The following is a 144,179-nucleotide window of genomic DNA, read 5'->3' on the forward strand; positions in this document are numbered from 1 at the left end:
TTATGTCATTGCTAAACAATGTACAATTTAGTCAGCGTTTTATTATCACTGCCGCGCACGCAATGCTTTTAACCAGGACATTCATGTTCTTCTTTCACTCGCTGCAGATGTTGCATATTTTGGCGTGTTTGAAGCAATCAGAGGCTATTTATACGCCAATTCATCACTGTTTATACAGACAGAGAGGGAGATAGAATGGAAGGAGAGATGGAGAGAAATATTTCGGGAGAGGAAGGGAGGGAGGAAGGGGGGAGGAGGAGAGAACACGCCACTGAATGTCCCAAGCCATTAGAACAAGGGATATTTCTGGTTGACTGAGCAATTCATTCTCGACATGTCACATTGAATTTCTTCCATTATAAAACACTGCTGCCTTCTCCACTCCAAAGGCAGATTGCCTGCACCTATTTCATCCAGTGAAATATTGCTTCTCCCCTCAAACAATCTTTTTCATCCCAAAGTTGTGAAAAAAAATTGAAACAGTGATTAGTCTATGTTCACAGTGCACAAGATTTGAGTTTTTGTTGTTGTTGTTGCTACGGCTAGAGAGATTTCTTTTTTTTTTGCCTGCTACACAAGTATACTTTGTGATTCAATATGCTTTCTGATCAAATGTGTTTCCACAACACTGGGATGTGATGTGTTCATATCATCATCAGTCCTAATGTAAATCCCCTCCTCACATCAACTCCCTGCGTTTGCTGTTTCATTTTAGGCCTTATTGATGTGGTTTTAGACATCGCATAGACAACAACAATCAATTTGTTACTGTCAGCCAATATGGGGCTTTGGTGCTGAAGTCAGAGTTTTTCCCACTAAATCTATGTGGTGACACATGATGTAAAGAGGAGGATGGAGTCTTTTGGCTGAGCCAGTCGTATGATCTCTCATCCTCAGCGGCGTCTTGTGCTTAGCTCTGGCACTTCACAAAGCTCTGATACGGGAAGCCTGACTCTGCTCCGTGCCTCCGACAGTTCTGACAGACCAGCAACAGAGATTGATGTTGCCCAGATAGAAAATAGAGGAAGAATGGCAATTATGTCAGGCTAGGAGAAACATGTGTCTGTGAGATGCAATACAAAAGGCCCTTGCCGCATTGTTATCGTTCTCAATAACCCAAGGTGTGTTTGGGAGTAAATGGATTGTCTGTGGAGAGCATTTCATCCTTTGTACTCATCTTCTCTTCTCCTCCCTTCTGCAGGCAATTCCTCTCCATCCGTTGCCTTTTATTTCACATGTAGAGAATTACAATTCTCTTGCATCTGAGATGGCAAACTCTGACACCGGCGATAACGTCCACAAAAAAATCCATTATTAATACACCTATATTTCTCGTTTCATGTCCAGCCCTCGTGGCGATGCGCACTCTCTGAACAGAACTGGGGGAACTGAATATGATGAGACGTGAGTTATGCAAGCACATTTAAAGCTCTTTCATAATCAGTCACCAGCCACATATGTATGAGCTCTATCCACCCCCATATAGGAAATTATCTTAAAGCTATCATTACTGCAAATCCACATTCCACCACTCGCATTTGGACCGGCTCCAAGTTGTAGTCCATAACCACTCTCTTTGAGTCCTGTTACTCATTCCTGCAAAAGGCACAGCAGCGCTATAAGTCGAATATAATGCCGCACTGTTATACTGTATACTGATTTCATTTACCGGCCCCGTGGAGCTATTCATGCTTCAGAAAACACAACCATTTATGAAGAACTTAACGACACAGTCCAGTGCTTGTCCAGTCGAATAGAGTTGGAGGGGATGAGAGAGTTTGTCAGGGCCCTGGTGAGTCTACACTAATGGAAATGACAGTTTTGGAGAGAGACAGTGGAAAGGGTCATGGCTCAGATCCAGCCACCCCTCTGTTTCTCCCCTGTCCAAACGGGCTGCCCTCCTGACTCTCATCTCACACGACTCAATGCAGCGCTCTCCCTGAAAAATGCCCACATTCGTCCCGGCGTAATTACACAGTGGAAATCAATTACAGTGGGAAAATATCAGTGGTGGAAATCATTAAATTGGTTGTCACCAGGCACCATCAGCAATTAGTTTTGACTAGTTAACCAACTGACTGACTGCTCACGTTTTGCCTTTTTTCAAATGGGAGCGTGAAGTTACAGGGCATTTGCCTGAGCTTACATTAGCAAATGGCTTGCTTTGAAAGGTGGCATGACATGTCATTCATTTGATGGCGGTGTATTCCTCTCCCCTCCGTATGACAGTTCGGGAAGCAAGATGCTGTGAGAAATTACAGCGTGGTGGATTTGGATTGAAATTAACTGCTTGCCACAAATCAAAGATGTGTCAGTCAAGCACGGACAGCCCCCAGTTAATTTATGAGCACAGAGATGAGCCTCTCCCTCTCCCAGACTCATCTATATCAGTAAATGGCACATTTATATTCAGTAGAATATGAGGTTACATTTTGTTTTACACCTGTGTTGACATTTAATTCAAAAGACAATGGCCAAGAGGGCAAGGCTATTCTCAAGCCCATTTTAATGTGTTTCAACATTCAGCCATCATAAAAAAAAAAAAAAAAAACAGCTCTGATTTTATTGTGATAATGGAAAAGTAGACTGGAAAAGTGGATTTGGAATTGGTTTGCACATAATATCTTGTGCTATAAAAATGAGATTTGCAGCCATAGGGGAAAACAAATCAAGATCCTTTCTTCAGTTATTGGACCATGGAAGAGAAAATGCAGTAATTTTAATGTAGCTGGAAAATGATGCCGTGTGCACTGATGTGAATGTCAGGCTACTGACATACAAGTGTAAAAAAAACAACACTTTTTAAAGGATTTATAAGATGAAAATACATGTACCTATCTTTTTTCCTTAAGCCAACTAGTCAGTGGAGACAGTGAACATTAACCTATATTTAATGAAAACGCTCATGATAAGGTTTACCTTGAATACTGATTCTATTGTACTTTCAAATGTCAACTTACTGGTGAATTATAGACAGAAGTATGCTGCACGTTTGAGCCTGAAGGACTATTATTTGTATGCAACGGGCAATATGTAGATTTAGATTTGTGTCTCAGGGCAAACAACCCTCAAGCGGCGCAGTATTTCATTTCATGCTGAGCATTCAGTCACAGTGGAGGCATAAATATTCATGAAGATTCCTCCAAAGCCATGATATAAACATAAGAATATGGCCAGTGACAGGCATTAGAGAATGGTCACACTGGATCAAATAGAATAACCTGTCTTTGATGCTGTGAAGGTATCTGCATTATTACTGTGATTAGAGGACAGATGTGAGACAGAATAGGACTTGTTAAAACAGTTCTGCCGCAGCGGCTTTCCCTTCAAAAAAAAAAAAGAAAAAAAATCTGCTTCGCCACAAGCAAAGTAGAATTCAACTGTTTGAGGGATGATTAAAGTTTGTGGTAACCAAACTGATTGTGATCTGGAGGTAGTGTAATTGGTGGAGCTGGGAGAGGTTTATGCATTTTGCATTACAGAAGATTAACATAACACCTTTTTGTGTAATGCCACGATCATGGCATCAAATTAAAAGTAATGGGGGAGTATCTTAGATACAAGAGCTAAAATAAGAGTTGACAATTTTATAAAAGTTTCTTGGGTTTGAATCCAGGCTGATCTTTGCTGCCTGGAATGTGTACTGCATGTGCTTTCTTTAGGTAACGAGGCTCACGCCTATAGATTAGTGACCCTAAATTGCCCACAGATGAGAATGAGAGTGTGCCTGTTGTTGCCTGACTCTCTCCGCCTGATCTACTAAATGTTTGCATGTATTAAGATATTTGCAAACATGGTATTGTGTGCTCAAACATGTGGTAACTGATGGCAGTGAAGGGCCTCTCCATGAATATGGAAAATTGGTCATGTGTTTCAGATCATGGGAAACACGAGGAGTTTATTCTGATGGTTTCATTTGCAATGTACAATGTGGTTCACAAAATCTGAAAATGTTCGCTGTGTTTATGATTGTATTTGATTTTAACATATTGGAAAAGACAGCAATGTAACAGCAACTGCTTCTGTGATATTGTTTTCTGAGAGGGATTCCCTCTGCTGGCTCGCCACAACTTTTATATGCAGACTTTCACTTTGAAGTTTATGACAGATCATGTCCTTAATTGCATCTTCTCTTCTCCCCAACTTCAGATTTATTGACTGTGACTCTCCAATATTTTTAATAACTTTGAACTCCATGGTATCACCCATTTTCATGATCTTTCTTTTGAAACTATACTGTTTGCTGCAGATTGTTCTTGTGTTAGCAAGAGCTCAAACATCCAAATGTTGTTTTGTTGCTTGTGTTTTTTGAGTCTGACTCCATCTCTTGTTTCTGACTCCTTGGCACTCCCTCCTCATGTCTGATTGCTGCCCTGATGTCTTTCACCTGTGTCTGAGTGTGTAATTGTCTTCACCTGGTGGCTTTGGTATATATTGGTTGCCTTCTGCCGTGTTCCGGTTGCCAGCCTGTTTGTGTTGCCTGTGTTTCTTGTGGTTAAAGGCCCCTGCATACTCCTGTAGGAAGAAAAGTATGGCAGTGACGTCAGCCTCCTCCCAAAAATAAATGCTTGTTCGGCAGCAGAGTTCATATTCCGAGAAACTGTTGAACTCGCAGGCCACACCCCCTCACAGCAGCCACACATCTATAAGCAGTGTTTTCACTTTTTAACTGCAGTTTATGTCTTGTTTCATATGTATTCTGAAACACATTTGGCTGAGTTGTTTCGGTATTAAAAGAGAAAGTTTGTGTCCGGACTGCAATGTTGGTCCGGTTTTAAGAAGCTGACAACCCTGAGTGATGCGTTCAGGGACATCATGTAACCCAGAAATCTGCTACATGTTAACATACTTCCAGTCCATTTTGAGCCAAACTTCACAGCAAAAAAACTCATTGTGATGCTCCCTGTTTGGGTGTGATGTTACTCATGGCATTAATCTGAGATCACCCGCAAACCAACTATTAAATATATTTGTGTGACGATACAACTTAGTATACTTTTTGCAGGGTCTTTTTAAATTAGGCCTTCAGTATTTGCCCATGGGTCGATGACCCCAGGTTTACCCTATCTTCATCACAACCCATTTAAATGCATGTTTAAAAAACATTGAACTGAGCATGCTTATGATATTTATAGAAAACATGGAAAGATCACAGATACTCTTTTCTAAAGGGTCAATTACATTTATATTAATAATGTGCTATGTTGTTGCTGTTTTCACTACTTTGCTTTCTTCTCCATATAAAACTCTTAGTTTGAAATCCTCACAGATGTCCCAGTGAAGACCTGCCATGTCCTTGATGTGGTCCACCTGTGTCCTGTTACCCTGTCACTCTGAACTCTCTTGTTGTTCCTTGTCTTCTCCACTTTGCTTTGCCCTGGGTTCAGCTCATTCATTCAGCATGTCTGTGTCATTTGCCTGACCTACTTACGAGTTCAGTTTGTGACACTGTTTTGTCATTTTCTGCTTTTCTTCTGTAGTTATTTTGTGAATGTTAATTTTGGGAACTTCGTTTTCCTCTTTGGCATCATCCTGGATTAAAGACAGCTTTCTGTTGAGTGTCTGCTGCCTTTAGTTTGTGTACTTACCCGCAGTCACCCTGGCACAATAAGCTAAAAGGACACTGCAGTGGGTTTGTTTTGTAGCTGAAGTCTCTGCTATTGAAAGGGTGTTTCATTTGTACATGTTTTCCTTAGACATCCAAACAAAGAAATTCCACAACTGCAGAAACTATGTGCTCTGTAGGTGAACTCATAAAAAAAAACCTTGTGCATGCACATATAATTCTTGAAGTAGAACATCTTGCACTTTCACTGTCTTTAGCAAAGTACACATTAAGCAAAGTATGTCTGCTCAAATGCTCGGAGCATACACTGTACTTGAGTATGTGGTGGAGCCTGTTTACAATGTTTAGCCATGGTACAGCAAGTAGTAACACTGCAAAGCGTCAACAATCACTCCACCAGTAACCATGAGCATATTCAATCTGGTGGCAACAATGGAAACAAAAGAGTATGTGTATATATATATATATATATATATATATATATATATATATATATATATATATATATATATATATATATATATATATATATATATGCTGTAGCCACTCCTCCCAAACTGGAGGAGTGGCTACAGCAGATCCCTGGAACAACCTCGGACATCTCAGTCCAGAAAAGTGCAGAACTTGGAACAGCAAAGATACTGCGCAGGACCCTCAAGCTCCCAGGCCTCTGGTAGAGGACCCGAGCTTGGAATAGAAAAACAGGTGACCGCCCGCGGAGGGCGAGAGGGGAAATTTTTTCTTTTTTTTTATCATTCACTTATCTACAATCTACTAGCAAAAATTAAAAATGCTCCCAAAATGTAAGTAAATTAACAATCACTCAAACAAAACTTCTGTGTAACATTATGCAAACAATCCTGCATAATAATAGATATTCCAGCACAAAAAACCCATACTTTTTAATACCCTGAGTCACAATTACAATCATCATTATCAGTGTTTGGCTCATTGGTATCACTGCTCTTTATACTTTAAGGCAACTCAGTGTGGTATCGCCATCTGAGGAAGAAAAATACGCCATGATTTATGAGGTGAATGTATTAATAATTGTTGGAATGTATTTTAATTAAGTAATTTGCCAAACATGAGGCATTTCATTTCATTATTCTCAGTTAATGACCCAATCACATGCATGTTTAAACATAAGACTGTTTTCTGTACATAACAAATGTTCATGATGTGAATTTTATTAACGAAAGGTGTCGTCACTCAGCGCGAGCACATAGAAGCAGAGATTATACAAATATTGCAGGATTGAGAATACATTGCTCATCAGTATTTTTGGAAATGAGCATTTGTTATCAAAACAGAATGCCTGAAGCTTAGATACTAAAATCTATCGTTAATTGTGACACTTCAAAAGACAGAAATCATCAAAAGGCTATGAAATCAAGCAGTCGTGTCTCAATCAGACAACATCCTAAGAAAGCAGACATGAGGCACACAGTTAATACTGACAGAGATCATAAGCAGAATCAGAGTAATATATACACACACAATGAGGGGAAATACAATCAAGGGCTAATGTATATGAGAAGGACCAGAGCCAAACATGCACTCAGGAGTGAGAAAAAAATTAAGCCACGTTTATACGTACCCAGGTTTTTACAAAAACTTATGTTTCCCCCTCTTCACTTACAAAGAAATCTTCACGGAAACGGACCCACATACCCATCTGGATCAGAGCTGGTATGAGCATGTCAAACCTGTAGGGGGCAGTGTAACAAGAAGCAGGAAGGCATGATAGCCAATCAGAATCCTGGAAACAAAAACACAAATTGTGACTTAAATCTCCACCTCCTTCCCTTTAGATTCATACAGAGACACCGAGTTTTTCTAACTTTCCACAGCAGCTGGAGTTTTCAGAAACGACACAACGACAATAAAGTCATTCTATTCTATTCATTGTATTCTATAAATCATAATTTCTGGTGACTTATGTGTAAATGCCCAAACACAGAGAAATATCACAGTTTTTTTCTAATACCCAGGTATGTGTACACTTTTCCTGAGAGAGGTGTGTAACGGTAGCAGATCAGACAGCGGATTCTCCCACATTTGCCGTTAGAGTTGTGTTACAGAGGGTGTTGTTGCAGGTTAGATCTTAACATAAGTTGCACCAAACAGTACTGAGACCAGCCTACAGACAGATTCTCAGCCTCATGCAGTGTGATTGTGGTGTGAAAACAACCAAACCAGGGTACACACCAATGGCCATGTGTACTCAGCTAAAAATGCTTCCATAATCTGATGTGATTTGGGGCTTGTTCCAGGAACATATCCAAGTTATGTTTGATCACATAATCAAACATGACAAAAATGGATGAAAAGAAAAAAAAATTGCAGCCAAATGTTTATTCGAATGGAGATTAAACGCTTCATTAATATTTGGTCTGATCCTTTCATAAACATGCAGCTCTCAACAGCCCATAGAAACTGTTATAGTCACTTTGTTCCAGGCTTCAGTCGCTCCGTGAAACATAATGGACACAAAATACTGTGTCGGCGATGTCAAGGTGTGTAATGTACATAGTAAAATGGGAAACAATGTAGTACTTGTAGGAAGACCAGTCGGTAGCCACACAAAACATGACGCTCCTCAAAATCTTCATGCTACGTTGCCATGGAAACCTGAGGTAAGCAGGTGTGAACGCAAGCAGTCAAATATTTGGACACACCTTCTTATTTAAAGTTATTTCTTTATTTACTTGACTATTCACATTGTAGATTCTCACTGAAGGCATCAGCTTATGGAATTATGTAGTGGGAAAAAAAACTGTGAAATAACTCGAAACAAGTTTTAGATTTAGATTCCTCTTTCCCTTTTGCATTTTTCTTTTTTGAAGTGCTGCTACTTTTGGGACTATTTCAAGACTGTTGGAAAACCATTTCAGGTGAAGACCTGATGAAGCTCATCCAGAGGAGGCCAGCAAGGTGCAAACCAGTAATCAAAGCAAAGGGTTGCTATTTTGAAGAAAATATAGGACATGTTTTGAGTTCTTGACAGTTTTTTAACGATATAATTTCATGTGTTTTCACTCATGGTTTTGGTGCGTTCAGATAGAATCTATAATGTAAATAGTAAAGAAACCAAAGAAAAAACATTGAATGAGAAGGCATGTCCAAACTTTTGACTGGGTGTGTATATTTGTGTACACCCAAGTGTGAAAGCACCCAGAGACAAAAGTACAGAGAGCATCCAAGATGAAACAACAGTGTCCAACATAAAACACAAAGAAGCGACATGACATAAAATATAGACCGTAAACTGACATGACAGACTAAACAAACAACAAGATGTGAAAATAACTTGCCAAGACATGAAACACAAGGAGAAAACAAAACAATGCAGCGATAGTGAAACACAGAGGTTCTGATAATGTGTAATAAGTATTATTGATTACATACTAATCGAGATAACTTGTATATCTATGTGTACAATGGCATACTGAATAACACTGCATTAACATACATGTAATTCTTGTTACTCCCTCCCCACCTTTGTGGTGTTTTGACATTCACACTGCGCTGAGAATAGGTTGTAATCTTTGTGACAGGTGACGGTTTCCCTTTTCAACAGACGATAAGGTGACTATTACTCTGCGAACGCTGTAATTTACACGTGAAGCAAAACAAAGAACCACTTACCTTGTGTGTGAAGACGCAAACAAGAAAGAAAAGAAAAAAAGTTTTCCTCGACATATTACGGAATAACAGATTGCATTTTGCAAATCGGAGCTCGGGATGATTAATCATCACGCATCGGACGTTCATTACGAAAAACTCATTACACTGGACTATTTAGAAGACGTGCAGCGTTGTGGCATACATTTATAATATTTTTCATGAGAGAACCTTTCTGGAGTAACAGATGTTCTGTCAAACACACACAGTAATTAACATTTTTGTGGTGTGTCCTATGCATTGAAGTAAATATTTTAAAAGACACAAGCTAAGCCTGGAGGCTTATGCCCATATGGTTTCATTTAAGTGTGAAAGTCTTCACCACTTTTAACAAATAAAAACCTACTGAAAACTATAGGAGACATAGCATTGAGTCACAGTCAACACCGGCATAATAATGAGGAGCATTTATATAAAAGTAAATGTTCACTGAGAGCCACTGTAAACAACTAAAGTCTTATGCAAGTCAAATGACAGAAGGACACGGCTGTTTACCCATCATTTCTTCTGAGTTTTTCATCTTTTTTGACCTTGTAACTTTCATTACTGCTTTTCGAGTGGTGATTCTTAATGAAATCTGTTGAAAGTGAGAGTAGACTGGTTAAGGTGCATGTTTAACCCCGGAAAAATGTGAAATAAAGCAATTCCAAAAAGACAACAGCTAAATGATAATATGTGCAGTGATGGTTTGATTTTAGTAAATGGGGAAACCATGGTGTGGTTTAGCTTGTGTTGTAATTAAGTCTTAAACCCATTAATTGAGTCAGGGTGTCTTGTATCTATGTTGCTCTTTTTTCCCCCCTTCTCTCATACAGTGTTGAAGAGGATAAACCAAGCGCAAATGTAATATAAACCTTGAAAAAAAGGAAGGAAATCTGAAATTATTAAAAGAAAACTGAAGCATATAATGTAATTACCTCCTGGGTTTAAGGGAACGTCAATCAAGGGCATATCTTGGAATCGCTTAATGGGATATTGAAATATCCTCTTCCAGCATGTGGCATGGAAGGCAAGTGCTAATTAGTATGAATGACGAGTTCTAAGATGACTAATGCTGCTGAGGACAGGTTTTAATTGAGAATAATATAATGAAGTGTCTTGCAGATTTGTCAGTATGTAGTCCTTGTTCCTTATTGGTCCACACAGGTCTAATAGCCTTAATAACATAGACAGCATTGAGTCTAGCAATTTTTTTTTCTGTAGGTGTCATTCATTATTAGTTCGTCCAGTAAAATATTGCGTATGGTTTCATTTTTGTGCCTCCGATTAACATGCTCCTGCTCTTTTCATGTGTGTATGCTTCAGTGTGACACAGTATGACTATAAAGGGAGAAGCATCGCTGTAAGCGCCTACCGAGTACATACAATTCAATGTGTTTACAAATTGTGATACAGATTTTCATGCAAAGATCAGAGAAATGCAATACTGCAGGGAGAACGTTATTGCTAGGGTTTACCTTCAATGTCTAATCCCCCTCATCATTACTGATAAGTGTAATATATAGGCAATGGGCCCCTGGGGCTCTACATAAAAGGCAGACCCAGCAGTTACAGGGGGAGAGGGAGTAAAAGGGTGGGTGGGAAATTATAAGATAGTAACTGCAAAATCAATTTAGATCTTTTTTTTTGACAGCATTGTCTTTTATTTAGCACACAGAGACTGGCAAAATGGGCTGGAAATACAAAACACGTGGATAGCCATCCTTTAGCGCTGATGGGGTGAATAATGTCTCATCTTTGCACGTGCTTGTCATCTGGTTAATGTAATGAGTTTAGGTTTGCTTTTTATTCTCCTGCTGGACTCATGGATCTTCATGGCCTCATAGCTGCAATATTCACAGTTTGAGTCCAGACTTCATTACATTATAGCTTCATTACATGTTCTCCCGGAACAGAACAGAAAACAGACATACTCTATATTTCAGATCAATTAAGGATTCGTGTATTTGGAGGGACATATTTCATATTGGGTTTGTTTTTGGATGGATCAACTTCATCAGATCCATAATGCTGGATTCATTAACAGTGTATCTGTTGGAACATTAGAAAAGTCCATGTCCCCAAATTCTTCTTAAATAATCCACCATAATTAAGGATTTTGGTGTCATCATTTATTGCATAATGAATCATCCAATCATGATTATTCTACAGTGAAAACGTGTGTCTTCAAAGTGAAGTAAAGAACTTAACAAGTTAACACAAATTACTCCTGGTGAGATTTATTTTCTTTGTACATTGTAATGATATGCAATGACAGACGTCACTTACAAACAATGGCAACATGGGTATGATGGGCAGCTGGATATCCTATCAGATTACAGTCCCTCAACTCATTGTAAGAATTTCAAAAGACTCAATAAACACAAGCACCATTTTTCCACCAGGACACCACAGGTTAAAAGTAGTAATTACAAGATTTGAGAACACATAGATCAAGCACATTAACTTGCTGAGCTTTTGTTTTCCCAGAGGACACGAGCTGCAGTCTCCTGGTTAAAGGTTCAATATTTGATCCATGAAATTAACCCAACTTATTTATAATTCTGACTTTTCCTCTCTTTACAGCAGACAAAAGGCGGCTTTTTGCCTTACTGGTGGGAAAATTGATTAAATAGATTCATGAAACAGCCCCCAGATGTCAGAAGTCAATAGATTTCAAACTTGCAGAAATATCAACTTCCAACATTATCTCATCAGTTTGGAGTAGGAGATTACCAGGGTCTTCTTTCTGTGAGTCAGAACATGGAAAGTAATAAACATTTACAGCCATTATAGGTTTTGTGTTTGTACCCAGTTTAAAGATGGCCATCATCTCTGAGTCTGGTTCAGATAGAAGCTTCTTCCTGGTACAAATGACTATTTAAATTGTTCATGGAGGAGATGGGTGAGATTGCTTTTTCTTCTCCATGTATTTTATATTACTGTACATTTAGCGTATATCCTTTTCTGATTGGGTTCATATAACCTTAACCTGCCGAATAAACCCTTGCTCTGTTCTTGTACATGGACAATGAAACCCTTACCACCTATTAAAAGATGACTCTTGTATAAGTCAATGTCAATTGCTTAAAAGGAAAAAAGAAAACACCATCTCACAGCTGTATGGAGTATTAAAGTCAAACCTTATCTTGGAGTGAAACGCTCCTTGTAAAAAGACGACCTCCTCTTCATGATCATGTTGTAGCTATTATCATTACTTAAGGATTCTATCCAAGAGGGCAGCAGAAGGATAAAGCTGATGTGTAATGACTTAGGGCCTGAAACCCATTCTCTACAAAGAAACATGTTCTCTGACCTACTAAACAGATTATCGCCGCTATGACACCATTGATTAGGTTTTATTGCTTTTTTCCCCTTTTGGCCTCACAGCCTTTTAAGATTTTTAATAAAATGTGGGATAGTAGCTGAAGAGCATAATTATGATCATATTTTATATGGGACATGTATTCAGAGCAGTAATGAAAGTTGTAAGTGAGTTTTATATTGATTTGCTGTGAGGTTCGGACTGCGTTATGCTCTCATGTGCTGCAGGCCACCGTCTATCTCTGAGAGGGTGTCAGACTTAAAATTGTCAGAGACGAGTGTGTGCGCGTGTGTGTGTCTTTTTAAGTCTTGGTGGAGTGGCTGCTCGGTAACACTCTGCAGGAGCCGTCCTGCAATCATTTCATCCCTCACGACATGTATGATGTTTGTCTGACAGGACAATGTTTTCTGCTCTGAATTCAATAACAATGTTTTTTTTCTCTGCCGTCGCCGCATGATTCTTTTATTGTATGACAAGCTGCCCATTCCTTCCTAATAAAGAGGTCTATTTATACCCATCAGAGCGAATCGATCGGAGTGAGAAGTATTGTTAGAGAAGACGTTAATTAATCCTACGAGCTGCAACGGGAAAGGATTCTACAAGCATGTGAAGGTCAGCGACTCTTCATGTTAATACCCTGCAGATTTCAGAAATAGAATAGAATAGATATTAGAGTGTCATGGCTGGCCAATAGAAATGTCATTCGGCTAAGAGAGCGAGGAGCTTGTTTCAACAAAAAGTAATTAAAAAATGTTTTTGCTAGAGTGTAATTATGTCAATTCTTTATATGTTTATTGTTTTCCCGAACTCTTTATTTTATGTTGAGCATTTTTACATTATATACAACATAACTAAATCTCGAACAAACAAAACAATACAAAAAGAGCATAACATACTATTTATATTAAATTAAACTCAAGTAGGGAGTCCAGAATTGTGCAGTGTCAGGGAGGCAGGATCCTCTTCCTTTGAAGAAAAATTTAATCAACTTTTGTCATTTTTTTAAAAAGTCAGTTCTATTTCTTATAGAGAAAGTCATTTATCCATTGTGTATTGTCCTTATACCACATCCATCCATTGTGTGAGGCCAGGAGGTTTTTGGTGATCACTTTTTTGCAGCCAAGAAGCAAAGTTGTACAGGTACTAGTCACTCTACACCACAACATTGCCTTTTGTTACAATCAGAGGAATCTTGACATTGGTAATTTGCCATTCAAACACCAAACACACAATACATATCCAAAGAAAAGAATTACCTTGCAGTAGGAAGAAGTAGCTTTATCAAACAGTGTTTGCTTGTTCGACTCGCAGATCACCGATTAATTTTTCATTTCTGCATTTTTCAAACTAAAAAATAATCATCGCTCGTTTCCATGGGGTTCAAAGTCACCTGGCATTTTAATTCAGTTTTCTTTAGCACTAGTTTTGAAACTACTAAGCCACCACGCAGATCGACGAGCCGTAAATACTTTCAACTTGGATTTTAACTCCTTTCACTGCTGCAGTAACAGTTCCACTGCTGTGATCCTGAAGTGTTTAACCCAAGGATGCATGACCTACCAATACCGACACTCTTCCATGGGTGGGGTCAAAAATGACCCAAATTAGAATAAATGACTTTTTTGCAACAATCTGGAGAAATTTCTTTAATTTTAGTTAATGATATTTTAGTGAACAAAAGATCGATTTCATTGTTGACGTGCTCATTTATCACTTTTTCTAACATGTTATTGATCATTCTGCTGTAATTAGTGGACTTGCTCAGCATATTCGGCAGAAACTTGGTCCACCCTGTGAATGGCACAAGTTGTTCATCCACTGTGACACAAGCACTGGGGATGAGTTTCTGCCTGCAGGTGAACAGGAACAGTCTCATGTTGAGCTAAATGCTGCCATTGGTTCTGGTTCCAGTCGGTAGGCTTTGGTCCGCTTGTCATCAAAGCTCAGCACGTGGCAAATCTCTTCAAATATTTTACTTGACACAGTGGCCTTGTTCACTGGATTATTTAGAAGACTCCTAAAGAGCACACAGATTGAAATATCCCAGTTATTCTCACTTCCTGCAAGAATGAGGGAAGTTGAGCTTCATGAGGCCATGAGCTCATGTTTGCTTACATTTTTACACTTTTGTCTGCTGCTCGTCTTTGTCCCCCGATGTTTGCGCATGTCAGCACCTCGTCAAATATAATATCAGTGATAAACAGCTTCCATGCATCTATTGGGGAGACGGTGCTAAAACCGACTTGTCAGGCCTGGTATTTTAACTTGACTGGGAAGGAACTCTGACCGATAAGGCCACGTTTACACCTGGGTAGCTGACAAAATGGGGATATTTTGGGCTGCGCATTTACACATAAACGCAGCTCCGGCCACAGTGGAGACCTGGATAACATCCATGTCTCTGTTCACATCTAAAGGGGGGTCGGCGGATATTTACGTCACAATTAGTGATGTCCTGCTTTTTCCCAGGATTCTGATAGGCTACCATGAAGAAGCTTCATGGTTATTGCTACACTGCCCCCTACGGGTTTGGCATGCTCATAGTTGCTGAACCAGGTCTATATGTGGGTCAGTGTAAATTAAGATTTTTTTTTTTTTTTTTTTTTAACGAAGAGAGGGAAATATCCATTTTTCTTTTTAAAACTGGGTACATGTAAACATGTCCTAAGATCCCTTGTGCCTCATTCTGTTGGACACGATCACTCCCTCTCACACACACACTGAAAGAGAGAGAAAATAACCAATAATTGTATCATATATTTTTGACTCATACTATATGCTCTCATCAGTCATGGATGTGGAAAATAATTTCAGAAATGTGGATAATGCATGTTGCTGTGTCAAAATGACCTCCTGGGTGGTGAGACTGTTGGCATCAGTTTAAGTGGGACAGTAAATGTTCACTGAGAGCCACAGTTGCCAAGAATTGAAAGTTCTTAAGGCAAATCCTTTGATATTCTATAGGAAATGCTTGGGGTCATTTTTGACCCCACGTATGGAAGAGAGGTAGCGATACAAAAACTAATTTCTTAAAATGTATGAGGAATTTTGAAGAAAAAAAATGCAAATGGAGTCATGTCACAGACATGTTTCACGAGGAATACTTGGAATAAGAAAATTAAGAAACTTTTCAGTTCAAAGATTTTGAAGAATACAACCCCTGGGGTCATTTTCAACCCCACCTCTGCATCTAAGGGTTACCAGCGAGGAACTACACTTCAGCTGACAATGGACTCCTTTTTTTCCACACTTTAAAGATTTTAGTTCTCCTCAGTGCTGAGCTTATTTTGCATGTTTGTTTTATTCATCATAGTTGTGCTTTTTTTTAAATTTATTACCACTCCCGTGAGACTGGGACGACACCAGAGGAAGAGAAACCCAGGTATGGACGAGGAGAACATGCAAACTTAAGAGCAAGGCAAGACAGCTCCTCACTTTACCCCCATGATCACGTGGCCAGACTTCATAGCAGAGAAGCCTGGTTGTGATTTACATGTGTTTACCTGTCATGTAATTCAGGATAGCCTATTCCAGTTTATTGGGGGTGGTGGTGGAGGGGTGATAAAGTACCGTACCACCAGTTAAATCATCTCCCCATCTGTTGTATTATTTTTAAGGCGAATAGGGATATGAAATCTATTTCGTTCAAAGTGCTTTAAGCCATTTAAATGGCAGACCGGGATGACAAAAAAAAAGCTTTAAAGAACATTGTAATGATGTTTTTAAAATACAAGTGAAGCTTATCTACTAATTGTAATGCATCAATCAAGAGTAAAAGCGATGCTATTAACTCTGAGATCACACACTTGCAGGTATAAACGGAGGATCAATGAAAAATTCTGGTTGATGCTGGACTTCATAAGTAATTGCACATTAAGAGACTTTGTTGTTAATGACTGGTGGGATTCTTGGGCATTCATAAACATTATTGGAGGTGAGCTAGTCAGAGGCTTTAGCTTCAAAAGAAGAAGTCAGTTATGCAGGTCCTTATGACTTCCAGAGACACGAGAAAATCATTAAAAGTTGTAGCACTAAGTTGGTTTCAATCATATTTATCAGGGAGATTTCACTTTGTTCATAATGACTCTTCAGCTCTGATTAAAGTTAAGCATGGAGTTCCGCAGGGCTTTGTTTCAGGAGCCATTCTGTGGTTGCTCAAGTGGAATTATTGGGATTTTCCTCTGTTAAATTGCCTTGAGATAAATGTCTGGTATTTACTGATCTATAAATAAAATTTTAATTCATTCATCTCTCATAGCTGTTACTCTTATGGTTATTAATTTTTTCATGATAATGCATCTTGGTTATGTTTGCTTTGCACAAGTGTGTCTAAAAAGTTTGAGAATCTTATTTTTAAAGACCGTTTTCTTGGAAGAAAAATAGTTATGCTGAGATAAGAAACGTACTCATCCAGCGACTCGTTTCTTTAAAAACATCACATCCTCAATATATGCTATCATGATGTATGAGGAGTTAGAAACACAAAGCACCACCAGCTCGCTGTTTTTGTTATGACATGTTTTCTGCACAATAGAGTCTTTCAGATTATATTTGGCACGATAGAGAAGAAAAAAACTCAAGGCAAACCTCTTTTTTTGGCACATAATTTTCTTTTCTCTTCAACCCTTGTAATAAGAAAAAGAATCGTACCAAAAAAAGCTTCAAAGTTTTGCACACCTTAATTTTGAATAAATGCCTCACTTCCTCACTGCTCATCCACTTTCCAATCTGTCTTTCACAAAACTTTGAAGGTTTCAGAAAAATTGTGAATTATCTTAAAAGTGTGCCTTCATTTTATTGAAACTCGTTTTCTTATTTTGTTAGATTAAAAAAAAAAATTCACTTGAATCATCCGATGGCTATGAAAGATGGAATCACATACAGTAATCCACTGCTTTTGTACTGGTATATTTCAATATGTGTTGTTTTGTTGTTGTTTTGCAGCCTGCCACTCTGTGATCACTGCATCCTGTTAACTTCCTTGCTTCATGTCTCCCTGTAAATTAAACACCTCTTCTTTAGCTTCTGGTGTGCATATTTGATTTACAGGTGAAGGGAATGGTAATGCATCTGAGCATGACTGGAGTCCGAGCCTGATTTTGACATGATTTAAAATTAAACAAATGATAAACGTGGCTCTTTGTTACAGTCACTTAAAAAGTCCTCTGCTTCAGCTTCAGTGACAAACATCTGACATCTTTTTCTTAAGGTGTCACCCCCACTGAAATTACACATTTAAAAATAAGGGGGGGTTGCATTAAATGGCAATTATTAGGTTAATTAATTATTTTGCATGTATTACTCTTTTGTATCTGCATATAATTACCACATACCGCTTTAATTGATTCTGAGCAGGAGCCAGCAGTGGATGATTTGTTTTCACGTAACTAAATAGTTCCAGTGTTGAGAGGAAATGACATCTTGTAGAAAAACATAATTCATCTGGCGGAGACACTGATACCCAGCCATCAGAAAGGAAATTAATTCCTTTTAATTCCTAAACTCACTGGCTGCACAGCCAAACAACATTAAAGACAAGAATAAATAACAACAACAGGCTGAATGGGGAGTAGAGTGGGGCTTGATTATCTGATACTGTGTGTGTGTGTGTGTGTGTGTGTGTGTGTGTGTGTGTGTGTGTGTGTGTGTGTGTGTGTGTGTGTGTGTGTGTGTGTGTGTGTGTGTGTGTGTGTGTGTGTGTGGGAGACGGGATGCTTTTTTGTCCCCCCCCCATGTGTCTGTATGTGCTGGAGTGAATGAGATTTGATTGGTGGGCGTATCAGTGTGTGTAGTATGTGAAGGCATTACTTTGTTATGCATGCAAGAGCCACTATCAAACGAGAACATGACGAAAAAACGTTTTGCATATGCATCAATGTGTCCATAATTACAAAGTAGATTTCCTGGCGACTATCATGGATTGTTGACCATCTCCAAGCAAGCGCTGGAGAGCGTTCAAATGAGGATTATCTCCTCCAGCACAGCACAGCAGAGTTTAGCGCTGTATGTCATTGATTAGGCTTGCATATATTGCATGCCAACACACATCCCACTTGCATGGTGTTTTCCTCTGTCTTATAACAAGTGCTTAAAATGGCCCTATCCAGGAAAAAATTAATAAATGCAACGTATCTGAATATGTAAAGAGATGCTGCATGATTTATTCTATGCAAAGATTCTAAGCGTACACTGTATTATTATTGACAACAATATGTTTAGTATGTGAGTAAAATTATTTGGCATTTAAATACGGACGACATAAAACATAATTACAACACAAGAAGTGACCTATATTATATTATATTATCTTATATTAAATTATATTATATTATATTATAACTGTAAACTGCATTTCAGCCCTTCATTTTAATGTAACTGAGGTGAAAAACATTCTCTCAGTCCAAGACAAAAGTAAGTAAAGAAAGTCTGACAAATCTTGACAAACATGACAGAACAGCAGAACTGGACTTGTATTCTCATGGCCGGTAGCATTGATTTTCATGTTTATTCTGGCCTCTTCTTTCGACTCTGAAGAGCTGACTGTGACAGGTGAGTGAAAAGACTTTTCTTATGTGCTCAGTGCAAGCAGGGGTGAAACAAGAAGCAAACCTTTGTGGTTTTTTTTTCTTTTTTTATTCCTGTCTCTGCGTGTGGAAATTATGGCTGCTGACAGTTTCTAAATTGATATGACAGTTTGTTTTAGAAAATTCTTCAACATATCTTCACGTCGGCACAACAAACAGAGTCGATTTCCAAAACCATGTATTTAAAGCGCCCGGGGCAGGAGCTTAAGAACTCCTCAGTCGGTTCATAGATTATGTTTTTTTTGTCTTTGTCAAAGGAATACACCTGTTTTTTTGTGTGTTGCTGTTGTAGTTCAGTGAGATTACCACATTACTCTTTCACTGCACTCTGCTATTCTAATATAAACCTGACATCAGGGCGGGTTTGTGGTGATTTCAGTGTTTCAGACAACTGCTCCGGGTTTTGTAGATGGTAAATGCAATTTAATCACATGTAAAATGGGTTTATTTGAAAGGTCATGGAAACTGTAGTGTTTTTCTGTTGTGCATAAATGAAGTGAATAAATTGTGTGACAATGTTTATGTTTATTTATTCACATAAAGATTGGGGGAACGTTTACTGAAACCTTGATTTGATTTGAAGTTGATTTCGAACATGTAAAAACCTTCTGATCATAAGCAACAAAACCTTAAGAGAAAAACAGAAATGTCACACACTGAATTGGGATTGGGGATTAAACTCAGGTCTCCGCTCAACTCTTTGAGCACCAAAATGTCTCGGTATAACCTTTGTCTTTAGAACCACCTTGAAAGCAAATACATTGGGTCCTTTTTTAGAAACTGTTCAGAATATATATACACCTTGGATGGACATTGAACCTCATAGGACACATTTTTTAGTCCATTTACTTTAATTGAGTGTACAAGCTACAAGTAAACCTGATCACATACTTATACTTTACTTATGTGCCTCTTTAGATCCACACGTATCCTCCCATCACACTGCGAGGTGCTTCAAACGAGAGGTAACATCTTTCATCCAGTTGAATGCGACAGGCATTATCTTCTCTTGCTTTCGACTCAGAGCTTGGGAGGTTCTGCTGAGACGATACACAGACCGCAGGAACACAAGAGGATATAGAACTGTATGATGTGGATTTGGATAGACCCGTTCATTGTGGTATTTCCATTGTCAGCATCATATGGTTGCATGTTTGAACAGGGTCAGCAGTATGTTTTGTGTGGAAAACAAAAGTGTATGTCAGTGATTTCCTGCCTTTTGTCCCTGGATCTCCCCAAAGAGTCTCTAAGGCGACAATCACACTGCAGGCAAAAAATGGGGCCCAATTCAGTACTGCTCACAAGTGGCCCACATCCAATCTGTTTTGTAACAATGTGAACGTTGCCATTCCAATTTTTGCACCAGACCCAGGCCTTGATCATATGTGGTACCAAATGGGCTTTGTATCTAATGTCTTTCAACATGGCCGCTGTCTGTTGATGTGACTTCCATGTCACTGACAGGAAACTGACGTCACAAATCTGCGCCGCAGGAAGCAGCACCGTCAACATTTGTGATTAAAAAATGGACAAGGTGACAGGTTTTAATCTTTGAGGTCGGACAACGTTCACCAATGGAGGTCATATTTAAAATGCCATGTGAATGATTGTGCAAAGAAATCATATCTAGGTAATAAATCAGAACTGAGCATCAAAACAATGTGAATGTAGCCCTAATAAGGCTGCGGGCCAGCTCCACGGACTGGGAATTAGTACTCTATTTCAGCGAAGTCATTAGCTGCTGGACAAACACACCCTCACCTGAACGTAGGAACAGGAAGAAATCTCCAGTTTCACAAGTCTGATTTATATTATAGAAAATGTCTCATGTTGGATTTGTTAAACATGTAATAATGAAATTCTCTCTGGCGCCCCCCTGAAGAAAGTCCTGAACTGCAGTTTGGGAAGCACTGGTGCAAGTTACAAGTGAGGGTCAAAATAATCCTATTTTCTGATTCTTGTTTGCAATCTGATTACTCTTCCCACTCAAACAAATCTGAACTCATGAATAAACAGGAGGCAATGGGATGTTGATTTGATCTATTTGCTCCAATCTGAGATAACGACAGGAAGAAATAGCCAATGTCTCATTTAAATAAAATAACTTCACCTTCACCACAGGTTGTAAATCAAATCTTTCTGTTTGACTGGAATCAATGAAACTAGAATCTGAAGTCATTTTAGATTTTGAGTCTTCATGATGTGAGATCTAAAATAAAGATTTATATCACAAAATGGTCTAAAACAGAAATCACAGCCAGGATAACAAAAACAGACACGACACACCTGTTATCTTTGTGGCTTCGCTGCTGCGCTGCCACCTCTACCCCATCCATTAGCTGCAGTATTTTTCTCCACATTCATAATTGCTGCATTGCCTGTTGTTATGGCATTTCACCATGTTGTTTTATTTTTTTCAATGTGTTGTCATAAACACGACTGTTGCCATGGCACACTTTTGAAATGTCTTGTTTGTGGCTGTTAATCTGTTAATTACTTACTTTCTAATTAACGTATGATTGTAAGCAAATCTGAGGAGGTGAAGGAGAGCACATCTGAACCGTTACAACATGGTGCAACAGAAGAAACGTGCAAGAGCAAATGCAGTGTGTATTAAAGCAAGGCACAGTAAAATGGCTGGCAGGGTGAAGTTTAACATTAATCTTTGATTAAAATAACAACAGCAAGCAATCAGCAAATTGCTCAAGCTGGCCAAATCATAAAAACAAAGATACCTGAGAGGAATGAATTGAGCATAAAGGGAAAGTAAAGCAGTGATAGAAAAGCTCTAAAAAGGTCACGTTTAATAAAGATGGAGGAGATGCATTGAGTTGGACATTACATTTTTTTCTTCAGTTTCCTTTTTTTCTACATCAGGGATCTGATCGTAACAATGAATAAAAGCCCACTTTGAACTAATGATTATACATTTTCATTAAGCCACAGTAGTCAACAACAATATCCCAAAACAGGATGTTTTCTCAGAGTAATGCAGCCATTATTAACACAATAATGTCTCCACTAGAGAGAAAGTCACCACAGCTCCTTTAAAAGTTTAAAACCAGTGATATCGCTCACTGATTCGGGGTGGAAGCCCACTTGTCAGTCCCATAATACACGTGTTTTTTTTGTGGTTCAGGTGGTCGAGTCCGGTGCTTCTACTACACCATGATCAGCAGTTCAAACCCCAGCTCGGCTTATCCATGTGTCCAAGTGTCATTGGGCAAGACACTGAACCCCAAATTGCTCCCAGTGGAGACAGAGCGCCTTGCATGGCAGCAGCCGGCATCATTGATGTGTGTGTGTGTGTGTGCGCGTGTGTGTGTGCGCGTGTGTGTGTGCGCGAATGGTGAAATGTACAGTGTACTGGAAAGTGCTTTGAGAGAGTTGAAGCGGGTAAAACATGCCATAGATGTGAACACCATTTCCCTGACAAGGAGGAGTGTAACAAGGAGGTTCTGACACACTTCCCAGCGACTGGCAGCTGTCGGTCAGCATGTCAACGCCTTGAAGGCACAAAACATAAACCGGGATCATTACAATATTTGACCTTCCTGTGATTCCAACTGCGTTGTGAATAAATCCAAAGTCCACAGCATTGAGGTGATGGTGAGTTACTTGAGCGAGCCGTTATTTATTATAGAAACGTCCAGGGTTTTTGTTGACAGCAGCTCGTAGGATCAAAACTGTCTCTTAAATGACAGCTGGCCAGCTCCATCAAAAACTACATGAATTGAGTTTATTTTAATTTTATGTATAGTTCTATCATTGTTAGTTGCAACCAAAGCCTCACAAATTATTTTTAAAAAAAACCCATTTAATTTATAATATAAGCTCTGGAGAACAGTCTAAAGCATAAATCAAATCCATTCATAGAGACATAATATCAATGCCCAGATACATACAGGTACATCCTTGTGTTCATATATTGAAAGCTATGCAACAAATATTTCAGATTCCTCCAGTTATCCGGTATTGAATCAATACATTATTATCCTTTCATGAGAAAGTAATGCACATCTAATGTTTGTAAGGAAGCAAATCAGTCCCAAAACAAGTCATAATGATTTCACTGGTGTTGTGACAGGCATACTTGAATTGATACAGAAAATCAGGAGAGAGGTTGGGACACCTGCTTTGTTTGACGGTAACCTTTACAAAGCAGCTGTTTACTGGAGCTGAACACCTCTGACACACTTTCAGGGATCTCTCCACACTCTGACAGTGGGAGCTATTATTTACTAGGTTGGGAATAGTGGCCACTGGACCAAACCACTGAGAGGCACAAGGGGGAGAGACAAGGATTTCATTATTTCATTGTTTTAAAAAAAAAGCATCGCTTTGCATCGACAATTAGAATTCATTTAAATTCTTCAAAGGAAGGGCTCATTTAGCTTTTTCTGAGAAAATAATCCTGAAGCCATAATCAGTATTAATGACAAATTAACTACAAAGCAACACATTATGGGGAAACTACTGGATTAATGTAATAAAAAACAACAAATTGGCAGACAGTTACAAAGGCTGATGTGACAGTGAAGGAGCAACATGGGATTAGTGTTTCTATGTGATACATGTTAGCTGTTTTGTTGTTGTAATTAATCCGTAACATGGTCAAACATGTGGAACACCTGAACCCGTCATTGGTTTCACAAGTCATGAATAGAGGAAAGTCATGTTAACCATAGATTAACTTCATTTCAATTGCAATTCCTGCTCGGTGACTATTTGATCCTCTAAGGACGTTTGTGGCCATCACACTGAGTAACTTCCTCCAATGAAGTGATGTAACTTACACCCGCCACAGTGCTTACTGTTTGCTAAAAGCGATAATACAACACAGCTATGTGCACATTATTAGGACACGTTTAATTGAGGCTGACAATTCTTCTGAAGTTATGTAATGCCTCAAGTAGTACACTAGTACACTACTCTCTGAAAAATTGACTCATAATGGTAACAACTATTTTGATTGAACTGAGTATAATAGTGCATTCATGTGGAAAATGTGTCTGAATACTGTCCAACCAGGAGCTGGCAAAGTAGACAAAGATGGCCACAGTTGTGGATAACAGATTTCTAATAATAAATCACAAACATTTTGGTTTTGAACAGCAAGACTTCCTTAGGCTAACATAATTAGTTTGCTTGTTGGTAAAAAAAAAAAAAGATGTTTTTTTCACGTAAAACAACCGCCCCCCCCCCCCCCCCCCCAAAAAAAAAAAAAAAAATTGCGTGTGTGTGTGTGTGTGTGGGGGGGGGGGTCCATGCACTTTGTTCAACATGTTTTACTCCTTTGCACTGAAGGGAAACAGAAACATTGGATTGTCAAAAAGATTATATTTCATGTTTGTATGTGGAACCTCGATTACAATTAGTCTGACACTGCTGCTTCCAATGATATTGGGTTTACAAGCATACTTTAAACTTTATGTTGGCTTGTGACTTATTTCTTTGTTTCCCTTTGATCAATAACCTCGCAGATTCAATTTTCCAAATTCCCAGGTGCAGAGAAATTAAAAAAAAAGTTGTGTTCAGCTACAACCTGGTTAAGATGGGTAGTTTAATGAGAGGTTACCGTAGTTTGTAAATATATAATAACAGTGCAAAAACAAGCGCTGGAATTAAAGAATTCAAACAATAAAATAAAGCACATCCATGTACAGAGCGACGCTTTCTATGTAATTAATGAGCGTATGGCTGCATGTCACACGGACTTAAACGCAGTGTTTTCATGGGAGTGGCTTGGTGTGTTTGGGGAGTGGCTGGCTTGTTCACACATTTCGCCTTGTTCATCCTCACAGGACGGTCTGGGGCTGAGCTGGAGCGCAAAGAGGAGCGGAGATACTCAGCGCCACATCTCATCCACTAATTGCACCATCTGTGGAGCGCAGCGCACTTTCTGCTCCTTCTGCAAAACGCCGCGTTTCAAGCAGACGGACTCAGGCGTGCAACTTACTTTACTTTCCCTAAACCCTGCAAACTGCTTCCTTACCAAATTAGTTCACTAAGTTGGAGAAATAAACTTCTGCGGAGGATACGGACGTACTGCGTCCCAGGTTATTACGCACGGACTTTTATTTTGTTTTTATTATACATTTTTTTTTTAACTTTTTTTTTTTTTTTTTTAATCCGAGTTTTCCTCTTTCTTTTTGCCCCTGCGTTTGAAAGGAAGGAGGAGGAGGGAAAAGGAGGTGGACCCAGGCTCAGTCACCGGTCTCGTGGCTTCTTTGTATACAGCAGCAGCTGTGTGTAAATGCGTCTGCTGCGCTTTGAGGGACAGCTTCTTGGGCTCGGTCCAAGCTTAGTGTGGGCTTCCTCGGACATGAAGCGGCCGAACCAGGTGTGAGAAGAGGGATATTCAAAACTTTACCTGCTCTACCCCCCCCTACCCCCTCCCTCCCTCCACCTCCTCTCCTTTCTTGAAGCGTAAGTGTGTTCGTTCCTCCAAACAAAGCTCGGGTCAGCTCCACCACCTCTCCTCTCTTGCGCGCCTGGATTGTAAACGGCAGAAACAAGCAGAGCTCCATTGCCGAGCCGCGCGCCTCCACTCCGCACCATGGATGTAAGATTTTATCCGACAGCCGGTGGGAATTCTATTCCAGGGGAGCCACCAAACCTGGATTTTGCCCACTGTTTGGGCTACTACAACTTCAACAAGGTGAGCAAAAGCCCCGCCGCGCGTTGCTGTGTTGTTGCGACCGCGTCGCCCTGTAATGAGTAGAAACTCAAAATTAAATCCAAACCGCCTCCTCTCACTTCCCCCCTGCTTGTGATCCATCGCTGTCCTTGTGGACTGAATTAACACTTTCCTCCGTTTTGCCGCAAACTTTGTATGGAAACAGCAGTCACTGGAGCAAGTGTTTGAGGTTACTTTTTCTTTTTTTTTTCTTTCCCTCGCTGCACTGCTAAACTCTCACCAGAGTGATGTGATCCACAGTCATGGGCGCTGTTGCCTTTACGGTTTCATGTTCCTCAACATCCGTGGTGGATCATGGCATCAGCACCCCAACATTACACTTTAGATTGCGATGAAAAAGAGATACCGTGTATCGAGTGTCTCGTGAACTGCTGCTCTTCATCTCCCTCCACATGACGCGGTCAAATAACGTGCGTGGGAAATAAAGTGGCTGCCCTTTGGTATTTAACTTTACGCATAAGCTATTCTGAATGTTGCCTCGGATATCACTTGCTCAAAGCGACACATCTGTTTATTAAATTTACACCTGGGCAGACTCAAGCAGCAGAACTCACTTCACAGCTCCATCTGTTCAGTGTGGACGCAGTCCTCGTCAGCGCTGCAATGTGTTGTGCTCTTATCTCACACATGGCATCAGTTCTACCCTCACACCATGGCATATTCTCGACATTGTTTACAAGTGGTGTTAGTCACTTCCCCGTGTGTGTGTGTGTGCGTGTGTGTGCGTGTGTGTGTGTGTGTGTGTGTGTGTGTGTGTGTGTGTGTGTGTGTGTGTGTGTGTGTGTGAGCTGCTCTCTCATCTGAGCTGTGAACAGGAGCCATGACACGTTTATTAACTCTCAGACGCCAGGAACAGCTTATGGAAAAGGACAGTTGTGATAATGTGTCTGTGATGTAACACTTGAACTATTACGCCCGAGATCCATCAGCACCTGGACCCCCCCCCCCCCCCCCCCCAGCAAGAGGGAACATCATTATGACTGGGGGGGTAGAGGAATCATGTCACTGGTGCTTGTGTTTTTGTGTTTTTGATAAAGTTTTAATTTCTGGTGCCCTACCATCTCCCCTCCTCCAACACACACATACATTCATGAACTGCCCCCCCCCCCCCCCCCCCCCCCCTATATTATTCAGCCCTATAGCCCTGCTCTGTTTGCAATCTGATGCTGCCTCAAAAACAGTTACCAGGTTTGTCTCACTGTTTCATCAGCTTTTTGTCATGTGGCCAAGTTGTCATATGTGCCCAATTTCATCATGTCTTCATCAGCCTCCAGAAACTTTAACTACATTGCTTTGAATTGGTGTAAGAGTCGAAGCGCGATTTTATATTCCTGCTCATAAATTCCCCAGGTCAAGTGAAATTTTCCATCTGTAACAGTAATTGGCTACAATGCAAAAGGAGGCAGAGAGAGAGTGGGAGGGAGGGAGGGAGGGAGAGGGGAGGGTGGTGAGAAGGTGCTTATCCAGTATCTCTACCAGTTATATTGGAGAGAGCGAGAAAGAGAGGGAGGGAAGAGTACAAAGCATGAATTTCATGCTAATTACATTGCCCTTCCACGGTGAACAAATAGGCTCTTTTGCATGCATCTTTAAAAAAAAAGGCTCCAATTTATTTGAATCATGTCACTGAAAGGTAGCACAATGTGGAGCGGTTAGTCATCCACAGATGTGGCACGCTTACAAGTCACACAGGACTGAAGCATTACTTCTTTAATCTATGTGTAAGCTGTCACAGCACTTTTTTTTTTTTGCAAACAGCAAAAATAAAAAAAATAAAAAGGAAAAACAAACGGACTAGATTCAGTTTTGATTTTAACACAGGCAATACCCTCTCAAATCGCTGGCACAGGAAATGTTCAATTTTAATGACAACAGAGACAGAAGGGCCCAGAGGCACTTTGAAACATCAGAGATTCTTTTAAATTTACAGAAAAATCCAAACGAGTGGCACAAACTTAATTAGGTGCTGCAGTCATGACTAATGAAGCTGCCGGTTTTTTTGGCATGGAGATGAAGCAGAAGCAGAGGTGCTGAAGAGAAACATTGCACAACTTTACACACACATACACACACAGCTGAATGATGCACATAAAAATCTATTTAGCAGCGCAAATCCCTCGCTGTAATCTGGCAGGATTAAACACAGTTTCTCGATCAAAACTCTGAGAATAAAGGTTTATCGCTGCAGATTGGAAACATTAGCCGCAAACGGTTTGGGTGGGAGATGGAGCTGTCACAGCAGGGTCCGTTTCACCTAAACTACCTTGACTCGTGGCTGAACACGGATCAGCTATGCTTAAAGGCAAACCCACCGAGGCTCCTACTTTTACTGATTGGTTGTTACTTTAGGTTGCGTTGTTTTCAATTTATCTGCTAATGAATCTCTCTCTCTCTTTTTTTTTCTTTTCTTGTTCCCTTTCTCTCTGGTTTCTGCTGAGAACACCTGGTTTCAGTCAGGCAAATTTATGAAAGCTGCCTTTTAAAGTTTGGAAAACCTTAAAATGAATAGATGGGATTACGTGCATCCATGGAGTGCTCATTTGTCTATTTCTTATTTTTAGAGATGCCACTGATGCGAGACAGTTAAAGTAATGTGGCTTTTCTGGGCAGGTTCCCCAGTTATCCACGAGCATCAACCAAAGACTGGGAGCAGTTTGGATTTGACTGCTTTTGGTATTTGTAAAAGTCAAATGTGATCAACTTTAATGGTTTCATGAAAAAGAACCAGTGTTATACCCATATTTATGACCATCTGGTCCTGTTTTTTTCCCTCTCAAGGTTTAATAATGTTTCAGATACAGTATCCATTTAGTGTGGGCTTTCATTACCTCCAGGCGCCAAGAAATCACCAACAGATGTTAATACAAACTCTTCACCTGCACTGCTGCTAACACATGAGGTTTATTTGCAAAACTAATTCCAGCACCAGTGAGACATCATAATTCCTTGCACTTGGGAATATGCAGTTACATTTGAGAGTTTTCCTCGCAGCATCATAAAGATACTGACAAATAGCTTTGGATCATGCTTGTTGAAGTGAATATAATGCAACCTGTGTAAACATGTTGTGTAGTGTTACAAGGAGAAGTATTATACTTGGGAACTCATTTGTTCAGGGATATCTGGATTGTTCCCAACGTTTTGACTCTGACAGTGTTATAGTCACGTCACATCAAGTTTTCATCAATCGTATACCATGGTGTGGTGACCAACTTATTACTGACTGATCTCATCATTAAAAGATCAAAAGTCAGCACTGGTGTGATTTAATCAACTAGTAATAGACAGATAAGAATTGAAGCGTCAAGGTGACAAGAACTCCAGTGCACCATGGGATACACAGACGGGCAGATCAAGGCTACCTCTTGGTTGCTCTTCAGCCTTAGACGAGTGTTCAGCGTATGAGATATTTTCCCCAACCCCCATCAAGCCATTGCTGATGTGCTTAGAGATTGCTATTCAGGCCGTTGCACTTCACCTCTTTTATTCCCCGTGTGGATTGTTTACCTTCGTGAAATGTGACCACACCACAATCCCAACAAAGTCCTGTCCCATTCCCAGAGTCTGTATTCATATGCAGATTTCTGTTGGTACAGATTCAATACTACACATTAACTGTCTTTTCAAAAAAAAGAAGAAAAAAAATAGTCTTCATCGCTAATTATCTTCAGCAACAGATGCTGTACTGTTTTGCTTTTCTAACCAAACCGATAAAACACAGTGGGTGATTTATTTAGCATTCCATCCACTTTGTATTTTATCATCCACGCATCAATAATATAAAAAGCGAACTGTGCTGTGAAACTGCTGATGAGAAAATAGTTGAAAAGCCGACATGATGATGTAGCTGCAATTATAAGAGCATTTTTATGGGTGTGTAAAAAGCGCTGTAGGTGAAACAGAAGCCCGCTTATGGTTCATGTGGGCCCTACTGACATATGCATAAACTGCAGAAGGAAACCAAAAACAACCAGAATGAAGTACCCAGGGAGGGGGTGGGCATAGGGGGTCTCGGTGAATTACTGTACTCACACAGCAGGGAAATTCACGGGCAATAACCTCTTATTGTGTCCAAACCATAGAGTGGCAGCACTCCTTTGTCTTTCCTGTCTCTTCTGCTTCACTGGGAGCGAAAGGGTTAACTCGCAGCTCATCCGGGGGGCCTTGTGCATCTCTCCAGTGTACACAGCTGGTGCCATTTCATCACACACATTCTAAACATATCCAAACACAACTTTATATTTGTGTGTGTGTGTGGAGGAGGGGTGTGTGTGTGTGTGTGTGTGTGTGTGTGTGTGTGTGTGTGTGTGTGTGTGTGTGTGTGTGTGTGTGTGTGTGTGTGTGTGTGTGTGTGTGTGTGTGTGTGTGTGTGTGTGTGTGTGTGTGTGTGTGTGTGTGTGTGTGTGTGTGTGTGTGTGTGTGTGTGTGTGTGTGTGTGTGTGTGTGTGTGTGTGTGTGTGTGAGACCTTAGAGGCTGTCTGCTTTGTCAAACTCAACAGTTGAATGATGTGACTCCAAGGTGCATGCTAAATGTTTAAATGTCGAAGAAGTGAATAGCTGGTGTGTTTTGCCGAGTCTTTTAATTGTGGCTTGTCAGGAGATGTAGTTCAGCAGATTTATTAAACACCTAATTTTCCCACCGAGACCAGCGAGTGTTATTTTTAGTCCGCCCCTGCTGGAAGACACACTGTACTTGGAGTCACTGCTTCTAAGAATGACTGCTCTGTATGACGGACTGCGCTATGTGTACGTTCTATACGCTTTATTCCTTAAAGCACAGGTCATCACTTCCTACATGTTGTTTCCTCTGTTGCTGATCGATGATCTTTTTGCTGCAAGAATACTGCAGCAATAGGGAAAAAAAAAAAAAAAAGAAAATATATATCCAAGACTTTAGGTCTCTTATCAAACCATGAGCCTGATAGTTTCTGATTTCTGTGGCACCGCATTATCACAGCTGTCACTCTCTCCACTTTGTTGATCACATTGAGATGTTGACATACGGCACGCAAACGTCAGCTAAGTCCCCCCGAATTTGTTTCAGTTCATTTCAGCTTGCTACACCAGAATAATCTTGACGAGCCGAGCCAACAGCCTGAACCTGGGGGAAACATAAGACCAGGTTGTCTGCGTTTGTTTATGAGGTGGATGTGACAAAGGCTCTGAAATCTTAGACAGACATAGACCATTACCCAGATCAGCACTCGTAAAGACCTTCTGTAATCCTGCCATCGCTGCTCATAAATCCACTTCATTACGTCTCCTTATGCATTACTCTGCGTGCCTCATTTAGACAGACCCCACACTCCAGAGTTGTTTCTCAGCTGGCAGCTGCAGGAGCTGCAAGACCATATGGACAACTCCAACAATTAATATCTTCATGATCAATAAGTTGATTTCAGAAATTAGATTGACTTTAAAAGACTACATTTCTCTGAAAACAGCCTTAATGCTGTCAATATTTTTGAGCTGACTGATGACCTACTGTATAGCTTTTGGGTTTTTGATTGCTATACATTTGAATCTCAGGCTTTGAGAAACTCCATTTGCAATGAATCACCGTCTTGAAGAACAAACGACTTACCGAGAAAATAAAATAAACAGCTTTGACTTTCCAACCTGGCCAGTAGACTCATACTATCTTTTGTGCACTGGTTTGACCAGTAACGAATAAGTACTCCACTGTAAAAACCAGTATGAGAATCCATGCTGCATGTTGGATGCCATTATCTTGTACCATGTGATACACTATATTATATTTTCCCCTTCGGGATTAACCCTGGCGGTGTTTGTCTGCGCTCAACTAAAACAGCAGTTTCTTTCTAAAGCTATTTGTAGCTACACGGCTGCTAAAAAAAAAAAAAAAAAAAATTTCTTTCAGTGGTACAAAGAGGACAGACGCACAAGGGAGTCACATTTGTTATCATGAACACAGCATCACTGCACCATCCATCAAACCCAGAAAGTACCTAAGGAAAAATAGTTTATGTTGACATTCAAAGTCATGAAATAGGAGTTGTTGTTTTTTTGGGTTTTGTTTTTTTTTGCCTGTTCTGTTGCCTAAAGTCTTGTTTTGTTATATGCTGATTCTGTGGATGAACATCATTTCACATTTTGATCCGTTTTATATATAGTTTCTCATCATTGCAGTCAAAGCAGAGAGCGAGGGAGAGAGTTCAGACGTGCGACATTGTGCAAATGTAATCTGTCTCTTGCTTTATTATTTCCCAGCAAAATATCTAATTATTTGACGCTTCATTATAGTGCAAATGAGCCATGACACAGTAATAATTACAATGCTGAACTTTCGAAAACAAATATTGAATTAAACAGCTGTCCACATGCCCTTCAGCTGTGAAACACAAACACATTTTAAAGTGAAGTGGTATTTTTTTATTTTTTATTTTTTTGCGAGGAGAGCTGTGAAGGCACCAAAGCTAAGCCCACTTCACAAACATCCATAAGTCATAGATCCACACAAAGACAATCTAGGAGACAGTTGTTAGCCTTATCTACAGCGCTCTGCAAAGAGAGGAAAGATGACATTGTGCAGGGGGTCAGCAGGCGGCGGTTGAGGTTCAGTTTTTAGGATTTAACGGAGATACTACTTAGCTCAAGTACTGAAAGCACTTGGCTCACGAGAGTGCAGCTAAGCAGTATATATGTCACTGAAAATGACGCATAGTCAATCTGCTGTGTCGGTCAGTTTATCTTGCGAGGTCAGAAGTGAGTGTTAACCTCTACAAGTCATTCTGAAGCAGCATACTCTCGTACTTTCCCTATTTGAGTTGAAGCAGAGATATTTTTTCCACTGTGATCAACTGTTTTAATCTGGTTTTGGCTCACTACATCTCTGACAGCCTCAACCTTGCTGACTTATTGAAAGGAGGCGGGGGGAAACTCCCTGTGCCCCAGAAAGCTGCTTTTACTGTGAATTAAGCAGTTTTCAAAAGGACCAGTCAATCACTTCTGGTTGGCTGATTCAATAAGTGTTGTGTCCCTTTAGTGGTTAGCCTCGCTGTTAAGACACATTCATTTTTAAAGCTTTCCAGAGAGACAGCCATTCCGTGTTTCATAGATCTAATGTCCAATTCTCTTAATGGGCTCACAGACTGTATCAAAACATTCTGCTGTTTTCCTTTCAACTCGCCTGACTTAAAGCCCTTGGCTCTTTTCAAAGAGTGCAGCCCACTGACGAATGTCCTCCATCTCACCCAGTTATGTGTAATATTTTCTCTGCAGGAGCAATCAAATACATTCCTACTATCTTTATATTAGACCGGTTTCCTCCAGCCGTTCTCACTATTTACTTCCAAGCGAGCATCCAGTTTGGTAAATGCAAAAATGGCATAGTGTCCAAATTGAGATGTTATTCCTGAAATGCATAAATTAGTTTTTGTTTTTTTGCCACCCGACAACGATTTCTTTCAATTCTCCAATTTAGCTGTGAATGTTCAAACTGAAACATTACTCACTGTGCCGGCGCATACACATTTGTGATGTTCGGCGTGAATTTCTTTCTCATTAAAGCTCTGTGTGTCTGTGTGTTGCAGGTGTGCAGTGTTACACATTGTGATTAATCCCCCCCCCCACCCCTCCTCCTACATCACACATTCCCATAATGCAGTGTGTTACCAGGTTGCACTAAAAGGTCTGACAATAGCAGCAGGTGTGCAAATATCCCTCCGACCGGTTGGACAAAGAGCTTAAATAATGCGGGCAAATAAAACTTTTATTTGAATGGATAAATAGATGTTGGAGCAAACTGCCGCCGGGTTCAAGGAACTTTAAACAGAACCTGTTTATCACACAGTGAATCACGCACTTTAAAAGCTATTATTATTATTATTTATTTATGTTTTTACAAAAATAAGACAACAAGCTTGCTCACTGCTTGTCTCCTGTCTGCATTTCTTGTGTTCGCCAGGTACTCCCCCTAAAACATATAGTGTGTGGCAGTCGGATAATGTCGATCCAAACAGTAACAACCACAGCCGTAATCCAGCAGCCTATAAACCTACTTCACCCTCTAAACGAGCTTTAATAGTCTCCCAGAATTGGAAAACTGCCATCTCCCCCTGCAGCAGTTTGATTGGATCTTTTATATACATGCACCAGGCTGATAAGATTTCTCTGACACAAGTGCTGTGTGTTATTTTTCCATAATTGTTCAGTTTGAATGAGATCAAGATTTCAATACAAAGCACTGATGGCGGATTGTTCTGCTGGTGAAGTCCCAGAGGGGAAATGAGACAGCTGTTCTTGTCTATGTGTTTGCCCTTTGATACTGCAGGTTTGGAAGAAAAAAATCTGTGTTTCCATCTTGTAGAACAAGAGGATGTAAATTTAAAACCTATTCTTTAAATTCTTGCTCTTGGGAGTTTTTATTCATCATTCTGTCATTGTCGATCACTACCCCATCTATTGTATCATTTCCCACCATTAAGATCTTCACTAATCTAAGATCATAATCTTCCCCCTCAGCTTTAATCGAGACATTTTCTGTTGATATTGCTGTAACTTAGTTAAAGCAAGGTCAGTCTTGCTTTCGTTGTCAGGACGTGGTATGGTGAAGAAGACAAATGAAGGATGTTCTGCGGTAAAAGGGAAAAAAAAAAAGTTCAACTCCATCTGACTCACGGTTGTTACATCATGCTTTTTGGCCATAATTGCCCATCAGTGATTTTCATTTGAATGAGCACAGCCTCTCAGCACGGTCCTGATGTATCACGGCTTTGAGATTCCATGAAAAACATGCAGTATTCATGAAGCCATATAGTATTTATTTGGTTACATGATCAAAGGGGAACAATGGACACGACCTCAGTAAAAGCTTCAGCCACACGATTAAGTTTATTCCCTGAAACATTGCCTGGAACCAAGAATGTGGTGTGTGCAACATTTTTGAGAAGGCTTCTGATGTTTTCGGGAGTTGAAGTTGAGGCTCATTCGCAGCTTGATGTTGTTTATGATAGTGCTAGTGTGTGTATGTGAGAAAGTGTGTGGGTTTGCATAGTCTCATATGTGGTCATACTGTGGGGCAGCAAAAGCAGGAACAAGGTCTTTGCGGCCTCTGTAACAGATTCTTACAAATGACCTTCCTTCCCAGGAAAATGATCAACTTTCACATCTTTAGAGGTTGTGATTCATGCTGTAACTTTTCAAATATGTGCACACCTTTTAGAAAAGGGATCCCGCTTGTTATTTTAGCTTAAATAAGCTGCAGCACCTTTTTCTTTTCCTCCTCCCGCTGATAAACAAGACGAGAAACTGAATGATTACACTGTTTCAAAGACATTACAGGCAGCTGATTAAAGTGTTGGGTTGGAGTTAGCCAAGGTTAACCGTCCATAATGAAACACTTTCAAAATAATGACACGCTGCATGGTTTTATGAAGGCTTGTGGCTGCTCAGCTCAGCAGTGGTGACCTTCAGTAGTTCCACGAGCTAATCGTAGTGATCCCACAGCACCCCTGTAGTTCCCCGACTCCATTAGCTTCTGATTCGCGTCCAGGAGAGGAGAGCTCGCACAAGGTCTTTCTCTGAAGCAATGCTTGTGTCACAGAGGTGGCTGCCCAGCTCCCCTTTCAAGTCCAGTCAAGAGACGTGTCTTCAACTTCTCGGCTTCTGCGTTCATTTGCATACGTGGTGATGTGACACAGCAGGCCAGAGACAGGCTCCAACGTTGACACCTAAATGACCAAAAAGAGTGAAAGAAAATGTTGGCCTGTATAATCAAACCTGTGTTGTACCATTGCACTTTTATATAGCAAAAGAAACATTTTAATATTAGTGCTTGTTTGAACTCAATATTACACCATTTTTGAGTTACTGTTTTTTGCTCCCATGCTTGTTGTCAAGTGTCAATTCACTTTGACCGTAATGTACACTACGTGTATAAATAGTGTTGAATGTGCTTCTTGGCAAAACATGAGAATAAAAGTCTATCGTGAACTCTTCTGTAGCGCCAGCAAGGGTTACGTGAATTTTATAGAATAGCCAAGTTAATACCGTTGTCAGCATTTCCATGTTGAATTTGTTGATGATGCTTAAAGTGTAGTGACACCTAACCTCAGAGTGAATAAAATACGAGACAGAAAATGTGTTACATTGCTTTTGGAAAGATACAACTGCTTTAACATTGTCTTTGTGAAAACCTACTATATGACTGAACAATGGTCTGGCCAAGAGACTTAACACATCACAGGAGCTACAACTCAATATGGCATGATATGACGATACTGTAAGAGTCCAGTAACACTCCATATTACTTAAAAAAAAAAAAAAAGTCACTATATTTATATGCATGAATTCAGAGAAATGAACTCTCCCTTTTGCTTTTTTACACAGCCTCCATTACACACCAATGAAAGCCAGCAGCTTTAAACCAAGAAACAATAGCGTTAACTGTTACTCATTAGGGGGCAGTGTTGTGATATATCCACAGTCATTTCTCTCAGAGAACAAGTCAGACAGGAAGCCAATTTAAGCCGATATCAGCACATCTTTGTGTAACTAGCCTCAAGTGGCTAAACTCAAAACTTTCAACAGATGAATAAACTGATCAGTCGGACGTTCATGATGCCAAACTTACATTTTCTTTTAGACATTTGGCATCATATAATAGGAGGATATGGGTAGTGTGACAATAAAGTAATGATGGTACTAATGCTAAAAGTATAACCTCCTTGTACAGTGGCACTGCCTCCATAACTGTAGCTTTCTTCAGCCAAGTTTCCCTCTGCTCTCCTGTGAAAAGAAAACTTCCACACTTCCGATTTTGCTCTGTCTTCATTGACCGATAACAAATTCATGTAGCACACTGTGCCTGCTTCTCAGTTTGTTGATGCCAAGCTGTGTTTACTCCATGTTTTCTAAAGCATGGTAAACACACGCAGCTTTAATGATGACATACATCTGAAATCGTAATTCTAACCAGTGGAAATTTGTCCACGGTTGATCATTAAACTAACAACGGTTTCATTCCTTATGCCAACAATTTGGGAGGTTTATTATTTTGCCTTGTGCATTAAAGCATAAAACCAAAATCTCCAGTTCCCTCATGAGTGGAAAAGTAGAGTGTATGGTCATGTTGAAACCATCAGTCTGAGAGAGAGGCAAGTCCATAATGGACCAATATGTACACTTCTGCACATGAAAGTCTCTTGAGCTGCTCCACTGTTTGCTGTTAATTACTGACTTAACAGCCAGTAAATTCAGTTTGAATGCCGCTGCTGTTGAAATAGCATTTTCCACGGTGTTCTGCAAATAAGTATTTTTGCTGATCTGTGCTATTTTGGTGCTATGTGAGTCGGGTGGGCAGAACCGGGGGGAGGGGAGTTGCATGTAAATTGCTGTATTATCCTGATGGCCTACTTGACACTTGCACAGAGGCAAATTCCTATCAGCTTTAGTTGATTTTGTGGCAGCGATTTTCCACCAAATTTTGCTGGACATGTAGAAACATATACCCGGCTTAAGGAAAGATACTCAATTTACCCGGTCCTAATGTCGTTGTTGACACAGTTGAGATATATAACACAGACTACTTGGTATTTTGCTATTGGACAGTGTTGATATTTTCAGAAGAATGCATCCCCAACAGGAACTAATTAACAAATAAGAATAATTGCCTGCTTCTTTCATTCATCACCACAGTCTCTCATAACAGGCAAGCTTCAAGCAGGAGCAACAAAGTAGTACATAAATCAAAGTAGTTTCCTTTGCCAAGCCAGAACCCCCTGGGAGGTACCTTGGTGCTTAATTAAAATCCAGAAGGATCATGTTTTAAGTGTAGGTGAGCGAGCACTGAATAACAATGACAAATCATGCCCCCGAGCATTAGGGTTGTGTTTTGGAAAAGAATAACAGCATCTTTCCCCACCCCATACAAAATAAATGAGATTTAATGTGAAAGAAGAAAGCTGTTCTCAGTTGCATTGTCACACCAGGATTGTTGTAAATATAGCCCCTCCTGGCTGCAGAACCTGCCAAAACTAGGATTGACATATTAATCTCATAATTACCCGTACAGGATTAGAATGAAACGGCTCATTATTAGACAATATTTGATGGCTTACCCTTTCAGTGCACTGTTTATCATCCCTATTTTTTTTTTTTTTTTTTAAAGCTTTGCAGTACCTAACACGCGAGTCAGCTGCATTATATAAAGTAACAGGCCGTCACTTGTCAGTTCATACAAAATAACCTCACAGGTCAAAAGAGGAGCTGTTAAAGAAAAGCTATAATTACTGATATTTAGTGGGAATTCTTGTGGAAATGTTACAGACCTAATGCCACATGTCAAAATGAAGTGAAAAGTCAGCAATGTTAAACAGAAAAGCCTCTCTGATATCAGCAAACATTAGCCATCGCAAGCCCCTGCTAATACCGTACAAAAGCAAGGCTGTTTCAGCAAAACCCCTGAGTGGATTGCATTGCGCAATGATGCATTTAATTGCCTTCCGAGTTTAACTTTCACTCGTAAAAAGGAGAGCGTGTTATTTCTTATTTCGGTTATTGCATGCTATCTGTTTAAGTACAAAATGAAGGAGCTTTTTGGATAATGAGTTGCTTTGGTTGGCCCACTAACTCTTTCCAAGACTGAACCACACCTACGTTGGGTTCTGCAGACTTCACGTACTGAACTAAATAAATTAGCAGCAGGAGAATGTTAACATTTTTACTTTATAGCGTGCATTATGGGATGGCTACAGTAGCAATACCCCAGGGCATGTGTCGTCCCTGATCTTTCAGCTCTGACACTTTCTGCACCAACTGGTCTCTGGGCTACAGCCAGACCCGGAGGAGCAAACGATCACATGAAACACAATGTGCAATCTTCCTTTGCAGGGAACATCAATTGGAATAAAAATAATACTAATAATAATAATGTCCTACATATGGCTGTTTCTGCCAGCGTCATATTTCTGATGTAGTTTGGCTCCCAGGAAAGTCTAAAATAGGAAAAGTATATAAAAAAATAGAATGCATATAGTTATCAGTAGGAGAAAAAAAAAAGAAAAAAGAAAGCCTCTTCCAAGTCCAATCCGTTCAATTACAGAGCTCTGGAGAGCTATCCCCAAGCAACCCTCCCATTGACTAATCAGTCACAGCAAATTGCAGTGGTGAATATTTCAGACTCGACAGATTTGAATAAAGACATCATGATCATTTCACTGTTGTACAGTCCTCTGGAATAATTTCTGAGGCCCACAGCCGGAGCCCGCATAAACTGCCTCACTCCTGATTTAGGAAGGGGGTGTGAGGGGGTGGGGGGTGGAGGGAGAGAAAAGCAAACACAAGGGCTGTCAGTCAGTCTGGTGAGTTAATTGGGTCGATCTCTTTAGCAAAGATGAATGAAGAGATTAATTCTCCCTATGTGTCCAGTGAATCTCCCCCTCTGGCTCCAGGTAAATTAGCCGATGACAAGTTGACAGTGGGATTTCTGTTCCTTCCTCCTCCTCGAAGCTGCAGTCGTTGTTTTACAGCAGGGCGCCCCCTGTTGAACACACTCATTTCCTCATTACAGGATGTGCTCATGTATTGATTAACATGATTACCTTGTCACGTTTGTTGAGTGAATTCACCAAACTGACACAAAAGAAATACCACTATTTTTGCCATTTGACGTGATTGTCAAGTGACTTCCATTACTGTTGCATGTGAAGAATAGGATGTTTCAATATACCATAAATCCTGATGCTCTCTTGGGACTTAATATATATATATATATATATTCTGGCAGGAGACGTGGAGAAGCAGGTCAAACAAGCCTAATGAAGACAAATGAAGAGTGATGGGAGAACATGTGCACATGAAGGTACAGAGCAGGCTGTACCCTGCTCTCATTTATTTTGGTGAAGAAACTCACAGCATGATCCTAAAATAGAGGTCAAGTCTCAAATACAGAAAATGTCAGTGACGCCCTTTTTTAACTGCTGGCTCTGGAGAAATTGGATAAAAGGTGCTTGGAGGGTCAAAGGAGCAAATGAATAGAGCTCTGAAGGAGGAGATGTACAGATACAATGTAAAGGAGTATTTTACGAGCATACATTTTTTCAAAGCTTCATCGTAGGAACATTAGTGTCGACAAATGGATGTACACACTGTGGACCTGATGGTGTCAATGGGAAAATGCACCTTGAGAATAGCCACATTTGATTGGCTGTCATCAGTCAAGTGTCATCAAACAGACGAGGCTTTTTTGCATAGAGGTTTCTACATTTGAAGTGTTCATATGTGAACACTTTTCCAGCTCAGCCTGTGCTCTTCAGAAAAAAGAAGTAATTTTTCACACTCGGCAGACCGCCAGGTTTTAATGCCCCTTTGATCTCCAACCTGTCGTTTTCTCTCCTTTTTTTTTTTCTCCTTTTTGTACCGAGGAAAATAATAATTATCAGTTCGCAACTAAAAGATGTGTACTGTGTGTTTGTTCTGAATCTCTTTAAATGTCAGCGCAATGATATGGAATCAAAGTTGAAGCTTAGTGTTTGTAATTATTCAAAGCTTGGTATCTTAATCTCACAATGCTTTTGAAGTGGGAAATGTTAAAGTGACATTTTGAGTTTAAATACTGTTTAAAACACTAGTGAGGCACTTAGCCCGATGGTGGCTGTCACAAGAAAAACAATGCGTGCGACTCAACAGCTGTCAAGTTTGCTAATGATGTCCTGGTGTGCTGTCAATCTAGCAGATGAACGGACAATAGTATGCCAAGGAGAAAATGCTTGAAACAGCTAATTGCTTCTAAGAGCTCACTCAACCATACTGTAACTACTATGTGTTCGCAGATGTCTTTTCCAGCTGCTGTTTCATTACGGGACCCAAAGACATTACAGAAGCAATGTACTGGCTTTCTTTATGAGCTCGTGTTGTTGCCCATCAAGTCTTAATGATTATAGATGCATTATTGCGACCACAGAAGGAAGGAAAGAAAAAAGAAAAGCATGTGCATAAAGCAGGGGGGAAAAAAAAGCATATCTCTGCATTTTCATTATTTCACCTAATTTGCCCCCGTCATTCCATTAATCCCTGCCAACTTGTTGATTGTCAGTTTGGAGACACATTTCTGGAGAGGAGCCCGAGAGTATTTGCAGCCGGACCTCTGTCAGTAGCGCCAAGCAACACAGCCACAAATTGGAATGTGGTACAGTTCTGGGAAAGCAGCCAAGATTTAAATTAGACAATAACCTCTGCTCTCTCTATATTGCCTCTCTTTTCCAGCTGCAGGCCCAGCCATTTGTTTAATACAGTCAGCCCTGTAGTATATAATAGACTGATATATGAGTCACCGCTCAGCAGTTTGTGCTTTTTCAGATTTATAGAGATTGAACAACTGGCTGGTTTGTGCTTACTGTGGTCTTTTGTTAAGAATAACAGAAAAGACACAGGTTGCACACCCAACTTTGAGAAGTATTGTCGCCGTGCATGACAGGATGGGTTTTGAATCTGTCCCGGGACAGTTTCAGTCTGATTAGAAAGTAAAAGTAAAAGAAGAGGAAACCTGGTGAGGGCATCCAGCTGGCTGCGAGCAGCTATAACTGTGATTCAATTGACTGTATAATTAAGCTTAGAATTCAGAAGTTTATTAGCGTCACATACAATTATCCTGAGCACCTCACAATACAGTTCACTCTATGCAGGATTGAGTATCTTGATCCTGATGTTGTTGATGGCTTTTTACTGGCTCCTTCTGTACCTTTTAAATAAAACCTATAATTTTTTTTCATTCCAAACAATCAAATATATTGCACTAGATAACAAAATGTGTGTTGTTTTAGGTCCATCCAAGAAACCTGGACTTTTTCCATATTCCCAAAGCCATTTATAATGAATGTATTAGCCAGTAGCGCCACATGGGGAATAGAAAAATGCATTTGTGCTGCTCGAGCAATAAGAGAGGACACCACTTCCCGGCAGCATTCAATAGAGCTTTATGCGACTCCCAAGTCCCAGGGCTCATAGCCTTCTGACAAACCCAGGGAAGAAGCACAACCATCACCATTAGTGCCACCAACCAAACAAACCTGCATCCAGTGGCTGAGAGTTGTCGGTCTGGGCTCTGACATTTCACCGTGTAATTTTGAGTTGTTAGCGTCTTTAACCCCTGCAGCAGCCTCCCTCCTCTGTAAGTGAAAGAATGACAAGCAGAGCAGAGTGAGCTTTGGTTAAAATCCACACCTCTTGATACCATCTTCCGTTGGAGGCGCATCAAAGCTGCGGAGAGTAAACAGCCTGGAGACATAGCTTAGCACTAAAAGCAAGACAACACTGGCAAGCCAAGCCTCTCTCATGTTTCTTCCTCAAGAGCTCCTGTGTCCATGCAACAGCGGCCATTGTGAGAAAGCTACACCGTGTTTTGGAGGCCCTCTCCATCGCCTAAGCTCCTTTGTGGCTGTGGGCCAATGGCTTTGCACCCCGCCAGATCAAAGATGGAACCCCATTTAGCTTGTGCTTTCTTTTAGGATTTGCTCTCGACAGTACAGAGCGGACTCAACGGCAGCAAGAAAGAAAAAGAAAAACTGGATGTTGGATGTTGACCTGCATAGTATTGAGACTGCTGAGCTCAAGCCATTGGTCCATTATGACAAACGCTGGGGACCATCTTTGTTTTGGCAGCATTTGCAAGTCTTAGGCCTCAGTGAAAAAAAACAAAAAACAGTAGCTATGGTAAACCACAGTGTGTTTTGGCCTCACTGTCAAACGTGGTGGTGATGGCTGTGGTCCTGTTACATAACTAGGGTGTTAATACACGACTGTATTCAATTAAATCAACATATATTGTTAAAATTGGATGGAAAAAGAAGCCTTCCACATTTAAGAAAACATTCCGATGTTAAGAATTTAAGTCTGTCCATCCGTCAAACTAAGAGTGGTTTTATTTTTAGCCACGTGTACTAAGCCACTAATCCCTTAGCATTAGCAATGTTTGTCTGGTGAGCCAGTGCACACATTTTGTCCAGACTTGGAAATCTAAACAACTGTGCTTTGGGTCATTTGACATTTATTCATGACATGCCAGGGAATTTGTCTTCATGGCTAAACTTTCTTTACAAGACAAATGTTACTCACTCAAATGTAAAAAACGATCTTAGTGAAAAAGCTTAAAAGATGCTAATCAGCAGCATGTGTTTTAGTCATGGTAGTGCTCAGACATGGACATTAGTACATGTCTCACAGCACCGTTTGCATGGAGACGTTGTTCTAAATTGGTGGGACTGTTCATGTTTCGTCGCTCAGTCAGTGGAAGTTTAACGGCAGTGTCACATACTCTTCGCTTTCAAGCATCCTGACTTCAACACCAAATGCACTGCTGTCCACAAGTTCACTTTTCTGATTGACAGCCCCCCCCCCTGAACTAATGCATGAAGCATTGCAGTATTCTCAACTAATCTCATTCGCAAATACTTTCAAAGAAATTCAAAGATCTTACAAATGCTGCTTCACCCTGCTCTGTTTGTGTCTCCATGTTATCACTCTTGTACACAGAGTCTGTGCTGAATATAAATGTAGCCCTGAGGAATATGCTGAACGCACAAACTATAGTTTTTCTTTTTCTTTTCACCGCTGCCATAATGACTGGGAAGCTTAAGAAACAAAATTCATATTTGCTGAGCTGTGAAATCGCTTGTAAGTTTTTCCCCTTTATTTTGATAGTTAAGCTTGTCATTTCGGTGGGATATGCAAACTTGCTTTCATGCACTGTGACCGAAAACGCAATGTTCCCTCACCATGTCGAGTAATTCGAAGTACAGAGTCTCTGCTTTTTGGCTTTGCTCATGTCATCCCCGGCATCCGTAGTGTCTCACGCTCGTTACTTTGGAGGTTTCACTGACAACATCCTAAAGGTCCTAAAAGATGTTTAATGTCGTCCCATCAAGCATTTAAACAGAGAGCCGCTCACTGCTTGACTTGATTTCCTGCCATTCGGGGAAATGTGGTCTTTTTGTGGAAGGTTTGATATACCTGCAGCTTTTTCTCCAAGCCCGTGTTTACAAAAGCAAAGTAAGCTGTGATGACACCAGCCGAGGCTGCAGTGGTCTGTGTGGTGTGAGCGGAGAGATAATCACAGCACAGTGTCATCAACTCGATTCAGATCCCACATAAGATTTTTTTTTTTTTTTTCTCACGCTGGAGCCTCTGTACCGCTGTGGTTTGCACAACCACTGAGAGGCAAAGGAAGAGTGAGATGCTTACAGTGAACTTCCCCTCATTGCTACCTTATGCAGTTGAGGACTAGCAGTCCTAATAGTGGAAGACAGTGCTGGGCTGGGGGAGTAATGATTTTAGCTTTAAACTGAATTACCAATCGATTCGGCCTGCAGATCAGAACACAGCTTGTGAGCCGGGACTGTGTGGACATGCTGCGTTGTGGAGTCGCTTTACAAATTGACTGCTGCACACATAGGAGGAAATATATCTATATATGTCAGCTCAGCGCTGCATGCGTGGTGGCCTGCTGGGCGTGAATAGGCCTTGTGATCACCAGAGAAGCAGCTGCAGAGTGTTTATGCTGAATTGGGCTTGTAAATGAGCACATATTTGATAGAGAGGACCTTGGGAATCATGAGAAGCTTCCCCAGAGGCTGCACAGCAGAGCCCAAGCTGGATGGCAAGAAAGGGAAGATATGCTGCTCTTTTGATTCCCCATTTCGCTCAATGAGAGGGCTCAAACTTGGCAGCGGGCCAACGGTTAAAGGAAATTGCATAAAATAATACAGAGCAAAGTACAGTGAGTTTCCCCTGGATTGGAGGTTGAGTTTTTACTGCGGTGTTTTCGCTGTCTTTTATGGCGACCACTGGAGAACATATTAGCACAAGTGTCATGTTCCAGAGAACACATGCTAGGCTGTGATTACCGAGCTCAAGCTGAACTGTAAAATCACTTGTCAGCAGTTGATTTGTTTCTGGAAAAAGCTCTGTGCCTCTGATTGAATTAGTTGGGTGGTTTTCTGTGGGGAGCAGGACCGCGTCCAGTTCAGTTACCTGTTGACAGACGGCACCAATATTGTGATTTTTTTTCTTCCGACGTATCGTAACACCAAGGAAACGTCCAGCTGAAGCCAGGGTGAACATGCAGATTGAACGGAAAGCAGTCCTTGATTTTTCTTGCTTTTCACGGTCAAACACGATGTCATCTTGAATTCTCCCGGCTCTCCCATTATCATTTAATCATCACTGACAAAGCAGTATTTGATGTTCAGATAAAATAAATGTATGGACTGGTAGACTCTGTCCATTTGTATGCATGCCGGGACGGCAGCTGTGCTATCAAAGGCTCTTCAGGCGTGCATTCTGTGGATCTTGGTCGTCCAGTTCATGTTTACTGATAGGATCTGTGTGGTTACTCCATCATATTGAGGGTGAGATGGGGTTGTGTTGGTGCAATATTGTGTTCACCCTGAGGTTGAAATAATTTTGTTTGCAGTAATAGCTGCAAAACACCTTATTTCCCACTAGACATTCTTTCATACAAATATTCCTGCACTGGGATTAAAAAGAATGAGAAAAAAAATCAAGCATCAAAATTACAATAGCTTTGGTCAGAAAAATACAAAAAAAGCACGTCTTCTTTGTTTTTTAGATTGCGATTGAACCTGTTAAAAAACAACAACAACACAAAAGCGGTGATTCAAATGAATATCTTTGAAGTATTATCGGGAGTAAAAAGACAAGCCGTACTCTACATTTAAGGGGAAAAAAAACAACAACCTTGAATTTCTTATTTGTCTCATTCATTGCAAGGTTGCTTGATTTATTTTTTTTTGTTCCATCTGCCTGCGATCATGCAGAGAGTGGAGTCTTTTCAACGCCAGGATCAGCGTCCATGTAAGCTCTTAATTCTCCACTGTTAAACAGTTATTGAAGAAATGTGCTGGTGGTGCAGGAGGAGGAATGAAAAACACAGAGTGCCCAGCGTTTGCTCCACCATGTAGCCATGTCTGGCTCTCAGTGTGGCTCATATTACAGAGCACTTTTAACCATGAATTCACTCCGTTAATAAAAGCCTCCAACCCCAAAGCTATTTTAAAGCACCTCTTTCTGTTAGCTTCCATACTGTTCCCTTCAGCCAGAAGACGCAAAGCACATTAAGTACAGGACTGATTTCTTTGGAAATGGGGGGGGGGGGGGGGGGGTTACTACCTGCTGGTGAGATGTTTTAGAAGACATTTAGGATCACTATGATGTGTTTCAGGTGTGTTTATCCACACCCTCCCAAAAAAAGCCTCTCTCATATTACAATTTATTTATCTCAATCATGAAAAGGTTCTGCATGCGAGTTCACGCAGGCGTGGTCATTCGGACACTGGCATGGCAGCTCTCTCGCCCAAGTCGTCACATCATTTTAATTACAGAGCCTTCATTGTCTGCACTGACCCATTTTAGCGCGGTCCCTTACCGTCAGCTGTGTAGTTCCTCCAATCACACTTAATTTCATCTGGCATTTGACTCAATCGGCACTGCCGCAAACACGAGCACACCTCCACCCGCCCGGCCTCCTCCTCATCCTCGAAGAAATGAATTGAGAATAACAATAACAATCTCCTTTCCCTGCTCTGGCCGTCCGCCGAGGCCCCTCGGCCCCGACATGGTGCAGCTTTTAATGGTGAAGATTGATACCGGTGGCAGGGGACATTTCTTGGGATGTTACTCACAGTTCTCTGAGGAGATTCGGAAACTGCTCTTAAAGGGGCCTTGGAAACTCAATAAAACATGACTCACAGAGGCAGAAGCCCAGGGACATGTTCACGCCGCTAATTGGCACTCGGACTTAACTCAATCGCAGTTCGCCTCTAATGAAGCTAATGTGATTCAGATCGGTGTCCCTGCTTACTGTATGTAACAACACCATACCTCTGAGAGCAATGTTTGTTTTAATAACACATCACCTCCCAGTTTATGAACAGACACACGCACTCGTGAAGTTGTCATCTGCATTAACAAGTGACGTGTGACATAGTGAGTAATTAAGTTTAAAATGTGTAACTATCAAATCCCAGCAAGGAGTTTCGAATAAATCTCTAACAAACGCATCTGCACACGAAGAAGCAAAAGGCTTAAAAATGATTCAAGTAAAGTACAGTCTTGAGTCTTTCTACCATATTTTATTTGATTTCTGTGAAGGTTCTGTGATTTACATGATTTAAATAACAGTTGTCGTGTGGAAGATGTGAGTACATTCCTTTAGGTATTAGGAAGAAATCAGGATCATTTCCAAGAACGCAGCTCTGATATGACAGGTGGGACCTCTCATTATTTAAACCTTTGACAATGAGGCTCAGAAAATGGCAGTGAGGCAGACAAATGATTTCAGTGAGATTGCCATATGATTTGGATTTCATCATTCTTCATCAAAAAGTGCCAAAATATCAAATTCTCAGTTTTCAGGTATTTTGTGTCAAAATGTATGTTTGCAAGAGAAGGAGAACAAATGTCAATAAAGTATTTCCTCTAAAGATGAATCATCCTTTGCTTGTAAACATTGTATTGATATATGAAGTTGCAGAATGTAGTTATGACGAAATATTGCTCCCTCCCAATTCTCAAGCTTCACGTTGTTTTATGCTAAGTTGGATACTTTGTTTGAATTCCAGCCTTACTGATAAATTTCACACTATAATGTATTGTGCGTATTGATGTTTGGCTCATGGGTGATAAAAAGCCCTAATGGGCTTGTGAAATGATCTTTATATAGTCTGCCACACTTACAACGATCACATTTGTGTCATTGCACTTAATCAAGGATTTTACACTTTAGTTGGTCTTTTTTTATAATCATGATTTCTTCTCACCAAGTAAAATAAAACTCATGCAGGGAACTGGCACTGCTTTGATTACTCTGCCAGCCATGGTGGATCAAATGCCGGATGATCTGAATATGTAAGGAACTATTTTCTTGGTGAAGTAGATTTTTTTGCATACATTAAAATCTGAATTAGGACTTCACATGTATCTTCCATTTGTAGGATTTCCTCAAACTGTCTTGGACAGCGTGTGCTCTGAATATCTTCTTTTTTCTTTTCTTTCTTTAAATGTTATTCCAATTCAAAGAGACACGGGGCCAGAAGAAAGAGAAGACAGCCCCTGCGAGGAGCGCTATCTGCCCGCACAATCAGAACAATGTTCCTGGTGCTTGAATAGAGAGGGATATCTCTGAGACTTCAATTTATTATCTAAAAGAAGAAGGAGGGACGGAGTAACACTTCCAAGATAAGCCTCAGTGTAAGGTTAATTACCAGCCGAGTGGCTGACGTAACCCAGGCGTGTCATGTCTCAGCGTTACACACAGCCAGGTGGATGTGGCAATTGACAGTTGTTTTATCGCAGAAGGGCTGCGGACTTCACCGTGTCTGTGTGTGTGTGTGTGTGTGTGTGTGTGTGTGTGTGTCTTTTGTGTGAGCATTTGTGCAAACATGTAAACCCCAGCGCTCGAGTCAGATATAGTTTAGTGGGACAGCTCCAGGTAAGATGGCACCGGAGGCCCAGGCAGCTCAAAACCACCTGCTTCAGCAACTGCTAGCAGGAGCTTGTGGCTCCCCTTCTCACTGGTGCGTAACACTGTTAACATTGCCGCTGACTCCCCACTCTCTCTCCGGGGCATAGACTAATTAATGGATACCATTCGCAGTTGATTAGCAGCAGTTCTTTCGGTAATTACATTCGCATACTAACCACTCAGAAGAAAAGGAGAATAGGAGAAAAAAAAAAAAGAAAAATCACAACCCACAAAGGGCTAGAAAATATATTAATGCACTTCTCAGTTCGCTCTGATCTTAATTTGTTTTCACCATTGTTTGCCTTCTGCTCTGATAAGAAGTATTTTCTCTCACTCTCTCTCTCTCTCTCTCTCTCTCTCTCTCTGCCATCTATTGGAGTTTTTCCCCTCACTCATGGGCATTTTAAGAGAGTGACTTTGTAATAAACACACAAAAGAGATTACTGCCGAGCTTTGTTGGAAATAGGTAAAGAAGTGTTCTCAGCGGAACCTCATGAAGACGCGAAAACGCTCCACGGTCCTTTCTGCTCTGCGCTGTGTAGGCTGTTTTTTTTTTTTTTTCACTGCCTTCACTCACACACAGAGGTGCATTGTGCTCCTGGGCCCAGCTGCTAGCCCATAATTCTTCATTCTATGTCCCATTGTTCCTACCTGTCACTGTGGTTGTGTCTCTAAAGAAAGGAAGTGGCTGCCATTTTGCCAGCAGGCTATGTGTGGGTTGGGAGGGGCGGGGTGCATGTTGTGAAAACATGTTATTTCTTGCCAAAGTACAGGGTTTTAATAGCCAATCAACTCCCTTAAACATTAATGTGTCTTTGCGGCGTGGCACTGACAGGTGCGCCATTGTTGACTTTGTTGGAAGTGGTTATTAATCTGATGTTAACGCATGAACCGTGCTATTACACACATTTTTTATTTTTTTTTACTTTTGTAATCAAATATGATGAACCCAAAATAATTTTAAGCCACCTAAGCAAGGATAAGGCAGAACCGGATTAAACAGTAAATTGTTGATCTCAGCTCCTGCTGACCCAGAATGCCCTCCACCCATATTGAAAACACCCCTCCGCCACCTTATTTCCACTCAGTATCAGTCCTCTCCCATAGGTTATTTGAAGTTAATAACCTGCCACTGCGTCTTGATACTTGGCTTTGTGATGCAAACATATCCTTAATTGCCATCCCACAAGAGCTGAATAGCCCGAGCAGAGTCTCATTACCCCGGTTTGAATTGGCCGGGGCCTCTCACGTGCCTCTCGTCATGTCACAATAATGGCAGAGTGGCAGAATGCGCTGGTGTGTTGTAGAGGAAAGGGGTTAACCCGTGTGTGCAAACATTCACGGCCGAGAGCCGCGGTCGGTTTGAGTGACAGGTGTCTGTTATGAAAGGGGGGGGGGTGGTGGCAGCTCGAGTAACAACTGGACGTGATGTGGACACCCGTGGGCTCATTGTGTTTCGTTTTTTTGTGTCTCTTTGCAGTTCCAGAATAACAACAACTACATGAACATGGCCGAGGCCAACGGTGCCCTGCTGGCTGCTGGCGACGTGAGTACACTTTACTTTATTCGAATGTCAACATGGGAAGTCCACTTAATCCACTTGATTGCAAACATCTTTACTTATTATGTGTGAGGGAAAAGTAATGTTTCTAAAACCTTCATTGTTTCAATTATATGATTTCAGCTGCCTTGTTTTGGAAATTTGAAGTACTATGAAATTGATTAGTTTCATTAGTCTTTTTTTTTTTTTACATATACAAACTTTCCCAGATGATCAAAAAACAAGAATTAAATGAAGTTAATTATTCTTTTGATCAAGTGCTAGTAGACAGTGGAACAGTAACGATAGCTGCTCATCAAAGTAAAGAGAAATGATTAAAGAGGAAAGTTACTGCTTTGAATATTCACATGAAAATGAGTTATTCCCACAACACTCTCACAAAGTAATAGGAGGCGAGTGTTTGTCAGATCGTGCAGTCACATACAGCCTGCAAAATAAATCACACGTAAGTTGGAAGTAAACTTCTCTTTTCATCTTGATAGTTGTGATAAAGTGGAATATAAGCAGCATAAAACTAGTTGCAAGAGGACTATCATCACTTTCACTAAAACTACAACCCAATAAACAGTAACACTATCAAAAAGTGTATTTTAACCAGGATAAATATCATAAATCAATGAACTATGAAATAACTCAAGCATAGCTTGGTCATGTGATTGAGCTGCACTAATGTTTTGTTACTGTGTCGTGAGATTTCTGTTTGTTGCAATAATTCTCACTAATAATGTTAAAAACTGGCCCTACAATTCATTTGACATCAGAGGTTAATTATCTAGATGTGTGGCAATATGCAGCTCAATAATTATTTTAAACTGCAGGATGAATAAAAACTCCGGCCTTTGAATGAGTCACGACATCAGAAACATATACCCTATATATTCTAAGTATTCACATTCTTCTGAAACAAAGACATTTTTATTACCTGAAAATGTCCCCTTTGTCCTAAAACCCAAACAAGTTGAGCTCAGCTCGTCGTATATTAACTTCTTAGAGTCGACACTAATGTCGTCTGACTGTGTCGGTGAGATGAAGCGATATGTCAGAAAGCCGAGGTTATAAACACCTGTTTTTTTGGGGGGGGGGGTTTTCTCTTTGCAAAGATGTGATGAAGGAGTATAAAGAGATTCCATGGTGGTGTCACTCTCTGAGCCGCTCGATCTGCTCACACTTACAAAACAGTGACATGTCACCAACAATCTTTGGCTGTGAAGCTGCCAGGATAACTGTGTTACTCCGCTGTCGCATTAAAGGAAAGGAGGGGAGTAGTCGTTGCTCCGGAGGTATATAACTGCCTCTGTGAGCCGTACTCCTAACTGTGTGCTAAATTTACCCATTTCTTTTTTTTTTTTCCCCCTTCCACCCACTCCCGCTGCCCTGTCATTAGAGACAAGTGCACCAAAAATACCCGTCATCCTCTGTGGTTCAAACAGTCCAATCTCATCCAGAGATTGATCTGGCTTCACAACCCGCAGCAAAAGCATCATTACCCAGCTCCAAAAAAACGTTGAGATAGATGTCATTGTTAACCCTATTGTTTTGGTTTGTGTCAGCCGGGGCAGCGGTGATGCAACTGTGACATTCAAACCCAGAAGTGTCTGGAGCCCGTGACCTCAGAAGTGGCCCAGCGTCACAAAGCCACTGAGTATTATGGAACAAGTGTAATTTCCGCACACACACATTTGCACTGAATGGGCGCATCCTCCTGTATCCACGGGCTGGCGAGGAGGCCCTCTGCAAGCGGGAGACCACGCCGACACAGGCTGCTTGGAGAGCGTTCAGCCCCCAGCTGAGAGGGCCCACTGTGGCAGCGAGCGAAGGGAGAGAGGGGGGGGGTGGACTCCTTGATAAAAACAGCCCAGCTCATTTGCATTTTATCAAAAGGAACAACTGTTTCCAGTGTTAGGGCACAGATGGTATTGTGCTTAGAAAGAAAGAAAGAAAGAGAGAGAAGAAGACTTGAGCCTTTTTTTCTTTTTCATTCTTTTTAAACCGTGGAGTGTCCAAACCATTGTTTTCTGTAACCTGAGTTTAAGTGGCATTAAAGGGTTATTCCACTTTGAGCAGCAGGGTTTCATACTGTCTCGTTTATGATGCTGTGTGAGGCAATTTTAGCAGTTTATTTTCTTCAAGCATTCAAGATGCTAGAAAAACATTGCTCAAGTCATTTTTGTAGCGTCAATATCTGAACTTTACTCAGTAAACAATGTCTCATTGTGTCAACATTTTCAAGGATTTTTAAACAAAGATCAAAGCCGTTTAAGAAAATTTGAAGAGGTTCAGTTGGCTCTTCTATAAGCGCATTAATTTAGTGAGGAGATGCACTAATGTGGATCAGAAACACTTCACTGCATCCATCAAACACTCAAAGTTACTGGGTGGGCAACATTTAAAGTACAATGCAACAAAGTTTTATTATCCAATTTCAGCCAGTAGTTGTTTACATGTGCTGCGTTTTAATGTTGCTTGCATCAAACGTCTGAGAGCAAAGAGCCAATAGAGCCCCAGACTCTGGGTTACTTATAAAAGCTTGGCTGTATTTGTCAATGGGGGTGGGGTGGGGTGGGGGTGGTGGTGTGTATCCTCCTCTGGTCAACACACCAGAGTGATAAACTCAACCTCCCTCTCTCAGGCCCAGCTTACATGACAAGTGAGAATGTAATGTTTTTGTATTTTCATTTCAGAAAAGTTTCACGTTGACATGAAAACTATTGACAAAAAGTCTGAAAATTATGTAGTGAGCATTTTCGGCCACGAGTGTGTGCTGTTTGTTTGGTGGGCAACAGTAACAATGGTGAGTACACGGATATTTGTATGGACAGACGATGAAGTTGGATTGCTATTCTCAACTCTCAACTCTAAAACTCTCAATTTCCAAGAGAACATGGACTTGGAGTCATGACACACTGGAGGCCGCCATTGTTGTTATTGTCCAACTACTGAGCATGTACAGCGAACAATTTACTACGGCCAAGATGAGTATGCGCAGTAGCAGCATTTTCAGAAAAGATGGATTTTTTTTCCCCCATTTCCATGGAGATGGAGTTTAAATGTTTTCAGCAAGTTCCACCTTGGGAGCCGTTTTCAAAACGGGACTTTTTTCGTGGCTCCAAGTACCGTTGTCACGTAAACGCAACAAAAGTAAATCAAAGTTGCTCACTCAGTTGTGTTTAAAGTCCAAGATCTCACTTTTCCATACTAAATAGCATATTTTGTCAATAAGGCCTTTTGGAATCCATTTTCAAAAATCATGAAAAGGTCCTTACATATAGGCCTGCAACTGTCACACTTGTTTAGGTGTTGGGTTTTTTTTTCACTTTAGTTTACAGTGTTTATTCATTTTTCATTACACGCAGATAAAAAAAAGACTTTAAAAACATTTGAAGGATTAATTTTAAGCTCCCATCATAATTCCTTAAAAAAAGAGACAGGGGGGAAACAAGGTTTTATCATAAAGCGCACCCTTGTGGTCACTGGCCCATTAGTCTGCAGTGTGACAAGCTTCAGATCAGATTTATTACTCGCTGACTTTATTCTACTTCAAGTGTGTGTCTTGTGATGTGGTCACAGTCAGAAAAGACGTTTCTTTTTTAAGGGCTCTCTGATGAGCCACTATGCTTTGACAGCAAAGTTTGAATGTATTCCACCACATTTAGTTTGCTGTTGTCTTAAACCTCAAGTCATCAGAATATGTTACAGACACACTCCCTATTTTCTTTTTTCTTGAAGATACATCTCAGTAGTGGGAGTGACCTGACATAGAATGTGTGCGCAAGGGTTACAGAATTTTTTTCCTCAGGAGATACCATATATACAGATGGTTTGGTTTAGAGCCTGAAAGCTAAATAGAAGTCCTCTTCCATCTTGCTGCTATTTGTTTACACAATGCATGCTGTGTGTTCAAATTGCTTGCAGTATGTATTCATCAAAAAGCAGAACGCTTCTATTTACCACGGCAGGCTTTTTGCCGTTTGGACGGCTGTTGTATCATTTACCTTCTGCACTTAGGGGATGAGATAAGATGACCTTGGTGTTGTCGGGTAAAGCATACATCCTAGCAGGGAAAGCTTGACTGCTTCCCTCAGGAAAAAAGATACTGTACACTAAGATTGTGTTCCACTCAGATGGATCATTTTACTCTCTCAATCAAATTAGAGTCATGTAATGAACTATAAATATGTAGAAATGGACTACAAATGATCCAAATTTGAAATAATGCTGATTAGCGGAGCCTTGGTTGATGTTGTCATTTGAGTAGCTGCACTCTGCCTGTCTAGATATTTGAAACTGGATCCTCAATCCAGCCTCTATTGATTCTGAGGCCTATTATATGCAGTAATTGCATGCTGCTGCCTTTAACAAGTCTTGGTTATTGCATCTGTGAATTGCATTACTACGTTTATTGAAGGACTGGGACTATTGCCTGAAAAGCTTTCTCTCGTCTCGATATTGAAAGAGCACTAAGGCATCACAGGGATAAAACACTGGAAGGGAGAATTCACTGATTCATATCCCAGTCATCTCCCTTTATGTTTCTTTTATTGTAAACACTGTGGAAAGGTTACATTTATTATATATAGAGCTAAAGTAAGGTTTATATATTCTTAATTTGTTATACACTCGTTTTTGTGAGGACTATAATAAGAAAAGGTCTTCATAGTGTACGCTTTAGAGTGAGAGAAATCACAAATTTGATTACTTTTCAGACTTTTGCTCGTTATGATTCACATCTGTTGGTTTATATTCCTCAATGCAGTTTGAATGTAGCAATAACAAACGGCCTGAGTGTGATGACAAATTACTTAAACTTATATTTGATAAAACCTTTATTTTCACTATCTGCAGAAATGGATTTCCGTCTCCTGTCCAGGAAGCTCACGCTGGTTACATCGGGCCTTTCTGTTTCAGGCCCCACTTTGCTCACATACCTTTGAATCCAGTGACGACGGACGAACACAAACTGTCCACCCATTCAACATGTACATGCCTGCGTATCCCAAGCCAGCATCTGGCTTGGCTCTTGGTTCCTCTGAGCCTTTCAAAACAATTTAAATGGATAATCGGGCTGGTGATGCGAAGAAAGTGGATTGTGCATCTCTTAATCTCCGATCAGCGCCCTCTAAGCTGCTCCTGGTGCAGAATTAGACTGGCTTTATGTGAAATGACACCAGACCGTGTGCAACACTGTAACACTCTGTGGGTCCCAGTAAAATCTGGCACCTCCTCCCCAGGGAGTAGGCCTTTTCTACACACACACTCACCTGACAGCTTCCCTGCCCTCCCCTCTACCCCTTATGAGACATCAAGTCCATGTCTCTGCAGTGCCCCGGGTGTAGATGTTAATTTGAGTCATTATTAATAACGAAGGGTTGATGCACACAAGCACCATCTCTGATACTGATCTCCATCTCTCTCTCCCCAACCCCCATGTCAGTTTTACCTCCACGTTTAGCAGACTCTAAACTCCAGCACGCCTCTCCTCCATGTACAAGTACTGTGTTTCACTTAAAGGTCAAAGTCATGCTTGCACTATTCTCCTTCCAAAGTGGAGCTGACCTCAGCCAGCCCTCCTCTTTGACATTGTCTCAAATCTCTGGGTTCGCTCTATAATTCAGGCCACAGTGCACCAGAAATATGGGCTCCAGTGGCCTATATAAGACGCCCTGATTTACCTTGCACAATAAAACACCACAGGAAACATACTTACATCAGCAAATAATGTCTGCAGTTGAGCAAGAGCACCAAAAAAAATGTAAGTTATGCTTCCTTCCTCAAAAGCATCCCTGCTGGGTACTATGTGGATGAATGCAGTCAAAAGCATTTCAAGCTGTACCTGACCTCATGGGCAAAACGAGGCCTTTCTGCCAGAGAAATTATAATCCTGTGCCATTGTCTTCAGATTGCTGTGTGATATGTTCAAGATGAGGCCGGGACATGAGATCTTAAGGCTGGCATGGACACTGATCCTGCTCCACAGGGGGGTGGGGGTGGGGGGGTTGAAGAAGATGAATGAGGACTTGCAATGATGAACAATCTCTGATCTGCCACTGGAACTTTCTGTCCATGACTCATGACAGATTTTGTTTTATTAGTCTTCCAAAACACACACTGTGTGTGTTTTGATTCACATGCTGCTGAATAGGCATTACTGTGAGCTTACTTTCCGGGCTTTCTTTGTGAGTGGACTGAAGCATAATATGACAGCAGAGGACTGATAGTAAATGGTTCCCAGTGAAGGTGTTTGTGATTTATTTTGCACTCTGTGAGCCGGAGGCCTGTGGATGTGATGAATATGACCTTAGCTCCGTCTGAAAGGAGAACTGATTCTCTTGCTGTGAAACAAGCACTGAAAAGTGAAACAGTGGTAGGGGAGCTGGAAGAGAGGAAGAGAAAAGAGGAGAATAAAAACTCTATTAGCTTCCCCTGCCACTGGAATTCATCAGTGCTTGTCAAGACAGCTGCCCTGAGTAGGCAATGAATTAGTTTCAAGTGTCTGTGTGCTAAAGCAAGCAAGGGGAACATTAATACTCCCTAATCAAGGTCTGTGTTGGCATATTCCCTCTATTGTCTCCCTTCTGTTATTCCATCCTCCAGAGGAGAGGAAGACGGGGTTGTTCACAGTTTCTCTTCTGATGGATCTTCAGACTGGGAACGTCAACTTTGGAGGTGTTTGAGGTCATGCAACTTGGAATGTGCTGGAGATTTATTCTATTTACACACCATCGACTGTCTTGCTTTACATGTAAGCAAACGCTGTGGCTGTTCTGGTCGGATTTGCAATGTGAGAGAAAGCAGAGCTCATTTCGATTTCCAAGACTTACATCTCGGATAGAATTAACAGCAGGCCGGAGTGGGTGCAGGAGATTCATCTTTGCCTTTTAGGATTGGAATAAATGACCATTTATTCACATTTTTGGGGGCAATTATTTCCATGCCGGGATTGTCTGAGACGTGTCAAATAGCTGATGAGAACACCGGAGGAAGCTTAACTTGTAAACACAGATGGAAAAAAAAAATGACACAGAGACAAGAAACCCGTATGAGATCAACCTGTAGCAGCTTCCCAAAGCAGGGCTGCCTTCTTTTCTTTCATGCGTCTCCACATTTCAAGCAACACTTGAGAATTTAATGTGATTTTAGCACTTTGCTACTATGTGTTCAAGCAGTTAAACCCATGTCACTTTCAAGAATAGAGAGCAACTCTGTAAAGAGGCTTTTTGGTAACTTGGCAGCGGCAGACAAGCCCAGCACCCCCGGACAACACGCTGTGTTTGTGCGGCCCTGCAGAGTGGTCATTGTCTGGGTATGGATATTGTGGCTTTCCAGAGAGTAGCTTATTGCAATGTGCAGATGAAAACAAGACCCAAGTAGGTGAGCAGTCCCATCTCCAAGAAGGCACATAAGCAAATTAAGTGTGACCAAAAGCTTTAATTTGAAAGGCAGAAGGATTAGGCTGTTTGATGAGCAGATTTAAGGGCGCAGGCAAGGGGAACAAAAAGAAACACTTCTGGCCAAGCGTAATAATCTTTGAAAATGTTCTTTAAACCCATCTCCCTGTGACGTGTATTTTCACTGCACTTCAACCCAACATCTTCCATCCCTGAGATTAAGGGCTTTTATCATGTATCCTCTCTCTCCCATGATTGCTGCTTGATATTTTTGCTTTTGACGTCTTCTTCCATTCGCCTTTTTTCCCCCCTTCTTTTTTCTCAAAGTGGACTTTAATAGGTTTAGGAAATGTTACATCTTAGTGCACTTACAGATGAGTGTATCAGCCCCTCTACAAGACACTCCCTCTCTTAAACAAAGTTGTCTGATTTAATCCCTGAAGATTTCCTTCCGGTGTGTTGCATAAAGCCCACCTCTGCGAATGCTTCCTGGCTGTTTTTTTTTTTTTGTGCCTGATTTCGTAATTTTTCATTCCCCAATATTTTTTTGCAGACTTTTCACACGCCAAGCCTGGGAGACGAGGAGTTTGAGATTCCTCCGATCACGCCCCCACCTGAGACGGAGCCCGGCCTGGGCCTGTCGGAAGTGGACTCGTCATTCCCGGGGATGCCAGAGCCCCCAGCTCCACACAGAGGACCCCTGATACCTCAGTTCCCCCCACAGAGCCTGGATCTTCCCTCCATTACCATCTCACGCAATATGATGGACCAAGATGGGGTATCTGTCAACAACGGCCATCCTGTGGTAAGCACTGCTTTGCAAATGTATCCCTACTCAGTCAGGGAGCTCATTGATTTCCTGCTGGTCAGCTCGCAAATTCACAGTATGAGTATCTGCCTTGACCACAAACCAAATGAACATAAATTATCCCCTTTCTTAGTATCTTGTCAGGAGTCAGCATGCATATTATTTGGCATAAATATTACAAGCCCGTTCATGAGATCCAGATGAGTTAGAAAACTACCAGAAACCTTATATACTAGTCATTAAAGTATTCCCCAGGGGATCCGCAGTATACTCATTTATCAACATGTCACACACTTGTAACAATCACAGTGAAATATACACAGTAATACTGCTAACCTACCGAATATTGAAAGTGGTGGGGGAAAAAAAGCAGAAGCATTCACTTTTGCACAGTTTTGACAATTCCACAGTGATAAAATTGGCTTTTTCAGTTTGTCTCAAAGTCACAAGATTTGAAATGATTTGGGTGTGTGTGGTACAAAGATTGTTTTTACCAAGTATAAATGGATGAGCTTTACCTAAAGTTTTCACGATGTTGGGGCTTAAATGTCACGAGTAAGCAATTGTGTGACCGGAGGATGATTAAAAATTGGATAAAAGCAAAAAAGGAGGCTGTCAGATTGTTAAAAACAGTAGTAAATGGAACTTAATGGCTCAGAACTTACTGCACATTGTGACATTCTGCATATGTGATCAGAACTGGTATTGTAACCAGAATACGAAATAAAGCAAATAGTGCAAAAGTATTTCTGCTCCTACAAAATTACAAGTGGTTACTATTCCCTGCAAAATAATTAGAATGCAATTGCTTAGAAATTTTGAAAGCATCACTATCCATCATATGGACCCCTGCGAGTTTAGATCTCTGGCATAGAGCCACCCAGTGTCTTCAATAAACAAGATCTTGGATTTGGTTTTTTTTTAGCAATCTGGCATCAGGGAGCTCTTTTATTTAGATAAGATGAGTATGTCTGGGAACAACTTTGAATTGATTGTTCGACGGAAACTGTTTTTGATCAGATTCTGATTCCTTCCATATGTGCTCTGCACGGTTTCCGTCTTGACTAAGGGGTCCTGATGGTTATAATGAAATGTAAAATGGTTTGAAAAAGCTCATTTACCTCTTACCCTCGGGGAGGTGCGCAGTCGAAATAACTTTTCCAATGGGTCATTGTTCTTAACCATTAAAACTAGATAACTCATTCAATGTCTTTGGGTGTGAGGCGGCCTCAGGCAAATATGGTTAACAAATGAACCATCGCGATTCGGTGAATTCATCAAGTGTCACCATGTTCCATTTTTAGGTTTTGCTCCTGATATGGTACATTGAGAATGTGAGAAAGTTGTGATTTAGCTACGCATGCTACTGGAGACCCCTTGGTTTTGGCCCTTAAATTAGTCCTTTTCCTGAACCATAATATCACCTTCACAGTTTTGGTGTACCTCCTGTTGTCAGTGCATCTGGCACAGCAGCTGGCCTTGTTTACCACGCAGGAGGTATATGATCACATTGAGTAAATGTCATGATATTATGTTACTTACTGGGAAGACTTGGGGATGAAAAAAAGACAAGAAAAAGGAGTAGGCAGCCGGAGCGTGGATGATCCCCTCTTTCTTTAAGGTGAACAGATGTGAATAGATCACAGGTGTTAGAGTACAAAGCGCATTCATTCCCAGAAGGACAGTGAAAATGGGACCCAAAAGTGCCACACTTTCACATGCTCATATTTAATTCATGTTGCCTCCAGTAGCCTTTTTTTTTTGTCCTGTAAATGCTGATCTGAGCTTCAGCACAGTGTCACAGTAGGTCTTCAAAAACCTCACATTGTATAGGCTTGCTTGGACTTTAGGATCATCTCCGCCACCCACTGCAGTGGGCCGCTGACAAACATATTTTTCTCTCTCTGTCCTCCTCTCAAAACACGCCCAGTCAAACATGGAACACTAGAGTGAAATAATCACTTCCTTTATGCTGATACTGTTATGTGGAAGATTGCTGTCTCGGGGTGGAAAGGCATTTTCAAATGCCACAATCATAGAAGCACTGAAGAGGAAAAATGGAAATGTCAGTGGCTGACTAGTTGTCTTACAGACCTATTACAAAAAAAAATGGACGATTCATTTAGGGGAGGAGAAATGAAAGGACAAAGACATGAGTGAAAAGATGATGATACTGATGCTGCATTTGCTCTGCTATCCACAAATCACATTGCATTGAGGAGAGGTGCTATTATCATTATAACCGTGTGAATAAATGAAATGTGTTTGAGGCACCCCCCCCAACCCTCCGCCTCTTCTAACACATTTGTTGAATCACACCGATCTAACAGATATTTATTTACATTCCATATGGGAAAGGAGCTGTAAAAATTTTTACAGCTCTTTTTCCTGCCTCCCTGCTTCTGGCGTGTAAAATAATTGCAGCTTTTAAAATATCTCCGCTGCATACAGTAAGTGAGCCCCCAGAAGGCTTTTTGCCTAAAGAATTTTCATTTCATGGTCAGTTAAGCTTTCTGCATCTGGAAGAAACGGAAACCCTGACACAATTACATTCCTGACTGTTCTCACGACTTGCTGGAGGATTAGATTTGATTCTCAAACATTATTCCTCTTTAACACCATTTGCATGGCTCATGTCTCTGATTGTGCAGAGAGACTATTAAAAACTGAGGGGAGAATGTGGGTTTCTGCTCCTCGCCTCGTGGCATTGTCGTCGGCACACTACTCACCCGTTATCAGTCATCGCACATTGTACGGCGGGTGGGGGTAATGTGGGAGGGGGTGGGAGGTGGGGGTGTCTCATGGTGGCCCTTCATTTTTCCCGTAAATGGGATTGATCCCCAAAAGTCTTGCAACAATACTGATATAAATTCTATTCATCTCTGTTTTTTTTGTTTTTTTTTATCTTTGCTTTGAGAAAAGGGAACTTTTAAATGAGATAAGTAACAGCGCCGTTTGTGGTGCGTCTCTATATACAGAGACAATGATTTACGAAGGGACTAAGAGGGGTGTTTTGTCATTTTGTCAGCACACTGATAAAGGAATGACAACCTTATATACATGATTACATTCTGTGTTATTTGTTATGGCTGCAGGGGCAAACAAATAAACCGTGCACTATTGCAATTACATTTTTCATCAAGCCACCGTGCTCATATTTCCCAAACACTCCTCTTGGGTTTTTTTTCTTCTCTCCTCCTCTGTGCTAGCTTGCTGCTGGAGAATACTTAGTGTGTGTGTGTAAAAGCCGGTCTCTTATCAGAACTTAATGAGAAACCCAACCAGTGAATATACCTGGGCTATTTTCAAAAGCTTCTTCCATGTCATTGCATTGCCAAGTGTGCTGCTAATTCCTCCTCCCCTTAATGTTCAGCGTATGTCTCGCAAATTGGCCACAGATGCTGGGGCTTCTACAAAGAGAAATACATTTTCTCAGCTGCAATGTGCCTGGCAAGCCCTGAATCTGAAGTCATTATTTATTTAATCTGCTCTCCTAACAAGCTTCTGACTCTCATTTTTGTCTCCCAGCATGTGTCCTCCTGATTTGTGATTGAGTCTCAATAGTGCCAAATAGTACTGGAGTTAGGGCTGCCAGTATTGCTTTATTCACAATTTCTTCTCGATTTTTCTCCCTGCTGCACAGCGAGGGTCTCTGGGTTCTATTTCAAAAAACACCTGGTGCCTTCAGCACATTTTCACTTTCTTCCTGACGCGTGTAAGCATGTACCGAAATGGGTTCTGTGTCCTCTGCTGATTGGATTCCCAACCTACAGGAGTCAACTGGTTGCATTAAATGTTAAAATCAATATTTAGGATATAGAAGCCATGCTTTCTGGTCACTTTTACATCGCTTTGCAGCGGAGCATTAGAGCCGTATGTTTTTCATCACCAAACTAGCTGCTTCACATGTCATTAGCTTTACGGTGGCGGAGACATGCTAATATCCAACAGCGCAGGATGAAAGGGAGAGCTTGAAAAAAGCTATTTGTAGTTTGCTGTTCACATGATTTGATATGCCCGTGGTACTGTGTAGATTGCCAGTGAGTATAATACCTTCAGGTCTGACTGGTCAAAAACCACTATATCCTGAATCAAATGGAAAATGTGAGCACTGTTGCAGAAAGCATGTTTTTTCTACACTTCCCTCTTATCTCCCTTCCAAGCCAAGAAGCACTGACATGAGTTGTACATCAATTTAAGAGAGTGGATTCCCCCCCCACCCCCCTCTCCCCCTCGCTCTGTTTCTCTCTTTCTCTCTTTTTTTTTTCCTTTTCTCCCTCAACAGACAGCCATTGTGACATATTGGGTCAGTCAGAAATGAAAGATATTCATGCAGGCATGCAATACTTGTAATGAAGTCTCAGCTTGACCTTCTGCATGATTGATTCTGTAATTTACTGTTCTCAGGCAGCTCTTGAGTCGAAATGATGTCATGTTGGACAAGTTTTAAATACCCATAATGCATTGGGAGGAACGGCAGAGAGGGGGTATGGGTCAGCGGCTGTACCAGACCGAGGGGAGGGAACCTATTGGCCTCGGAGTCTGAAGAAGGGGGAGGGAAGGAGGGAGGATCATTGGGGGGGTTGAGGGAGAGAGATTTGTTTTTAAGTGGGGGTTAGAGGTTGGTCAGATAGATGGAGTGAGTTTGCACACCACTGAGAGAGAAAGAGAGCGAAGTGTGTTTGACTGAGACCGTGCAGCAGAAAGAAAAACTATTTATCTTCGTGCTATTATAGCCTTTACCGGCATTCAGAATTCCATTTTTCTCATTTGGCTTAAGCACAGACTTTCAGCAGGTTGCTGAAAATGGAAGGGGAAAAAAAATAAAAATAAAATGATGTCGCCGTTTAGAAGCTGAGTAAAGGAATATGTGCAGAGCGCTGATAAACTATCTTTAATAGGACTGACCTTTCATGCTGGCGAAAGTTACTGGGGGATTCATCCTTATAATTACCATATAGATGATTTTACCCCTCTCCTGCCATGGAACATTTCCAAGAGCTCTGGCATTGATTGAATGGAAATTGAACTTGTTAACATTCTTTTCAGCCTGTTACAGCTCAGGTGCCACTGTTCATAAATTCTTACCCCAAATTCTGATTTCCAATATCTTTAAGAACAGACTGGAGCTTGTTTTTGTCTCTCAACATCAGTGTTTAGATTTGTATCACTTTGCCCATGTTGCATGTTTTGAGCCTCGCTGCTGTGTTTATTGGCCCGTGTTTATTGTGGACAGGGTTTCACACGTTGTCAATAGTTTTTTTTTGTCATCTGCTAGTTTTCAGAAAGCTTTATGTGACTCTGCACAGGGTGTTTGCTGTGTTAAGAGTGGTTCAAGCCAATGAGATTATACACAAAACAAGTTATTTCTTCTTCTTCTTGCAATGTATTGTCCCTCGCTTTTGCTACAGGAAATGTTACAAACATCATTTACATTCAAAAAGGCTTTTATTGATTAAGTAGTGCCAGTTGGTTTTTCCAGTGTTTGACATGAAAACACAAACACCTCAACGCAGCATGAATAAGGAGGGCACATCTGGCCACTGTGTGCTGGAGATAAAGACTTATTTGCAGATTTACGATGACTATCAAAATATGTGCTTAGATGTCTGCTGTGACTGCCGACAATGCCACAATCAAAATGCAAATGAGAAGGCAGAGAGACATAAATAAACATCCCTCAGATTCATATTCACAATCAAGACAACTGTTATTTTCGACGGTTTCTAGGACTAGTTTGTCAGTACCTTATGTGTTATGTTTTCAGTTGGATCAGACGTGTTAACGGAGCAGCGAGTTTCGTTGACGTTACTCCCGCTGTTCTTTTGTACGTAGCACAAGGTGCTAATAGCTAAATGGCTGGTGCTCTGCTTGCTGCTGCAATATGTATTAAGTAAGACATCGGTCAGGAAGTTGAATGTGCGATAATTAAGTGCGGAGCTGCAGCCATTTGTGGAATTTCTTGAGTGGGTAAAATGTATACTCCACGAAAGCTGTTTTAAAGAAATCACCATATTCCAAACAAATGGCAGAATGGGCCATTGCTCTAAGTCAAAACTGCACCATAAGGATTGGGTAAAAGTGTTATTATACAGATGGCCAGGACTAATGAGCTCACTGTGCACATCTTTTGATGTTCACAGCGAGCAAAGAGCAAACGGCGAGCGACTGTGTTCTCAGTAATGAAGATGACAATAGCAATGACTACACGGTGAGCTGGAAATATGTAAATCGCAGTCATTTGGTCACAGGCTTGTTTATTGCGGCTTTTTATTTGCCACATTTCCATATTTGAAGAATCATAACAATATGTCTCCAATTTCTTTTCCCCTCTTAACTTTCGCCTTTTTTTTTTCCTTCTGCCAAAAGCTGCTGGCACATGTAAATATAAATCTGCTGTCACTTCATAGATTGTATTTATGATAAGCAGCAGACATGGCATATGAGAAAGAAATGGATTGTAGATCCAATATGTTTCTGTCTGAAATGGTGTTACAATATTGTTTTTGAAGACGGGCATTCATAAGGTTCTTTCAATAAAACCAGGTGCGTGGGTTTATGATGTGTTGATGTTGGGGAGAGATTGAGTTTGTGCTGCTGCTGAATACCAGATGGATGTACCCAGGGAGAACAAATCACCTTTTTCTGTTGTGTTCACGTACCCCCCTCCCCTGCACCATGTCAGCTCCACTGGCTCTCTGATCAGTCTCCTCTCTGGAGAGCCGGCAGGCCCCGTAATTTCATCCTCACCTCAATCAATGCAAACATGTTGCCGACAACCTTCTTTAAGACTCTTTCAAGAACCGAACATTCTGCCAGGAAAAAGTGTGAGACTTTAAAAGTGTTATTGCATTATACCTCAGATAGTAGGAGGCAGTGGATCTGTTCAAAGCTCATAAGCCTCACGCCTTCAACTGGTTGATTTATGGAGTTGATTGCACAGAACTACTTTTTTTTACTTCCTTTTTGACGTGCAAACATGATTTATGAAAGGTGCCTCTTTCACAGAGTTATGACCTTAAATAAAGCATGTAGGCTTGTGGCTACTTCAGACTAAACTGACATGTAGGTGCTTGCATACAAATGCAGACTTTTATATTGTGGCATTTGAAGTTATGTACTACAGTCCGCTGTTCCCCTGCAGGGACTGGGAAGTGTAAGGCACCGGCACATATTTCCATACAATGGAGTTTTAAAATGATTCAACCAAGCTGTGTAGCCATTTATTACTTTTCTATTAAACGAGTCCTTTCAGAGTCCAGATAATTTATCATGGCTTATAATAGAGACATTTGAAGACCCAGCACATCATGACATGTGATATGCTATGAAACAATCACAGAGAATCCTGTGACCAGATTTCCACTCTGTCAAGTGATACAGGTACAGGAGTTCGACTTGCGGCGTGACACCTGTGCAATGAGACTTTCAAAGGCTGGTTGAAACCAGAGGAAAGTCCACGAGTTGAATCAATAATGTGGAAAGTGAATGAAATGACATTCTGACAACAGGCATTTCCTTTTCTTTATAGAATGTTGGACCTGGCCACCTACGTCAGTACCCACCCAACCCAGCAATGGTGATGAAGTCTATCATTAGCATGAACAGCCCCAACGGCATGATGCCACGAAACCAGCTGACCACCATCAACCAGTCCCAGCTCAACGCTCAGCTGAGCCTAAACATGACAGGACCCAACATCACCCACACTGCCCCGTCGCCACCCGCCAGCAAGTCCGCCACACCGTCGCCCTCCAGCTCCATTAACGAAGACGACCAGGACGACGGTAACAGGGTGAGTACAGAGTCAGGAATAATTTCGACCACCAGTGTAAAAGAAAATGGGAGAGAAACTGGTTAAAGATATTTAGGTATTTGTTGCGATCTTTATCACAATTCCGCCCTCGATTTTAGGTGATTGGCGAGAAGCGACCAGCTCCCATTGACCCAACAAAGAAACCCAAGACTCCAAAAAAGAAGAAGAAGAAGGATCCAAACGAGCCCCAGAAGCCAGTGTCAGCGTATGCTCTGTTCTTCAGAGACACTCAGGCTGCTATCAAGGGTCAGAATCCCAATGCCACCTTTGGAGAAGTGTCAAAAATTGTGGCTTCCATGTGGGACGGCCTTGGGGAGGAACAGAAACAGGTACGACGAACATCTGACTAATCGTAACTATCATACATTGTGGTTAAAAGCTCTGAGATCTTAGAGTTGGATTCAGACAATAAAACAAATAGTATACACAGTATGTTACTTGTTTTCTTTCATTGTATATTGGTTTAAATGTTTCCTACAAAGCTTTACTTGTACACACACATAATCTTTGTGTCTTTGTCATCACAGGTTTATAAAAGCAAAACAGAAGCTGCCAAGAAAGAATATTTGAAAGCTCTAGCCGCATACCGTGCTAGCCTGGTTTCCAAGGTGAGAATCCACTTCTTCCTTTCACTGGGACAGACTCTAAATATAACAGTAGAGTGATTATATTATGCACTGTGAAATGGTACAGTTTGTGATGACAGAAGTAACTGTGCACCCAGAGTCGAAAGATGTCGCATTGCTCAAGGATGAAAAGCATGAATTTTGAAGTTTTTTTGTATTTTGAATCTATTCAGGCTGCAGCAGAGTCAGCGGAGGCCCAGACCATCCGCTCAGTCCAGCAGACCTTGGCCTCCACCACTCTGTCCCCCGGCATGGTGCTGCCCTCACCCCTTAACCAACACCCCTCGATGCCATCAGCCTCCCAGGCCCTTCAACAGGCGCTGCCCCGGGCTATCGCCCCAAAGCCCCTGCAGATGAGACTAGGGGGCAGCCAGATCGTAACCTCGGTCACAGTTTCCCACCAGAACATGTCCTCTGGGATGCCGCCGCAGATGCTTGGCCAGATGGGCGCTGGAGGGCCCATGGTGGCAGGCGCCCAGTCCACGGCGGTGTCTCAGATGAGTCCGCCCATGCAACCGGTGCAGCAGCATGCAATGCAGCAGCTTCAGCAGCAACAGCAGCAGCAGCAGCAGATGCAGCAGCACCTCCAGCACCATCAAATGCAGCAGCAGCAGATGCATCACCAGCAGATCCAGCAGCAGATGCAGCATCAGCATTTTCAGCACCACCTCCAGCAACAGCTGCAGCAACACCACATGCAGCAGCAGCAGCAGCAGCAACAGCAACAACAACAACAGCAGCAGCAGCAGCAGCAGCAACAGCAGCAAATGCAGCTGCAGCACATGCAGTTGCAACATCAGCTGCACCAGCAGCAGATTCAACATCTCCAGCAACAGCAGCAGCAGCAGCAACAACAACAGCAGCAGCAGCAGCAGCAGCACCAGGCGCAGTGTTCTCCTCCGCAGCACTCCCCCGGTACGCCCCACTCAGTGGGAGGCACTGCATCACTCGGCAGCCCTCAGCCAGCTCCCCAGCAGCAACCACACCCCTCCCAAATCCAGGCCCACGCCCAGGTCCTGTCCCAGGTCAGCATTTACTGAGCCAAATGGAAATCCTATCTCAAAGAACAGGAAAAGAATAAAAGCATCATTCCATGTTGCTTTTCTAAGTTGCACTTAAGAAGTGTGTACGATTTAGAATGTTATACAAAGAACTTGTCCATTGTTATAGACAGATATGCACATGCGTGTACAGGGGATAAACGTGTTCGCTGTTTTTTTTTTTTTTTTTCCTCTTTGAAATAGGCTGAGTTGTGACAGAAGCCTGTTTAAGAGTGAGCACCCAGTGATTGTTTATTTGTTTGTGAGGTCTATCAGTTGTCAATTTTTACTGACTGGACAAACAATACATTGAAAGACAAGTGTCTTTCACTGTTTTATTTAACAATAAAGCTTTATTTATGAGGCCAGAGTTGTCAGTTCAGTGCAGCTGAAGGACATTTCCAGTGCATATTTGGGGGGTGGGGGGGAATGATTTTTTTGTTTTTATCAGCTCCTTCCTGGGCCGAGTGACTCACAGGATCCTGCGCTGGAAACCAGTAAACCCACACATCGCTCTTTGTTCCCACACTGGCCAGTATAGAGCAGACTTTCTTTAACTCCGAACCGTTTCTGTAACCGTTGGAACATCACACGCTGGAGGCTCACCCCCCCCCCCCCCCGTGACACTGGACCACGTTTCAATCCATGACACATATTGCAGACAATGTCTCCTGAACAATGAGCGGCAAGTGAACATAAAAACAAACACACACACACACACACACAAAAAAAAAGGTTTTGGGCTGAAGATCTGTGGAAGAACGGACCGAGACCGAGACTGCCATAAATCATTCATGCCACACATCATGACCACGTCATCAAACTGTAGCTGTAATCTGCTGTACATGTTTTGTAGAGTGGGAAGAGACGAGACCTCCTTTATCCGGTAATTTACCCTCCAGATGATTTGTCCAAAAGCGTGTAACTGGCGACCCACCTCTTAACCCACCGCCCCCTCCAAAAAAAAAAAAAAAAAAAAAAATGCTTCTTTAATCTATTTGTTTTTACTTCAGATGTTTAACAATTAAATTATGGTTTTATTTTGTGTAACAAAGGGGATATTTTATGGTAAACACAAATTTCCGGATCAAAGCAGATGGTTTGGGGATTGATGTATTTTTACTCTGCTCCTTGATACTGTCGCTGTTTAAAGAAAAGAATTGAGCAGAGCCGGTTTGTTGCACTGCCAAAGCCAACTAAAAAGGCATCGGAGGTATTTTTGCCAGCTGTACAGAAGTCCCTGGGGAAAACAAAACAAAAAAAAAAACACAGAAAATGATGTACATTTTTCATATCACCTGTTGTAAAGTTTTAATATGTGAGGCTTTAATTAAAACATTGTTAAACGACCTGTGGATTGCTAAATCACATAGTGCATTTCTGCTCTTTTATACTTTTTTATGAGTTCCAATAGCGGCGATTCGTTTTGTTTGTATTTTTGCTTACAAACCGACTGCGTTTGAAAACTGTCCATAGAATAAAAATGCATATGGAGTTCTTTTTGAAAAGCTTGTTTTCCAGCTCACAATAGGAGAAGTAATTTAATGTGGGGAGTGTTTCCGCTCAGCCGTGAAGATGAATCCAGAGACATTCCATCACTAATATGATAGTAGCCATAATTTTGTATGAAGTATTATATATTTCTTTGTGTCTCTGTTGAAAAATTAAACTATCAATCACAAATATTTATTTGAAGGAATCGGTTTCTTTATTAAAGTTATAACCGCCGTCATTTCTATGAGGTATTTCTTCTCATCTCCTTGTTGAAAAAAAAAAAATTACTTGCTTCTTTAAAAGATATTACCGGTAAAGGATAGATTTGTATGTTTTTTATGGAGTTATTCTATAAGGGAGAAAAGGGGATACATTGCAGGATTATTTTGGCATTCATGTTGACGTTATTATAGTTTGTGCTGTTTCTCGGTGATTTGAATGGACGTCCATTGTAACTGTGTGTTAAGAAGAAAAGGAGAAGAAGAAAAAAAGCGTGTTGATACTGGACAAGGTCAGCATGTAACTGGTACTTGTCTCAATAACAGTCCCCTTCTCACACACCAGTGCACTGGATTCTGCCTCTTTCTTACTCCCTTCAAAATCACTTCATTTCCAAGACATCCCCAGGGGTTTGCTGAGCTCCCTTGAATAATATGGTGAGCGGGGGAGGGAAGGCAGGCAAACAATAATTATCATATCTTCACAATGGGCTGTGAATCCACTGGCCCAGAGAGGCCCCCTCCTCTCTCTCTCTCTCTCTCTCTCTCTCTCTCTCTCTCTCTCTCTGTCTCCCTCTCTTTCTCCAATGGGCTTCCTAACGCGGGTTAATGTTAGTTACAAATTAGGAGGGAGGAATTTGCTTCTCTGCTTTTGTGATAGTGCCCTGATAGAATTTTCAGAATCCTGGTTTGTTTTCAATTAGCTGGTTTTTAGGAAAGCATTTGTAATTTGGAGACGAGAGGCCTGCTTCCACCACCACCACCACCATGGCCAATACTGCTGCCGCCGAGCTCGCCACCACTGCTTCTCGCTGCTTTTCCGCAGCGATTGGCTCCTCGGCTCTGCATGGAAAAGATGCCCATTTCTCTGCCGTGATTAATTGCAGCATCTGTCCTGTCAGAAGCCTCGAGTGAAGAGGTCTGCATGAGGAAAAGGAGAAAAAAAACTGCAAATAAGCATTGGCAACAGTCTTAAAGTGCTTATGATGAAATGAAAATTAAAAACAGCAAGTGCCGTGCATGACCTGAATCTCAATACAGGGGCTGGTGGTGGTGGTGGTGGAGGAGGAGGAGGGGAAGAAGAGGAGAATGTGAGAGCGGGTGTCCATGGATACCGAACCCATGCTTTAAAAACACACAGTAATGAGGCTCTGGGAAATGGCTGTTATTATTCTGAACAGATTCACAGCAGAGCCCATTAATAATGCATGGAGCTCCTTGTTATTCCATAACCCCTCAGTACTGCGGTCACTGTGTGTACAAATATCTCACAGCCAGGGTTGGAGTTATGGGACTGTGCAATAAAAAGGTTACAGATATTTTCAAAACACTGTTATACACATACACACACATAATTTACAAGAATAATACACTGCTGCTTCTCTATATTGGAGTTTGGTTTAATTTGAATAGGTGAATAAATAAATTTCACCTGCAGTGGACTGTTGTTGCTGTTCTTTCTCATACTGCCATGTGATTATAGGAGCATGAATAAATCCATATGTTTCTCTTTGCTCCCACCCTGACGCTGATGAAACACGTGAAGGGCACATTGACATTAGTATGTCATTTGAGTAATGCAATCACGAGGTGACCTAATTGTCTCCCTCTTCTTCTTCGTCTAGTTCCCCCTGCTGAGGTCAGTTACTCGGCACAGTGCCGATGATGACTAAGGAGTCAGATGTGGAAGCTGAGGGATTTGGTATTTTTAATGACTTATTTTGGCCCTCTTTTGTTGTTTTCCCGTTGGATGCACACATACAATGCGAACTCGACAAAAGCCCCGCTGACCCTGACCATCTGACCGTCAGACCCACGCTGCGGACACTCACAACAGTCTGCCACTCTCATCTGACAACCCTAAATTTGGCCTCCCTGTGGAAAAAAAAGTAGCCTGTTTAATATAAAAATATATATAAAATAAAAAAAGATTCAAGTGAATCGTACAACTCATTTCGATTTAATTCACATGTATACTGTCAAGAAATGGTTCAATCTGATAGTGAAGGCAAAGTAACAAACTAAAACTAAAACTGCAAGAGTAAACCATTCGTTGATCTGGTAAGATGATGATATACATGTCAAATAAAAGGAAATTTCAGAGTGAAACCAAACTACCGAACATGAGCCATGAGCTACTTGTTTACAGATTCCAAACAAAATAAATTAAATAGTAATAATCAATGCTGGTAAGATGGCTATAAACAAATGCCTAAGCAAAATAAGGAGTTATTTAATGAGTTGGTAGTATGAGACACAAGCATGTGGCGTGAACCTGGGGGTCCTGTGAGGGAGGCAAACATGTGCAGTATTGGTGGATCTCAGGAAAAGCAATAATAATAAAGTTCTCCATGTTGAATGTCTCACTTCTCAGTGTCATACTCATTTTGCCTAAATTATCCTAATGCTACTTGGCAATGGTTGTTGGTAACACCACACCTGTCAGTAAGTCGACCCCCTGCTAATCACAGGCGTCCCTGAAGTGCAGCCAACTGTGGTTTGCAGGGATTGGTTGAGAGAGGTAAGGGGCGGGATCTGAACTCAGATTCTGACTCGAGTTTTGTTGCATCAAACTATTAAAGCTTTGCTGAACAAGTGTTTGGTGATTATGGTTGTAATCACAGTACCATACAATTAAAAATAACCTGAGATAAGATTATAATTTAAGTTCAAGTACATCGATCTCACTCAGTTTGAATGTATTTGGCTCCCGCTATCACTCACCCAATAGAAAATGATGAAACAATCAAAGCAATACTGCTACACTATAATTTACAGTGTCCTGTGGAGGTAAAATGCTGAATCGCATTCACATTCCTTGTTTACGTCAAGCTCTTTATTTGTACACAAATGCTTCAACAACAGTTTTTAATCCTTGGATAGCTTCATTTACCTTTGTCTCAAAGGCCCCAGCAGGATAATATTGTTTCTCTTTTGTGGCTATGTGCATCGTCATCCCTTCTGACTCAGTAGAGGATGCAGTCACACATTTCGTCCTTCCCAAGGTTGTAGCACACAAACTTGCCAAAGTCACAGAGAATGTAGGAGGCTTTAGCTTGGTTTACAAGAAGACAAACAGTTGGCAAAAAATAATGTGTGATTACATTGAAGGAATTCTTGACCTCGTGTTGATGAGCTTCACTGAGGGAACTATTGACCCCTGAGATGAATGGTGAACTTTGTTTTGGGGTGGGGGGTGGGGGGTTGGGGGTTGGGGGGGGGGCGGCTCTTGGCTGCTCTGTTAAGCTGACTGGACTGTTGACATCCCTGACCAATGGTAACGTTTGTTTAGAGAACTTTTGACCCGCCAGACTAACGGAGCGCCGCAGACGATGCCTCCGAGCAAAGTTAATAGCATATTCCGAGAGACGACCATAAATATCGAGCTCGGCCCGCACAACCTTCCCAATGGTCTTTGGGGTGTTAATTCTCTTATTTATCACTGACTATGTCAGCTAATTTACCACTTTGTTTGAACAGTAAAATGCAGATCAGACTGCTCATTATGGATAATTATCTGGCTAAAATCTTAAACGATTGCATTTGCACTCTTTTGTCCCCCCCCACCCCCCTTTAGTCTTCCATGACTGCATGCTTGCACAAGCAGCATGCATGTGTACACACATTTTTCCATCCGTGGATTTCTGCACAATGATGTTGCCTTGGAGACGGAGTGAATCAGCCATTAGGCTTACCCCTCCACACACCCCCACCTACATCCCCTCTGTTCCCTTGCTGTTGTTGAATTCTGTTAAGGTAAAGCTGATCTGCCAGTCTTTTGACCTCCGTCAGCCAATGCACTATTGCACCGCATCAGCATGCTTTGCTAATAATATAGCAATTTGGGTGTAATAACGGCGCTGATATATTGTCTGCCTTCAGCTAAGTATACCTAATTAATAGGAAGGGGGGGGGGGGGCTGACTTAAATCAGAACCTGCTCTTCAGTCTAAGTTAAAATGTAAATATTTGCAGGTTTTCTCATTTATTCTTTCATTGATGTGACAAAAGCTCAACATGGTGTGCAAAAAGACGAATCAAACAACACAAAACAGTCGCTGGCTTTTTCAGTCACTATGGTTTCGGGTGAAGGCACAAAAGGTGGTTCGATGAAAAAATGTGCATATGTGAGAGTGTGTGTGAGAGAGAGAGAGGGAGAGAGAGAGAGAGAGAGAGAGAGAGAGAGAGAGAGAGAGAGAGAGAGAGAGAGAGAGAGAGAGAGAGAGAGAGAGAGAGAGAGAGAGAGAGAGAGAGAGAGAGAGAGAGAGACAGAGAGACAGAGAGACAGAGAGAGAGAGAAGGGGATATGGCAGTCGTTAAAAGGATCAGAGAAGGGAAAAACATGTATAACTTTTGGATCCCCATATTGTGTCATAGATCAATAGTGAACCCAGTGCACAGAGGAAGGGCAGACAGGAAGGACAAGTGTGCAGCGACGAAGATGAGAAAGGTGAAAATCTAAATTAAAACAGGTAGAGACGGAACAGGTACGACACAAAGACTCGACAAAGGCGACACGAGACAAAACAATCTTTTTTTCCTCCCCGGATTTTCCCCCAAAATTTCTGTCCACATGTCACTATGAACACGGCTCAACACAATGTAGTACATATGCCAGGCCTTTCGCTGGCGCTGTCACTCACCAAATACACCAACAATGCAGAATATGACACACAGAAAAAGAGAAGAAGACACAGAGGTTGTTCCTGCGCCTCTTTGTACTCGAGAGGCGGGGTTGTGAACGACGCATGTATGTGACATTACGCACCAGTCGTCTCTGCCCTCTCGGGACAAAGTTGTGGCAACAAAAAAAAAAGGAGTTGACTAAACAACCAGTGTGCCCAAAGTGGATTATGTCAACAACAACAGAAGATTAATACGGCAGATGAGATATTTAAATATTGCGGGCTTGTAGAGAGTGACGATAGTCACTACCAATCAGCAGACAGCTGCGTTATCGCTCCTCCTTATTGGACCCGTTCTGTAGTGCTGGGTACCCCAACGGAAGAGTGACAACAATTGTAACCCTTGGGTATCGTTTCGGTACCATCTGTAACTTTTGCCGTGGGGAAGCATAAAAGCCTGCTTTGTCCCGCCATTCTGTGCGGTGGGACCGAGGATAATATTCATGACTTAGACCATTGCTTCTCAGTCCGGGTTCAGGCAGCTTACATGCTCTGAAGTTGTCAAAATTAGATTCACATATATGACGCTACTTACAAACTGCAAAAAACTGCTGCCTTGTTTTTAGTTATTATGGTAATGTTGGTCATAGTCAGCATGTGGCAATGAAATGTTTTGCCGAGTCAGCGATTGAAAAAGGGATCTACAGCCATTCTTGGAGGCAATCTGAGGAGTGTCCAGGGAAATAAAGTTGTGAAAGACCAATCTAGGCTAGGTGCTTATAATAATACCTCATAACCACAATCTTCATTGTGTAGGTATTGGGATCGCTGTATGTTTGCATTGCTGATGTCATAAATCACATACATATATTCCTCAATAAATCAAATAAAATTTAAGGGCATGAAAAACTAAAAAAATTCATAACCCTAACAGACCCCTCAATACCAAGCTCAGTCATGAGCTTTTTTCCCCCTTTGTAAGGTTTTGGGAGTTCAGATATTGTTGAATTGGGTTGGTGGGGTTTTTCCTGTCCACATCCAATATTTGTCTTTTCAGTCAGGTTTCCAAATGAGAGTTTTCATAGCGATGTGCAACTGCATTAAAATATACTGAAGTGTATGTTGCTTGAGAGCGAGAGCAGATAAGCAACCCACTATTATCCAGCTGTCAGCCTCATAAAGGTCACAGAAACATCCACAGCACAAAGAAAAACAGTTTGTTGGAAGCAGTTGTCACCATAACAATAACACCAGACAACATATGAGTGAGGGGCTGGTCTGTTTCCCATTATCATGGTGGTCATTTCAGTATGGTGTTGTGCACTGTCAGTGTTTTGTAGACCAAATCCATCTGGAACATTTAGTCTCTGTTGGGTTATACAGTTGCTTAAAAAAAAAAAAAAAAAAGAGTAGAGAGAAATAAAAAAAGAGCACTCAGCAAGCTGTCAGTGATTTGAGAGAGCTTTCTTTATTGTGACAGATCATCATGCCCCAGAGGTTGACAGATGTCCCTGCATTGCGTGGAAAGGATAGCAGTTTCTTTTTATTTGGACTTTGTTTGCTTTAAGAATGTCACAAAAAACCTAAAAAAAAAAAAAAAAACAACTCTGTCTGTTCTCCCCCTGTTGCCACTTTCCGATTTATTTCATCAGTGTTTTATAGGCTTTGTGTTCAGCAGAGGATCCCAACTCTGAAATTGCCTTTTATTGCAACTTACTTAGCCTGTTAATATAGACTATTACAGAGCCAACATGTTTCTATGGCAACAAAACTGATAAAGTGTACCAGGAGACTAGAGTGATAGATTACATGTGCACGCCGTGTCACATCCAATTAACTCAAACTGACTGTACACCACATTATGCCACGACTTTGCAGGAAAATCAATAAATATGGACGGTACCCAACGAGGTTCCCCCCCTCTGTTTCTCTTTCTTTCATCCCTCACGATGGCAGCGAAGCCAAGACAGATCATGCCACTAGGATGTCCCTGCTGCTACAAGAGGCAGGTGCTGTGTAGACACCATTCAAAACTTGGCCTATTCAGTCCAACTCCTCTAACGCTCCATTCATGCATAGCAAAACACCATCTGCTCCTGTTTTGCCCGGAGCAATCACAGCTGACCAAAAAAAAAAAAAAAAAAAAAGAAGAAGGAAAAAAAAAAATCCATGATAACAGCTGTTGCCAAACAAAAGCCAAACAAAAGGGGGGTAGGAAAAGGTTAGAGACAAGTTCGACACCAAATATTACTCATTGGAGAGGGCGAAGGAAAACATTTACTCTTGGTAATAGTCGGAGAGACAGGAGGCTATCCGGCAGGCACACAGAAAGGGTTAAGAGTGAGGCTGTGGAGGCTGAGGGCCTGGCAGTCTTGCAACAGTACAGGATCAGGTGATAATAGATTCAAGCTGAGGATGATTCTTTTACACAGTGAATTCTCAGGGTGCAGGAGCAGAGGCAAATGAGCCACAGACCCTGCTCGCAGTGTATGAAGCTATCTGAGGCAGAAGTACACACAGGACATTCAGCTCCTGCACACTGCTGCGGCTCTTCATACCATTTATACCTGCTGGCACTGACAGCCTAAGAGAACGTAACTACTAGTTGCTGCCATGATGAAAAGGCTTCATCATTAGTATTACAAATAACTAGAATAATTAAAAGAAATTGTGTTAAAATCCCTCATGTACCTCTGTATGTGTTCTCGCTATACAGTGAACAAAAATATAAGCCCAACACTTTTGCTTGAGCTCCCATTTTCCATAAGCTTAACTCAAAGATCCAAGATGTTTTTCGGTGTGCATAAAAGGCAAATTCCTCTCAAATACTGTTCACAAATTTGTCTGAATCTGTGTTAGTGAGCACTTCTCCTTTGCTGAGATAATCCCTCCACCTCAGAATTATTGCACAGGTGTGTGCTTGGCTGGCCATAACAAAAGGACACTATACAATATGCAGTTTTATCACACAGGCAAAATGCCACAGATGTCGCAACTCGTGCAATAGTCATGCTGATTGCAGGAATGTCCACCAGAGCTTTTCCCTGTGCATTTGAATGTTCACTTCTCAACCATAAGCTGTTTCCGAAGGCCATTCAGAGAATTTGGCAGTGCATCCAACCGGCCTCACAACCGCAGAGCAGGTGTAACCACACCAGCCCAGGACCTCCACGACCACCATGTTCACCTCCATGATGGTCTGAGACCAGCCACCCGGACAGCTGCTGCAACAATTGGTTTGCATAACCAAAGAATTTCTGCACAAACTGTCAGAAACCGTCTCAGGGAAGCTCATCAAGATGCTCGTCGTCCTCATTGGCGTCTCGGTGTGACTGCAGTGTGTCGTCGTAACCGACTCAGGTGGGTAGATGTTCACATTAGATTGCGTCTGGCACTTTGGAGAGGTGAGCGCTTCACGGACGAAACCCGGTTTTCCTTGTACAGGATAACAGACAGTGTGTGTGGCGTCATGTGGGAAGGGCTTTTTGCTGATGTCCACGTTGTGAATGGAGTAGCCCAAGGTGGCGATGGGGTTATGGTATGGGCAAGAGTGTTCTGGACAACGAGCACATCCTATTGATGTGACAAGATCCTGAAGCTCATTGTTGAGCTTTTCGTCCACGACCATCACCTCATGTTGCAGCATGATGATGCTCATGAAAAATGCAAAACGTGTGTAAGGTGTAAACGTGTAAAAAGGGTATAGTTTATATTTCATGTTTGACAAAAGTTAATATTTTCAGTTCAGTGTATAAAATACAGTCACACAGCTTTATAGCATTATATAAGTATTCATTTTTTTGCCTTTGCAGTACAGAAAAGTCCACTGTGATGTCGGTAAGTGCAGTCCTTTTCTAACACTTTGTTACAGGTGTATTATTCATGAAGTAGGTCTTATTGTAATACACATTAAGATAACATTGCATCTTAACTGTATGTTGTAGCAATGGTGGATGTTCCTCATTCAGTACGAAAAGGCAGGACATATAATCTTACATAAAAAATTTACAAACACAACTATTTGAAAGGGAGTAATTGGAGATTAATGTTTCATGGGAGGAGAAATGCACATACATTTTGTTTTAATACAGAAATGTTATGTGTGGCATAAAAAGTACCTAGTGCATTATGTAATAGGGTATCACTACTCATTTACTGCTGCATGAATCAGGTTTCATTGTAAAAAACAAAACAAAACAAAATAAAAAACAAAAAAAACCAACTGAATGTTGTCTGTGTATTTATCCCATAAAAAGCGTGCATCTAATTGCATTATATCAACTTATCAAGAAAATCACAAATATAAATACACTAACAATAACTTTTTATGTGGTGTTCAATTGAGAAAATACACTTGTTTTTACCTTTTATGTAGAAAATACATTTTACATTTTATAATAGGAACCTGATAAATCTTTATTCCAGATTTGATTAAAACAAAGATAAGATTGTCGCTCAACCAAATCTTGCAGCGTCAGTCTTTACTAGTGCATGAAGCACTCAAATAATAATCACATAATTAAAGAAAAATATATTAGTGATTCACATTTAATTGGAATAAGGTTGTGAGAAAACTACTTTTTGTACTGCATAATAGGTGTATCATTACCCAATTATTTCTACTACTACTGAATCAGTTCTACTGTTGTACATTTCAACATGCAATTACAACCAAACTGAATGCTTTAGAGTTTCTATTGTATCAAAAGTAGTTATTCAGTGCATCTAGCAAGCTCATTTCAGAAAGATTAGTCAGAAAAATAATGATTCACAAACATGACTCCTAATGTGATAATCATACAACGTTAAACAGATGTATAGAAATAAATAAGCTTAATAAAAAAGAGGATTCGTTTTGAAATTGAGAAATGTATCATTCTAATATAACCTTGAATAATTACAAGTATTTTGTTTAATATTATGCTTTCCGTGTACTATCACTAATTCATTACTGTATAAGTCAGGTTTGACAGCTTTGAACTTGTAGCTAATTCAGTTGGGACAGATTATACAGAAAATCCCAAATAATATTTCTCAAACATGAACACTTTAATGGTAATAATATTTAATTGGGGGGGTTAATTAACAGGCTAAAGGGATATTAAATAATGCTTCAGTGAATGTTGTAGCTTCTGTCCATTTATGGATCCACTCCTGCATTGTGTTGTGATTGGCACTGGTTCCTTGACCCTTTGAGGCCCGGCTTGATCTAATGTATGGCCGGCTGACCTGGGGGAGGGGCCGTGAGCCGAGGTGAAAGACTGAACAGCTTGCATGCCTCCAGACCTCAGCTGCTCGTGCAGAGGGGGAGCTGTAAAACCACCGTTTGAACCTCATGGAAGTGTCACGGTGGCCGTATACAAAATCTGACAGGAGCCGCGAATGCACCTGATACACAAAGCCGCCGTTATACAGAGAGGAGGTCTGGAGAGAAAGCAAAAGTTAAAGTGGAGGGAGAAGAAGAAGAGGAGGAGAAGGAGGAGGAGGAGGGAGACATCAGTAAATGATGATGAGCTTATCCCGTGGTCCCCATGGGGATAATTAAGTTTTATCTTATCGTACCTTATGCTGACTACAGACAGACCTGAATCTAATTGCATTTGCACAATATTCATAACATAGAAATAATTACTTAAGCGTACAGTACCATATGTTTGGATGTGTTTTCTGAAGCCTCGACACAAGCAAATTTATACAGAAAGGCTCCGGACAAGTGTGGGAAAAGCAGCAGAATCTGTGATGTAATTTACAACCTGCCAGATGCTGAGAAACCTGAGGAAGGAGGAGAACAATAAATTCTGGAGGTGATTTGCAAATGTTGTTTTTTTTTTAACCAATTTGACTATGAAACATGCAAATGTCTGGGCTGAGCTCTGTTGCCGGGAGAGATGCCATAGGTGGAGCTTGTATCTATAAACAGGAGCTCCTGTGGCAGTTGATCAGTGGATTTGCCTAACAAATAACTCCCCGACACGTTTCCAGTCAGCCGCGCACGAAGGCCTCTTTCCTTGCAACGCCATCTCAAGCAACCTTGAGTGAAAACACAGAATGAAAATTTGAAAGGAAAAAAAAAAAAAAGTGATGCCGGGGGAAAGAGTGGACAGCTACTCTTTAAAGGAAGATCACATCCTGAGCTATGAACACTCCCATGCAGCTCAGCATGGCTGCTGTGGATGCCTGGACAGTGTACAGTGGACCGGCGAGGCAGAGACAGGACAGAAGACAGGCTCCAGCCCCACGCCATTAGAGCTTATTTGTCTGCCAAACTGATTCCCGTCCCTGTAGTTTTATCAGTTTAATGCACAGGCAGCATTCATTATTTCTTTGCCGGGAGGGTCAGCCTCTCTTCAGCAGAACAAGTGTGGGTTGTGTTTCTGTCAAATCGGCAGAGAGGTGGGAGGGGGTGGCAGGAGAGAGAAGGGGGGGGGGGTGTTGGTGCTTGACCCGCAAAGCCATTCAGCTCTCAGAGTGATCCATTGTTTGGGTCTTCTCTTTGTTCGGTGCCTGCAGAGAGAGAAGGGGCCAGCTAAAGGGGAGGGAAGGAGCAGCGATGGGGTCTCGCCGGGTGCCAGGGGTCTCTACTCACCCTCAACACGCTATCACCTACAGCTCTTTCAGTCCTCAAAGGCCCAATGTTTATACCGAGTACCGGTGTTGTGGAACACTTGCTTCGGATGCTTCAGACTCGCACTGCAGGTGATCATTGTTACAGCTCAAACATCCAAACACTGTCTCCGGTGGAGTAGAAACATATAGATCAAACTATATGCGTTTATTATGTCTTTTGTTTGATGTAGACTTTGAGATAACCTCGGCTGAGAACTTGAGAAATTGAGAGGCTCTCGACTCAGGAAGCAGACACACACACTTAAAGTCACTTTCTTTGCATCACGTAGTAGACGGTGGCAAAGTTCAGAGACGTAGGCCATTTCCTAAATGCAACCATCAGTCAGTACGTTTGGAACTATATATATATATAAACATTTCATACATTATAATCATGCATTTATTTGATGGGATTTGTTTTTCTGTGCGTCCACACGCACGTGTTGTACTGTGTGTGTGTGTGTGTGTGTGTGTGTGTGTGTGTGTGTGTGTGTGTGTGTGTGTGTATGTGTGTCTATAGTAGAATATTAGAGTTTAGGGAGACAGCATGGAGACAATATAAGGGAAAGTGTATAAGTAGAAAGTATAAGCAAGAGAGATAGTAAATAAGGAGAAGAAGATGAGGATGTGGAGATAATGGATTAAAATAGTAGGGACTGAAAGAAAAACGATATTGCAGAGAATAGTTTTTTAATCTTTGGTTTCAATTTGTATCCCTTTTCTCCTTCTTTGGTCTCTAATCAATCAGCAAATTGACAAATCCAAAGATAAAATCAAGTTACACAAAGGCCTCAGTAGTAGTTGCCAAGGAGGCATTTAGATGAATAATGTGTACAAAGGACATTATTGCATCACAGTACCGTACTGAAATGTGCTCTTTGGATTTTTCAAAGAATTTTATTCACACTATTAGTTAAAGATTATGTTTCTATATTCAGCAAAATAGATGATTATCAGTCGTTGTGGCTGTGAGGGCTGTGTTTAGTTTTCCAAATAAATCTATCCTAATTTATCTTTGATTAAAAGCAACAGGTTACAAATAGCCCCATGCTAGTCTCAGCTTTGAAAATGCTCTGCTTCCAGCCTTATCTCGGCTGTGTCACTGTCAGGCGTGGGTGTGGAGCCAATTATGCTTGCTAAAGGAGCCCTGTTTCCTCGCATGAAGCCTTTCAGTTTTTTAGCGTTCAAAGACAATGTGTGTCTTGGGTTTATTTATTATAGACATATTGTAATAAATGTTCAGACCAATGGCCATACAACAAATGCAGAAATGCGAAAGGTGAATAATCGATACTCTAAATTATGACGTGAAACTGAAAGCAAACAAAGTTAACTCAATTCATGCCCTCATTTCGACCAGTTACAACCCCACACATTATTCTAATTATTGCCTAACATGAGGAAGTAAGCTGAGATGTTGACTGTACTCGTTTGAAAGTGCTCCAAACCTCTATAAATCAACATGGTAATGTATGTTTCAAGTCCTGTTTAAATAACATTTTCAAGTAACACATCAACGGTGCTCAGAGCCAAAGAAAATGCATATTTTTGTCTCTTTGGAGATGGAGGAAGCTGCAACTTTACTGAATCGCTGCTACTTTGCATATGTGCCACGGCTGTAGCAAATACTTTTTCGGCTCATGCACAAGTAGATATTCAACGACGGCCTCCAGAGGGTCATGACTCCCAGTCCATGTGTTTGTGTACTCGCCATTGTTAATGGTTATAGTGTATTGTTCTCTGCGAGCATGTGTGTGTTTTTTCAGTAGAATTAAAAACAGAAAACAGCACGCACTGGTGGTCCACCAAGAAAAGTACATCATTTTCAGCGTTCCTGCCATTTCAGTACAAACTGTAATTTTCAAAGCATCAATGTACAACGTCCATGAAACAAAGTTTTCACTCGATACCTTATCATATAATAGGTAATATATTGCTCACCGTAACTGATGGATCTGCTTGATTATCTGTCGCAGAAGCTAAGCTAACAAGTTAGCCGACATAAATTAATGTGTTAATATATGTTTAAGTCAACTTTTGTATTTATTTATCAGAATCCACTTCATAAATCAGTCATTTTGTCAGTATGTTTTTCAAAGACAGAAATACAGGCAAAGTTCAAACAAGAGAGGAGAATTTAGCAAGGAGTAATCCTAATTATTACTGTTGTTTTGTGAAGCATTTCTCACCATCAGTGCTAATAAAACTGAGTTTTTAACTGATTTGCTGTTTTCTGTGGAAGTGCCTTTGTTTGAAGGGCACACTCAGTTATGCCGCTCTTAGCAGGAACAGTACAAGTGAAAATAAAAGCACACAAGAAAATGGAGGGGAAAAAATGTTCTAAACTAAATGTTTTATGGATTAGCAACCCTTCCATGAAACCCAAGGTCAGTGTTTGTATTACTGCAGGTTAACATTGAATAGTAGGTCTTCTGTGACATTGCCATTATATCATTTTACACTCTTTCATGGCTGTGCTGAATCCGTTGGTCTAAAGATATTGCCAGATATTACTAACACATCTTAAACAAGAGTCAAGCCTTCCTTGGTTGGGATTGAAAAGTAGAACAGAGAAACACAGGCGAGATAGTAAGACTCACAAACATTACAGATTCAGTCTCATGGCTCTCTCATGTAGCTGCGAACTGTGATCGTAACCAGCTGGTAACTTCGCAGTGTTCACACGGTGATAACGAACTGGCAACATGGAGCATATCAGTTCTGTTGGTGCATTGTTGCAATGATCGTTGGTATTTTCTTTGTGAGTATGCGCCGTGTTTCTGTAACTAACTCACTGGCTTTGGTTCCTTGCACGTCTTCTTACTGACACAGCACATCGACACTTTAGTGAAAAAGCCTTTTACTCAGGCAGAGGAGGGTTAAATGAAAGTGGGAGATGCGACACGGTTGATAAGTGATGATGGCTTAATTTTCTTCAGGCTCCGAGTTCCCTGAAAAAGGTCAGCACAGTTCAGACGGCTTACAAGAGATGAACGGTGCAAATGTGACCGTTAAAGTTATATTCAAGGTGTGTAAAGTATGGATATCAGCTCAGGCTTTCAATGCTTATGATGCAGTGCAGCTGTTCACGCTCACAGTTTGGGTCCAGGATTGGCACCATTTTTTGCTAAGGAGTTTGCATGTTCTGCCTGTGTGTGTGGGTTTTCTTCACATTGTGCTTTTGAGGCTGAAAGATGCCACTAAATGTCCTGTCGGCGGGATTGTTGATGCGTGGTCTATCTCTGTTTGCCCAGTGAAGCTGTTTGCCACCGCATTTTTAAGTATTTTACTTTCAGTTTCTCTTAGTTTCAAAATTGTTTTCCAAGTAAAGAAACAACCTCATTCATTTTGATTCTAAACCGTTAGCTCTCGCTGCATATCAGCAGGCCTTTGTCACGACTCGCTCGGTTTCTATCGAGCAGTGCCGCACTGGCTCCAGCCAATCCGCTCTAAACTTTCTCTAAATGACGCTGTACAGTTGGGCTTCAAGCTGGAAGCCCCACTTGTCGTCACAATTGTGTGATCTTAATGAATGTACCCAACACCATGAGCATGCTTACTTATATTTTGTTGTGTGTAATGTTTAATGCATTTTGAGAAAGGGGCTAGCGCCATTCATGCAACCATATGTAGGTGTGGCTCAGGAAAACACAGCCTGAAGCTGCAAGACCGAGACCAATAATCAGGAACCACAATCCCAACACATAAATCCTATGCATATATAAGATTAGCTATATTCAAATAATATATAATATTTCAGATAATCTTAGACAGTCGATAACGTGCTTTGCCTGCAGTTCTCTCTGGTGACACCAGGTGGGGGCCGTGGGGTTGCCCCTGTGTGAACCTCACCAGTTTGATGGGCTCCTGCCACACTGAGTTGGATAAAGTAGAAGATTGATGCTGCTGTGGTCAGATCTTCATGTGGACGCGACCTGAAGCGGAGCTGGAGTTTGTTCACGGCGGCTTCTGAGCTCAGCTTCACTCACTTTTCTTGGCTGCGCTCAGAGGTGACTTGGGGACTGGCTGGTGGTCGGTCTATTTATCATACAAGTCCTAATGTGCTAATTCTGTGTTCATAATCTGAGACAGCGTCATCGATCAACATCGGTTTGACAGCCACACCCCCCACCCCCACCCCCACCCCCCTCTCAGAGGCTGTTCACATGCGTAAGGGGGTCATTTCTTCACAATGTCCTAAATTCAGAGTTGCTCTCTGGAACAATACAAATGAGCTTGTGCTGCCATTGTTGATTAATGGAAAATCACATCCCCTCATTCTTTTTTTTTTTTTTTTGTTATTAAACGGACGTTTGTGTTTTGGATGAATGGGCTGGTGGAAAAGATGCACCATGCTTGCAGTTCTTTTATGTCTGTTTTATCCACGGAGAGAAGTACAGAGGGATTCAGAATGATTGTTTCTGGTGCCTGCTAACTGCAAGGCTACATTTCTAGATGTCTCAATATTTGTGAGCTTTTATTTATCTATCATGGCAGAAGCTTTTTAACTTTATTTGAAAGTAAAACACCACTTTAATCCTGAAGAGAATCATCTTTTTTTTGATTTTCTTCTATTGAGCAGCTGCATGCAGCAGATGGGAAAAGCCTCTGTAGCCATTAAATGAAGATGTTTTTGTTTATTATTACCCCTCATATTTCCATATTCACAAGCAGAATATTTTCTCTGCTTAATACAGCATGAATACTGAACACACTGTCAAATGAGACTGTGCAGAAAGTTCTTGCTCTGACCTTTTCTTTGACTATAGAACACAGTAACTCACCAGAGGAACTATATTAGAAAATAAATGAAAGGTCCTGGAGGAAAGGTCAGGACACATGTTTCTGTGATGTGGAATAAGGTCTGTTTATTGCGAGGTATGGCTGGCTGCACCTCAATACGAAGAATCCTCAACAAACCAGCTATGGTTGAGGCTCAGTGAAATCCCCACTATGCAAGCGCTCTGCGATCATGTCTCAGGAATTTGTTAAATATCATGTGGTCGACATGGTAACACTCCTGACGCTTACATAGTCAAACTACTTTAAGCACTGCCCATTCAGTTTATTTGACTTCTCATCAGATATGGACAACGTCAGAGGATTCTCAATAATCAAATTTGGCAGAAAGGTTGTAATCCTTTTGCTTGAGGATAGTTCACATTTCACTTCGCATCAGTTCAGTGATTGTTGAAGGGACGGTGGAGTGAAAATGTACACCTGTAGAAAAGAAGAAGTGTATAGCAGCGAAGACCAGATGTTAGCCGAATGTTTTAAAAGCTTCCACTTTACAGGTTGACGTAGAATGGAGAGCAAATTCACTGCAGGTCAGACGCAGGTGGCCCCCATCCTTTCTTTGTGGGCTGTGTGTGTGTATGTCTGTTTGTTCATAGACAGCCATATGTGGGAGTATATACTGTATCTTATACATGTAGAATACCAAAGTAGCAATGTTTTATCCGAATATCTTCCTGTTGAATGATTATTGTGAAACAAAAAGGCTTGATGGAAATAAAACGTATTTAACAGTAAGTTAAGATCGAGAAGAATCAGTAGATCAAATAAGCTTTGCCTCTAATTACTACATAATTAGTATGTTGAAAGTGTGTGTGTGCATGTGTGCTTGTGGTATAGATAGATAGATAGATAGATAGATAGATAGATAGATAGATAGATAGATAGATAGATAGATAGATAGATAGATAGATAGATAGATAGATAGATAGATAGATAATTACTTTAATCATCCCCGAAGGGAAATTGTTTTGTTGCAGCAATCTGGTACCTAGGAATGTTATAAAATACAATATAATAGAATATAAAAGTAAAAAATAAAAATATAAAAATATAAAAATGTAAAAATATCTGGGTAGAATATAAAATATCTGGGTAGGACCTAAATTTAGTAAAACACAGAACGGAACATGGGCACTTAGAAATAACCATGAATAATTATATTGAGGCTCTGACGGAAGTAGACAAGTTAAAAAGTCTTATTGCCGTGGGGAGGAACGACTTCCTGTAACGTTCCTTCGAGCAGCGGGGTTGGATCAGTCTATTGCTGAATGTATGAGTGTGTTTGAAGAACTGCAGCTGACAGGATGTTGGTACATTATAATATATGAACTGTGGTATAATAGTCTACGTCAGGGGCAGCAGGGATGGCACTGGTAGTCCTATCAAAGAACTGTTGACTGGGGGGGCTGCTGGCCCTGACTGAAACACCACCGCACGCTACTGGTCTACGTGTATATATGTAAATATGTTCATAAAAGGCATGATTTACATGTTTGAAAGAGATTATATTCTTTGTTTGGATGTTTCTTTCTTACTTGCTGTCTGCTGCTAAACACAAACACCCTCACCACCAGTGTTGCCACACCTTGAAAAAGTAATCAGATTACTAGTTTTTAAAAGTAACTAAGTTAGATTACAAGTTACTTTTAGTTACTTTCAGCAGCTGCCGACAACACCCCCATCGTGTCAAACTGAAAATGAAAAAGCTCTGCTGATCCCGGCCTCCTGCACCATGCTTATACTTATTTAACCTTTGACCTTCATTCTTTGTTGTATTTATATCTGGTTTTATTATCAGATTTTTACTATTACTGGTATTTATTTCCCAAGAGTAGTAGTTGTTGTCTGTTATTGATAGATAGATAGATAGATAGATAGATAGATAGATAGATAGATAGATAGATAGATAGATAGATAGATAGATAGATAGATAGATAGATAGATAGATAGATAGATAGATAGGTTGGTTGGTTGGTTGGTTGGTTGGTTGGTTGATTGATTGATTGATTGATTGATTGATTGATTGATTGATTGATTGATTGATTGATTGATTGATTGATTGATTGATTGATTGATTGATTGATTGAAAAAAGACAGTGGCTTCCGGCCAATTCATCTTTTTTACTATTTAGAAATAGTAACAGGTTAGATTACTCGTTACTGAAAAAAGTGGTCATATGAGAGTAACGCGTTACTAATTAACGCATTACTCTCATCACTGGTCACAACCAAGCAAAAGCAGGATCCTTCGAAATAAAAAATATTGGGTATCCATTTTTAAGGACAATGTTTCAGATGACAATAGTTTTTTTGTGTCAGAAAAGTTTTGCTTTTACATAGTAGCATTTTGAAATGATGTCCATTTACTCAGAAATGGGAGAAAAGTTGACATCTTGGTTGACCACCAGTGGGTGCTGTTTTCAGTTTTTTATTCTAATGAAAGCACACATATGCTTGTAGACAACAATTTATGGCAAACATTAACAAATGCAAATACCCATTCGCATGGATAGACGACAAAGTTGGATTTCTATCACAGATGACTGTGAAACTGCTCAGTAAGTCTCAGGAGGATATGTACTGGGAGTCATGACACTGGAGGCTGCCATTGTTTTAATTGTCAATAAGAACTCTTGACTGCAGCAGTGGTGCGTGTGCGCAGTAGCAGCACTTCAGAAAAGGTGCCGTTTACCCCCGTTTACATAGAGAAAGGTTGTTTTTTTCAGTGGCTCCGAGCACCGTTGTCATGTAAACTTATCCCCAAAACGCAACGAAAGTTTTCAGTTTTCACTTGAAAATGTTGTGTAAATAGAGCCAGGGTCTGAATGAGAATTTAAAAAGATGCTAGTGATTAAATCCAAATGCAACCTTGGAGTGGATCGTGCCTTGGTAACGACTGCTGTTACTAAATGTATAGTGTGTGATTTGTGAGTTTGTTTTCGTCATCCGCTACCGTGATTTTCATATATTTCAACGGTAGATGTTGTAGAGATCATAAAAGTTTTGTGGCCACAATGATCAAAGGTAGCCATCTCAGTTGTACTTTACCATCTACAATAAATGGCAATAATCATATATGTAAAAATGTCATGTATTAATAGCATAATGATTCTTCAGAGGTTGCATTTTTGCTAAAAGTTTATTATTCCCGCAGGCTCGATAGCCAGTCGAAGCATTGCTGAAAATTAGTGCCTGTAGTATAACACTAATAATGATATATGGGACGATGCGCCTGTGTAAGAAAATCAAGCGACCAGGTGATGAGTGTATAAAGGCCCTGATGAAACTAAATTCAAAGCAGTGACTTGCAGATTTGTTTTGTAGTATAGAAAACCATCATTCTTTTTAACTACAGCGATCAAGACAGTAAATTGATTTCAAATTAGTTCATTTAAATAATCTTTGAATGCACACAGCCAGCAATTTAGAGGACATAATTTGTTTTTGATCTTTTGTTATATTTCAGTCAAGCAATTTTGCATCATCCAAATGGTGTTCAGAACATTGATGTAAAAATCATCATGCATCATGCATTCATTTTTTTTTGTAGACTCTGAAACGATGAGGGAAATGTAGGTGAAAAAAAATCCCCATACAATCCGTGTTTCAGTATGTAACACGAGGTAAGCCTTAAAAAAAACTGTTGATAATCAACCCCTATGGGGGAAACACCTTGTTTGATCTTTATTTGATTATTTCAAAAATCTTTACCCCTTTAAAGGGATTTGCATTGGGAGTGGAACCTGACGCTGACATTCACTGTACCCAGAAAAAATTACCTTGAAATCCAGAAAAAGAAGCTCCAAAAGCCTGTCTATTGTGGGTCCATGCTGTAAGCGTTGCAGCAGTTTACACCACCGCAGCAGACTTTCAGGCACAAATGGAAATTGGAGCCTGTCTTATGTAGTGAGATCCAAGAGGAGGAGATCAAAATCCCAGCCAAGGTTAGAAGGTTTGAATCCATTCAGCTCCAAAAATATATATGAAGCTTACCATTTTTAAAATGGATACTACCCTCACATAGTGGAAGACCTTGTAGGAAATAATGCTTTTAACTTGGACAATTAAGGAAATATCTGCCTCTATATATTGTTAATGACATACTTATTTTCTGTCTGCCGTTTGTTGTTTGGCAGGGAGCACATGCTGGAATTCTGTTATGTTTTCACCTTTTCCAGAAATGGCTGCTTGTAGCATCTGGACAGACATTTTATTATTTGACCAGCCAGCTGAATGCTGTGTTTTATGAATCATTAGATCAAACTTCAACCATGTGACATTCCTGATAGATGTCTGGTTTTCTTTAAGGGGGCGCTTTTCAAACTCTCATTAAAATGTTGCTCGATGCTTCATCAATGCATTCCTTCTACCTGTTGTTCACTGTGGAGCTGCTATTTTCATGAATTCCTCTGTTGTTAGACAGTTTTATTATGTCACATTGAGATTAATCATGAAATGTGGTCCTTTAACCGAGGTACTAACTCCTTTCTCTTTATCCACTCTTTCTAACTAGAAATGAAAACAATAAAACAACTGATATTCACACACTTTGTTGTTGGTTGCTCCCTAAGTTGTCAAGCTTGGACCAATTTGTCTCTATGTGTTTTATTATAATTAAGCTTTAAAGCTTAAAGGTGTAGTTTGTATGTTTAGTTCTTACTTTTATAATCATTGGGCTGTGTTTTTCACCTCGCCTGTAATGTTTAATTAAAGCCTTAATGAATATAAATTGAGCAGGAGGTTAGGATTTAATACTGAATATTCAGTATTTCTGAACAATTCTCCATCAAAGTTTCTCAAGAACTCAAAAAAAGCACGTTTTCGTAGCATCAATCCATCCATCCATCCACCTGTGATATCACTTTATCCAACGTTAAGGACGGCGTGTCGATCGGTACAAAAGTATCAATGCTTTCAATACGGAGTATGAGTTTATCTCATGATTTAGCAAGCAATTATGCCACTTCCGGTTGAACATAAAACAAACTTTATCACTGTCTGACACTTCCATGGTGTGTTGGAATCCCTCAACTTTCCCCTCATGTAACAATGGACTGTCATACATTATACTGATTGGCTCATGTGGTGCCTTTTTTAACCATGAGGGAAATCAGTCCAATGATTTTGATGCAGCGTCTGGGGATTTTTCACAGCCATACAAGGTTTTGTTTAATGTATCAATATCATGATAGCACCGTTGGGTTTTTTTTTTTTTTGGTATCATCATTAAGAAAATCTTTATCGCACATCAATAGGTTACACCTTGGACAGACCACTTTTCCATCACAGGTCAAACACAGTGAGAAAGACACCGACCACACATTCACATCTAATGAGATCCTCGGATTATCTAATAACCTCATTGCCAGATTCTGGACTGTAGGGGGAGAAGCCAGACGACCTGGACAAAACCTACCACCTGTCACAAGTGGAGAAAGATTCAGGTTACCAGGGCAGAGCACGCGTTGAGACTGCCACTTATTTTTATGAAATAAGTAATGAACACAGGACCTAGCAACACAGAAATCACAGAAAACACAGTGAAACCAGCTCAAGACACATAATAAGAGGCCAAACAAATACATAATGAAACAAACACTCAGGCACAGGCGAAACGAATCAGGGCAGGGTACAGCAATCACACATGAGGAGGGGAAGTGAAGGAGCCTGAAACAAGAGATAGTGTGAGACTTTTTAACAAAAAGGACACAGACAAGATAGAAAATGTGCAACATGAAACTCGGAGTATATGCAAACTCCACTTCAGACTTGACCTGCTATGAGGTTGAAATACAAACCATTGCACATGAGTTGTAGAATATTTCCCCTTCAAACTTTGGACAAGGCATTTTTATACAGGCATATGTATGATTTGTCTTGTAAATATATGAGATCACTCCTGATTAGGTTGTGTTTAGAATACTTGGTATGCAACTGGTGATTTAATCACTTTATGTAAATAAGAGAGTGCTTACTGTGCTGTAGTAGAAATATTTCAGTCAAAAATATTTAAATGGATGTGATATTTACATCAGGAGAGAGTCCTGAAAATCCTCAATTGCAATTTCAATCCCTTCGATTGCTCCAACTCCTCACTAATTTAATGGAAATGATTGGCTAACCTACTGTACCTTATGGTAAATCAGAAACATGATGGATGACTGCATAGCAACAAATCTCAGGAGAGGTAAAGGTCATGTTGACTGTAAATCCACTGCCTCAGTAAAATGAGATGACTTCCTTGAATTGTTGTCCAGTCTTTAATATATTTTTCCCTCCCTCTCTCTCTCTGTCTCTTTCTCTCCCCGACTCGTAAATAGTGATTCACAGCTCTGATTCTGACCAAGCTGATGATTTTAATTTTCTGTTTTCAGAGTAATAAACATTGACATGAGAATGAGCCTCAGGCAGAGACTTCTAATGAGAAAATGAAATTACTTTTTCAGCTGACTGATCAGAAACATTTCATACATTATAATCAAGCATTTATTTGATGTGATTTGTTTTGTGTGCGTCCACACGCACGTGTTGTACTGTGTGTGTGTGTGTGTGTGTGTGTGTGTGTGTGTGTGTGTGTGTGTGTGTGTGTGTATGAGTGAGTGTGTGGCCGGGGCACGTGTGCGCACATGTAAATACATTATTCATGCGTCTGTTTGTGCTGTGCCGTTGCTTGTTATTGCTACACGAAGACACAGCTCATGACATTTTCCAACCTTTTGTACCAGAACTGGCTGCCTGGCTGTCTCAGTATATGTAATTTTTTGCCTCATCCTTCACCGTTGCAGCCATCACAGTCCATCTCAGATAAACTACACAGGTCAAATAACCAATTACACCTGGCTGTCCTCTTACAGGTACCTTGGGGTGGAAGGCAGCGGTGTTTAATTCACTATAATAACACTTAAAATTGTATCATGAAAACAAGGTGCATCAATAAGAAATTTTGTGCAATATGATAAGATTAAATCATCTGTTTTCCTGCTCAGACATGTTCTTACAAATTTGCATAAAAACAAATTGTTTCCTGTCCTTGATGAAGTTTCACAAAAAAAAAAAAAAAACCGTGGTTGACAAAATGCTTCAGATTTGACCTTCAATTCAAACAGCCTTTTTTAATTTAGTCTGCATTCACTGATTGACCTCAAAAAATGTAATTGCTTGCAGGAGTACTACGCCATACCTAATGCAATTTAAGTCGTGGAGACAATTCAAAAATAACATTAGAATTGGATCACAGTAATACTGAAATAGCTCATCTGTTCATGAGAGCAGCTAATAAGGAAAATCATGTTCTTGGTAACACTAACCAGGCCAAGAATGAATCATCATCAGTGCAATGTTTTCATGTTCATCCTTGCCCATGTGGATATCTTCGCTTCCTTACTTCCTTCTAAATTGTTTTAATCCTGTTGCCAGAGGCCTGCACTAGAACATCATGTTCATTAGCATCTGTTTGTGGTTCCTTCAGAGTTCAAAGTGTTTCCTTTTCCTCTTCTTATATGTGAATAAAAGCTTAAATTACTGCAACAGTACCTCAAGTGTCCCTCGGTACCGTTTGACGAAAGTAGGGCAGCAAGAATAACAAAGGGTGGGCAACGTCTTTATTGTCATGTTACATCACCCATTTGATCCGTCTGCCAGAGTTTTCTGTTGTGATCTAGAAGCTGAGCTCACTACTCTGCTTTAGAGATGCATTTAATTAACGCAAACAAAACACCAAGTGCTGTAAGACAACCTGACATTTCCTGACATCACATCACTTTGATATTTTCTTACATTCAAAGTTATACTTCTGAAAATGTTCCTATCATATTGCTGTGTTCGAAAGTAGTTATGTTTATTTTCAAAGTCTTTGGGTGAATTGGGGATTTATTTTCCATAGGGGGTGAAGGGATGTCGCCAATTTATGTCATTTTTAATATATCATCCCACCCAAAAAAAGCAACACTGGGGTGTAAAAATATCTTCTTTTTTTAATAAAGGCATTTGTTAAACACTTTTCAATGCAAATCTCACGAAGACCAACTAAACCTATAGTTAACAGTCTTGAACAACCACCTGAATCTAGCTGATCTGTTTCTGATTATACTTATATTATTACTTATATATTAACTCTGACACCAACCAAATTGTGCCAATAAATGAGGCCATGTATTTGGCCTTAGAGTTGATAGTAAGACAGAGACACAGATGTAATTCTTTGCTCATTACTCTTGTACCCAATCCCAGTTGGTTATTTCTTACATTCTGCACAGAACACAATGTCAGTTCAGTTCTATTCTCAGTTATCTTTTATTGCTTGTTCTTCATGCTCGAATAGCTAATTTACCACAGATCTGTGGAATTGTTGGTCTGAAAATGAGGTATAATCATTGACGCAATGTAAAGTGATTGCAGTTGAAGTACACAAATGCACTGAACAAAAATATAAATACAAAAGTTTTGTCTTTGCTCTCGTTTTTCATGAGCAGAATTTTCTATATACACAAAAGGCCTATTTCTCTCAAATGTTGTCCACAAATCTGTATTAATGAGCACTTCTCCTTTGCCAAGATAATCCCCCCCCCCCCCCCCCCCCACAGGTGTGGCTGATCAAGATGCTGATTATGCAGCATATTATACAGGTGTGCTTTCAGGTGGCCACAATAAAAGGTCAAAGGCGGGGCGGGCATCTCCTTCGCATAGAGTTGACCAGGCTGTTGATTGTGGACTGTGGAATGTTGGTCCACTCCTCCTCAATGGATGTGCCAAGTTGCTGGATATTGTCTGGAACTGGAACACGCTGTTGTATACGACGATCCAGAACATCCCAAACATGCTCAATGGGTGACGTGTCCGGTGAGTATACTGGCCATGAAAGAACTGGGATCTCCTCAGCTTCCAGGAATTGTGTCCAGATCCTTGCAACATGGGACCGTACATTATCATGCTGCAACATGAGGTGATGATTGTGGATGAACGGCACAACAATGGGCCTCAGGATCGTGTCACGGTATCTCTGTACATTCAGAATGCCATCAATAAAATGCACCTGCGTTCAACTACAACTGCCCATACCATAACTCCACCTCCACCATGGGCCACTCCATCCACAATGTTGACATCAGCAAACCGCTCACCCACATCACGCCATACACGCTGAACTGTGAAAACACCTCTCCAACATGCCAGACGCCATTAAATGTGAGCATTTGCCGATGGGCATGCAGTTGAGCTTCCTTGAGACGGTTTCTTTTGGTTATGCAAACCGATTGTTGCAGCAGCTGTCCGGGTGGCTGGTCTCAGACCATCATGGAGGTGAACATGCTCGATGTGGTGGTCCTGGGCTGGTGTGGTTACACCTGGTCTGCGGTTGTGAGGCCAGTTGGATGTACTACCAAATTCTCTGAAACGCCTTTGGAGACTACTTATGGTAGACAAATGAACATTCAATTCACGGGCAGCAGCTCTGGTGGACATTCCTGCAGTCAGCATGCCAATTGAACGGTCTCTCAAAACGTGTGTCATCTGTGCCATAGTGCTGTGTGATCAAACTGCACATTTCAGAGTGACCTTTTTATTGTGGCCACCCTGAGGCACACCTGTGCAATAATTATGCTGTGTAATCAGCATCTTGATCAGTCACACCTGGATGGATTATCTTGGCAAAGGAGAAGTGCTCACTAACACAGATTTAGTCAGATTTGTGAACAATATTTGAGAGAAATAGATCTTTTGTGTGTATAGAAAATGTTTTACATCTTTGAGTTCAGCTCATGAAAAATGGGAGCAAAAACAAAATTGTTGCATTTATATTTTTGTTCAGTGTATATTTGGTAATCAACAGTCTTTTATTTTCATCCAGTTAGATTTATTTTCACAGAAGAATGTTTTCCAATTCATTGGTTGCTTTGTAACCTGGTTGGCTGGAGCACAGCTTTACCTGTCCATCGCACTGGCTTTATCTCGCAAGAAGAAATGGATGACAACAGATTCCAACATTAGACTGAAAGCACTTTTTTATGGAACTGAATTGGGTTCCATAAACCATTGGATGTTTATTCTTGTTTTGGTTGCATTTTTTTTTTAATGATGATTATGATGATGAATAGACAAAGAAAAGCCAGATGTCTATTGTTTACATGTTTCTTTTTATAAGGTCCAGTAAAATACATTTGAAACTTTGTAACAGATTGTTGCTAAGCTGCAGACATAATGATGAAGATAATAAAATAAAATATTTCTTGCTACCTGACTTCATGTGATGGTGTGTGTTTTGGCTTGAGAAGCATCAGTTAGCACGGACACTGACCATCCAGACAAAATGTACAGAGAAAACTGTTTTAAATGATGTTGAGTGTTTAACAGGCACAAACAGTTCCAGTTTGTTTTTGAGGCGATGAAGAACTACAAGGGTGAGAACATCCAGCTTCTCAGTGAGGAAGTCGAAGAGTGAGAGTTTTATTGTACTCTGGTGCCTTGTGACACAGTTGACCGTTTCATAAAGCAGGAAGGAACACAATCAAATTCTGACTGATTTCTTTATTAGTACAATGTGAGTCAGTTTGTCTGTATTGTTAAAATACACGCATTGTTTCTATGTAGTCTTGAATGTGAGTTCGAAAGCACACTCAGGGGTTTAGCTCTGAATCCTGTGACAGTGTGAGACACAGGATAGGATAAGATAATGTATTTTTATTTCACACTTTCTTCTTCTCGGTTACACCCTTGCACCGACACCACAATGCAGTTTACTGTAAAGTCCTCAGACCTCAGGAGAATGCTCCAAATTGTATCATAGAATTGTTTATAATCCAATAATACAGTATGTACATATATACCCTCCTGCCAGGTTGTGCTGAGGAGAGATATATACGGTGGATATATTGGACAAAGGTTCTTGGAGATGGAGCTGCCAGGCATGAGAAGAACTGATGGGAAGTGAGATGGTTGGTGTAACAGTAAAGGAGACAGGGTAAGATGAAGGCAGATGCCATGTTAAAGCGATCCCTGGGAGGGAGCGCCGGGAAGACAATAAAAAATAGTGTAACTGTTTTACATATCATCCCTTGGAGACTTTAGAAAATACAATAAATTGACAAATACTTCATTATTGTCCAGACGTGTGGGTGTAAGTACAATAAGGCTTGAAGGGGGTATCTTCCACATTGATATAAGGCTGCCGACAGATACCTTATCCACTTGTTAACGAAGATCTTTCACAACTAGGCCTCATAATTCACAGCTGTGTATACAGCAAAGTTTTGTGTTGTACAATAAGATATGTAAATTGTATGAGCTTCAGCAGACAATATGTGAGAAAAACCAATAAAAAAACTGAAAACATAACAGACTAGGGGAAAAAGAAGCTTAATGAAACAATGTGACATATTCTCACATCTTAGAGTTGGTTTGTGTTTTTTCAAAATGTTTTTTTTTTTTTACAAGGTATAGAAAATGGATCAAGTTCACCATGTTTACATAATGTTTTCAAGTAAAAATTGAAAACTTTTCTTGTGTTTTGGCAATCCGTTTACACAACATTGTCGCTCGGAGCCACTGAAACACAACTTTTTTGAAAATGGCTCCCAAGGTTGAAGTTTTTGAAAACGCTCTGACTACGTCATTGTCTAACAAAATGAAAACGCACCTGTAGAATATAGTTCTTCTACAAATGTGGAAGTAAATGGAAAATAACAATGTTTGCCTCCAGAGTGTGATGGCTTCCAGTCCATATTCTACTGGGACTTGGTAGTTTTATATGTAGATGATAGTCACCATAATAACAATCCAATGTTTCCATCTGTCTATACAAATGTCCGGGATGTCCCAGAGTTCAAAGTGTCCCCGGCTTGTAGTGTATTGCTCTCTGCACTCACATGTGTGTAGTTTAATTACGAAGCACTCAACAATGTTAACTACACCATTTTCAGCATTTCTGTTGTTTGAATTTAAACAGACATTGTTTTCAAAATGTTGCCTTGGAAAGGGGAAACACTTCTGAAACACAAAGGCAAAAACATTGAGTTTCACTGGCAACGTGTAAATGAGACCTTGGAGAACAATCTCAAGTCACCTGCTTGTACTGTGTTGATGAACTCTATCATTACGACAACTCGCCAAGCAGGTCTCCCTCCAGCTGTGCTCAGGTGGGGAAGTAGCTTATTCACAAATTCAAAGGTCACTGAATTTGATCACAGACTCTCAACCCAAATTTGCTTCACGTAGAGGTTTCCTAACAGTCCTGTCACCACAAGTACATGCGAGTGTTGGTGTGAATCTCTTTGAGTGGACAAGCAGTGTAAACACAGCATGTCGATGAGATCCTTTGACCATTTGCTGCAAAAACAACTTGGCCTATCAAAAGACAGACCTTATCAGATCTCAGTGTTTGATCCCACAAGACCTGACCAGGGTATTCTTTGAGACTTGCAAGTATTGAGGAAAGGCTTTGGATTTGTCTGGTTTGTCTACATCCTCGCCCTGAAATGAGATCTGGAAATCTCCCCAGCAGAACATCTTGTGCAGTATCACACTCGATCACGTTCGCCCAGCAGTTGTGTTTTCTTGGCCCGCTTTTGGTAGATGCCAGCCACTGAGAGGCAGTGACCGAGTCGTCATTACGACCTGGCCCTTGTCAACACTGCTCACAGCCTCATATACATGTCCGTTTGTCTGATTCCAACAAATCGACTTTAGACACTCATCGTTCACTTGCTGAGTGATTCCACTGCCTCTGGCAGACTCCTTTAGAAATATTGTGTGGTTTCGTGCATGGATTTACCAAATATATAATTAGTTTATCCATTCATCGTCGATACTTCTTTATCAGTGTCACCCAGCTGACTAAGATAAAGTCAACCACAGACTCAGAAAAGTGACAGATTGACATGCGTTTCTTGCTTTTAATGACTGATGAAGCATATTGAGGAAGTTGGTATTTCAACATAATAACTAGATACTTCTGTTATATGGGGCTGTTCACAGCAAACTATTCACTCTAGTTTTGTGCCACGTCAACTAATTTTACCCAGCTCTATTTAATCTGGCTGCAGTGCTCTGCGCTTAGGAACATTTGCATGGGCTTTCACAAGATTTATATTGGAGGTAAAAGTGTCCTTGTTAAACAAGCAGCATTTGGCAGAGGGCCAAAGACAGCTAAAGGTCACAAAGGTAGTCCTGCATGGTACAAGGCTGCTCAGACAAACTGGGTGAAATACAAGCTTACCGGGACAAAAAGAGCATGAAGAACATAAAGAACGGAGACTCTTTTAATGAGCTCAACTGCAGAATAAACAGCCGTTTTTTGTTGGTTTTTTTCTGTGATCAGAACAAATGAGTGCCTTGTTGTTTTAAAACAGACGGTTTAGGTAAAATGCTGAAGGAGCAAGACTGCACATCTGCAACGGAGAATAGCAGAACACGTGCTGAACCTGAGCCCTCTCTGCTCCTCTTCCTCGCTGCCGTGTGTTCAGCTGTATCATGAGACCTGCCTCCTGCATGCTTCACTGACTCTCTGTGGACTCACTGTCCATCTGCTGCAGGGATAAAGCACAACTCTGCTGAAAGGACAGATTATTCTAGCTGTTATGAAGCTGAATCTTTAGGATCGAGCAATAAATCAACATGGATGCAAATGATATCAACATAAACATTGAGGAGTACCACTTGGTTTCTTCACTGCTTAGTGCACTCACTTCACAGGTACACTATCCTGGTAGAGTCTATTTAGGATTTGTATGTTTTTCCCTGTGCATTTATTGGTATTTATTAAGGGTTACAAAATGTATTCTCTGCCCTGTGATGGTCTGGCAACCCATCCAGAATGCATCCTGCTTTTTTTTTTTTTAATCATATTTATATCTAGGTTTGGATCCACAATTAAGTTGGATAAACTGGACTAGAAAAAGAATGGATGGACATTGTATGCTTTGGAGGGTTCAAAATTGAACGTACAGCATGTTGACGATAAGACTAATTCTCGTTTATATAACATCTATCAGAGTGCGGTTGTTATAATCTGTTTTCTCAGTGTCTGCTGTGTGGAAAGATTATATAACTTGCAGGACTTTGACTTCACAGCGTTTAAGCCTTGTGCCATTACTACCGCTACCAGCTAAGTGTAACTAATGTTTTCGTTAAGGCTTCTGTCCATTACAGCAATGCGCCCTCTCTTTTTCTTCAGCTGCACTATAAATAAAGAGATGCTTTTTTTTTAAGAAGGCTAAAACTCATAATAACCCAAAATAACATCCAAAAACAACAAACAACTTTTGAGATTTTACCAGTTTAATAGAATGTAGTGTAAAGCTCACAAGTGTTCATTTCATTTCCATATGAGCTGTAGAGCAGGTCTAGATACTGTTTGAATACTATGAAAGCATTAAGATGCTACACGTGGCAAAAAGCAAATAGTATTTCTATAGCAAATACAGATTGGAGATTTGCTGTTTACCCCAAAGTAAATGTGAACTGGTAACTTCTTGCTCATATTTATTCTCCAAACACAATATGTAGTTGAAGGTGTATTTGATATGAAGGACTGTTTTATATCCTGTCTGTGATTGGTTTGTCCTGATATTCATATCCAAGGACCATTCATCACTGGCCTGCAATACTTGGGTTCACAGTTCATATTGAGTAGTAATATCAAGGAGGAAACCGCGATTGTGGCAAGCTTCAAGATTTAAAGAAACGTGTGATTGGCTAGAGTTTGTTTCACTCAGAGCCGGCCAATCAGAAGAGTTATTGGGGTCATATATCTGAAAATACAGATAAAAAACAGACTGCTATATGTGCATAAAGCAGAGGAGCTTCAATCAAGTTTTTTCATTTATCTATGAATATGAATCGCAGGAAAAAAGCACAAAAAAAGCATAAAAGCATAAAACCATAGATCTTGTTGCTCTCATTTCGTACTGACTTTAGCTCCCAATGCACTACTTCTGAGTCTGTTTTAAGTCGGCTTTCAGAGAGTGAAAGAATCACCAGTTGTCTTGAAAAGTAATTCCAATTTTGATAATTGTGTTACAGAGAAGTGTTGTAATGATACTCCAATTATAAAACAGTAATTATCATTAAAAATACATGTTTCAAAAATGCTTAAATTGTTGCCACCTTACATTTGTAGAAGTGGTTGAGTAGGTTTATTGTACATTTAGCAGTAATCCCTGGCAATATATCAAAACACTTTCTACTGTATACTGTATTGTTTTATGTTGGCAAGAGCATAAAACATCATATTACATTTAATTTATTGTATCATTATATTATTGAGCGAGAAGCTTACATTTCTCCTTGTATTTATTCTTATTGTAATTATCGGTTTCCTGCACTTTATTTTTTGGCAGCCTGACACTGTGACTCTTGGCTTTATACACATTTGCCCCTTTGTGAAGAAATCACACGGTCAAACAGGATGTGTCTCCTGGCTGGGGTTATTTTAAACTGCTGTTCCTGTGCAATTATGGAAATTCTGTCAAATTACAACTAGATCTGATCTGAAAACAAAAGCACAGATCATAGTACCATTATTATATGTGTAGCCTGTGAAATTGTAATGGAATATTTAGCAGATTATTATCATACAAGAAGGAAAAGTAAATCGCAGCACTTATTATTTGGAATAATAACTTGTTCATGTATTCATTCATTCAGGTCCTTTGCCTTTACTGGCTGTATGCACTCATTTTAAACGTTGAAGGGTGCTTAAAGTCACAATGTCATGTTTCAAACCTCTTGGCCAGAGTTGTACTTTGGAAATCTTGCTGCATAAAAAGTAGAATAAACTTGAACTTCTCTCTCTCTCTCTCTCTCTCTCTCTCTCTCTCTCTCTCTGCATGTCACACACACGCGCGCACACACACACACACACACACACACACACACACACACACACACACACACACACACACACACACACACACACACACACACACACACACACACACACACACACACACACACACACACACAGAGTGGACCAGTGTGTTATTTAGATGTTAAATTGTGTCTGGAGTGGGAAATGCCAGTGCAAATCATTTTCATTGGGTCCTGACCCCGGCGCTGACTTTTTCACGAGTCTCTGTAACAGTCACAGTTGGTCAAATCAGATTTACTGGGACAAGTGAAGAAAGGAACAAAAGCACTTAATGAAGGCATAGCGCATAACTTCAGAAAACTAAACCACGCCGACCCTTTTCCTCAACAGCTCAGCGAGTTGCTCGACCTTCTCTTAGCACACACATATATAATGTCAATACAAACTAGAATCTATGTTTACACCCTACATCTTTAAAAGTGTACTGGATTGCAAAACTTAAGCGGCTAAGGATTTTCTCACTACACACTCACTACACCCTCACACACTCTAAAAGCAAATGTTGTGTTGCCTGAGGTGTAAACAGAAAGATGGGCACACAACATAAAACCCTATTTGCAATACATTTTGCTCTGCCTGCTCTGCTTAAGGAGGCAACTTAAGAATATAGCACTGGGATTCGCAGAGACTGAGCTGATGTCATGCCAAGCAAGTCCCTCCATTTATAACAGTCTGTCTGGGTATGGTTAAATCCATTGATACGTTTGTCTGTTGCCTGGCAACAAAGAGCATGTTTGTTTGGACTGTTGGGGCCAGAGTTGATGCTCTTTACCAGCTCAAAAAGCCTAAAGCTGCAGCAAACCATCCATTAAATAAAGCAGGAACAATACAATAACAGCAGAATCTTTTTTTTTTCTGTATAGCCCAAGTCAATAGGATAAAATAAATATGTCTATTCTGAAAGCCATGAAGTAGTGCAAGAAGGTTTCACATACTCTGGGGCATGAACAGGTTCTAGATATATTTTCTGGCTTCTGCCTGTTAGCTTTTGAAATTTCATCTTCTATAAAACGACCTCTGGCCTGATAGTACTCACACACATCTGTTAAAAAAGCAAAACAAAAACCTAAATCCACCTTGTTTTAAACAACATGTTTGTTCATCTTTTCTCAGTACGACCCAAAAGAAAAATTTAACCTGACAATGTCTTAAAGGTCAGCTAGAATAAGGATTATTTATCGGTTTCTATTTTCTGGCCGGCAGTCAAAACAGGTTGCTTTCCAGAACACAAAGTTCAACCTGATATATTTTTGCAGAGCATTCATTGTTTAATGTTAACATTAATGGGTGCTTACTTCCCATGTGTTTTCTTGTAAAGAAAAAAGTCTATGTTCGCATTAGGAGCCTTGTTGGAAGTGTTGGGATAAATTAATCCACACTAAAGTTTAATATATCTTACCCTAAATCATGGCTTTTCAAAATTACTGTATGACTATGCCTCTATGTCGATCACGTTTTTATGTGTGTATATATAAAACAACAACAGGGGTCTTTGAATTGTGCCCCCCCCCCCAAAAAAAAAGAAAAAAGAATTGTACTAAACCAAACAAAACTTAAATCTTTTGTTCACCAATTGCTGAACTGTTGAAAAAATTGTTTCAATTTTTTTAAGCCTACCAATTACCACCGGAGGTACTTTATAGTGGTAATGTAACACTAATAATCAATTAAGCATCTTCAACTTATCCACATATGGATTTTCTTTTCGTGTATGTCTTCAGTTTACTTTATGATACTTCAAAATGTATGAGGATGAGCTTGAACCACATTGCACCTTGAACTGATGTACACTTGCTATGTTCCATGTAAGTCAACTTCTCAAACTTTTAAATTTCTCGGTAGTCTCAATAAACAATCTGTAACTGTGATTACTGTGACATTACTGTTTTGCACTTGAGTTCATCAGTTCAATTTGTTTTAATTCAGTTTTAATAATGGTTTTTATATACATCAAGTTTATTATATTTATTTAATAGGTTTACCATACACCTGTTTCCTGTATTGTTTTACTTGCAACTTGTAAAACTGTTATCTATAGTCTTCATTCATGACCTTCTACCTCACAACTGAAGTCTTCAGGATTGTCTTATTTTTTTTAGGTTCAGGAATTATTCCTGTTTCACCGTCTGACTGTCATCATGATGATCAATGTTCAAAGTTGTAGTTTCCTGTGAAATGTTCAAATCATTTCATATAATGTTTAAAATGCTGTTGTTTCAAAATTGAGATGTAATGACATTTTTAATGAGACTATCCTCATAATAAGTGTTACCTTTTATCAGTTTATATTTCCATTTCTGTATGCATTTGGTTCACGTTGTGGTCTTTTTGAGCGTGTACTCACACAAACACACGGAAGAAACTAATCTTCAGTGCCGAAGCAAGAAACCTGTGTTTGATTGTTACGCAATATGAAATGTAGGTTAAGAATCCTCCATAACAGCAGTGGCACGGCCTCATAATGTGCCCCGCATCTGTTGTTTCAAACTGAGCAATGATTGTGCTGCGTGCAATTTCACTTCTGCTTCTGCCTGTCCGGAGGCGGAACCGCAGAAGCCATTTCTTCATGATTACCTGTACATTTTCTGCGTTTGTACAGTGTGCGTGCGTGCGTGCGTGCGTGCGTGCGTGTGTGTGTGTGTGTGTCTCCATATTTGCACCTGTTCAAGAACAAGAGCCATGAAACTAAATCCCTCACGGTGGGACAAGAGTGGGACAAGCGTGAACCTGTGACCCTTTGCCCAGACAAAAGTAGCCTCCACCAGGCATGCTCAGGGCTTCTGGTTGGTCTGCTTGTGCAACACGCAGCCAGACAAGAACTCATTTCATCCACACAGATGCTCCAGTTTAGCCAGAAGTGATATTCGTATGCAGCTAGTTTGCATTAGTAATTATACAAGCCCGAGACACTTCCAAAACATGATTGCTGATGCAAAATAGTTGCAAATGAATGTGCTGTAATTTGTGAAAGATGCGAATGCGGAAAGATGCAAGTGTACCAATTAATGAATGCACTTATTTACAGTTGTGGAGCCATAGGAGAGCTTGTATCATTTTTCCATTATTCATTGTAAGAGAAGTTGCTGTAGGGCAAGTTCATATCAGGAAACCCACCAGTGAGAGAGGACTGTTTGTATAATTTATTACCACAAAAAAAGTGATAGGATCCAGAGAGCAAGCACTGCTTCACATTTGACATCTTTCAAATACTTCCAGAAACACAGGCAAACACAACGTCTTATTACAGATTCTCACTACAGATGCTGAAATTGAGAAGTGATGAACCCCGGTGAATGTTCAGTGTAGCCACGCGTACTCATCTCATTGTTTCTACGCGCTGCAAACTGCTTTTGGGCTGCTTTTGTTCTATTTTACCTGCTGTTCCAGCTTGTCTCTTTCACCACTGAGTGGAAAGTGATTGAATTTTCGTCTCTTTTTTTTTTTTTGCGAGGCAGCCCAGACTAAGGATTCGCTCTGCTCGGGGTTATACAGTGGTGTGTAGCGTCTGTGAACGACGCCCCATAATGGCACTTAAACGAAAAACTTGCATCATTAATCATCCCTTCCTTTTATACCCTTGACACGAGAGACAAGGAAATCCATGTCTATCTGAGTGCAGACAATAAATATGAATACCTCCCAGATTAGTCCCCAAAGAGTAGAATGGATACTCTTTAAGGGCACATTTTCCAGGCATCACTCAATTGACTAAAATGAGCCAATTATTTCTTATACAACACCATGCCAATTAGAGAAATGTCTGCTCAACTCCATTCAAGATATTGTGTCGTGGCTTGCCTAAAGTACTTCCAGACTCCATCTTTTCCAGTCCAAAACCATTTATTTGAGATTTGGGTGTATGGTCTGTCATTGTTTGACACCAGCGGCCTGAAAGGGACAGCTTAAACCCATTATTTCACAAAAAGAAAGGCTCATCAAGTAATCATTCAATCTGAATTAAACTAAACATTTGAGTTTTGAGGGACAAATGCGTAAAGTGTCCCAGCAGAGCTTGTCAATCTGAAGAAAATAAATATAAAGTGACATGTGGTCTGTGCAACAACACCAAAGGGCTCTTATTTAAGAAGAAGAAAGCCAGCTCTGCCACTCCAGTTTATTCATGAGGCAGCAGCTGCTGAATTTTCTCTCAAAACTGACTCAGCATGAGCATAATTACACAGGGCCATTTTCTTATCTCTGCCTCCAGCGTGACAGAGACACAACTAGTCATCTTTTTATTTTATTTTATTTTCTTTCCAGACTGAGCTGCACGGTTAAAAATTGGCTCAGCTGGATTGGGTATCTTACGTTCGAAGGGATCCATTGTTTCATTTCTATGAAAAGCCGATGTTTTTAAATTGGCATTTGGTTAACAAAAGAATTTTCTATGGTTACGGTGTCTGTTGCAACTTACTCAACTTCTACAAGTTATAGAAACAGGAGGCAGGCTCGGCAGAGCTCGAACACTGTTTCACACATATTGCTTTTGTTCAGAGTCAAACTTTTTGTGGATTCTTTTTCGTTATCGTGAATGCCCTGATGCCTTCAGGTTGTTTGCACTGTGCTGTCCTGCATCCTTTTTTTAATCTAGAAAAAAGGGAAAGAGTTTTAAAATAGTCAGAATGATTTAGTGAGATTGGTCAGCTTTTGGGCCAGTGAGTGGTTTGGTGTCGGACAATTGGGTCATTTTTGAGATGCTCGAATAATAAAAGAAAAAAGACTCACAAGCCTGAAATTGAACCAAGGATCCTGCAGTGAGGCAACAGCCCTAACAACTTATCTCACTTTGTGACACCAATCTCATTGTATTCACACAAACAGAAAAACAAAGCCTCAACTCTTACTGTTGTTGCAAAGTGGATTTTCTACAAATACTATGTGTAAAAACATCAAAAACATTTATTTGTATTGTTGATCAATGATAATGGGGTTAGATATCTGAAATTAATGGGTTATACCACAGTTAGAAATTACATGTGTAATCAAAAACACCGCCAATGCCAACTTGCAATGTGAAAGTTACCACACACACTCACATTCACAAGCTAGAGACAAGGTCATCACCGCACTAACATTCCTTCAACGGAAATGAAGTGAAACCAGCATAGCCACATCAATCCTAATGATTTGGGGGTTTAAACTCTCAAAAATGCAAATGAAACTCAATGAAGGTCTACTATTCTTTCTCGACTTCATAGTGAGGAAGAAATCAAAACAATCTACATTTAAACACAAATTTGAGGAGTTTTTAACCTCCGCCTACAACTGTTCCTCTCACCACCAGTTAGTTACTCCTCGTCGGTCCAGGACCACATGTGCAACTCCTCAAATATATTATCTATTGACTACATTGTCTGTGAACATTATCTTTGAAAATAAAGCCAGTGGACACCCACTGTCTGGGAATTAGAGGAAGATTAAACATTGATTCTACAGCCAAGGTCATTGACCCAACAATTCCTGCTTAGCATTCTTACTGATACACACAAAATCACATTATAGATATATTACAAATACATTTACAAAAGATTATATATTGACTAAAGTAAGCAGTCATCATTATAGCTGGAATTGCAACAATGGAGGAATACATCCAATGCGTAAATATATGCAAGAGGGAATTGTGTACTACTGCCCATTAAGTCAGAGTAGAGATTGTTGAATTACGAGTTTTACCACTGGCTATTACATACTTTAATATTGTTGGTGAGTAGTTGGTGAAAAAGAAAAGGTTTGTAATTTGATGGACAGTTATATGTCAGCCGATGGACAGACGGTAAAGTGGCATAGACGCTTCATATCGATAATTCTGACCATTTAAGAAACAGATACACCCTAAAACATTTGAATATAAATACATTTCTAGCAATAAACACACTTCTCTTTTTTAGGACTGTGCTCAGTAATGGATGACCAGTTTAGTTCTCAATCCATTGTTTGAGTCTTCAGACTATCTCAACTGGTAGTAATGAATGAAAAGTTGATGATTTTACCTTCAGTGACCTTTAAAATCAGTCTCTGAAACAAACCAAAATAAAATTGACTTTTTGTATGTCTTTCTTCATGTGTGTGTCATGTGTGTGTATAGACACACACACACACACACACACACACACACACACACACACACACACACACACACACACACACACACACACACACACACACACACACACACACACACACACACACACACACACACACACACACACACACACACACACACACACACACAATTCTTGACTATCAGCCACAATTGTCTAGAAAATCAATATCTGATGACATAAAACACTGACAAAAATGATTTTATTAGGCTGTTATATTTGCATTGTCTCTGTCATATTTACAACATGTTGTTAAAATGTTAAAACATACATAAACAACCGGCCACATACTACACCGGCCGGTAAAATATGTACAGCTCACATCTGCCAACACATAACGTGAACGTTGCCATTCAGCTCTTTACCGCCTTTTTGCTGCTGTTGTATTGTTCACTTTGACTTTACGTAGCAGTGGAGATGCTTCGCCTTTTTAAACGACAGTGTTGCATTGACATGTGTTTCCCAGCGTGTTGACAGAGAACAGATGCAGCAGATTCATTCTTACCCTGAAGAGGAACAGTTTCAGCTCCAGGCTGCAGCTGCGCTCTCAGGGTATTTTCAACAGCATTTATGCGGCCGTCTGTGAACCAGCAGCTCGCTTCAGTGTGATGAACAGGTTTCTTTCACTGTTTTGTCTCTTGGCTTTTCAAAAAAAAAAAAAAAACCTCTGTGATTTCTTCCTATTCATAGACCAAACGTGACGGACTCTAAGTGTCATTACCAGTCTCCCAGTGAAGCACTAATCCACATGACTGACAGCCTGAAAAATAGGAGCAAACATGGAGTTTTTTTTTTAATTTATTTATTATTTTTACGGGCCTTGTTTAACAAAATACTGCAGCATCTTGATTTTACAGATCCAGAATGGACATGTGATTTATTTTACAAGCCAGTCTCAACTGCTGGGCTTCTGAAAGGAAGAAAAGATTAAGTCCGTTAAACAGCAACAACAGAAACCAAACGGTGAAAAGAAAGGAGAGTGACGGCCAGGTGGACAGTTGACTAATGACGTGTGTGAAGAATGAGATTCTGAGGACAGGATCTGTGCAATCGTCAGGCGCCGGGCAAACAAAAGGATGAAAGGTCTTTTTCCTGTAAGACCTGTAACTGATGCCATGTTAAGAACCATCTGCCTCATACTTGTCCAGCCTGTCATCTCCCATTTTAATCCAGCATAACACAACACAACTGGAGCAGCTCCTGGACAGTGGTAAGACCTACCAGCTTTTTAACAGAGATGGTTTAAAAAAAAAACAACCAAAAAAAACATCTGCTCAATGGTGATTATTTTCACTTCGATATGCACTTGGTATTTTTCACAATTTTCTACTTGCACATGTATTTTAGAGGAGGTATGCCATAAGTCTTTAATACCACAGGAGATAACATGACTGGACAGTGATGGTGTTGTTTGGTTCATCTCAAGCTTAAAAAAAAGCATTTCCAGGTTGATAAAACCAGTGTTTTGCAAAGTATTCAAAATTAGAATTTTATCAGTCAGTAGTTACTCCTTTAAAACTGGTGCAGTTAATTTAATAGTTCAGGCATTTTAATTTTTAGTTTATTTTAATTGCCTCTCTTTTTGGTGTGTGAATAATATACACATATCTGTCGTGCTGTAGCATCACAGGGACACATTAGCTGAGCTGTCAGCACTTTGTACGAGGAGTGGCTTCAAGTTAATTCTGCACAAATTTAATATCTCTCTTATTAAAACGAATGCAGTTATACAGTTTTCTGTTGCAGTTCTGAATCATTCAAGTTTTGGTCTGCCTTTGCTTTGTCTTATAAATGCGATTCAAAACTCTAATCCTCTTTCAACAATCTGTTCAAAGCTCAGCTTCACTTTCTACATAAATAAATACTGAGACGACCATATTTAGTGGGTAAAGTTGTGAGCAGTAGAGAGGAAGGTGCTCGTTGATATCTAGCCTGAAGGCTAACTAGCCTCGCCACCACACATTAAAGTGGCAGGGCTTCCAGTTTCGGTCGGACAAATCAATGAGACGTGTTTCTTGCTTACGTCCTCTCTGGTCAGTATTTGTTTCAGGCGACGGCACCCCCAGATGAGCAGCTGCTGTAATTGCATGATGTTTTCCAGGCGGTTTGATCCAGCCTCAAAAGTGAATGTGAATGCCACCTGAACCAAATGGAGGTGTGAAAATCCTCTACTGCAGAAGCACTGAGTGACATTTTCAGTCGACGAACAGTGTTCCTAATTGTGTTATAATTGTGATTCATCACCAGCTTAGTATATCTACAAAACATGGTCTTCTTACTGTAGAAATCACATTATGAAACACTGATGCCAACACTGGCTCGGATTCATCATTTCATCTCAAAAGTTCATGGTTCAACAGTGGGTTGGGCTTCTCTGTGCACGGTTTGTATGTTCTCTGTGTGTGTGTGGGTTTCTTTCCACAATCCAAACAGTTGACCATAAGTTGCTCTTCAGTGTCACCTCATTGTGTGAATCCCTGCCATTGCCTCGTGAGACGTCCAGGATGTACCCTGTCTCTACCAATTGTCTTTTTGTCTCAGTTACCAACCTTTAAATGGTTTCTTTAAACTTGTCTTTTCTTAGCACACTATATTTTACCACCCATGGAGTCCATATGGTGCAGTTCAATAGCATGTTGCCACAATGGCTGTGACTATGAAAAAAGTACAAGTCTTCATTGTTTTTTTCATTCAATATGTGGCAGCCTGAGTCGAGCCTTTGCAGCTTCTTGACCGATGTGAAAACCATCCGCAGATTTCAACAGTGTCTTTTATTTCAAAAACCGGGCAGCCGCTCTGTTCCATTCTTCAGTCTAATGTTATTCTGACTCCATCTGGTTTGTGCAGCTCGATGTGACATTTACCAAAAACAGACATGACAGACACAGGTGGAGCAGAGCGTTGAGGCAAGTCTAAAATCCTCTGCTGCACGTCTGATGGAATTATGAATATTGCGTTGAATGAAATCTTTCACCTCTGTGAAGGCGTCAGAGTCTGACGCTACATATTAGGACTGGGGTACATGTCATGTGTTCCCATTGTCTGTTAGCTGTTAGCCAGATTTGCTCACACCACTTGTATCTTCTCCAGCAACAATTTTCAGTTATATGTTATAAAGATAAACCCTTTGCGACATTATTTCAGTGGAAATGAAATACTCCTAATGACAATCTGAAATCAGTACTTCAGTCAAGCATGAGCTAATACATTGTCAAACTGTGTTTTAAATGCTTCACAAAATAGCCAAGAAAACGTTATGTATTTTAGGTGAACCCAGTGCGATCCTTAATGTGGAGAGCGACGTCTGTTTATGCTCTTCACATGTTTGAGGATCATGACTCTATGAGTGAAGTATGCTCTCTTCCTGGTTATATTAAAGTACTTTGACTGGCAGCTTATTTATGATCACTTGTTCAATATAAGCATGGAATATTCCCTTTTTTTACAGCATGCACCGCTGCAGTGTGTTTTTGTCGTGCCTCATTGGAGGCTCCGTGCTCCCTGATGAAGACAATTCACAATATTCTTATTTTCAATGAAAGTTGTATTCAACTGTGCAGAAGAGATGAACCAATCAACAACTTTCATTAAAGGAGATTGTGTTTCCAGATGTTTTTGAGATATATAACATGTGTGCTGATGACAAATTTTGCAATATGTGATCAGGATATAAGACAGAGGTACAAAGAGAATCAAGAAAAGAGGTGGGTGGGGACTGCAGTTTCATATGAAGGAACAAGTCTGCTGCACCTGGTGAGAATTAAGACTCATTTATAGTGTATCCATGCATGGCTATAGATGCTTCAGCCTGTGTGACTATCACCACCTTTATACTTCCATGTCCAAATACCAAGACTGTGTTCTTTTTTTAGAGAGAAGAAGAGGGAAGTAGTCAACTATAACTATGATGCTGGCAGTAGGATGTACGGAGCTCTGATGGAGATTTTGAGAAAGGCTCAACTGGAGGCCGCATTGAAGGCAGCAGTGCTCTGCCAGGACGTTTAACACACATCAGCTATTTAAAGATTTGTCATTTGGTTCTAATCTAATCTCAACATTGCCCCCCCCCCCCCCCCCCCCCCCACAGTGAGTGTAAATACTATGCTATCAGTTCACTGCCATATGGTACAAAGAAATAAAAATATTATTAAAGCTTTATGCATATTTAATGCAGAGCGAAAATGAGCCTTTAGGGGTTACTGGTTGGTAGGTTTTTTTAAATTAAAAGAAATGATCAATTACATATACATAAAAATATATGTTTTGATCTTTTTAACTGTGCAGGTATTACGCATCACTTGTGTCAGAAAATTTAAATAAGACAACGCCCATGATGTGACATGATATATAGCTGATCCTTGGCCCCATTGACGCCAAACATTTCAAGTGAAACGCATTGTTTTTGCATTTATGTTTTAGAAAAGATTTGCATTGATATGGCACCATGTTGAAAATGAAAATGGAAAATGCACAAGCGCTGAAAACGCTGTCACGAGCATGCCAGCCCACAAGATGGTGTTGTTGTTTGTTTTTGTAATGAAACCACAGACATGCATGCAGAGAATAATAAGCTCGAAACATTAAGAATGGTGAGTACACAGATATTGCTATGGACAGACGATGAAGTTGGATTGTTATTGCGGTGACTATCGACTATAAGACTACCAGGCTGCAGGAAAAGGACTGGGAGTCATCACACGTTGTTGTTATTGTCCATCTACTCAGTTTTCACTTGAAAACATTGTTGTGTAAACGTGGCCTTAGTCTGGGAATTGACATTTGGATGCACAATGCACAGTTTTAGATCTTCCACAGTTCTCCTCAGCAACACATAGTTTTCACAAAAATGCTCAGAAAAACACTACTTGCTCAGCGTTACATGTCGACTTGGTCTAGTTAACTAACAGCACGCAAGCACGTTGAAGTATTTAGCAGCTCAAATGACAGCCATTTCCCTCAAGAGGTGGTGGAAAGGAAAACAAAGCTCAAGGAAAATTGAGAAGGGAGTGACTGTGGAAATCCATGCTGATATGTTTGCAAATAAGCCGAACTTGTAAGGCAGCAACCATCTGATGAGTAGAAGAGATACTAGTTTACCAGCTGTGTTTGCAGCACATTTTGTCCAAACTGGTTTTGTGCATTTTGTCATCCTTACACAGAGGGCCCATAACATCAGTTGAATATGTTTTATTAGGTGCTGTGTAAAGTGGAAAAACAATTTTATAGGAGCCAGTTTTAGCCGCAAAACCCAGTATTTATAACTTTTATGAAAACAGCCTTCAGCTGACTTGTGTTGATGAAGTCCTGCCTTGACTTAAACCCAGCTAAGCTTGATCGGTCCACCCGCTGTAGAACCCACTGTGCTCTAATTCAGACAAGGTAAGCTGTGTAATTAGGATATAATTGGCTTGCTTACAATCAAATTGCTCCTTTTGGCACATGCCTGTTCCTTGCAGCTTCTATTAGACAGTAATTAGTCCCAAACCTACACTCAATATAAAAAAAAAAAAACATTTTTCTACTCTTTTGCAACGTTTTGTATAACAAGATAGGTTTTTCTTTGTGCACTGCGAGTGGGGCATATGTCATCCACAGAGCATGCATGAAATGATAAGAAATCAGAATTCAATAGATTTTTATCTGCCACAGTCTGTTTACTTTGTGGTCTTGATGGCAGATGTTACTGAAGCCAAACAAGATGAGGTTGCTTACATGACTGAGCTCCATACCCCGGAGACAAAGAGGCAGGAGTGATTCAGAGCCTTTTTCTAAAGCCTCCTGTGTGCGTCTGTGCACAACAACCACAGTAGCTTGAACTAAAATACTTACATTTACACTACACTTACACTAACAAGAAATTAGGACTCGACTGTGAGTAAATGCTTAATTAAAGCATAACTTCAGCTTGCAACAGCTACAATAACTGAGAAGAAATAATAATAATAATAATAATAATAATAATAATAATGACCAAGTTATTTACTGATAATGCAGAAGAAAAAAAGCACAAACTTGATTTTCTTGATCATTACTCTCGTATGAATGCTGAGAAGTGCCACACATTTTAAAAGGGCCTATTTCTCAGTGCATTCAATCACGTTTTCAAGTTATTAATTTATTTTCTTAAGACAAGACACCATCTGCACCCATAATAAAAAACTGAGAGAGTTGTTGATCAGCATCAGCTTCCTCTGGTCTTTCAATGTAGGTTTGCCTTGTTTATCTTGCACTTTTTGAGTCTAAATTGCATAAAACTCCAATTTACACACAATTTTTTGTGCAGTAGTTTTGATGGACCCTATTCTTTGCAGATTTAAAGCCATATTACTCTGCTGCAGATGAGAAGGCACGTGGCAACAATAAAAGGTTGTATTTGTGCCAAATTGCTCATTGGCAGTAAAACACAAATATTTTCCATTTGTTGATATATAAAAAGCATGAGCATCCTCCTCGTGCATTAATTTTCCCCTGAAAAGTACACCACCCCATATTTTATGGGAATGGAGCTCAGAAGTAATACCCTCAAGCCACAGCGAGGCAATTTAATGTCAGCTCTTCAGTGTGTGATTGACTTGAATAGCTAGAAAAGTGTTTTTGAAGGAGACATGTTACCAAGCTGAGCTTTGCCTGTTTGATTTGCTCAGATGGCCTCTGGTCTGATAACATATGCTTTGAAAACAGGTGTGACTGCGTGTTGAGTGGAGAGGAGATAAAGACTGAGATATTGCCTCAGTAAAAAGAACTGGAAAATGAAGGTGAAGCCTTTTTGACTCCACTGCATTTTAACATGTGCATTTAAGTGCACTTTAAGAGAGGATATTCTGCATGTTTGTGTTTAGACAGCTGTTATTTGATTCATCCATGCAGTGGGGCAGAAGATCTATCTATCTATCTATCTATCTATCTATCTATCTATCTATCTATCTATCTATCTATCTATCTATCTATCTATCTATCTATCTATCTATCTGTCTGTCTATCTATCTATCTATCTATCTATCTATCTATCTATCTATCTATCTATCTATCTATCTATCTATCTATCTATCTATCTATCTATCTATCTATCTATCCACCAGAGATTCAAAAAGATATACTTACACCAAACTGAAAAAAAGAATGTACATTTCATAACTTAAAGTTGTTCAGCAGCGATGGAGACCGCAATGAGATTATTAATCTCAATGTGTTTCTCCTGAATAAATAAAGGCTAATGATTGAAATGAAAAAAGTTGGTGCTACTAACTGGTGTATTTACTGGATTACTCACAATTCCCGCTGTCGACCTAAAAGCAGTGTTGGAGCACACTGTGGTACCATACCTTCATGAGCATCAGTTGAACAGGAATTTACCACAGGAAGTTGTGTGGAGCTGGACAAATGGTGAGAAAAAGACAATTAACAATGGAAGAGGCCATTATAACACTTAAAATTGAGGTGTTTCCAACAGAAATTGCAAAGAAAGTCAAGGTATCAGTGAGTAGTTTTCATGGCCATCAGAAACTGTGAGGAGAATGAGGCCCTGTCCACGAGAGCCAGGATTATCTTTTTCTCCATTAAAAAAAAAAAATCCATCCACATGTTACAATGAGCAAGGCTCAAAATGATGTATTACAAAGGCCATGCCTGTAGGTGGTGGTGTAATTCACCAAGTACATCAAAAAATGCAGAAGAAGACACAGAGCACATAAAAAACAGAGAAGAAGACTTGGAGCATGCTCTTGCTCGAAACCCAACATGTCACCTTATTGAAGTGACTAACATGAGTAGCTTCTGCAGCTCAACCTGGAGCATGTACTGTAAGTCCGCCATTGTTGTTGTTGAAGCTGTTCAGTGACATCGGAGAGTGGAGAGAAAAACTTGGAGCTCCTGCAGGTTTGACAGGACGCCTAAGATACCAAAATAAGACAAAGAGGCTTAATTGGGCCATAAAACTCTGTAGTCGGACTACTGAAGACTGTAAGGAGCTATTAAACACTAATGAATCAAAATGTGAAATCTTCACTTACATGTTGTATTTCAGTAAAAAAAAAAAAAAATACATGGAAATATTTAATGTAAAACAGCCTCTTGTATCATAACCATCATCTTCATTCATCAGTACATGGCTTCACGAGTTATTTCAACTGTAGAAGGACCTCATTCCGAGATGTTTGTGAATGAACTGGTCCTTCTGTAACATGGCGGTCAGCTAACATAAGCAGACACAGTCAATGAGGCTTATACTTCTGTGGTGTATTTGTATATCAATGTCATAAGGCGCAGAAATGACTCGGCCCCAATTCAGTGTCATAAAAAGAATGGATGAAATGTGACACGATTGATCAGACTGTGATGATATGAAAGTGACCAGAGTTGTGCAGTTTAGCTGATCATAAAAAAAAAAAAAATTCTAATATCAGTCACGTATCGGGTAAGGACATCGGATTGGATGCTCCTTTGCCTGCAGCATTACCAAACTTCTTTTTGGATGTAGCAAACACACACCTGGAGATCACTTAAAACACAGTTCACATTCTGTTTATACTGTATATGCACGAATGAATGATCTCCTTCAGATTATAGTATAAACAAGTCTGACCCACATGTGTGCAATTTCAAAAACACATCACTTAAATCTAAGGAATACGTAAACACTAAGATAGCATATTTTTTCCTTCAATGATCACACAATGGTCATGGTCATGGTCTAAGCCTGTGAGCCATCAGTAATGCTTTCAATCACTGAGTGCAGCTAAAAAAAAAAAAATCCCCTCAGTAAAGAATCTTTGGTAAGTGGATGCATTGTTTATTACCTGTAACCTCTCATAATACAAAAGCACGGCTGTTTACTCTTAGTTCTGCCCATGGAGACATTATCTTCTCCCTAGAATAAAGAGATGGGTGATCAGAAATTGTGCTGGGTTTGAAAAATACTGCGTGCAGAACATCACAATTACATCTGAAACATTTGGGGAGAAATTGCTCATTTCATTTTGGCTTCAGTGATTTCTGTCTGCGAAAGCAACAGTGTTGCTTTTCAGTGAAGGACGGGTGTCTTTCTGTTTCTATTTGCGTTGTCATTTCTCTTCATTTTCTCCAAAACAGATTATTTTGCTAGTGTGTTGAACAAGCGCCTCAGGATGAGGGGAAAAAAACCCACCTAAACACAAAACATTGTTCCTGAGGAGCCTGAAGCGGCAGGTTAAGAATTAACTTTCCCAAAAGAGCCTATGAAAGTGTTCTTCATGGTTGTTTTGCTTGTGGAGAGATTCATTTTCCCCGTGCAGTATTCAAACATGAGTAACCGTCTTCTCTGGGGAGCTGATGTTTATCCTTGGATCTCAAATTCCAACCTTCCCAAACAGGGCATGACTGACCTGGAAGAGTACAGATGCCTTCTTTATTCTGCAGCTCCAATCTCTCAGGACGGGGCTGAAGCAGCTGAAGAGATGGGAGGAGGTTTTTTTTTTTCTTTCTTCCTCTTTCTTTCAGAGGTGATGGAGATGCTGTTTGCATTTTAACATGCCCACTCTCTCTCCTATACTGTATCCAATTCACTTTAATTGATTTCTTTTTCAGCTATTTACCCTCTTAAATCAGTAGATGGCTTTTTCTTTAATGGTAATGTGCATGGCTGAATGCCTAATTTATCTCCTTTGTATTTGAGTGTGTGCATGTGAGTGCATAACTGTGTGTTTGTATTTTCCAAAGGAAGAGGGAAGCAGATTGTTCAGTTAAAATACTTCTCGATAGCTCAGCCCGCAGCTTAATTCGACTCGTTTAACATACATAGGACTGTACCAGTGAAAGGGAGGTGGAGTAAACTCCTCAGTGGTTGTCTGTGGCTGTGTGGGTTTATAGACTGAAATTTGTCACTGTACTCCACAGTGCTTCGGGACGTATACAAAGATCCCCCTCGGGGAAGAGAACAAAAGGGCAGGTGCAACTTCCTTCTCTCATTCGCGTCCATGTAAAACTGACACCGTGCCAGCCGCACATATACGAGCTCTGGTTCTCTCAACAGGGTGGCTGGCTTGTGTCTCTTCAGTGTGTGCAGGGAGACAGAGGTTGGTTCTGCAAACAAAGCTGTTCTGAAAGCAGCCATCTAATAGTGCGGAATGGAAGCCATCAACTCCTGCACATCATCACCCCCAAATAGCAGCAATAAGTGAATAACTTTGCAATGACGTGCTGAGTCAAATCCTGCACATGGACATATTACAAACTCCTGTTTTCGGGGGCTCTTGCATATCCACCTGTTTGCTGACAAACTCAATGAGCACGACTGGAAAAGATCACATTTCTGACTCACTGTTTACTTTTAAATTAGTGTTTGGCTTGGTTTTCAGATCTCTGCTCTCTGGAACTAAATGTTGTGAGATTGTTGCCGCAAACCATGGATGCATTAAAGAAAACATTGGAAGCCCGAGCAATAAAGCCTGAATGCAAATACTGCAGCCTAGATTATATATTTTATTATATATGTTAAAAAAAAAAAAAAAAAATATATATATATATATCTTTTACATTTTGAAATTATTCTACTACAGAAAAAGTCTTTCATTACCATTTTTGTTCACTGATACAGCGGCTCAGCTACAGTAAGATTTCTGTTTTGCATTAAAAAGATTTTTCAATAAAAAAGTGCATGCGAGTTGATATTAATTTGATGAGATACGCGCCAACTAACATTTAGATGCCAAGTCACATTGGTCTTTGCAGTTACAGGTAGTGACACAAAATATAATGAATACATTCTATAAAGATGTTATGTAGTTTTGGAATTTTATTTTAAACAGTGAAGACTCCTGGAATGATGGATGTTTTTTATTCAGTGATTTAATTTATACTGTGTCTATGGATAGCAGTTCTCAAAAAAAGTGAAAATAGTACAATGGAGGTATAGTAATTTAACTAATGTCCCATGTCCAGTCTGATTTATGAAGAGAAATAAGTGAAGATGTGTTTTGTTGTTAATCTTGATGAACTAATGATGCCTGAAAAACATCTGTACAGTTCTTAATAAACTAGCCCACCCATTCAGAGTACTACTTGTTTTGTGTTAACAGTGGTCCTGGTCCTTGAAATGATCGGTTGTTATTGCTGTGAGGAAACCTGCTACCCGGAGATCCAGGACCCACACCCTCCTATTCACACATACCAGCTGTCTTCTCAGAGTTCTTTATGTTCTCCTTCCCCTGGGTGATACATGATTTCTGACTTGGCTATAAGCTCAATCTGTGTCTGTGCGCATTCATCAAACTGAGCACTGAGCAGCTGAAGACATTACAGTAAATATGGTGTCGATATTTAGCATCATGTTGCTCATTGCTGCAGCTTGAAATAGCACACAGTATGTAATATCTGTGATGACAGCAGCAGAGAGAGCGTGTGATATGGGGAATTATTAACTTGAGTCCTGCTGTTAACTTCAGATCATTTAAAGGAATGATTATCAAAATTCAGTTTGTCTATTACTAACAAGTGCCTTATATCTTTTACACTGTGTTTCACCCGTCTGGACAAATCATCACATCCAAAGTATTCAAAATAATCCTAACTTGTTTAGTGAAGCGGATAATTGAAGACTCAAAAAACAAAAGCCCTGGTTCAGACTTGACTTTCTCCTACAACACAGCTGGTTAACTGTGAAAGGAGCAACAACCGATAGTCATTTAATAAAAACCTTGTGATTATGACTCGCCATCAATTATTGATGGCGTGGCGGGGGCCCGCTTTGTCTGGATCAATGCTGATGCAGCGCTGGCTGGTCAGCAGTGCTTGTGAGGAGTCGCCGTGTGACCTGCAGAGTCGGCCTGTTGTTTTCGTTGCAGCAGCAGCAGGTGGCTTGCGTCCTTGGGTTTTTGTTGCCTGTGAACTTGAGCCTTTTTGGCACATCGGCAGATTCCCAGGAGACTCGAGCGATCAGGTTCAGCTTTCTGTGTTTAGATCTGGTTGCATCATGAAACCAGTGTGTGTGTGTGTGTGTGTGTTTGCTTGCGTATCTCAAGACCAACACCTCAGGGACACACATCCCTTCAGGGTGCACAAGAAAAAAACGTTTCCATTTCATCCGTGTTTGAGAGCGCACAGCGTATACGCTTTGATACATTTGTAAATGAATAAATGTGTCACAATCTGTTAAGATTACAGTTTTAGCATTTCAGAGGGAACTCTAGTAATAAGAGTTTCATACCAGCTGTCATCCTGTTTTGCTTTGTGCTAGTAGTATTTCACTTTTTTTTGTGAATCTGGATATGAATCAAAACAAAAATAAATAAAACATTTCCTGACTCAACCATATTGCATTTCCCCACCAAATTCCCCCCCCCCCCTTTTGTCCAGCTGCAATTGCAGCCCGAAGCGTAGGCATGACAGAGGGGTTCAGATATGGTGTGATGAAGGACGAGCGAGCCTTCCTGATAGCACTGTACGGCTCAGGGCTGCGCGACAAAGTTCAAATTATTCCCAGGTTGCCAGGAAGTTCTACAACCCTTATCAATAAAATCCTGCCAGTTACAGCAGCAGTTTGTTATGACAGATGTATTTTTTTTTTTTTTTTTGCACTTGACAAGCAGAACTACCTCTCAATTACCACGAGCTTGCATGTTACGAGCTGCCGGCACCCACCCATGACAGCTGCTGGTAAAAGGCAAACATCTGCTCATTCAGGAGTTATTTTTGAACCTTTAAAACTAGGGCAGGTAGTTTAATTATAGGTTTGGAAAGAAAATCTAAGCGAAATGTACTGCACCAGAGCCAGACATTACACCCACCCACTCTGGTATGTTCTGTCATGAGGAAACAAATATACCGAACTACAAACCTTCGTCCATCTGCATGTATCATTGTATCCATGTTACAAAGACAAATCCATCGTTCTTCCCTCTCATGTCTGCTGGAAGCATGAGGGTGGGGGTTACTGTCGGAAAGAGGAACATTGCAATGTTAATCTCATTGCCATTCCAATTGATCCATATGCTGAAGTAACCATGGGCAAGACACAGAGGCCCAGAATGTAACTGAGTGTTATGTGAGCACCTTGTGCATCACCACTGGAATGCCGATGCTTGTAAGATTGATCATGCAGCTCATTCATTTGCTTTGTTTTGGTTATTCAACACTTGGCTCAGTATATCCATGACAAACTGTGCATGGACAGTCAATGATGGGAGAATCACACTTTAAATAGAAAGCTAAACTTACATTTTCTTAAAATCATAATTACATTTTACTTCATTCTGCTTGTTTCTACATGTTGCTCTCTTTTGGTCACCGTGATATATTAAACAGTCAAATAGCAAACCGTAGTGAAATGATGGTGTCAAAAGGCTGCAAGATATTATGGTGCTGCTGATTAACTTCCTGCAAGGGTTTCAAATTCAAAGCTCTCTATAAGTAAAAAGGTCTCTACAGTTTTGTATGTGACCTATTTGTTTTGCACAATGACTGAGGTTTCATCTCTCACAATTCATTTCATTGTCGTAACTCATTTTATGAAAGAAAAACATTTATGTTTTAACATTTGTGTTATGGGATATTGGGATGGAAAATTCAATATCTACATCATTTAGTGACGCATTTAATATATACGGATAGTGAATAGCAATACTAGTGCCAAACAGAAATAAGCTCCATAAAATATAAAACAGTATAATTATTAAGTGTAGCAATACTCTGTTTTAATACTTTTTAAGAAAGTAATATATATTCTAATTGTCACGATATGTTTTCACACACTCTTTTCACGACAGCAATTCCATTTGCGGTTAAAGCGTCATTCTTTGCCCTGCACTTTGAACCAGCTGGTCATTAATGCCTTGCACCGCTGCTTGCACAGTAGCACCAGTGGTTAGGCTATTAGCTCACTGCCCAACCCCCTCAACCTGGAGGGCCGAGGGATCAGGGTCCGTCTGACCTCTACCCTTCGACCTGTTCTGTATGGGTGGCCCTACCAGGAGTATAATGCTCCAGCTGACAAAGCTCTACAAACTATCCCACCATTCTAAGTTGTACATTCACACGATGAGGAAAAATTTTTGTTTTTACCGACTTTGCCATCCACACCCCGGGAGGTTGGACAGCACAAGCCGGCGTTTTAAAATGTCCCCACTCTGGGACCCGTGTTAAAAAAAAACAAAAAACTGTTTCCACACTTCTAAAACACCGCCTCATGTTGATGACAGGCCAAAAGCAGCTCGTTTAGGTTAACTGGTTTCCTGGTGTGGGCAGACCCTAAGGCACTGATCCCATTGGGATATACAGTCCTAATCAAAGGAACAGTGTCATTTTTTTAATACCATTGTACGTCTGCTCGCCGCATTACATTTCTTTTCTTACAATAACCTAAGATATACATCACCTGAAAGCTCTTCCTTCTCTTAAAGTTGGTGCAGGTTGGTCTCACTTTTCCATATTTATGTGACAGATTAACTAACATCATCATTATTTGTATATTGCTTTTTTTTTTTTTTTTTTTTACAATCGACAGATTAATTGTTGCCAGTTCAAACATGTAATCCTATTTATTTTGCAGTAGCTAGTTTCATTTGTGCAAAATAATAAAACAAGTGGCACCAAATATTAATTTGAAATCTGAGCATCTGCATCATCCATGGTGCATTGCCATGGATGTCACAGCAGGACATTTAAAGAGGATGCACGTTCACTACACACATGTGCTGTTCATGTCTGTTAGTTCTTAAAGAAAGAAATATTTTCTTCATTTAATTTGTAAAAATGCATCTTTGAACTGCCTACTTGCATGATTACAATGTTCCTGTGAAAAGCAGAGGCATTTCTGCTGCTGCACCAACAGCTCAAAGGGATTTTTCATCCTCAATTGGGTATGGGTGTGCTGGGGAGTTGGGGGGGGGGGGGGGGGGGGGGGGGGGGGGGGGGGGAAGTAGGTCACAACAAACACTGTCCTTGTTAACAGAACATGTAAATAAATAGACACATACCCACGCTGAACTAATCAGGAAAACAATTACACCCCCACTTAAAATGTGCCAGCACGCTGCTGTGAGGATGACAAGTAATTTCCCGCTCTTTCATTTTATGTCCCACAGCATCCAGATGAGAAGATTAATGACACCCTTCAGTGGGATTCACAAACGCTACCTATCAAATGTATCGCCTCCACCTGTCATCTTTGACAACAGCTGACGCTTTATTAAAGGCAGCCCAGTTGCTAATTCAATTGCTGTTTGAAATCTCTGCGGCGCTCGATCTTCTGACTTCTCCCCGATGGCTGCAAACATTACAGACGGGAAACTTTACACACAGACTGGGGGCTTTGAAGTTCCTTTACAGCCCTGAAAAGTCATGACAGACATTTATTGTGACATTGCAAAGTGGAAACAGAGATCTGTGGTAACTTTGCAGGGAGCGTAATATTTCTGTATTGCCTTGTTTATTGTCATATGCTGAACTGGGTGCTTGTGTTGTTGAAGCTCCATCAAATTTGACTTCATGACATCAAATGTAATTTTACTCTGTGGGTTAAAAAAAAAAAAAAAGAAAGAAAGAAATCAGCATATGATTTTCTCGCCGCCATCAAAAATAAAAATCAGAATAGGCTTCAGAAGCAAAAGAGGAAATCACAGCGTGCTAAATCAATTCAAGCATTGTGATGAGGTCATGAATTTCAGCGTATATGAAATTGTCAGGCGGTACATTGTGGTGATAAAGAGAGAAGGAATGATGATCATGCATTTTGACTGGAGGCTGCCGAAACAAGAGAGACCCTGGCAGGGGAGGGAGGCAATGTTACCACTTTGCCCTCCTCCAAGCAGGGCAATGAAAAATCCATCTGCATTGCAGCACATCACAGTTTGACTCGCTCCCGAGCTGTGCGGTTTTCACTGAAGACGAGCCGAGAAACTCCCAGCCTCAAACTGATGAGAAAATATCCAAGATATCAGAAATGTTCCCTTTTCCTTTTCATGAGATGAGCCAACCAGCATCTGCATTCATGCATTATTTAATTATAACCCAACTATATAATGTTTGATGAGTCAACTGCACTGATTGTAAAGTGTCTATTTTGATCTAACGCACACTCACATTCACACATGTAAGCTTTTTACAGTCACAACTGGACCCAGTACACATGTTTTTGGACTGTGGAAGAAACTCCACACGAGTAAAGGGAGAACAGACAGACTCCTCACAGAAAAGGCCGTCGATCCTCCCACTGTGAAGCAAATGTGTTTGAAGCACTGAAGCCAGCACATCTGATATCATGTGACAACATTTCACTTAATAATTTTACATTTGATTCACTCTCACAACAGTATATAAAAGTAAAAAGCAGCACATTAGAAAAGAAGACTTGGTTTCATTTGCTCTGTTATGAATTGTCTCCGATGCACAATGTTCCGCGACAGATCTGACCAATGCACCCGCTGCAGCTTCTTTGCACTGAGTGACTCAGTAATGGCTGAGTTGGTCATTGAGCAAATTGTCATGCTTCCCCAATGCTTAAAGTGACATTAACTGCATTCCTAACTACCTTGTGGAAACACCTTGTAGAATCTTGTGTGGAAATTTAAGCTGAGGTCTACAGATGGTGTACATATAGACGATAGAGAAGTTACAGCACAGCTTTTATTGAACCATGGGCATGTTGGTCCTTCATCATAGGGGATAAACAGTCTCACATTTACATCTTCTACTAATCTCATGTCTTTGGATGAAACCAAAAGAAAAATCAATGCAAAGTCCACACAAAAAGCTTAAAATCAAATAGATAATCACCCACAACACAGCAAAAGTTGCAAGTTGTGCACAAAAATAATTTCATGGTGAAACAATTCAACATGTTTTTTTGAGAAATATGCAAAAAAGAGCTTAAAAGCCCCTTTTACAACATATTTAAGTGTGTTTTAATCTGCATACATTTTTGTTTTATTTGCAGCATCTTCATTTGTAGATGAGATATACGGTATGTGTCTTTTCCATCACAAATACGTACAATCCAGAAGTTGACAATGTACCTCAACAGTACTTGTAACCCAAAACTAAACTGCAACCTTAGTCAGACTTTTGGCCATCAGGTTGTCAGATGATCAAATGTTTTTCGGGTTTCGTTCCATGAACAGAATTAAGTTTGAAATCTCGACTTTGCAGGTGTTTGTCCAGGAACAGATGTGATTTTCTGTTATGAGACCAACTCTTGATTACTCGCCTCGTGTTTGTCAGGTTTCATTTGCCAACATGACTTCAGAGCAGAGTTCACTGGCATCTGGCCGAACAGCTGCATGTATGTAATTGCACCTCCAATTAATTAGCAGCAACGACAAGACTTAAACATTATGCATGCACTTCCAGAGAGTTGAGAGGGAAGACAGGTTTTTTTTTATTATTATTTTGCTGTCCACACATATGGGCTTGTGATCTGTTGTAATGGGTAAAGTCAACTCTGTTATGCTTTGATGTTTATCTTCAGACAAATAATCATCGTGCTACAGATTCCAAGAACAGTGGAATCGAAGGGTTAAAAAGTCAGAGAAGCAGTTTATTTCTTTTTTTTTCCTCTAAAGAATTGTTCCCAAAATGTAGTCATTGTGTTGCTGCTGTTATCTGCTCAAATTCATTTGGTTTTCAACGTCAGGGTTTGAATCTTTGAAGCTGCATGTAACCTTTACTGTAGCGCCATCGAAAATGGCCACAAGATAAGTGGCTACTTAGCAACCTTTAAATGGGTTCACTGGTGGTATGAAGTCCGATGTGATGGAGTAAGTGTCATGCCGTGAATTGTAATTTGTAAGTTCATTTTTCAAAAATATCACTTTATGGCCACTTTGGACGCAGCAGAAGACAAAAGCGTGCGCCTGGCAAATGATGTTGAGCACACGCCACGTTTTCCTGCTCACACAGAGACGCCATAACTCTTCATGTGTTGTTTTACACCACCGGTCCTTCAGACTCAAGAGGGCATCTTTAATGTTGGTGTTTTTCAAGAATTTTGTTTCATACTTAAACAAACCCTGGCTGTTATCATTGTGCACTTGCAGCACAGAAAATGCTGTTATTTTTTTGGGATAACTGCTCTGTTTAGGTCATTTAATGATCTGTGGTGGTGCCAACATTACAGCATATTCTGAAACAATGACCTCAAATAGCATTTCTCCAGGAGTGATTTATTGTAAGAGATAACGTGTTATATTGTTGATTTATTTATGAGTTAATAGTGAAGAAAAGGTTACGAGGCTGTGATTTCATGCTGCGATGCCTTCGGTTGTAATTTTCTATAACAATCCAACAAGGTCAATAATTCATGTCCACAGGTCTCTGAAGTGGACTTTGGTTGTTTGTTTCACCAGTAACTACAGGTAAATGTGTGTTTAGTGATACATACATGTATATACTTCCCTGTGATGCAGTAGAGAGGTATATACTCTCCATTCTGGAAAAGGTGTTTCCACATTTACTGATTTATTGTTGATGTGGGAAGATAAAATCTGTTCTGTCTTCAGAGTTATTTAAACTACTTCACCTTCAGACCAGGCAGAACACATAAGTGAATTTTATTTTTGACTTAAGTGATGTATGGCTGCTCACTCATCCTTGTTGACATTCTAAGACTCATAATTATTTCTGAACTCTTATCAGTTCTATCAAGTCTTTCAGTCCATCTACTTGGGAGCTGTTTTCAAAAGGTCGAAAAGGGGCACTCAAAACATCATGAAAGGGTTTCAGTTTCACTTTATAATGTTTTCTAAAACAAGACTTTAGTTTGTTTGTTTAGTTGCTTGTGAATGTTGCATCAGTCAGTTGCTCAACCTGCTAATTGTCTCGTTTTTTGACATGCACTGTTATGACAATCAGGAATAATTTAGAACTTGTGTAAGTTTTCAGATTGACAAAGCCTTTTTTTTCTGATTTGAGGAAATGGAGTTGCACAAAAATCAGGAGACTTCAAAGGATGAATGTGTTTTGTGGCTTACTGCCTTTATTGTAAAATAAATCGGAAATGCCGGCTCAAGCAGTCTTTGGTAAATAACATTTATTCTTACACAGTTCAATGACTCTATGAAATACAGCTTATTATAGTTGAAATATTAACAACCTCACAAAATAACACCTATGTCGGAAATAAAAAAATTATTATCCTCTGAGGTAAATGCAAAAGCTGTCAACATTATCAGTTGCATGTACTATACTTGTGCTTTTTAATTAGTATTCTGATAAACACAGAAAAAAAGAAGTCAGACGCTGTTTTTAATTAACCTATGCAAATGAAATAATGTTTCATGTCCCCTGTTTGCATTATTTAGAGGAGTAAAGTAGACCCAGGCTGAATATTAACTTACTTGTTGTAGTGTGTGTGTGTGTGTGTGTGTGTGTGTGTGTGTGTGTGTGTGTGTGTGTGTGTGTGTGTGTGTGTGTGTGTGTGTGTGTGTGTGTGTGTGTGTGTGTGTGTGTGGTATGTGTGTGTGTGTGTGTCTTTCCTCTTCAAGTACAAATGTTTTTGTTCTGACTGACCATTCAAACTAAATTAATTGGAATTGTATTGTCCTGTGTCTCTCAAATGCTTTTTTTTTTCTCCCCCTTTGTGAATCACCAGTTTTCACTTTGGAAATAACTGTGAAGATGACAGAAGACTGATGGCAGCTTGTCTTCTGACGGAATTATAGCAACATGACTGAATTTAAATTAGCGATAAGGAATTTTGTTATCAATCGATTTCTAGCACCAACCCATCTGTCCACATGGTGGTAGTTTCATGTCTTCTGTAGCTTTGAATCTACAATAATAGTGTGTGACATGTCAGAAATGAGAGGTCCCTACCAATTTCCCTGGTTCGGACGATGCCATCACCTTGAAATATTTAGAGGTTATTGTAGAGCAAGCGTGATTTCCGGGAGACCAAATTGCCGACTGATGCTGCAACAAATGTGGAGATTATAGACCGAAATCCATCCCCTGTTTCTTGTGATTATGAAACATGCAATCACCCACAGCACTCTCGCCTCAGAAAAACAGCATTACCTGACTGCCCATTAGTCCCGTCTTGCTTTGTCACAAATGAATATCTTGAGCCGGAACAGTCACGGGAAACTGAAGGTTTTGTCCAGCAAATCTCCCTTGTTGTGCGGCCTCCTGCGCAGACCTCAATAATAGGCTTGTGGTCTGTGTGCACTGTGTGTTTTATTCACTTTGACGCTTTCTAAAACACTACTTGGGTTGATGCAATGTTCTTTTTTGAACAAAGGCAGCCTTTGTATGCAGTGGCAGGTCCCTGTGTGGATGGGGTGGATGTTTTTTTTTTTGGTTTTTTTTCAAAGATCAGCCACAGTAAAGGAGTCACCTCAAGAGTCACAATCTCGAGCCATTGTGAGTTCGATTGCAGTGTCAGAAACAGCTGAATAATTATGGAGACTTTCCTCTCTTTGTTAGTGTTTCACACTGTGTTCCTCCCCGGTGCTAATGGTAGCGGCAATGCACTCTGGAAAAAGAAATTAATAGTTCCTTTTTACGCTGCAGTGCTGAGCCTTGTCGGAAGACGAGGGCAATCATTGCTTTTATAATGTAGTCGAGTGGAAGATAATGTCCATGTTGAGTTTCTGTTCTGTGAACCTTGATGGGGGTGTGTTATTTCTCTATTGTTGCTATTTCTGCAATTTCTCAGTTGTGGGACAAATAAAGTTTTATCTAATCTTATCTAATAAACCACACAGTGGTGTGATGGTTAGCACTGTTGCCTCATAGTGTGATTCGATCACTGCCATGCTGTGGGTGAGTTTGAATGTTCTGCATGGGTTGTTAAGTTACTAGGTTATTGGTAGCTCCAGATTATCAATGCATGTGCATCTGTGAGGGTCTCAAACCCATATTCATACTCTTTAGTTTAAGGGTGTCCCTTTGTTTTTGTGCAAAAAATGTTTGATTGTATTTAGAAAAGTCTTGTTTCCAAAATGTGAACATGTAAAAACATTTCAGGAGAAATGTGAACACTTTCAACGGTATGAAGGCAGTTACATTTATAGACAACTTTTACGTCATGTTTTCTTTGTAATTTTCACTTGGGGTTGTTTGTTTGACACTCCGTCTCATGTTAATGTGACACTGTGGCAGTGTGAACTGGTGTAATTGATACCCTGTCAATGTTTGTTGGTGTGCACTTAAACAGGCAAATCACATGTAAAAGACAAAGTCACTGGAATGCTGTCAGGAGCAGCTATTGTTATATGAAGTCTGGAGTGTTGGAAAATGCTAATCTCTGTATTTATGTGAAGACAACCATGTTTTTGTTAAAGGGGAGCTGTAGCTCAGGGTGTGCACTGTATGTACTCCATCACTCATGCACACACTGTATTTCAATAGTGTAGATTAACCGCAGTCATGTTCAAGAATAACCACAATCTTGATAATTAAATGTAATTGAAGCCAACAGAGAAAGTGCAGATTTTAAGAATTTGCACAATGTTGATCTTGTCAGAATATCAGTGTCTCTGGGGAAATTAGTATTTACGTTACCCTCATGTACACAAACGCATGGAAATCAACTGTGGCTCTTCCATTGGCATAAACTGAATATGTTCACTTTCAGGAAGAACCATCTCCATTTTTTCCCCCTTTTTTTCAGTTTGGTATCATATATTTGATGGACCATTACTGTGATAGAGTCAACTTTTTTTTTAACTGATGGGGAAAACCCAGCAGTGTTACAGATTCATGTCGAAATGAGACTTTGAATCACAAAGATCCACTGGAATTGAGTGCAGGACATGACACAGAAGGGCCTTGAAGCAGACATAGATCAGTACAAATGGAGGCATTAAAAGAGCCATGCTCTTCAAACCTGTAGTGACGTGTCGGGCTGTGTGACCCCCCCGGTGATGAATGTGTAACACGACAAGTAATAATTCTCAACACAACTCCAAACCAAAACCATGTATCACAATGCATTATCACTATGGTTTCCTTTATTTGCTGCTGCACATGTCACAAAATGTGCTTCATAATGTATCAGATCAATTAAGGGTCAGTAAGTAAAATGTTATTACTGCCAGGTTTTTGCATGAGGTGGCAATGTTAAGTGACCAGCTTGTGTTTAAAGGGAGCTCTTTTGAATTTCTTGGGAAGATGATGATAATCAAAAGGTTCAGTTCCAACTGTGTTTACGATTTTATGAAAACAAGTTCAAGAGCAATCTTTTTAATTTGTCTTTTAATCTTTCAATCATTTTACTTATTTCATTTTTTTTCTGATTCTTTCTGTTTCTATACAATTTATTTTATTTATCATTCATTATATAAGCTCTTGTTTATTTTACTTCAGTTTCTCTACTCATGGGGGCTTGTTTGATTAGATTTGATTCAATCTGACATGTGTCCTTTATGGACCAAGGACAGACTAAATGATGGATTAACAAGACTGGACAAGATGCAGCTAGCTGCTTAGATGGCTAACTCCTGCAGCTTACTCACAGCGCAGCACATAGCACCTGGTTGACTAAGATACTGTATAAAACATGCAAAATTGCACTCACACACATAGATTGTGCTCTGGATTTGTAGGTGATCGGCTGAAAATAATACTATCATGAACATCAGGCACAACCCTCAGTTAATTGAAGGTTTTGTCAGCAATCTATTCTTGTTTACATGACAACAATCTGCTAGACATGGTGTCGTTTCTATGATCTATGATTGAGTATATCCATCTGCCGTGGAGTGACGGGATGGAGGACAGAGCAGACAAATAAAAAGAGAAAATAGAGTTAGACATGGTAGTGGAGAAAGTCAAGAAACATATGGGAGCAATAAAGCAAATAAATCTGAATATAACTTAAAAGAATGGAATATAGGAGATTTTCTGTCACAAACTCAAAAGCTTGGAAAAAAGATCAACAGAAGAAATTCAGAAAAAAATTCTGTTTTCATAGACTCTCACTATTTTGAGCAATGTGAAACATGTGCCTGATATTTCACATTTTTGATTGCAAATCGTGCTTCTCTGAGCTTCTTTCAGACTTGATCTGCAGTGTGTGTGTGTGTGTGTGTGCGTGCGTGCGTGCGTGCGTGCGTGTGTGTGTGTGTGTTTGTGCACACACACAGATGTGGGCCTTGAGAGAAGGCCAAACATCTAAATTAGGTTCGATAGCTTTTATCAGTGACAGTTATTAACTGCATCATTCTCACTCTTTTTAAAGTTACGAGTTATTGAGAACAGGCCCTGGCTTTGAAAGAGAAAACTTTATTTTGTCCAGCAGATGATTAAAATGTCCATGTCCTGCCTTGTTTGCACATACTGCAGAATACACCACAAACACATACGTAAACTGTTTATGCATAAATGATAAATGAGCTACGAGTTCCTTGTTGGTCGGATTTGTTCCTAACTCACTCTGCTGGCCTGACTATTACACATGAAAAAAGGCTTAAGACTGCAAATGTTTGCTATATTTAGCTGCATAGAAAACAATCCCACAGATGTTTTTGTTTGTACATTGTCAGACTCTCTTTACAAGCAAACTTTGTTTGTTGGCTCATCTCATTGGCATTTGTTTAGTTATAGGAGAGCGCCCCCCCCCCCCCCCCCCTCTCTCTCTCTCTACATTATAAATAGTTCACGACACATGAAAAGTAAATTTGCCCATGCAGTGGCCCCAGCTGGGAGAGAAAAGCAGGGTAAGTGATACAGCATCATTATAAACATAATGTTGATCTTGGCTGCGAGCTGCTGCTGTCTGTCTGACAGACTTCTGGCTCGGGAACATCTCGGAGGAGTCAAGTTAATATTCCACATCAGTGCCAGTGTTAATAGCCCAGGCAGTTGCTAAACAATACCATCAGACAGATAGAGGCAGCTTTGATCGCACTGTATCATCGAGGAATGAAACACCATTAATTGGTCTCAGAGCAGTTCCAGGAGCATTTAAGGCAATTTGATGACCATCTGCAGCAGAGTGCGTCTGTATTTTCCTTACAATGACCCTAGTTTCAGGACTTATAAACCACAAATGACGACTTGTTTTGTGTATCTAAGGGAGTCACACTTCAATAATGTGTTTTAGAGTCTTGAATTTTTTTGGCATTAAATCACCGCATGTACGTTTGCGTACAAGGTGCATGGACTCATTTTCTGCACCTGAAATATGCTAAAACAACCACAAATGTGCTATATACTGTATGTAACCAGTAATCCTTTTTCTGAGTCACCATTGTATGTAATGCTGACCCAAAGAGTTACTGTGATCAGTGAAATCACACATCATTCCCATCAAGTTCATGGGTAAATGATAAATGCAGTTGACTTATACAGCACGTTCCCACTGATTTAACAGTCCCCAAAGCATTTCACAGTGTCAGTCACATTCACCCATTCACACCCCAATGGAGGGGTGCTCAATCCAACCACTGGGAGCAATTTGGGGTTTAGTGTCTTGCTCAGGGACACTGAAGATGTTGATCTTGTCTGCCAGCATGCAACAGGTATTGAAAAAAACTACAAATTCCAATGTCCAGTAGCCTCTATGAGAAAAGTCGTGAACCCTGTAAAACTGGTAGGACATGCATGTGAGAAGGTTTGATACACTGTAACATCATGAATAAGCTTAAATGAAATTCAAGTGTGACGTGTGTCGTCTCTATTGTTGTCTACTGTGTTAGATTTGCTTTGCAACACATGTTGGATTCTGCACATTCGATTTTACACAAAGCAAAGCTGCATACTAAGTATATACCCCCCCCCCCCCCAACCCCTGAAGGAAACCACTAAAGGTTAATGCTATGACTTGCAGTTCCTAACACATCCCAGCTGCAAATATTTGCACACAGCAGCAGTGCACACATTGGACAGGCTGAGGCTGAATTCAGGATGAATAGCTCAAAGTGGTTGAAGACCAGCATAGATGAAAACACATGGCATCTTCTTACATTGGCTCTTTGTTTATGAAGTTTTCCTCTTCGCAGGTGAACTTGTGACCACCGCTGCTAATGCAACTAGCGCTGGATTCTGTTTATAAGAGCCTGGATGCATTTGACTCTCATCTATAAATATGATAGGCCATTTAGCAGAATGACTCTTTCATGCAAAGTAGATGCCAACGCAAACATTAGCTTTCATCTGCTATTTAGCAGACTGCTGAGGCATTTTGTTTAACAAATTGGGGGAGAAAGCTACACCCATATTTCTACATCGTCGAGTTGTTTTTTTATAATGACCCAATTTCACTTTTCCTCAACTCAGCAGATGGAGTGAGCCTCGGCAACAATTAATTAACAGGAATTAGTAGCATTAATTAGAACAAAAAAAAATGTCTAGGAACTCATTAGTGTGATACGGGTAACATTTCCACTGAGAGTCATCCAATTGAACTTCTGATGATAAACAGCGGTTTACTTAGAGAGGATGAAGAAAACCGCCTCGATTTGACTTAATTGAACAAGCAGAGGACACCGAAACAATCCATAATTAGTCAAGTGCCTTGATCAGTTAGGTCTTCTTACTTCTGAACTTTATAGTTCACATAAATGTGGGGATGACAGCTGCGCTAGATTGGATGGTGTCCCCACTAATTGCATTTTACCACCAGAAGTACTTTATCATCAGAAGCCACGCTTACATTAAGTCGTGTAATTATAAATTTAAATTTCATGACTACAAGTTCATTACTGCAGTCTTTATTGCCTCCAATAAAGGAGGGTTTGGAGAATGATTATTTTTCTAATTATTATCAGTATTTGCATCTCGTGTGTCACTCCTGGTGCCCAGAGGGGGGAACTGAGGAGGAAAGAACAGAAGCTCCATTGAATGAAGAGGGTGTCAGGAGGGAAACGACTGGAGATGTTTGGGGCTTGTGAAGCTGAAGTCGGTTATTATACATGAGATTGTCGGAGCATGTCAAGAAAGTTTATAGGCTGAATGGTGTTGTCTGGTGTTACTTCCTTTGTGAGCGGGTGCCTCATTTCGAAAGTGTTTTTTGGAAGTTGCATTGAGATTGTTTACACAGCATAGTACTTTTAGCCCCGTTCAAGTTGGGTCAGTGGTTTGCCGTCACTTCAAGGTCCCAAATTATGGAAAACAACCACTCCCTCTGGTAGTGGACCCTCCCAAAGGTTACAAGTGGGCTCCATTTTTTTCTCCTCCTGGAAAGCAGACCCAGGTCATTAGCATTTAAAGATACAGACACAGAAATGGTCTGTTCTCATTAGCGCTCACTAAAGGGACTTTTAGACTGGATCAATTCAGAACCAGGGTTGGATTTGAGGAAATACACTTTTAATGTAATGTTGTTAGACCTCAGACAACTATGTGAAATTGTTGAAAAACTGTCTAAAATAGGACCTTTAATGAATTGGTATTGATTTTGGTTGAATCGTTCAGGATGTTTGGATTTAATATTCATCCCCATTATCAAGGTAGAGCTCAAATGAAACATTTATAACCAATTATCTTATAATATATAGCAATGTAATCTTGGCCTTTTTCAATGTGATAAAGCTCAAAACATCATAATTTGTCAGCAGCATAATAAGATGTTTGATCCATTATGATGGCATATAATACATAAAATAAAAGTTGCATGAACCAATACATAAATAGCACTGCACTCCTTGGAAGAAAAAAAAGCATTTTATGCAGGAGAGAAAAAAAAACCCCTACAAGTTCGATACATCATTAACAAGTTATGACATTATCAGCTTTGTTATATTTAGAATGGCCAAAATTACATACATAAATTAAATATTGTCAATCATAATGTTCTTGACAATTGTTGTGTCATTGGTTGTTACAGAAGTGTTGAGATCAGTGATATTCTTGCCATATATTAAGAAAATTACTATATGTCCATGTTAGTATGCAGTATGAATTTAAAGTAGTTTATTCAGTCGATAGGCATAACTGCATATTGTGTTTTTGGAAAATGAAAGTAAAGTAAAAAAATAGAATAGGTAATGGCTAACATTCACAAATCCTACACCAGTATCAAATATAACACCTGTGTGTACAGCGTGTAGCTTAGCTTAGCATAGATGCCAACTCGGTTGTATTCAAATGTAAAAGGTTTGTTTGCACTATAAAGTTTGGTGTACAGTATATCAATCCATTTTTTTTATAACTTAATCAAATCCAAAACACCATAGTCACAGAATTTGGAAAAAAACAACTTAAAGGACAACGTGTACGATTTGAGTCTCATCACCCTAAGGTGTTGAATTGTAGTGATTTACTTGAGGAGCAATAACCTAGTTTTAAACATATTGCTCAATGCAATTTAATAGTAGCACTTAATCATGTAAAGAATATGACAACAGGACACTTCATGTCATTAATTATACAGTATAAATGTATTGAGGCGATCAAAACTGACCCATCTTAAAAAGTACTTCCATACCACCCTTGAGTAAGAAAATCTCAAGAACCATGTATCTCAATGAGTACCTCAGATTTTCTTGGGGTCTGTAGTTCTAATTAGAGTTGGAGTGTATGGAGACATAAAATCCAAAAGCCTCCAAAAACCTTTCCCAAAGAACTTTGGGCTGCGTGAGTTTTAAAGGGGATTATTAAAGTTCAACGAACATAAAGAAATAAATTGTTCTCCCAAAGAGAAAATAAACTAAAAGTGTAGTATACTTCAAACTACTGTATTCAGTAGTGCATAGTCTGACTTATGTATCAGCCCCAGTGAAAATACTGAGGGGAGACTTGAAACAGGCTCTGAAAGCAAGTATGCATAACCCTCAAACATGTTGCCAGTGAAGGAGTTATGCATGTAAAAAAGGTAATAAATACCAGCAGGCCCATGTCAGAGGTTGGCGGATATTTATGAAATACATCCAATGAGAGGTAGTAAAAAAGGTAATATCCTCTAAAGTAAGGGGCTCACTTACTTTTTCCACAGTCAAATCTGATTTTTTTGCTTAAAGTAAATGTTGAAAATGAACTCTTTCAAGTGGAATCAAGTCTTTACTTGTACAAACATATGAAAACAGCAAAAAAAAAATTCTCTGTGACAGTAAGTATTCGGGGTCTGCGTCTGGACTCGCTCACGTTTTTGTCCTGGAGAATCTGCTGAAGTGTTTCAGATTTTTGAGAAATACCCGTCTCCTCCTTATAATCTGCTGTTGCTTTTCCCCGTCAGAATTTCACATGTGAGAGGACAGTAAACGCTGCACCGTCAGGTCTGTTTTCACTTCTCATTCCGGGGGAGGCGAGACGATGATGGGGATATAATACTACACTTTGTTACGCATCAGAGTTGAAGCCCCTTTTACATGATGGTTTCAAGTGAAAATGGAAAACTTCAGTTGTGGTCTGGGTGACGGTTTACACAAGGAAAGTGCTCAGAGCCACTGAAAACATTCTTCATTCTCCTTTTTATGCTGTGTTTAATCTCTTTACTTAATCGCGTTGCATAAACATATTTCTTTGTAAAGTACTGTGAAAAGCCTTGTGTCTGAATGCTGCTCTAGAAATAAATGTGCCTTGCCTCATAGCGTTTTTTAGCGTTTCTGCCGTTTCGTGTAAACGAACATTGACTTCATAACTTTTCTGAAACAGAACTGAAAAACCCCATGATTTTTCACATGTAAACAGGGCCTTATTCCATGTGACTGATTACTAAATGATGCTCTTGGTATTGGTATTACCAGCTTATGTATCAATTGTCTTCTGACTGGCAGACGCACTCAATACTTCAAAGATCCCATTATTGATTTCCTTTCATCTTATGAGTTTGCAGCGGTGCCTTCATGCTTTACAGTACGTCAGACTATTTTAACAGTGCTTCCTATTGCAACCTGAGTCATCCATTATTTATAACAAACCACCAGAACCAGCAATGATCCCCCTTAATAGAAACATTCAGAGAGCGAACCAGTGGGCACGCTCGGCTTATGTTGTGATTTCTGTCTTTGTTTCTGATCTCTGGCGGGATCGGCAGTGAGGAACAGCACATGATAAATGGCACCGCAGCCAACCTCGGTGCTCTTTTTTCATACACATTTCCATTGTGTTATTTAAACTAAGTGCACTGATACCAACTTCTAAATACAAATCTGCACCGTGACATGCGCGAGTCCGCGAGGACGAGATTCAAAACAACCCACTGATTGCAAGGAGAAGGCTAATAATTGGAAGAAAATGTATAAATTCGGTGCCAGTCTATTGAATTCCATTAAAATGTATGGTGACAAATAACCCAGGAGACAATTTTCTTCAGAAGAAATAGGTCACAGATTCAATTACAGTCACTGAAGCATGGACTCAATCTATCATGCCAAATTAAGTGCATTTTAGCAACCTACTTTTCTCAGAGAATTTTATAGACACATTCAGTCGAGTGGAGAGATTCTGCTGCAAAGAGAGAAAAAAAATGACACCAGCTTTTTCTTTTTACAATTTGTACTGGTTTAAAATGGTATGAACATCTCAGTGAAAGTAGCTCTCTTCTCCTAAAAAGCTGTTAAATGTGTGCGTTTGAGTTTATCTGGCCTGAAGAATCTGTTTCGTCTATTTTTCCCTTTGATTCTGGTTGCAAGTTCAGGAACTGCAGTCTTATATTCTGCCGAGCTGTAACTGCAGGGAAGCATAAAGGAAATGCAGTATAATACAGTTTCACTTTCACTGCACTGCATTGTGTACTGCATGTAGTGTTAACAGCCTACAGGATCCCATTTTTATCGCTATAGTTCAATAAACTCAAGCAACAATATGGCAAAAACCAAACTACCTTCTGCGAAACCATAACTATATTTCTGTCATGTCCAACCTCAATGGTGAAAGAAACTTAATATAGGTGCTCAAAGCATTTATGCAATGCATTTAAAGCATTGTATAAAATCCAGGTCAGGACTTTGTTGTATGTCCTCAGTTCAAGGAATTTTTGTGAAAAAATGGGTTATTTACTCTGTTCGAGTGTGTAGTAGGTGAATATACCTTTTTTTTTGTTTGTTTGTTTTTTTTTACCAAGTTTTGTGTTTGCATCAAGTATAGTTCTATAGTTGTGTTCCTGTTCAGTTTTTGATCTAATTCGTTGAACATGATAATCCCATTTCGTCTGCACCTTTTCTTACTTCGTTACTGTTAGCAGTTTCTTCTCAGGATACTTCACCAGTTGTCTCATCACAAAATAACCTACTACTTTTCAAAGGAACTCATATGTTACCTTTAATTGTCTCTTCAACCGTGTGCAAGTAGTCATATTGCTGTGACACATTAGCTGAGTTATCAGCACAGTGTGGCTCTAATGACTGATTCAACCCTTCCAGTTCCAACACAGCTGATGATCTGCACTGGACAGTTCCAAAAGTTTACAGGGCTACAAATGCATGACAGAAGGCAGGTTGGTGCCTGCTAAAGCTAAATGCTGGCTCAGGGAGCAGAGAGACAGCAGCACCACAACAAGAATAACGAGTCATGAGCTGACTGGACAATTCCTGATAACCTGAATGTGTTTGAATTACAGTGAACTTCTTCCAATCTTAAAGAATCAGAGGTCATATTTGTTTTGTGCCTTGTCTTCATGTCCTGGATTCCTTCATGTTGCCTCATGTCTGATGTAACTCTCCCCATCTGTGTTTGGTGTACTTTTGCTCCAGCTTCATGCCCCCCTCTGGTTATCCTCAATTGTTTTCTGCTGGAGCTCATCAAGATATGCATCCGAGTGCTCTTTGACCTTTTACTGGAAGTGACGTAGAGGTATACAGTCAGGTCTCAAGCGGTTAGCCTGAAATGCATAATACGGACATGTGTAAACAGTCAGGACTCAACACGTGTGATCAGATCACCCAGAATACATGTCAAGGCCAAATAAGTTAATCTACATTTTCATGATAAGAAACAAAAAGTCTGGAAACTTTTATTTTCTTGTCATCTTTCTGAAAAATCCTTTTATTTCAAGTCCTCAATCTACACCAGTGTTAAGTCTGAGAGACACAGAAGACGGCTGTTGACGTAGTGTGTGCTTTGTAATGAGTGCGCGACCCAAACACTCCACAGTCCAAATCAAATGGATGAAAAAGACCATAAAAGACTTTTTTTGTGCATAGCTTCCCTGCAGGGAATCGACTGAAATGCCATTTAGACAATACTTTTTAGGGATAAGATAAAATGTTTTGTAAGTGCGACTCGGACTCGAGAAGCAATTTCACAAAGGCACGCGGCACTGGGTGAAACCAAGAGCAGCGATTCATCCACATTTGACACTCACCTCCTATCCAAAGCTATTTATTGTCTAGTGATATTCAGAAGAGGTAAATCTGCTCTCTTGTCATCATCTCGTCATCTCAGAGGACATTGTGAGTTTTCTCATTTCCTCTGTAGATCCATTCAAATGATGGGAACCATGAAAGAGACCAGCACTGACCATGTGAAGAGAGACCACTCCCTGTCTCTCTCTCTCTCCCTCTCTCTCTCCCTCCCTCTCTCCCTCTCTCCCTCAGCTTTCTTTCAGCTTTTTCCTTCCGTTGCATTCAAGTGCAGAACAACACTCGACACTTCTGGTAAAAAAAAAATACTTTTAGCATTACATTTGGCTCTTCTGCTCTGCTCCATTTGATCTGGAGCTTGTACTATACAGTGCTGGATATTCTCCTTCTGAAGAAGGCTCCATAAAGGGGGGCTTTAATAATTCATGACTCCGGATTTAGACGTGTGTTCAGAAACTGGAATTTCTCCTCTGTGTTACTTTGCAGAGGAGCGGCTTAGTTTGATGTGTAGTTCAACAACTTTTTTTTTTTTTTTTTTTGTGGCCCAAGAAAGATATGATGACATATTACTTTATTGTAAATGCAACAGAGCAAGCCATGAAGGATGAAATATATCCAGAGTATGTGGTGTTCCTCTTTCCATTATTAGCTTCAGAAGGTTCAACAAAAGCCTTTTTATTCTGGAGATGACTTCCTATCAGGGGCCTGATAAAGTCTTGAAATGTGTTTAATCAAAGTCTGAAGGCACGGCGAGGAACAGTCGCTCTCTTTGCGTGCCCTGAACACACTACATAATGCTCTCACAATACAATAACAGCGTTATCTTCAGCATGTATGATACAGTATTTCATGCCAAAGTGTCAGTACTAAACAGGAATGTATAAAGAACTTTATCAGCAGAAAGAAGTACCATCATCCATCATTTGAGAGTCACCTAAATACTTTATGTTGTATTATTTTGTGCTGGAGCTGCTGGCTCCTGTTTGTTTGTCCACTCCATGTTGTAGCATTAATCAAGTGGCAGTGCTGGATGTAATGGATGTTCTAACTAGCTGTTAGGTGGGTTTGGTTTCTGTTCCTGGCCTAGTTGCATTTTAATGAAATGCAACATGATTGAGGAATGTGCAGCATTCAGTTTGCTGTTTCTGCTGCTAATGCAATGTAAATGGAGCAAAATAATCTGCAGTGAGTAATGTCTGTTTACGTATGCATCGTGCATTCTGTGTTTGGTTTCCCTTGCATGCAAAGTATTACCTAGGTAATTGATTTTGCAAGGTTCATTAGGCACAATTTGTATATCAGATGGGCTGGAAAAGAGAGTTGTTGATTAGTTAGATCTTGCTTTCGGAAATTGCTTTTTTTTTTTCCTCCCCCACATTCTTATCTCTGTTGCAGCCCTAATGGTGCCATACTTTGCTACTTTTTCTGTGTTAATAAATGAACACCAGTGAATCTCAACAACTTGTTTTGTATTCAAACATGCTTTGTAGGCTTTTTTTTTTCTTTTTGGTGAGGATTTTATGTCTATGGGGTCATAAGCAGTGGAGGTAATACTACTGTTTATCAAAGGTAAAAATGTGCCGCAGCTCATATAAACACACACACACACGGACATGTTGTTCAAACAGCAATGTTATTTTTATTGTTTCACGGGATCCACATTACACAGATGCCTAATGCTCACGATTTGCTTCCCAATGCCGCCCACTTGCTTGTTATTCCTGTTCATGTTTACACATTCAGCTTCTGTGTTTCAATTATTTTCACGGTAATGAAATAGCAAACGGCTCTGGGTGTGAAGGAAACGGACAAGATAACCACTGTGACACAGACTTAAGAGGAAATCAGAGGTGACCACGTGTGTCGGCGACCTGCAGGTCATTGGATCGGTGCTCCTGCCCTCTGATGGTTTCTTCTCCCAGGGTAGAAGAGAAGGAATAGCCCAACCCTGGTTCTCCAGAGAGATCATTGGCTTTGATGAATCACATTTCTTTCATTCTTTCTACATTTCCTTGACCAGTTCAAAGCAAATAGCTTTTGTGCATGCGACGGGAGGAAAGAATAACCACACGCTTCCTCTTAGATATTCCATTTCCAAATGTTTAAAGATGAATGCCCTTGAACGGTAGATGGATAGGTAATACAAGCCATCCTTGACAAGAAGACACTTTCCAGTAATCACTTCACTTCACCTCTTAACGATTGCACGAACAATGAAACCTTATCTATCATGGATGTAAGCATCTGAAAAGGTTGGAGGCACTGAGGCTTTCCTTGAGCTCTTCATATATCATTCACTGTCACAAATCATTTGGATGGCGTGGTGCTTCGGGAGGCTCCCATTTGACAATTTTGTGCACTGTTTTAAACAGCAGTTGACAAGCTCAGGCTTTTACCCGCAAAACAATTTAGCCAGAGAAATTTCACCATCCGAAGGGCTCCTTCAACCCTTCAATAGTCCTCTCCTGATGTTTGCAAAACCATTAGTGCTTCCATACAGCACCTGGCAGTTTAATGGGTCTGTACTTCAACAGACAAAAAAAATAAATCTCACTGACTGAAGATGAAGTGGTTTAAGTATTTGCTTTTGGATAGAGTTAGCAGCTGACGACCTTGGTTTGTAGCTTCATACACTTTCTAAAGATTGCTCAGAATCCTAATGGGTCAGCATAGAGAAATTTCCTGTGCCTTTGTTTCTGCTGTTTTACAAACCAAGAAAATCCTATTTTCAGAATTGGGCTCCTTTTTTTTTTTTTTTAGGTTTTTTTTTGTTTAAGATCTCTGTTTCTTAGCTTCATTCGGGGTATCTTAATGACCTATCTCAGTGGTGCTTTAGTACTTGCAAGCTCAATTTGCTGGCTCATGAGCCAGCTTGGCAGCATAATGTTCTTTCTCCTCCACTTATTAATAATAACCCTGCCTTTCTGTCCCTCTGAGCCACTACTCATGATGTTTTACTTTGTACAACATGACAGACTCCTCACACGAACTCCAGCTACAAGAAAAATAAATGCATTAAAACACTCCAGTGCCTCGATCAGCGCCTTAGCAAATTGCAAATGCTTCTCTTTGTTTTAATAGGAGCAATTAAATGTCGATAACAACATAACAACTCCCGCTAATATAAAAAAGTGTTATTTGTTTCTGTGACCTCATATGATTAAAGTAATCAAGCATCATGGATGTTTATATTTTGGGTTTTGCTTTTTTTAAAGCAACTTCAATACATCAAATTGTGGATGTGCCCATAACAGGGCCTGATCTGCAGAAGCTCCGCAGATACTAAAACAGGCACATACTTGATATTGCAAGCATACATAGGAAAGCTGATCTACTAATGGAATGCACAATTTTGCCTTCCAATGTATGGAATATTGAGCTTATGTTGCAGATCACACAAAAGGGCAGAAAAAAGGCACAGATCATTACAGCCTTCAGCACAGATGCTGCTGTTATGATCGTGAGAGACTTTTCCTCAGCTCAGCTGTCTCCCTACAACTATTATTTGTGGACTTCATTAAAAGACATTTTCTGTTTTGCTTATCAAACTTTTATCTATCTATCTATCTATCTATCTATCTATCTATCTATCTATCTATCTATCTATCTATCTATCTATCTATCTATCTATCTATCTATCTATTGTTTGTTTTTTGTGCCAAATTTAGATATATTTGCATCTGATATTTGATAACTTCCAACTCCTTGTTATCACATTTTATTTAGTGCTTGTGGGGTGCTCAGCTTAATACATTGACTTCAGGCAGGACTCTGTATAGTAAACCACTGGATGTGCTCAGAAACACCTCTAGAGATCTTTGTCTGTGAGTAGAGTTTGCTGTACACTCCACAAATATGGGTTATTGTTGTTTTTTTGCAGCAGCGAATATTGTGTGGGCATCACCTGCTCCCTTCCAGACAACTTATTTCTTTGAGGACAGGCTGTGCTTATATCCGGAAATCGATGCCATACCACACTCAGCATCCATCCCAATATTATGGTTTAAATTTCTAAGTGTCCTGGTTGACACAATAAGCAGGGGTGCTACCCAACTATTGCTGAAGCAAAATGTCTTGTGCTATTTTATGCTGTACATTAAATAAAATTCCAGTTCATGGCCACTGCTAATTCTTCTTCTTTTAATTCACACTTGAAAGTACTTCCCCACAGTTCTAGATTAGAGGTGTATCATCTTAAGAACAATTGTCAAATCATCATCTTAACCGAACCATCTATTCTGCTGTGCCGTGAAGAGCCTCCTCCCCTGCCTTATCTGATGTGCTGAGCACAAGAGGGGACATTAACAACGTACATCCTCCTGAGGTGAGTTTTATGCCTTCAAATCAGTTGAAGGATTAGAAGCTCTCCCCCTCAGGAGCTGAGATGGTTTTTTTCCACCAAAAAAACCTTAGGCCTTGACAGTCAACACTTTAGAAAATACTGAATATATGTTGTCATCTTGCTAAAATAAGACTTCTTTCCTTGGTTCCTGACAAGTTCACACATTGGAGGAAAAACAGATTCTTGCCTGTCAACAGCTCTATATGATGTATTTTCTTTTATTGCGAGTTTACTCCGCGTGACACTCGCAGTGTTATTTGCTTTCACATCGGAGGAGTTTGCGCTCTCTGCCAAATAAACACAAATATATCCACCGTAACTATGCGTGTTGTAGGTCTACCAATTCCCCAGGGTAAAGGCTTGTTGCGTCGTATAGAATGAAGCGCATTACATGTGGGTATTGAAATGATATCATGTCACACGCTGCGGTGCTGGGATCGGATGATGAAATCTTTACCCACAGCCTGAGTGATTAGGACACCACATGAAATATGCAACTTCACTTCATTTTCCTCTGAGCTATTTTCGTCAGATGCTCTTGTCCACTTAGCGGCGCAGGTTAATTGTCTCCTCGTTTCAGCCTCTGCATGTGTGATGCAACTTAAAAGGGACATGATTACAAATTCAAATGCTAATTTCCTCCGAGGCTCAGGAGGTGAAAATGCATGAAACCATGCAAGCCTGGTAGTAACTATTTATATGCGAGGTTATTAGAATAGGGAAACAAATTAACCAGACATCACTCTGGATTATGTTAACATGACAAACTGCTGTGGTGGAGGCCCCTAGCTACGTCCAGATGCTTCTCTGAGAGTCAGTACAACCGAGTGGGAGTGTTTCACCACCGTGGGATGAAGTACAGTACGATGAGGTCGGGCCCTCAAAGCTCCAGGGGCTAACCCTTCAATCCACCGACACTGTGGTAATCCATTAGAGGGATCAGGGACACGCACTGCACAACAGACTGCAGAGAGTTGCATGCTGTGTGATGAAAATGATTGTCTTCACATTGCTCGCCACATGTGTAGAGGTTCACATTGCCCCCATGGCCTCGTCCTCTCACTGTCTGCTGGCTAATATAAGCTAACGATTGTACAGTTGATCTCTTGCACTGCCAATGGCCTGACAGTAATTGGTGGGATGTGCTGCGGCGATGGTGTGTGCTGCGTGCAAACCTAAATTGTTGGCAACTTCTTTTTACTCAAACATAGTACAGGTTACCCCATTTGTCCTATTTGCTGGTATAATGTTGAATGGATGAATGTAAGCCTGTGTGAGAGTGATTGTTTTGCTGATTTGAGCTGGCAAATTGGGATCCTATTTTTGAAAATGCAATGACATCTATGCTATCCTGTGACCTTGGTGTTCTCATATTGGGTATCAGTGTCTGAGATTCCTCAGTGCACACATTG

At 40.3% G+C, this 144,179-nt stretch overlaps 1 protein-coding gene across 1 annotated transcript; it reads left to right on the plus strand.

Annotated features, from left to right (window-relative positions):
- The first annotated feature begins 25,685 nt into the window (after window positions 1–25,685).
- On the plus strand, window positions 25,686–67,719 carry tox3 (TOX high mobility group box family member 3). Its single transcript, XM_080515021.1, has 7 exons — window positions 25,686–25,802; window positions 49,820–49,885; window positions 57,839–58,090; window positions 65,625–65,888; window positions 66,008–66,238; window positions 66,437–66,517; window positions 66,709–67,719. The coding sequence occupies exons 1-7, from the start codon at window positions 25,701–25,703 to the stop codon at window positions 67,573–67,575; spliced, it is 1,863 nt and encodes a 620-aa protein (XP_080371147.1). The 5' UTR covers window positions 25,686–25,700; the 3' UTR covers window positions 67,576–67,719.
- Window positions 67,720–144,179: the final 76,460 nt, after the last annotated feature.

Source organism: Blennius ocellaris (genome assembly GCF_963422515.1).
Source record: "Blennius ocellaris genome assembly, chromosome: 1".
NCBI classification, from domain to species: Eukaryota; Metazoa; Chordata; class Actinopteri; order Blenniiformes; family Blenniidae; genus Blennius; species Blennius ocellaris.

Excerpts from the sequence above, each read along its gene's own strand:
- tox3 (XM_080515021.1), top strand. The coding sequence starts at position 25,701 with ATGGATGTAAGATTTTATCCGACAGCCGGTGGGAATTCTATTCCAGGG. Across the intron at positions 58,091-65,624 it reads TCAACAACGGCCATCCTGTG|AATGTTGGACCTGGCCACCT; the intron begins GTAAGCACTGCT and ends TTTTCTTTATAG. Across the intron at positions 65,889-66,007 it reads ACCAGGACGACGGTAACAGG|GTGATTGGCGAGAAGCGACC; the intron begins GTGAGTACAGAG and ends CCTCGATTTTAG.